Here is a 144,179-nt window from a genome sequence, read left to right as displayed (position 1 = left end):
TCTTCCACTCCTTTTCTCTCCTTCTCCTTCTCTCCCTCTTCTTCCCTTCACTCTCCCTCTCCTTCTTTTCCTCTCTTCTTCTCCTTCTCTTCCTCTTCTTCTTCTTCCTCTACTTCTCTCCTACTCATTCTCTTCTTCTCCTTCTCTCCCGCTACTTCTCTTCACTCTCCCACTCCTTCTTTTCCTCTCTCCTTCTCCTTCTCTCCCTCTTCTCCTCTTCACTCTCCCACTCCTTTTTCTCTCTCCTTCTCCTTCTCTCCCTCTTCTTCTCTTCACTCTCCCACTCCTTTTCCTCTCTCCTTCTCCTTCTCTCCCTCTTCTTCTCTTCACTCTCCTTCTCCTTCTTTTCCTCTCTCCTTCTCCTTCTCTCCCTCTTCTTCTCTTCACTCTCCCTCTCCTTCTTTCACTTCTCTCCCCACGGGCCGAACCGGATGGCGCTCTTAGGGGGGAGGCGGCTTTGTTTGGAGGGCCCCGCGGAGGGTCCCGCAATGTCTAGTAAATGGAGGGTTGACTATAGTCGAAGGCCCAGGGCTCGTTTCAGCAGAATGGTGGGGGAAAAAACGCTCCAGTTTGAAGGCCCAAGGGAGGAGTATGCAAGGATGCCAATGAGGAGGGGGGAGATAGGGCCGATTGACGGCCAGGGGGAAAGGTGGATTGGAACGGAGGCCCAGGTGGCCCTGCACAGCAGCTGGGGGTAAAGGTGGCGACGTATGGAAAGGGGGGGCGTAGCCTCCTGCGTCTGTCCCGGGGGAGGGGAGAAGCCTCCCCTTATATAGGGGAGGGGAGGAGGTAGGTGACATGGCCACCCCTCCCACCTGGAGGTTGCATGCCTCCCCCCCATCACCACCATTCCCACTCTCTCTCCCCCCCGACATGCTATTAGCAGGGAGAGAGGGGGGAGTAAAAACATTTGTACAAAATGTAATATTTTTTTCTCTTTTTTTGAAATTAGAGGGGGGGTTCCTATGGTATGTTACATTCTCTCCCCCTTAGAGGAATCGAGATGCCCTCATCTCGAGAGGACCTAGGGGTATTGTTGGTTGAGAGTATCTTCGTCCATCTAGGTGGCATCCTCTTTGGGATAATCTTTCCACTAGATGAGATATTCTCTCAAAGTCCTTGATCTTAAATGCCTCTCCCTGACATCCAGGACTCTATCAGGCCGTAGCTCAAGGACTCCCTAGCTAGGCATTACAATTTGCTGATCATCAAGTACATGATTCAGATTAGGTAGATACTTTTTCAATAGGCTAACGTGGAATACATTATGAACCTTTAGGGTTGCGGGAAGCTGTAGTTTGTAAGCATTAGGCCCTAGGCACTTAATGATCTTATAAGGTCCACAATACCTTGGACTTAGCTTCTTGTACTCTCCCAAGGAGAGTGAACTCTTTTTAGGGCGTACACGAATGAAGACCATATCACCTTCAACGAAGGATCTATCTTACCCGCCTAAGCCTTCTGTCTATCCTTGGTGGCTTGGATGTCTTGTCTTATTGACTTGATTCGATCATCCATGTCTTCCAGCATCTGCCTTGAAGCTTCTACCCTCAAAGTTGGATTTGAGAAGCTCAAAGGAGTATGACAATTGTGCCCATACAATGCTTGAAAAGGGGTCATCTGAATACTTTGTTGGTAAGAAGCTTTGTAGGCAAACTCAACAAGTGGCAAATATTGAATCCACTTTTTGGGTTCGTGACAACAGTATGCCCTAAGCATATCTTCAATGACTTGGTTGAGCCATTCCATTTGACCATCAGATTAGGGATGGTGAGCTGTACTGAAACATAGTTGAGTCCCAATAGCCTCAAAGATAGCCCTCCAGAAGTGTGATGTGAAGAGAGAGTCACAATCACTAATGATTCTTCTGGGTAAACCATGTAGTTTGAATATTTATTTAATGAATAATCTTGCGATGTCTGAGGCTTTATAGTTTGTCTTAACAGGGATGAGATGTGCAACCTTGGTGAGAATATCTACTTCAGCCATAATAGAGTTCTATCCTCCCTGAACTTGGGGTAGGCCAACAACGAAGTCCATACTAATGAATTCCCATTTCATTTGAGGAATGTCAAGTGGTTGCAATTTCCTAGTCATTTTGACATGTTCCTCATTAATGCGTTGACAAGACAAACATTTCGTGATATATTTGAGAATGTTACCTTTGAGCCTATCCCAATAATAGCTCTTCCTGACCGCATTAAGGGTCTTGGCATAGCCAGGATGTCCTAAGAAAGGGTAGTCATGGGCTTCCTAAAGTATCTTCTACTTGAGAGATTGGCTTGCAGGGATACATAATCTTGTCCTAAAGTAACACACCCGCTTGTCTGCTTGTGGGACACGTCTCAGTAGCCCATCAGGAAGAGGGTCTAGAAGGCTCCGCGTGGCACTCACAGGGCATGACACAGGGTTTGCGATCTAGGTCTTCCCGATTCTGCCCTGAGCGGAAGTGTCCAGTCATTCCCACTTGGGATCGAGCTGAGGTCAGGGTTCCTTTCCTATCAACAAAGTGAAAGGGAGCCATAGATCGAAGGTTGGACTCGAGAGCTATGGCGGGAGAGCAAGAGCAAGAAAGGGAGAGACTAGAAATGGGAACTCCAATAGTCACAATGTGTGACCGGGCCTTCCTTTATTCAAACTGTCACTAAATGAATAAAGAATAAAGTGATGGTGACAGGCTCCCGCCACCTGCAGTGTGCAGTGGCGGTGACTGTCAGTGTAGTAATACACGGGCAGCTAGGTAGAGAAAGCGAGAGACTAGAAATGGGAACTCCAACAGTCACAATGTGTGATCAAGCCTTCCTTTATTCAAACTATCACTAAAATAATAAAGAATAAAGTGACGGTGATGGGTGCTCGCCACCTGCAGTGTGCAGTGGCAATGACTATCAGTATAGTAATACACGGGCAACTAGGCAGAGGCATCTTTACCCCCAACTCCCACTTAAAGGCAAATCTGCTCCAATGAGGAGTGCAAAGAAAAAGGAAAAAGACACTACAACATGTACACATGTACAACAGAATGAGAAAAGATATCATCTCATCCCACGCCCATCAACCTCATGAGGAAGGCAAAGTGCTCTATAGAGAGGCTTTTCTAAGCAGATCTGCAGGATTCTAGTCAGTCGAGATCTTGAAAAGATCAACAGACTTGTCCTCAAGGACCACACGTATGAAGTGATACCTCACCTCAATGTGTTTCGCCTTCGCATGGAAGACCGGAGTCTTGGCTAACTAAATAGCACTCATAGAATCCGAATGCAGTGTAGGGATAGCATCAATACCAAGTTCAACAACTAAACGACCCAACCAAATGGCCTCCTTGCAAGCCTGAGTGGCTGCAACATACTCCACCTCTGTAGTAGAAAGGGCCGTGCATTTCTGTACCTTGGACATCCAAGAAACAACACCTCTAGCATAGGTGAATACATAGCGAGAAGTGGACTTCCTACTATCTGCATGTCCTGCATAATGAGAGTCAGTGTACCCCACGACTCCTGTATCTTGGCTGCCATAGCATATGCACATATTTGCAGTGCCCTTCAGATACTTCACGATACCCTTCATGGCATCCCAATGCTTCTTGCCAGGTGTAGCTATATAGCGTGCCACAACACCAACTGCAAAGGCAATATCTGGACGAGTGGCTATCATGGCATACATAAGACTGCCCAATGCAGATGCATAGGGAATCTTGGCCATCTCAACCCTTTGCTCATCTATCTGCGGACAATCAACCTGTGATACCTTCACATAAGAAGGCAATGGATAGCCAATAGGCTTTACGTCCTGCATGCGGAAGCACTCAAGGACTTTATGAATGTACTCCCTCTGTGACAAGTAGAGGAGTCCCTGATGCCTGTCGCATCTAATGTACATACCAAGTATGTGAGTAGCCTGTCCCAGATCTTTCATCTCAAAGCTCTTCTTAAGCTAAGCCTTAAGAGAATCTAGCTCATTATGAGCTTTTCGTGCTATCAGGATATCATCCACATAGAGTACTTAAATCAATAAAGAACCATCACGGGCTTTCTTCGTGTAAAGACACAGATCCATAGCACTCCGAATATAGCCCTATGACTGCATAAAGGCATCAAACTTATGATACCACTCCCTAGGTGCTTGTTTCAAGCCATAAAGACTTTTCTTCAATTTGCACACTAGATACTGCCTGCCAGGTTCTACAAAGCCCTTAAGATGTTCCATATAAATCTCATCATGCAAGTCCCCATGTAAGAAAGCCATTTTAACATCCATCTGGTATAAATCCAAGTCAAGCTAAGCAACCAAAGCCAAGACTAAGTGCAGGGTGGTCATCTTAACCACAGCAGAAAACACCTCGTCAAAGTCCACACCATGCTCCTGCTTAAAACCCTTTGCTACCAATTTAGCCTTGTATGCCGGCTTGAGGTGTCCAGGGGTACCTTTTTAGCTTGTACACCCACTTGCATGGCAAAGCCTAATATGGCCCTTTTTCCCACAATGGTGACAAGTAACATCTGCATTCCTGCCACGAGATTTGCTACGTGACTTCCTAGGAGACTTGGACCGAGATTTCTGAGAATCCCATCCACGGCCACTACCACTGCCATGCTTTCCATATCCATCATTCCTGCCTCTAATTGTCATAGCATGAGACACACGAGAGGCATCCAAATTCTTACGGTTAACCTCTTCCTGCAGAAGAGCATTCTCAACATTAGATAATTTCAAGGTAATAGTAGAGGCACATAATGCAATGCGGAATACATCCCATGACTCATTAAGAGTACTAAGCAAGAAAAGAGGAGTGACATCCTCTGCAAAAGTGATGTCCTACGAAGTCAAGTTCTTGAGTATAGCATGGAACTGGCTCAAGTGAGCAGACATAGTCAGATTCTCCTTCATGTGCAAATCCATAAGCTGCTTCAGCCAATACATCTAACTCACTAGACTTTTCTTGTCATAGAGATTTTTTATCTTTTCCAACAACTACCATGCACTTTGTTCTTCCTCAAGGACATTATAGTGAACCTATTCTATGAGAGACAATACAATAGTGGACTTACATAACTCATCAAGCTCAAGCCATTCCTCATCTGGCATAGTTGCAGGCGGATGCCCACTTAACCTCAAAGGTTTGATCTGCGATTCTGCACCAACACCTGCCAAATTTGGCTCTTCCAATAAGAGTAATTCATACCATCAAGCTTATTTATGTTGAAAATAGAATGATTAGTGGTCGAACTCGTCATAATGCAGGCTGGAAGACTGTAGACAGTTCAAAACTGCTTGCTGTTTACTGCAGAAAATAACCAAAAAATCACTCAAATCGACAAAAAATGGTGAAGAAAGTGGAATCAAAGCTACTGCCCACCAAGTACTAGTAAAAGTACATCATTTTAGAGTGTTTCAGCATGAAAAATCCACGTCAATCCATACATATATGCTTGTTGCAATAAATTTTAGATTTCAATAAAAGAGAGCTAACAGTGCCAAAATCGGATCCCAAGGCAATCAGATACTGCCAAGACAAAAGCCGACATCATGCGGGCATAGCATAATCATATGATGGTTGATAAGCATGAATCCAACACCCAAGTATGTCATACAAACATCTGCCAGTGAGTAGGCACACCCCCCTAGGCCAACGGGGCAAAGTGTTCTTGCCACTACCAAAACTTGACATAAGTAGGTGTCAGTTCACAAAGATACAGATAAAAAAACTGAGACTTAGCTCATAAGCATACAGTGAACCAAGAAATATGATATATCATCCCAAAAGGTAAGAAGTCCCAAAGTCTCAAGTATAACTGCTCAATAGCATGTAACGGCTCAATGCATAAAAGTACCACCTGCTCAATGTCTCATAAGCATTCAAGAATGCTTCCACTAGCATAAAATCCATATGTACGAGCTCAAGAGTTCAAGCCAAGGCAAGACACAGTGCCAATGACATAAGTCCAAGACAATACATCAATAGTATATCTTGAACATGTAGGTGGTAGATCATCCATAAGCATGTAAGACATCAAGTACATCCCAAGATACAACTCTGGCAAGCCAATAAATATCTCAAGTAAGCTTCAAGAATCCAAGGTCAAGCCAAGACCGAGCTCCAGTAGTAATAGGCTCCAAACAATGTAACTAGCATGTAGTAATGGCATAGGCTAAGCATGTCAAGACCGGTCAGACATAAGCAATATACATGCCATAAGTACATCCAAGATGGAGCATACAAATGCTTTTCAAAGAGATCTCAAGCTCAACCAACAATCCCAAATCAAAACCAAGCTCTATGTCGAGCCCCCAGTGTCAATACATCACCATATATGTCCGAAACACAGCCCGAAAAGCATAGGCATAAGTATACATGAGTAAAATGACTTCAGCCCAACTGTGTACAGCAGTGATTTACTATTAAAAACTGAGAATTTCAGCACCAAAATCAGCTCCAAATGGTTGCCAAACAATAGGCATACAGTCCCCTAACATCCGGGCATCAAACGTGACCACAACTGGGCATCAAATGACAATGCCAAACAAGCTGTAGCATCAAATGTCAGTGTAACACTATCATAAACTGCGTATGGACTGTTTTGACAGTCCCAAAATAGTGTTTAATCAGTCCAAATGCTATGCCAACACATCAACCATCAAAACCAAGCATCAAAGCATGTTCATATGCCCGAAATGGAGCCTTTCCAAGTGCCAATGGAGGGGGAGAGTTGCTGTTGTGATTGTCAATGCTGAAGACACATATGGGAGGGCTGCATGATTCTACCAACTGTAAATACTGGTCCTGGGCTGTAAAAAATGGTGGCCAAGCTTCGAAGGGGTCCGGTTAAAGCCAAGGAATGCCTCTAATAAGCTCTAGCAAGGGGAGAGCAGCCCACATATTAAATAAGAGCTGGGAGTATAATGGATGCCCTATTTCAAGAGGGCTTGAAACTGAGGTAAACACTGTAAAGAGTGAAGAAATACCTCTATGTGAATGCCTTGAGGGTGCCCAAAGGGGCCGGGAAGGTGCTTGGAAAGCCGAGGAGTGACGGGAGCTCAAAGAAGTCAGATATGGCTGTCGGGAAGGAGACCCAATGCGAGTGGGGAGTCGATGGGAAGCTGAGAATGCCACGAACCAAGCTCAAGAGTCGGAAAGAAAAGCTCTGATACTAGTTAAAAAGGAGCGACGGATTGAAGGTTGGACCTGAGAGCTATGGCGGGAGAGCAAGAGCAAGAAAGGGAGAGACTAGAAATGGGAACTCCAATAGTCACAATGTGTGACCGGGCCTTCCTTTATTCAAACTATCACTAAAAGAATAAAGAATAAAGTGATGGTGACGGGCGTCCACCACCTACAGTATGCAGTGGTGGTGACTGTCAGTGTAGTAATACACGAGTGGCTAGGCCGAGGCACCTTTACCCCCAACACAAACTCTCTAGCGAGAAACTAGCGTCGAGTTTCAGATGTACCACTTTGCGTAGGAACAACAGAGTCGAAGCGGATTCATGCTCTACTTGGTTCATGGAGAATGAGAAATGAGAGGGATGCAAAGGTCAACCTCTCTGCCATACGGCATAGTCCCATTCCTTTCCCCTAAAATAGAATAAACTGAAAATTCTATTTCTACTGACACTAGGTCTTCATTGTCTTAATATCTCGTCATTTGAGAAAAGTTTCCAGTTAATTGAGACCACCCTTCCGTAGGGGGTTGATTTATTTATCTAATTACCTACCATGTTATGTTTGACACATAAAAGCAGCTTCCTTAGTTAACCCGTTAGTCACAGGTTTCTTTATATAATCTAGGGCACAGACACGAAGACAAGATAAAATAGGATCCAACACTTAACTTATCTTCAGATTAATGCTTGTCTCCCGTCCATATAGGAGAATTAAGTGTTCCTTTTTGCGTTCGCAGAAAAAAATCCTTCTGTCTCCCGCCAACAAAACCCATAGGTTTATCCTTCTGTCTCCCGACAATAAAATCCGTAAGTTTATCCTCCCAAGATTCCACCTTGTAACTAGTATCAAGGCCTCGAGATCCCATCTGGAGTCACATATAACACTTGTGTAGGGTCTGGAGGCATTAGGATTTACGGCCAAAGCCCCCACTAGCACCCAAGCGTCCTCCTATACCAAGTAATTTCCACGGAGAGACCTCTCACGACGGGTTCGGTCCACATTCCCCGCACGGATTCACAACCCCCTTGATTAGGGTTTGATGCCAGGAGGCATGTTTCACGGTGGATTCCGTGCCACGGTGGATTCCGTGAGGTTTTACGGTGGATTCCGTAAACTTTGTTGACCGGGGCTCATACACAAAATGGATTCTTTGTGCGAGAAGTTGATGGGGACGCCTATCCTTTTCGAGCGTTTCATTAATTTAGTGTGTACATGGGTGATTCCATAGCAGGTGATTCCACAAAATACATATTAAATTAATAAATGTTTATGAGTTTAGATTGCGGACTCGTGATAAATTAAGGTTAGGATTGATTTCTAACCAGTTGATTTATTTATGTAGCTGAAGACTGCTAGGTATTCACTTTTGTCGATTTAATTGTATTATTTTACTAACAATTGTGAATGCTTCAATTGATGTGTAGAGATAGCAGCAGTGGCGAAGGAAAGCATGTATTCGAGTTATCACTTATATTTTTATGGACGCATACCTTAGGCATGGCGCCTATATTTTGTCGTGTCTATTTATTAAGGCGTTGGATATTTATTTATTATTTTGTATGAGCATGGGCGCACAATTATAATATTTGTATTTGGACATTGTATTGGGTATGCCTGACTCCTTGGGCGCCCGCCCATTAGCTTTATTTCTATTTTGTGCTAAAGCAAACTCAAAAGCCAAAAGCGTGCTATTTTGTAATTTGGGCTATTATTTGAGCTTGAAGATGATTAATACATAAAATACATGCTTTGTGGAGCGCTCACACAAGGCATGGGGGGGGATTGTATCCAATTGGTCTCTTGTTCATGTCGTGTATGCTTTCTACCTTGAGTTTTGTGCAAAAAGTAGAGTTCTTTTGTTCTTGGGGACCTTCCGACGTTCACTACTCGAGCATACAGTATCCGATCTGTGCACCAATGGTATCAGAGCGAAGCTAAGATCGAGAGCTTCCAATCGCTACCCATCTTGCGCGAAGGCGGAGCTCCTAGAACGATTGAGCTCTACAGTCAATCTCATCGCAAATGGTCGATACGGGTGGATTCGTGGCGGTCAAGAACCTCTGTCTACAGCCTCTGATCGCGAAGGACTGGTCTGAGGAGGCAGAAGACCACGTCAACATCTCCTTCTATCAAGTCGTTTTTCTCAGAGACCATAGATAAGTTCCATATCTATTATAAAGCTTAAAAACTAAGCTTTTAAAAAGTTAGCCAATTCAATTTCAAAATTGGGCGGCGTCAGTATACATCACTGTGATATTCACAGAACAAAAAGCCCCCCTCCCCTAAAATTTGACGTGGTAACCAGCTTCAGCTTCAAGCTTAATCCCATAAGTCAAAGTCACACAAATCTTCAAATTCTGCAAGTCTAAATTTACTTACTCTGCAAGTCAATCAAGTCGTCAGAAGTTAGAACTGACTTGTGCCAAAAACTCCCATAAGGACTGTTCCTGCACAGAAGCACTGAACTGCAAAGTTGTTCCCTTGAAGATTCTGTTTGCATACGCAGATTTGCTGAACCAGTTTCAGCACACGTAGAAGGTCATACACAGATTTTACAAAGATTTCAAATCCCGCAACTGCAAAAGTCGAAGACTGTGAAAACCAAACAAAAATTTATAAGCCTTGTACACTTTGAGCTACGCTTATCCCGCTAATTGGATTTTGAGAGTGTGAGGTCTTTTGAATTTTTACAAGATGACGGAACAAAATATGGATGATTTAATGGCTGAAGGCGATCTTCCTGAACCTACGATGGAACAAAAATTGGATTGAATTATGATGCAGTTGGATGAAGAACGAAGAGCCCGGCAAGCTTTGCAAGTTCAATTGGCCAATTTACAAAGATCGATTACCAACAAAGATGGACCACAACCTGAAGATCTTATCTGACGAACCATTGATGCGACTCTCAAAGCTCATTCCATCCGCAAAGAAACAAAGATAAGTAAAAGAAATTTCAAATTCCATACTTTCAATGGTACTCGAGATGGAAAGACTGTTCTTGCATTCATTAGTCAGTCTGATGATTACTTTCATGAAGAGATATACGTTGAAAAAGATAAAATCAAGTGTGTTACTAATCATTTAGTGGATAGAGCATCTCTTTGGTGGACTCTGGTTCGTAAGAGTATAGATTGTCCCACTACTTGGGAGAGTTTCAAAAAGAAGTTTATGTAGAATTTCCTTCCTCCACAATTCCATGAAAAAGCCATAAAGCAATGGGACCTTCTTCAGCAAAGAGATCGTGAGCCTATTTCCCAGTACACCGAACGCTTTTGGAATGTCTTACTCCAACTACGCATGCTTGAAGATGTACTTGAAGCGCCTCATAAGTGCAAGTATATGTCTGGATTACTTGGGCATTACTACACTGAAGTCAATATGTTCAAGCTTGCAACTCTTGAAGGTGCAATTTCTTTAGCTCATGACACTGAAGACAAGCTTCGAGGAAGAGACAAGCATCCACAACAATTTCAAGCAAATGGTAACTATGGTTCTAAGCAATTCAATTCAAATTTTAGAAGATTCAACCAAAGTCGATTTCCTTCATCATCTTTTCGTAAGTCTTGGACAAAACCACCTTCTTTGCCATCAAATACCAATCAAAACCCTAAGCCATCCTCACAGCCAAATCCTAATATTCCTAGACTTTCTGCCATTGCAAACAATGTATCTAAAGCCAAACCTATAGTGTGTTACAAATGCTATCAACCTGGACATCTAGCAGCCCATTGCCAATTGAAGAAGCCACCTGTCCATCTCAACAATCTTGGAGCAATGGAAGATGAAGAACATGAGAAAATAGCTGACTTTACAGAAGATGAGGATAACATTACTACTACTTCGGATACTTTACCAGGTATGCCAACTCCACATTATTTGTTGACAATGAAATGTTTAGTGTATGGAAAAGAAAAGATTATTTTGCATGATGATGGTAGTACACATGATTTTATTTCTGCAAAGTTAGTGAAAGAATTGAAATTACAAACTGTTCCTACGCATTATCACATTAAAGCAGCATTCTTAGGCACAAGGTATAATGGAACACAAGAGGTGCATGATTTAGAAATTCAAATTGGTGAATACACTGAAAGAAGGAATTTTCTAGTTGTACCATTACAGTCCAGTGATATTATCCTAGGTATGCCTTGGCTTCACCAGCATAATCCTGACATAGATTATTCCACACATTCAATTAACATTCATTTTCAAGGAAAAAACATTACATTGTATGGTATGCACGCATCTAATGCTTTCCCACTGCTTACTCATACTCAAGCTAAATGTGCATTACGCAAAAGTAGTAAATCTTATCTAATTTGGGTGAATGAACTTCAAGCTAAAGAAAAACATATGCCCCCTAGACATAAAGAATTCCTTGCACAATTTAAAGATTGTTTTGGTGAAGATTTACCACCTGGACTACCTCCTTCACGTCCTAAAGACCACAAAATAGATTTGATTCCTCGTACACAACCACCCTGTAAAGCACCATATAGGCATAACCAGATCAAATAGAAATAAATTCAAAATCAAGTTGAGGAATTATTAAACAGAGGATTAATTAGACCTAGTAGTTCTCCATTTGGCGCACTTGTTTTGTTGGTAAAGAAGAATAATAATACTTATCGTATGTGCATTGATTATCGTACTCTAAATAAGATTACTATAAAGAATAGATATCCAATTCCTAGGATAGATGATCTTATGGATAAACTACAAGGTTCTGCCATATTTAGTAAAATAGATCTTAAATATGGTTATCATCAAGTGAGATTAGATAAATCTGACATATTCAAGACTGAATTTAGAACACAATTTGGTCTTTATGAATTTCTAGTTATGCCTTTTGGATTGACTAACGCACCTACTACATTTAGTAGAATGATGAATCGCATATTTTTGAAATATCAACATTGTGTTATAGTATTCTTTGATGATATCTTGGTATTCAGTAAAAATGAGAAAGAGCATTATGAACATCTATCTTTGATTTTCAAGTTGCTGAAAGATAATCAATTGTATGCTAATCCGGAAAAGAGTGAGTTCTTTCAAACAAAAATTGAATATCTAGGTCAAATTGTGTCATCAGAAGGTATTAAGGTTGACCCTAAGAAGATAGAAGCAGTATTAAACTGACCTATACATAAAAATGTGCATGAGTTACGTTCTTTTCTAGGTCTTGCTAGTTTTTAAAGGAAGTTTGTGCAAAATTTTTCATTACTTGCTTTGTCTTTGACTAAACTTTTAAAGAAAGGTATTGTTTATCATTGGTCTGATAATCAACAGAAATCTTTGATTTACTGAAACATGCATTAACCCATGCTCTTGTATTACAACTACCAAACGTTTATGAGTTTAGAGTGCGCACTCGTGATAAATTAAGGTTAGGATTGATTTCTAAATAACCAGTTGATTTATTTATGTAGCTGAAGACTGCTAGGTATTCACTTTTGTCGGTTTAATTGTATTATTTTACTAACAATTGTGAATGCTTCAGTTGATGTGTAGAGATAGTAGCAGTGGCGGAGGAAAGCATTGGAGGATAGCGTGTATTTGAGTTATCACTTATATTTTTATGGGCGCATACCTTAGGCATGGCGCCTATATTTTGTTGCACCTATTTATTAGGGCGTTGGATATTTATTTATTATTTTGTATGCGCATGGGTGCATGATTATGATATTTGTATTTGGACATTGTATTGGGTATGCCTGACTCCTTGGGCGCCCGTCCATTAGCTTTATTTCTATTTTGTGCTAAAGCAAACTCAAAAGCCAAAAGCATGCTATTTTGTAATTTGGGCTATTATTTGAGCTTGAAGATGATTAATACATAAAATACATGCTTTGTGGAGTGCTCACACAAGGCATGGGGGGAGATTGCATCCAATTGATCTCTTGTTCATGTCATGCATGCTTTGTACCTTGAGTTTTGTGCAAAAAGTAGAGTTCTTTTGTTCTTGGGGACCTTCCTGCGTTCACTACGCGAGCATACAACATCCAATCTGTGCACCAAGGTTTGGCGATTCGTAGGGGGTAGCTAGTGCCATCCTTCCTTAATTATTCCTTTAGGAAATCAACCAGAGCTGAAGCACCCAGCTTAAAAGCAATCACTAAGGAAAACATCCCTTTTGTTTCCATGGCAAACAATCATCTCAGACCTGGCCATGCAATCATCAAACACACCCCACTTAGGTTATCATCAAAACCACATTAATAAACAGTTAAATACACAACCTCTTGCTTCAAGGCATCGCAATCCCATTGCATGCACAATCAGAATTTAACTTGGATGTATCAAAACACTTGCTCAAGGGATTTACAACCTTTTCGAACAACCAAGCATAACCTAGGTCAACAATCCATTTAGGGTTAGGTCACCAGCTTCAATTAGGCTAGGAGCGTATCCATTTGCGATAGTCCACAGCAAGATCGATAAAACAATTCACAAGCAATTATACTTATTCCTAATGCACCGGATCTCATGAAGGTCTAGGTTTCTATCCATCGGAGTCTATCATTTCATGTGTTTCTTTTAGTCATGATCACAAAGCATAATTTCTAAATGACTGTTCATGCAATGAACTGGTTTAAAAGCTATTATTTTATGTGAAATAATGCAAAAACCTTATCATTTTATGTGTGTAAAAGCTATCATTTCATGCATATAAACTTACGCGAACTTTTCTCTTTTTTTGAAATTACAAGGGGGTTCCTATGGTATGTTACATAAGGTATTAGAAAGTATTGGTTAACTTTTAAGAATTATTCCCCATTGGACGCTCAATTTATGGCCAAGAGAGAAGTACAAGAATTTCTAGATCCTCTTAAGGACTACGTATCCCCTCTACAGTTGAGGTCAACTATTTAGAAGCCAGAGGGATGCCACTAAATTGATTGCTTATTATGCATTTTCTATTTAATAAATTTATGTCAATAAATTAATGAGTTTCTTTTCTTTAAGTATTGATGATAATGTAGCATGGCCATGAGACCATTTAGAGACCAGTATTCTTAGTGCATCACTTAATGGGGTGATGAGAGCACTGTGATGAGGATATCTAGTACACAATAAGTGGGGGAAATAAGTGTCTGCCAAGTGCAAGAGTGTACACAATAACCAAGGATTTACACATAAATAAAGATGGATTGAGTTCTAAGAAGAGGAAGTACATTAGCATTGTGTATATGTATTTATGTGTGCATTCGCGGATGCCTGGGAACATTTACTTGTGTGTGTAATGAGCATTGTATTCATTTAGGGTCATCCTCTCCCTTACAAGTCAAGGTTTAAGGTCTTTTTTTTCATTAAGAAAGATAAGAGATGTAATTCTCTCACTAAGGAAGACAAGAGACATGATCCTTTGGAAGTGAGGAGAGAAGTGATTTTCTCTTTCTAAGGACTAAAATGACACAAGCTTTTGTGTGGAATCAACTCTTAAGGTTGAGGCCCAAGGTAATCTAATGAACTCTCCTTATCTATGACTCAAGGTGGTTGCATGAACCACAAGTTAAGAGTACAGTTCAAAAAACTGTTTTTTTCATTTTTGACATGGAAAATCCATTTTTAAAATGTCTCCCAATAGAAAAATGATATCTGAAAACGGGCCAATAGGGTTATTGAAAACAATGAGATCTACAACTTTTGTGTTGGAAGTTTTTTCATCCAAATAACGCACAGAGAGATATCTCAAAATTAGTGATGCAAAATAGGTCCTAGAACAACCACATATTGCATGCTCAAGTCTCTCTCCAAGAAGAGAAGTTCTTGAAAGCCTATAAAAGAGGAGGCTCTCCTTGGGTTTCAAGGTGGAAGGAAGCATCACTTTGCATGCATCCAAAAGAAGAAGAGAAGGTGCAACTGATGCGGAAGCTCTGCTGAAATCAAGTGTTGTGGAATATCTGTTGAAATCAAGAAGGTGCAAGTGTTGTGGAAGCTCTAGTGAAATCAAGCTCCAAGAGGAGAAGAGAAGGTGCAAGTGCTATGGAAGCTCTATTGAAATGAAGTTCCAAGAGGATAAGAGAAGGTGCAAGTACTGTGGAAGCTCTGTTGAAATTAAGCGCCAAGAGGAGAGCCCTACACATATTATGTAGGAGAGAAGGAGACTCAAGAAGGATCAAAAGGTGTGACCTTCCAATTTGTTCAAGTGTTAGTCGGTTGTATACCGTGCAAGGAACCGTGATCTTGTTTCAAAGATCTAAAAGTAAGATTTGGTTTGTGTAACGGAGGAGCTTGCTCCTTGTCAATAATATAACTCCACAAGGGGGGGGATTGGCCCATCTTCCTATCCCTAGTGTGTTGTCAGTTTCTCCCTCTCTCTCTCTCTCTCTCTCTCTCTCTCTCTCTCTCTCTCTCTCTCTATACATCTTTCTTTTCTCTCATCTATTCTCCCTCTGTGCCAGCATAACATTTTCCATATATATTTTAAGTATATAAGAAAGTCGAGCGTGTATCTCGGATCTTATAACACTTTCTACTTCTTGGCATGGAAAATTATAAAGACACATTGCTACTGTAAGAGTATTATGTATACATGTTAGGTAGGGTCTTAGAAGATTCCATTGTTGCTGCAATTTCTTTTCAATGTCATATTTGGAGACTGCAATATGTCCATAGTCAAGATCATCACCATGTACTAGGTGAGTCTCAAGGGAAGGTGCATCATCCAAAAAGTGTGCTTTGCCATTGAAATAGTAATTCTAGTATGCGTGCATTTTCAATAGCTCTCCAATTTGCATGGCCATCTTGAGCCGATGTAAAACTTGAAACAAGACCCACAATAGAGTAGGGTAATGTCCAATCCCAACTGATCACAAGAGGAGTATTTAACTTTAGAGCACAATCAACCTTTGCCAAGAAGACAATGCCAGAATGTATAAAAGGTAGAGGGACAATGGGCACAACACAGAAAGTCTCCTTCTCCTCCACAACAAATGCAAATGTCGGATGTAGCAATACTCCACTTAAATGTCCATGATCTGAGCGGATAACTTTCAACTTTCATAGACTTCTAAACGTTGAACCAATTTTCCTTTTGAAGAGACATATTATCTATAATGGCAACATCCGAATTACAAGTCACATGGGGAAAGACCAAAGCGAAGGATCAACATTACAATATTTTCCTCAAGTCCAAAAACCTTCATATGAACCTATTTTTCCATGGATTGTGCCCTATCAAGAACATGCTTTGGAAAAAAGAACTTCGTGCCCAATCACTCATGCAATTTGCAAATTAGAATTCATGCTATGCAATCAATCGAGCCATGTTCACAAAAAAAAAGAGAATGCATTGAAGAAATTGTGGCTAGCCTAACTATAGGTGATCATGTGTCATGCAAATGCAAACACAAAAGATACACACAATAGAAAATAAACTTCTAATGACAGTGACTAATGTGATCAAGTTCTTGGTGGAAAACTCTACCCTCATATTTGTAGTGGTGGACGCACAGTGTCATGACAAGGTCTAAGAGTTTCTCCAATGATTTCAACTTTGTGCTACATTTGTTTTACGATTCCTTCTTTCAAAACTCTAGGATTCTCATCAATTCTAATTTACTGGGCAAGTACTTGATAGGTCATGCAAGGAGTCACATTTGTACTTTGGGCTAGCATATAGATTGATATTGAAGATAGGGAATAGTTTGAGGTACCTATCATCTTGTCTTTCTTTTCTGGATCACTTGCTCTATTATTAACTCATTTGTAGTTATTCTCATTGTCCAAAAGAAAAAGTCAATGGCTACAAGAATGTACATCTTGCTCGCTATCATGACAAGGGATGACCTTTATGAGTGAGTCGTAATTTAGCATGGTTTTAGGTTCTCCTCTCAATGTAGTGGATATAGTGTCTAAGTCAACTAGTGAGGACTTTCATGTGTCCGTCTCAATTCTAAATATCTATATGCAATTATCAAAGAACATCAGGCCATTACCCTAGTCCTTGATTGTGCTTATGTTCTTCATTCACACTCTTCCTAGTAGGATATCAGAACTAACTCCTTTCAGGACTTTAAAGTTGATTGAGAATTGGATTCATGTAATCTTAATTGGCTAGCACTTTAGCTCCTCTTAGTTTTGTGCTATTGGTCAATGTAACATTAAAATGAGCCAATTTTATAAATAGGTTTCCCAAAGCCAATAAAACTACATGGCCAAGGATGCTCTCAAAAAGGCATTGACTTGCAAGGTCCTTGCAATGGGGTTCTTAGTTAGTCTTAGTATATGCATTTGAATGTCATGACCCTACTGATTCTTTCTTATAATTGCACTTGTCTTTCCATCCATTTATTTAATGCTTTTCAAAGCATAGGGCTTTGTTTTAGTAGGGACATACCAACAGTTCTTGATCATTTTTCTATTCCCAAGAAATTATCATCATCTTAATCTCCAACTAAAGAAAAAGAATATAGAATTAAAAGGACACGTTAAAAAGAAAATACAATGAAATTAAAATGTAAAATATCTCTACGGGTAATCATAAGAAAGAAATAAAGTATTACCATTTCATTTTCATAATTCTATAGTTTACTTGGATTCCATAAGTTAATTGATGATGTTTCCTTGATGTCTTTGAGCTCATTTACATACTCTAACTCTTCTCTCCCAAAATTGGAAATTCCAAGTCTTTCTTGAAGTTGATAAAACTCCTTATCAAGTAGTCTGTAATTCCTTCTCAGCATTTTTTTCTTTGGTAAAAAAACACATATATAAGACCTTAAGTGTATCAATAAACTTCTTATCAGAAATATGCATATCTAGTAAAAGACTCTTATATAGTATTTTTGTATCTAATAAAATAAATTCATATTCAACAATGTCATCCACATCTATAGAAGCCTCAACAATAACTCCCAAACAATAATCCTCTCTCAAATTGACAAGCCTTTGAATTTTGAGTATCAAACAACATGTACTCCTTATCTTTGATTAGAAAACTTGGTGAAGAAGGTATAATAAAGCTTGACAATGATTGAGATATTGAGGAGATACTTCAAGAATTTCTGTAGTGCTTTCTTCAATAATACTTGATGGGACCTAAAATGGGCCAACACTTGCTATGGCACTAGCCGAACCTCATGCACACAACAGACAACCCCACCACACGGCCTCACGAGCCAAGAGCATTTGAGACTCACTCTACACTAAATGCTAATTTCAATTCTAGGTTTGTAATAAGTCATAATCCAACATTTGCCATCCCTTCTCCTCAAAGGGAGATCCCATAACATATAGGCATAATGCCTCGTAGCACAAACATAAGGAAGCACCTCTCGACTGATTGTCGTGGCTCCACTGCAACTCTCCTACACCTCGGGGATTAGCCCCAAGATGCATTGCTCCAACATAAAGTATACACGAGACAAGCTCCACTCTTTCATTTTGAATGTATTCTAGGAGATACCATGTGTCATTACCAAATAATTCCCTAAGAAAACGATCAACTAGCCTACTGCTTAGGTCGTCTTCCCACTCAAGCATAGGTCATCATAACGAAAAACAAGTGCTATTCATCCAACTCTTCATATTCTGATACCATGGTTGATATGCACATGAAAAAGTGGGTGATCCTAATGTGCTCAAACATAATTTTCAATCAGAAACGTATTGTGCACAACCAGTCTTTCTAATGCTCATTCACTAACTCGTTGCAACGATGTAAGGATAGCACCGAGGCAATGCTCATGCTACTATCCTCGTAACTAAAATACAATGAACCCTATATCATGCTATGCATCAGCAAAATCAGCAATAAACAGCCCCCAAATCGCATCATTCAAACACCCCACCCCCTACTTTTAGGTAGTGCTTCCGTTGCATAGGTGTAGGGGTTTATTTTTTCATATTTTGATATAGGAAAAGTGATAAATCACAAACTTTGATAAAGAGATAGTGCAAATTGAGGCTAAACCTCATGCTCCGCCACTACCATACATTCACAAACACTCATTGTATTTTTTTTAATTTTTATGAAGCGTATTCCTATTTTTCCCCTATTTTTTAAAAGCATTTATTTAAAAATAATCACTATTATTTTTTTATTTTCCTTATACTAATCATTTCATCATACTACAATTCAATTTTATTTTCCATTTTTCCCATAGGAACACATTTCACCCACCCGAAACGACAAAACCATCATTTTACCCTTAAAAACTACATTTCGGATTTTACGGTATTTAAATAGCATATGTAAATCATTATGAAATCAGAATTTTCTGATAGACAGTAATTAAACATGATGCAACCAACACTCAAACAATTTTTCATCACATGAAAACATCATTTCCATCATAAAAGGTCAAAAACCCTTCATTTTCTTCATTAAAAAAAGTCATATCATGTTTCTACAAAACCTGAGACGCATTAAATGACCGCATGACCAACAGACCCATTGCTCTCAATTCCATGTTGCATATTAAGCGTTAGCATCTCCATTAATTCCCATTATTATTTGCTTCAATCTCCTTCCCGATTCCTCCTTCAAGATAATGTGCATGAACAGTCCATAGAGGGGAGAGAGAGGGAGGAGAGAGAAAGACTAAAAAATGAGATTTTTAAATCCTCCATTAAAATGAGCAAGTTTATAGCGGTCTTGTTCCTCTCTCTGCCCTGATCGAGGATCTCCCTCTCTCTCTCCAAACGGGTTTGAATCGAAGAGGCATGGAGTAAAAATGAGAAGGCCCATTGATGCTTCCCTTTGTTCGACAGTTTTTGCATTAGTTTCAAGGCTTTTATTAAGCCTAAGGTTTAAAACATTTAAACAATTGGTTCATCTTTTGTGTTCACACTGTCCCGCAAGTGGATATTTCAATTTTGAGGGGGAAACGAACTCCGATTTGCAATCCGACAAGATAGGAAACTCCGATTTGCAATCGGATTGGCTATCCGCCTTTTTCATGAAAATTGACTTATTGACTCGTCCAGACCATGTTTCCGCTTTAAAATGAGCTCGAACCGCTTCTAGGTCGGCTTAAAGTTGGCTCGTAAAAGATAGCTCTCATTGGTGACCATGGGATAGGGCGACTCAGCACGTCAAACCCCACAAGCAGATCTACACATCAACACAACCACAAAGAGTATCAAGCTGATACAAAAAATACTCAACAAAACACGTCACAGTTTTCACCCTACCCCTTAACAAAACCAAGGCATGAAATCCATGAGGAGTAGGCCTAGCATAATCCAATAGAAGGCCAAAACTATTCACTACCGACCGCTCCAACATGACCAAGCTAAAAAGAACTATCAAAGAGCTCATTCCAAGTGGTGGTTTGAACTACCTACCGAACTGAGGACAACTCAACCAAAAGCTCCTCCTAGGTGAGGACCCCTATAGCCTGATCAAGAAATATTATCTTTTAGCACATTATCCATTTAGCCTTTTATTTTCCATACTCAGGTGTGTAAAAAGGAGGAAGATGAGCATAGTGACCCAAGGAGAACAAGGCATCGGCCTTAGGTCCTATCTCGGTACCCAAGAACCTACCAAACCCTCGCAAGGCGACACTTAATCCTTTTCTAACACTCACTTTTATTTTCGCTCCAACTGTTTTGTATTCTTATTCTTATTTTTATAGCTAATTGCCACCCCCAAGAAGACAAGGCATTGGCCCCGGGTTTGACTTGTCCCCTGGAACCTACCAGGCCTTCGTAAGGCAATGAACAATTGCTCAATGATTTTACTTTCTTTCCTTTTCTATTTTTATAGGGGTTAGAACCCCTTTTTACACACCTCTGCATATTCATATATTCTCAACTATTCAGGATTTTGCTTCTTTGCATCATCATTTTGTCTAGCAGGCTTTTCTAATTGCCTCACAACTAACAGAAACTCCTAGAATAGCCGCCTAGCATGTTAGCAGAACAGGGTCACTAGGGTCGCCTTCTAAAACAGGTCTTTTAATGCCTCTAACAATGCCTTTACAACAGGAGGCAATGACTACTCAGACCTCCCACTGACATACTAACCTATACCTAGGACTTCATGCCTTGATTGCCAGTCCCCAACAAGAAAACAAAATCCCTCACAAGTACATAGACACATATAACATAATAGAATGGTACTTGTAAAAGGAAAGATATCACCTGGATTGGGCCACAAGAAGCTTTGGCATAGCAAAGGCCCCCCTCGATTCCATGTAATCTATCTAGCATAGCGCTAAAATAGAAAATCCTAAAATGCACCCGCACTACACAGACAAATGGCCCTCTTTGCCTAAAATGGATAGGTCATTCTAATCCATGCAATACATGGTCTTCTTGGCATATAAACCACCTTCTATCAAACTAACCAGGATACCAAGGATAGCATACAATAGGACGGCTAGCCCCATGCTACTCATGCCATGCAGCTCAAGGTTTGATCTTGGGCTCTTGTAAATCCACTAGTCCAAGCCTTTCTACTGCTATAACCTCGATATGGCCTATCCTTCATTGGGTACCATTGGCTAGGTGAATGACATCAATGGGCTCGCATGTCCCACAGTTTTTGTCATCCAAATGAATTGGTCGTTCAAGCAGCTTAGAGGCTCCTTCGGCAAAAAGAATCACAGCTTGGTGCTCATTCAAACCTTCCCTATTTGGGTTTTAGCATAAGTCAGTGTTGCAACCCAAAATAGGTAGGGTTTCAATCCGAGACCCATCACATGATTGTATCCTAGAGTGGTACATATTGTCAAATGTATTAGTATGGCCTTTTATCACACCTACCTGGTAATTGATCACAATATATCCGCAAGGTAATGTTGGCCCAATTTTCCCAAAGGGTTTGCCAGTGCCTCATGAGATACCTCTTCACCCTTTAGTTGATTTCTTTGAATCCTCAGCCTTCAAGTCTTCCTACTATACCTAACTATGGGAAAAATTAATCTCTTCTAGATACTAAACATGGGGAAATATTCATCCATGCCAATTGAGGATCCTTCCAAAGCACCTCCAATGAAGAGAAACAAGAAGTCAAGGTGGTTGTACATGCAAAAGTGCTTTAAAGGGATTGAGAAAAGTTCATAAGGCAACCAACTATCTCATCCCAAGTGCAATATTTATGAGAGTGGTCAAGGATATTTCAAATAGATTGCCCAAGGTTGCTACTATTGATGGACTTCATAAAAAGTGGCAACTTTTAGATATACTTTGTTTACAAGAGGTTGTAGAGGACTTTACAATTGATTTCATGAATGATGCTTACATTGTTGTTACCCATGCACACACAATCACATTAACGAACAAGGATTTCAATATAATGAGTAGGCTAAGATATAAGTTTGATAAAGTATGGAAGCCATTATCCTCTATTGACCATAAATCCTTTGACATCATTACTATTCCCTTGAAATTATATAAATGGAGAAATAACCTTCATTGAAGATTTTATTTACTTATATCATACAAAGAAGAGGTGATTGTTGAAAGTGAGGATGTGATTTGCAAGAGAAAGATTGAGTCTCTTGGCCAACTTAACTATGAGAGGATAGTAAAAGTATTTGGCCAAATGGTTATTAATGATTATTGAGATGCAAAGAAAGAGGAATACCTTAACATATCTCCAAAAGATAAGAGTATGTTAGAGAATAAAAATATTTAGCTATTAGATTCCATGGTTTATTGTTAGGAAAATGACTCTCTTTGGTTTTATTAAATTTTCCAAAGTTCACTACACCCTCATTCTCTTGTTTTGAGCTTTCTTTATGTAGAGGGCATATATTTTTTATCTTAGTAATGATATCACTAAAGCCAACTTTATTGTTGATCCACTTCTCCTTATGGATTTGTTTTCAAAGTTTGGTTCAAATATTGCACACTTTTTTAAATTTTTTGATAGTGCCACGTACTCCCATATTTACTTAGCTTAGCCATAAAACTTTTTCTTCTATAAATTCATTTTTTTTTAACAAGCTAGAAAGATGTGTCAAGGTACAAACCACGACACATGTATTCTTCTTGAGATTCTTCCAAGATTCATGGCCTTTTGAGTGTCTTCCACTATTATGAGTTTGAAGCTCTTTGTAATGAAGGAGGTAGGAGAGAGAGAAGGAGAGGAGAGAGAGGGTGTAGAAGAGAGAGAAAGATTGCAAGAAGAGAGAGAAAGAGAGTGACGAGGAGAGAGAAAGACTAGAAAAAGAGAGAGAAAGACAAAAAGAGAGAGAGAGAAGCCATGAGAGCTAATTGCAGAAGGAGAGGAAGATGAAAGGAGACTTTTATTAAAATCTGATAATGAAAAATCAAGTCCCTAACACCTTATATACTACCAGTGTAGCTAGTATTTCCCCATTATTAAATCCCCCTCTCTTACATTCCATCCCCACCCGAAGGTTTTGCCCCTCAAAAACAATTTGGGCACTTATTCTAACTGGGTAGGAGCAAATCAGAGTACTACTCTACTGCATTATTACAGGGGTATACAAATGAATGAAGAGGTATTATTCCATATGTCGGGTCATTGGGGTATGTATGCTACATGGGTCTTATTGGGAAATTATAAAAATGAATTTTGACCCAAGTATCTTGAGTGAATGTGAGTTGTAGACAATGGACAGCAAGCTGTTTACTATAGGACCCTACTGTAGTAAATTTGTCATAACTTTCTGTAGCAGACTCCCATCAGGGTGGACCATATATCAAAACGGAGCTCTCAAGGAGTACTTTCAGCCCATGTATGGTGTCCATAGTGCAAGGTAAAATCTGCTTTGAAATAGAGAGATATCTGCAATCATTCTAGGAGAAAGTAGGGCCATAGTTAGCTAGATTTCAGCCAGATCTGGTTCTAATAGATATGGAAACTCTTCCAAAACTGAAGCTAGCCTCCAAGAAGCTTCCTCAAGTGGTAGACCTTGCCACTTAATCAAGTATTCCATGATGGAGCGAGAGCGAAGCTTCTTTTCCCTTTGTCCAATGATTTCCTTGGGTATGTATTGAATGATGCCTTCTTCATTTATCAGTGTGGTAACTCCTCAACATAATCGACTGATGATCCAATGAAGGGCTTCAATTGGCTCACATGGAAGACATTATGAATTTTCGTGGATGGCGGTAATGCTAACTGATATGCCAAGTCTCCCACTCTTTTCATAATCCGATATGGCCCATAGAATCTATGTGCCAACTTATTGCTAGATCCATCCTTAAGGGTGGCATATCTGGACTTGGGCACCTTCAAGAGCACCAAATCCCCTTCTTGGAATTCAACATCCCTTCTTTTGTCATCAGCATAAAGCTTCATTTGATCCTGAGCTTTCGTCAAGTTGACTTTGCACTGCTGAAGTAAGGCCTGCATTTTATCCAATTCCTCCTTGCTTTGTGGGTTTATTTTATCATTGAAGATAACCATGGGGAGGGGCACCTTATAGCCATACAATGCCTTGAATGGTGAAACTCCAATGCTAGAGTGTAGAGAGTTGTTATAGGAAAATTTAACCAGATGCAACCACGAGTCCCAAGTATTTTTCACATCATAACAGAAATGCCTCAAGTAAGTTTCCAACCACTTGTTAACCCTCTCTATTTGGCCATCAGTTTGTGGATGATAAGCAGTGGAAGGAGCTAACTGAGTGCCCATAGAGCTGAAAACTGTGTGCCAAAAATTGCTCATGAATTTAGCATCCCAGTCATGCACAATGACCTGTGGAAAGCCATGTAATTTGAAAACATGTTCCATGAATTGGCTAGCTACTTGAGAAGCACTATATTGAATCTTTGTAGGAATGAAATGGGCTACCTTGGTGAGTCTCTCCACAACTACATAGATGTTGTTCCACCCCTTCTTGGTCACAGGTAGGCTGATTATAAAGTCCATAGTGATATGTGTCCATTTTCCTTCAGGCATAGGCAATGGCTGTAGTAAAATAGCTGGTTTTAAGGTGTTGTCTTTGTTTTGTTGACATGATACGCAGCTCAAAACAAAATCTTTTACATCCTTCCAAAAGCCCTTCCAATGGAAGCTTTTAACAATTTTGTCATAAGTTTTAAAAATGCCCAAGTGACCAGCTATAGGTGAAGAATGCATCTCTTGCATGATCTTTTGCTTGAATGGGAAGTGTATGGGATGGCAATCCTACCCTGAAACCATAAGAGACCGTTCTTGAGCTGATATGGAGAGTTTTCTTCTACATGCCCTTGCTGTAATTTCTCGAAAATGTGGCTGAAATCAACATCTAACAAATAGGCCTCCTGAAGCTCTTCTATCCAATCACTATGAAGTTCCATAATGGATGAAACTTTACAAGCCCACATTCTTTATAATGAATCAACAACTACATTGTCTTTTCCCCATGTATGTGTAATGTCAAAGTCATAGTTCTACAATGTAGCTACCCATCTGCGTTGTTTGGGGGTAGGATTAGACTGGGAGAGGAAGTACTTGAGGACCCTATGGTTGCTCTTGACCCTAAATCTGCTGCCATACAAGTAGTGGTGACATTTCTTAATGGCATGAAGGATGGCCAGCATTTCTTGGTCGTATACATTCATGGTTATCTCATTTTCAGCAAGTTTGTGGCTCTCAAATGCTATAACCCCATGCTCTTGTAACAATACAACCCCTATGCCTCTGCCCACTGGCATCACACTGAATGGAAAATTCTTTCAAAAAATTTGGGCAAACCAAGATGGGCACCGAGGTAAGCAATTCTTTGAGCTGATTAAAGCTCTTATCAGCTATGGCATCCCAAGAAAAGGCCTCTTTCTTAAGCCTATCCGTCAGGGGAGCTGCAATAGTGGAAGAATGCCTAATGAATCTACGATAGAATGATGAGAGACCAAGAAATCCTATAAGTGAAGTGGTATTTGCAGGTGTGGGCCAGTCTTTTATACATTGCACTTTCTTAGGATCAGCCCTAATTCCATCTTCACTAACGATGTGCCCCAAGTATTCCACCTCAGTCTGCATGAAAGAACATTATGTTTCCTTGGCAAAGAGTCTATGCTGCCTCAATACATCAAACACTTGCCTCATGTGCCAAAGGTGACCCTTCAGTGATCTACTATAGATGAGGATGTCATCAAAGAAGACCAACACAAATCTGAAAAGAAAGGGCTGAAGTATTTTATTCATTAAGCTCTGAAAGGTGGCTAGTGCATTAGTTAACCCAAAAGGCATGACCAAGAAATGATAAAGCCCCCTATCAATGTGAAATGTTGTTTTGACCTCATCCCCTACCCTCATGCGGATCTGGTGATAGCCTGACCTAAAATCTATCTTCGTAAAGTACTTAGCCCCCTTGAGCTCATCCAGCAAGTCATCTATGCATGGGATAGGGTACCTGTTCTTCACGGTTATCTTATTAGGATCCTTGTAGTCTATGCACATCCTAAAAGATCCATCCTTCTTTTTGACCAATAACACAAGGGAAGCATACAGTGAAGAACTAGGCTCAATGAATCCCATGTCTAGTAATTCTTTGACTTTTCTGGCAACATCTTCTCTTTCGCACCTAGACAATCTATAAGGTGGCTTGTTCACCGGCTTTGAATGAGGCTCCAGATCTATGGGATGATCAATCACCCTATTAGGGGGTAGTGCTGTCAATACTTGGAAGAGGTCCTTGTACTCTACTAGAAGAGTTTTCAATGCTGAAGTCTTTACTATTTTAGTGGACTGGTCTTAATTTTCTTTGTTTAACTACAATACAAAGATTTGGGATTGTTTCTTGAACTCCTTCTTGAGTTGTTTGCTAGTAATGAGCTGAAATTCACTATCATTTTGAATTCCCTGCAAGTGAATGAGCTGTCTCGCACTGACAAACTCCATATATAGCAAGGAAAATTCCATGGTTATAGTGCCGAAACTTTTCAGCCAATCACAACCCAAGACAACATCTATAGGCACCATTTCTAATGCAATTAAATCCAATTGTTGTCCAAAATTTTCAATAAGCTGAATATGAATAGCAGGGCATACTTGTGTGCTAATTTCTTCATCCCCATTGGCAACTTGGACCTTCAATGGCTACTGTAAATCAGTGGGAAAACACTTCAGCCTGTCCATGACTCCTCTGTTAATGAAACTATGAGTGCTACCACTGTCCACGAGTATAAACACATCTTTCCCATGAATTTGGCCCTTAATACACAATGTATTAGGGCTTCTGGATCCTATCCAAGCATCCATTGATATGGTATAAGCAGTAGCAGTATGTGTTTCAGCATGTGGTTCAATCTTTCTACCCATAACCCATGATAAATGGCCACCGGGGTCAAAAGGAAAAGAGTCAACAGGGTCAAAGAGCTCTTCTTGAGCAAACTCTTCATCAGCATCATCTGTTTCAACAGTCATCATAAAAGCATGTGTATCTTCAGGGTCCTCCTCTGAATCCTCAAATACCAACATGCTCTAAACCCGTACCTTAGCATTTCTAAAAGCACATTTTGAGGCGTGATCAGCTGTATACTTCTCGCCACATTTAAAACAAAGCCCTTTTTCCTTTATTTCTTTATACAAATCCATGGGAATGGACCTTGGACTACCAAAAACTGAAGCATTTTTATTTTTGTTGTCCCCTTGCCTATTATCCATTCTTGGGTTGTTTGCTATCCTTAAATTGCCTTGTGGTCTTGAGGCATTAAAGGTAGGGTATGTGGGGATTTTTGGAGTGCTAAATGACATGCTACCATCACCATAACTGGCCCCAAACTGTCCTGGCCTTACAGCACCTCTTTTCTGTCCAGAATATGACAGCATGTGTCCTCTTTGCTGCCCAAACACTAGCTGAGATGCCCCTCTTTATTGTCCATACTGAAATGAAGCATCCCGACGATACTTACGAGCGTACCTTTCAGCAAATTCAATAGCTTTGAACAAATCCGATGGGTCTTAAGCTGAAACATCAGTTAGAGTTGGGGATCCAGCCCATACACATACTTGTGTAACTTGGTATCATCACTAATCGACTCAACATACATGGTAAGGTTGAGGAACTGATTTGTATATTCTCTAATAGTAAGACCAGGCTGTTCAAGGTCATACCATTGGCGGGCAAGCTTTTCTTTCTCCACTGGTGAGACAAATACTTGCACCATGAGTGCCTTGAATGCTTTCCATGAGTTTACTTGCTGATTTTGTCTTTTAATGTACCTCCACCATGTATGTGCAAATCCTTCCAAGTGGATCGTTGCAAAATGGATCTTTTGGTCATCATTATGGGGTAGGATGTCAAAATAGGCCTCAAGCTTGGAGAGCCACTCTTCAAGTTTTGTTGGGGATGACGATTGACCATTGAATTTTGAGAAGACAATCTTGTCTCTCAACTCTCTTTCATGATTAGGTTGTTGTCCCACATATCCAAACTGAGGCTGATCCATGTGGCTATCCAAAAATGAGCCATTGTTAGAGAAATTTCAACCAAAAGATTGCTGATCTCGTATAGATGGCATGGGCCCTTATGATGACTAAAAATTTTCCCTCATTGCATTGTTCATGGGCTCCTCCTGTCTATGTGAAATCTCTCCTTGTTCAAAAGTGTTGTTAGGAATGCCCATTCTCCCTAAAATGCCTTGAGAGCTCATATTTGCTGCGTTCACTGGTGGAGCCGTCACTCATTCAGCATGCATACATGATCTATCTTCATGTTCCTTACCTTTCATTTGGAATTCCATCCACTTAGTAATCTAGGCAGCAAGGGTGTCCATAGTGGTCTTCATTTGACCAATGCCTTCCATCAATTCTCTATGTCTCTCAGCATGCCGTGTCTCATGCAAACTAAGGGTATTAGTGAGTGCACTGAGGCTATCCATGCCATGAGAGTAATTTTCATCTTCCACCTCAGGATTATTTTCAGCCCTCGGGGCGCGTGCATCCCTTATTTGTTGTTACAGGTCATCATTTGCCTTCGTTTTTCCCTTATTCCCTGCCATTGTTAGGTTTAGTCCCATTAGGCCACTTGTCACTGTTTTGCCTGTAACTTGAGCTAGGAAGCTGTGATTGACCTAATTTTTTGTTCAAACTACAGCCAAAGACGCCCTCTTCGAACTGATCATAAGCATGCACTCCCAGATTTTCTACAGAAAATTCTGTAATAGGAAAAGTACTACTGTACTGTGCAATCCAGCAACCTGTCTACACTTGTAGGAGAATTGTTTTGACCTGTAAGTATTTTGTGGAGTCCCAAAGAGTTCCAAAACTGATCCAAGCCCTTAGTAGGACTTGTAGGCACTCTGCAATACCTGCACCTTTGTTCCTAGGAGTAGGTTTACCGTTGTAAATGCAACAAACTGCTTACAGCACCCTGTGAGGGTTAAGAAAGGGGTTACAATGGGTTATCTTGTCAATGCATGACTGAAGGGTCATCCCACATGGCATAATGCATTGCCCAATCATCCAATTTCACTATTTGTAGCCTTATTCCAGAACTGAGCATGTCATAAGCATCTCTTAGCACCATTTTCCCATGCATAGGCATCTCTCATACATCCAAAGCATTGCATTCACTGCCATTGACTGCATATGTATTCCCATGTCTGCAAATACATCCTCAATAGAATTTCCATACATTTGCAGCCAATAATACATCCATACATTAGTGCCAAGTCAATATCTCAGTTCTTCAAGTGAGTACCTGCACCTGCACCTGCAAGCAACTTTGGGCTTCGGATCACCGGGAGGTGGGAAAAGTTCCCCCCGGGCCGGGTTGTGCACCCCTTCAGGGTCTTTGATGGCAAGGGGGGGTCACCCCTCTTTTGTCTTGCCACCTCACTTGGCATTGGGCTTTTTCCTCACCTGGAGTATACATGGCAAACATTTATTATTTAAGCAATCAGCATTCTATGCAGGTTGGCTTGGAAGTAATTCTTTTCATGAGGTGCATGGAACTGAATTGGGAATAAGGAGAGGGCTTACCAAGCAATGACTCACTGCTAACTCACCTCATTTACAATGGATTTCAGGGATTAGTATTTGCTCAAGCAATCATCACAAGTCAAGAGGTTAGGGTGAGGCAATCAGTAAATAGTAATGAAAATTTCCAACATGGAATGGATCATCTTAAATGCAAGGAAACCTAGGAGAATACTGAAATTAAATTGGTAGCATGTAAGCATTGAAATATGGAAGGAAATGCATGATTGACTACTTGAATCTCTTCCAACAATAGGCTTCTTAGGCTTAGCAAGAGGATGAATCTAGAAGAGAGCTCAAGAGTCAATTACCTCTTAAATTGGTGAAGCCAGCTAAGAATCAGTGGTGGCCAATGTCCCTATGATCACTCTCCAATGCTCCCATTAGCTCCATGATGACAATTTCAGCCAAGAATTGAGTCTTCAAGCTTGATTCTTCAATGGGGAAATGAAAGGTTGAACTCCAATAGTTCTTAGCAGGCCTTGAAGTTCATAGAAGAAGAATGCCCCAAAATTTCACCCCATGTTGCCTTCCTATGCTCCATAGCTCTTCTCATTGAGTAAGCAAGCTCATTGACGGTAAAGAATCCAATCTTGAAGCCATGGGATCCAATCTTGAAGGGAACTTGAAGAAAATGAAGGCCGTGGTCTATGGCTATGGCTGCCCCAAATGTCCAGCTTGCAATGTTGCTTCAATCTTCAAGTACGGGCCTCTTAATGCTTGCTTCTTCAAGGATTCCTATAGGTACAAGTCCCTGGGGCCAAGGAAGAAAAAAGCCCTAAAAAATCAGTGAATGCTAAAGGAGAATCCATGGCTCTCCATGGCCTACACCTGTTAGGGTTTCAGAGGTTGAGGGATGTTGAAGAGGATGAAAAGGAGGCTTCAATCTTGCTGGAATGATTTGTTAGATGATGGGGAAGAAGACCAGGATGAAGAAGGGGCCTGGTCTGCTATACTGGTTTTGCCCAGGATGCAGCCTGAAATTTGAGCCAAAAATTGCAGGTTGGAGGGGAAAGGAGGGTCCAGCCAGTCCCTAGACAGCTTGAGTTGCTGACTTTGATCCCTATGAGGCTCAAGAAGAATGATGGAGATCACTAGGGTTGAGATTGAGAAGATTCATGGTGTTTCTCCTCCATGGAAGCTTGGCAGGAGCTTGAGAATGAGAAGAGAGAAAACTGCATATGAAAAGTAACCAAGACTAACTCTTTCCTACTTCTTGTGACCACCACTGTTTCTAAAATTTTACCTTCAAATTTGGCCCAGAATGACGCAGGACCTATTAAATGTGGTGTTCTAGCCTCCAATCTTGGTCCAAGGACTCCATTAATGCTCCTGACTCCTGTCCTCTTGGTCCTTAACCTGTGGCTCTTTAGTGCTCCTCCATTTTTGTGCCTGTCTCACTGTGTACCTAAAGCTTCTTGGATTTTAAAACTAAAAATGATGGTAACTAAGGATGTAAAGTAACTAAATGGATCAGAACTAGAGCTCTGATACCACTTGTAATGAAGGAGGTATGAGAGAGAGGAGAGGAGAGAGAGAGGGTGCAGAAGAGAGAGAAAGACTGCTGGAAGAGAGAGAAAGAGAGTGACGAGGAGAGAGAAAGACTAGAAAAAGAGAGAGAAAGATAGAAAGAGAGAGAGAGAAGCCATGAGAGCTTGGAGAAGGAGAGGAAGATGAAAGGAGACTTGCATTAAAATCTGATAATGAAAAATCAAGTCCCTAACACCTTATATACTAGCCAGTGTAGCTAGTATTTTCCCATTATTAAATCCCCCTCTCTTACACTCTTTACTATTCCTTTACCATGAGTCTCCCAATTCAAGGATGTAAGGCTTGAAAATGGTAAATCCTCGATATTTCCATACACACCTTCTCTTATTGAAACCATATATTTCCATACACACCTTCTCTTAGTGAAACCACTCTTTATGAGGGGTCACATGAGAGAAAGCCCCTAAAGATAAGACACTATGTGTAACGTGTCCACTAATATCATCCACGACATGTCTTAATAGTCCATCGGAAAGGATGTCTAGAAAGCTCTGCCGGTCACTCCCATGGAATGTTATGGGTTTTGCAATCTAGGGCTTCCCGTGTCTGCCACGTAGCGGAAGTATTCTAGCCATTTCCACTTAGGATCGATCAGAATTAGGGCTTTCCTGATTGGTCATTACCTAACAGCAACTAGTGTCGGACCCAAGCGAACTACTTTACGCAAAAATGCCAGGTCCGAAGCGGATTCACGCTACACTTGGTTCAAGGAGAATGGGAAACGAGAGGGATGCAAAGCTCAACCTCTTTGCCATAAGGCATAGTCCCATTCCATTTCCCTAAAACAACGTAAATCGGGTAAGGCATAACTCTAGGTCATCGCTTTCGTTGTTCATGTCCTTTGACGATCATCCCGCTATTCTTCGAGATTTGAGAAAAGTTCCCAACCAACCAGGACCACCCAACTGTAGGATGGACCCACGGCCCATCCTCCGCACCTTCCTCGGTTTGTTTTAGTTAGGTAATTATCTAACATGTTAGTTGGACATGTAACAATCAACTTCTTTAATTAAATCGTTAAGCACTGGTTTCTTCACGTAATCTTATCACGTGACATAGAAAAACAATATCAAACAAGTTCTTTATTAATATATCATCATATTTATCTTTGAAATACAAGGAGATCCGCCCATAGGCTTGTCCATAATCCGCCCGAAGGCTATCCAATAATCCATAGGGATCACTATTCCAAGCTTCCGCCCGTAGACTAGTATGCGGGCCTCGAGATCCAATCGTGAGTCACGTTAGCCTCTTGCGCAGGACCCGGAAGGCGAGGGGTTTACGGCCAGAGCCCCCCCTGGCACCCAAGCGTCCTCCTGCTCCAAGTAGAGCTCAACGGAGAGACCTCTCGCGGCGGGTTCGGTCCATGTTCCCAGCGCGGTCAACAACCCCCTTGGTTAGGGTCAGGTAGGCAGTCGGGGGTAACTAAAATTGCCTCTCCCTTCAGGTCTTTAACCTGAAGTATAGATATTCATTTAATTTGTAATTCATAAATCAAACAGTGCTCTAAAATCTCTAGCAAGCACAAACATTTCCATTAACCGATCTTGTTGTTGGCAAACTGCTAAGAAGGAATCCTTCCTTTTGAATGCATCAGCACTCGTTCCAAGATGTCTTGCAACTTGGCAAGATCCCTTATATTCTGGGTTAGGGCATACCCTATTAACCCAACTTGGTCAACCCTAAAGTTCATTGGATACTTTAGTTTCCGGCTTTTAACCTTCCTTACTTAGAAGGATATCAAAGAATACATCCTTTTTCAAGATAACTTGCGTAAGGATCTGTCATCCTTGTTGAGGTATTTAACCTTTCTTCTTGTGCATCAATCACAAGACCATATGACTTTGTACTTGCTGTGCAAGTCTTGCATCGTAATATGCGATGAAACAATCCGTTTCAGTTTCTTTAAGCTGACGTTTGTCAGACCTAGGGTCTCCTTTTATTATTTTTTTAAAGAACCTCAGGGACAAACCCTAGCTCTTTTACGTTAACGATTTATTGACCCTACAATCAAGGAAGGTGGGCAAGTATTTAAGGTATAAACGTTTCTTGGATTTTAAATCATTCCCAATGCATATTTTGCAGCATAGGTATTTCTTAGTTTATATTAATTCGGTTAACTTTTAGAAGGTAATATGGAGATCACTTCTGCACAATTTGCTATCTATGTGTCAATTGATTTTTCAATCCTAAACTTTATCAATTTGAGGTTAGATAAATTCAATTAATATTCCTTTTTTTCCTTGCAACAAAACTCATGCCAAATAAAAAATCTTTTCCTTACTAAGATATGTATTTAGCAATGATAACTTCCTAGAGTTTAAGCAACGTAAGAAACCTTTCATGAATTTCACCTTCTATGATGATTCGTTGTAAAAAGAATAGGGGTTAATGGTGCAAGATGCAGTTTTTATTCCTTCAAGATTTAACTGAAATATACTACTTTAGTGGGTAAATAATCTTACTCATAGTTCATTTCAGTGCATAAAGCTATTTGAAGGAAAACTATATTTATACTTTATCCATTTTGCATGCTCAACTAAACTAAATTCCTTCATCGTAAATAACTAGGAAAAAATATATCTTGTCCCTAACAATTCATCTTGCATGATTGAATTAAAACCGATATAAAACCAAGAAGGAAAAACCTGGTTTTGGGGTGAGATATCCACATGGATACCGAGAGATGACCCTTCCGCAGCTACTCCTTGGACTTTCTTAGGTGGCATCGCAATTGTAATCCTTCAAACGTGAAGGCAGCTTTACACTCCTTTTCAAAATTCCACCGTCGCTTCAATACTTTTCTTCTCCTTTTCAAGGCAAGGAATCATTAAGGGATTAACCACGAAAAAGGGGTAACAAGACCTTTAAGGTCTTAGCTTCTTCGGAGAGGGAAAGGTTTACAAAGCCTAAAAGAAAAGGCCCTATAGGGATTTATACGTGGTGAAAAGGGGTGTGTGTGAATGTGGTTTTAGAAAACATATGAAGGGGCCTTGGGGAGATCTTTGGGCTTGGGAGTAAAAGTTATAGGAAGGGGATTCTTGGAGATGTTTCAGGACACGAAGTAGTAAAGGCTTAGGGATTTAAACCCCGGGTGAAAGGGAAAAGGTGAAGGGTGAAGGGCATATAGCACACGGGGAAAAGGGTAATAAGGCTTTTCAAGCCTTAGTTCATTTTGGGGATTCCATTCATGGGAAGGGTTTTATGGGGGCTCCACGGAAAGGCTTAATGGTTCCATGGAAAGGGTTAAGGGCTCCACGGGAAGGTGCTTAAGGGAGAAAGGGCTTAAGGCTTATAAAGCACGGAGGGGGGTTCATCCATGGGAAGGAGGCTTAAGGGTTTTAAAAAAACCGAGGGGGGGGGGGTGAAAGGATAAAAGGGATATGAGGGGGGTGAAAGGGGGCTTAAAGAGCCCCCTTAGAAGCTTCTAAGGCTTATGGGCTACAACACGTGGCAATCTGGAGCTTGATATCGGCGGCCAACCCTCATGATAGCAGGCGGTGTTTGGACTCAGTGGTAGATGTCACGATGCAGCTCCCTTCTCCTTCCCTCCACACGGCCCAGCAGCACCATTCACTCTCTCCCTTCCTCCACACAATGGACCTCCCATAGTCGTCGTCACAGCCTTCTTCTCTCCCTCACGGTCTATAAGCTTCACAACCTCCTCATGGCGAAACCCGATTATCACAGCCTTCCTCCTCCCTTCACAGTCCCCATAGCCCTAGTTTTATAGGGAGAGGGAGAGGTACCTCCCCTCCCCCCACACGGCGTGAATGCATGGCCAGGAAGCCAAGCAAGCTCTAGCAAGGAGCTTGCTGGCTCCTCTATCCCCTTCCCTCCTTCCAGCACGATGCGCCACTGAGAAAGGAAAAAAAAATAATATCTGAAATATTACACTATGGCCTAATATGTCCTACTTTCCCACTAATGGCATGTCAAATCATACTTACATCTAGGGACTTACTGTGAGACTATCTAGGGACTTAGAATGAGACTTCAACAAGTCTCTAGCATGGTAGTCATTCCCACTCTCGCCATCATGGAAACCCCAAACACTCAAAGCACAAGAAGTACAGAATCATCCACATGCTTCCTATTTATCTCCTCAGTTAGGAGTGTACCCTCTACATCTGACAATTTTAGCCCATTATCAGGCATATTTGCACACATAAGAGTGTAAAATATTTCCCAAAACTGAAGCAATGTGACCAACAATAACAAAGGTGGAAGATTGTCCTTAAATTCAATATCTTGCGATGACATCTAGCCAATCATAGCATGAAACTTGCTCAAATGCTGAGAAACATTGGTACCTTCCTTCATATGAAGGTCCATAAGCTACTTTAGTCACTACATCTGAGAAGTAGGCTTTGGTTATCATAAATATTAAAAAATTTCTCCCAAAGATCCCATGTAGAGGTTTTCCATCTATGAAAGCATTATAATAAACTTTTGAGGAACAGGATAATGGTGGACATGCAAACCTCATCTAAATCATCTCATACATTCTCATCTTGGCCTTCAGGCTTAGTGCTCTTGCATTTGATCCACCTACTTTGGGGTTTCTACACTCAAACCTGCCAAATTTGGGTCTCCCAATAGCCATAATTGCTGCTATCCAACTTTTCAATGTTGAAGAATAGCACTGTCATTTGAATGGTAGCCACACTACAGGAAAAAGAGGCATAGTACAGACCAAACAAGCTATTATAATACCTGCAAACAATCTCAAAACCACTACCAAAACAAGTTGAAAATAAGAGGTACAAAGCAAATAATGAGATAACCACACAATATGACCAAAACAAGATCAAATCAAGAGGACTGCTCTCATAAATATTACAATAGTCTACAATGATACCATGTTGAAAATGAGGTACAACATACTTAAGCTTAGTGCAAATAAAATCCAAAGCTCAATGTAACATCCAAGTGTTAAGTAAGCGGCTCCTACTTCTAGAACAGAAGTCAAATGCCAGACAAGCAAAAAAAGTTCAAATCCTCATGTGAGTGGCATCCAAGCATCCAAGATGCATCAAGTACATAGTCGGGAGCATAAGACCCAATAAAAGCTTCAAGCCTATAAGGTCATAGACCTCTAAAGCATCCCATGAAGTAGCTTGCACCAAATTTTAAATGCCTTAAGCTCAAATAAAATCCCAAATGCATTCAATAGCATAACCAAGCATAGAGCTTCAATGTCATGCACCAATACATTTGATAGAATGCCCAAATACATGAAAGAGCATTAGGCATAGACTATGTCTATTAAAACCTTACTATTCATTGTATGTACAATAGTAAAATGATAGTCCAGAGTGAGCAAAATTGGGATCAATTGAAGCCCAAAAGAATTTTGGGAGCATGTCCAAACATGTGGCATCAACCATAGGCATCAATGTATCATTCAAAGTAGCCAAGAAGCATCAAACAACAAGCAATGGGCATATGCTTTCACAATGATAAAATCTCCTTCAACCTTGCTTATTATAGCAATAAAAATGGAATTAAAACTTAACCAAATATGTGTTCAAATTAGTCCAAAAGCATTTAAATACATTGGCCAAATATTTTTGAAGTGTCCAACATAACGAATGATCATCCCAGGAGCATCACATAAGCCAAGACCATGACATTTCCCACATAAATAATATTCAGTCCTATTATGACAACAATTATATCCATGAAAAAACTAAGCTAAAAAGAGTGCTCAAATTAGTCCAATAGCATCTAAAACCAATGACATATGATCTTGCAAGTATCTGGCAACAAAACATAGGTATGCATGCATCTTGGGAAGCATATACGAGCTCCAAACATTGAAGATATGGTAGTCCCTATTTTATGATAGCATGTTGCTCTATTTTCACAATTAACAGTTCAAACCCAATGACTCAAAACCACTGTTCAATGTTAATGGTCACTGTTGGGAGGAGTGGTAAACAATGCCAAAGCCTTTGTCCAATATGCAAGAGTGGTTGAGCAAGTGCAAGTACTTGAAAATGGCCACAACTGAAAAAACATGTTTGAACCTCAAGGGAATCTCAAAGAGATAGTTTAAACCATCTTATTATCTTAGATTTGAGTGCAGGCCAAGCTCTATCCCTAAAGAGATACTAGAGAGAGAGCTAAAACTATCTCACCATCATAGCCAGGATCAAATCAAGGGGATCTCAAAGAGAGAGTTTTCAAGCTCTATCTCCAAAGGGATTTTTGAGGGAGAGTTGAAACTATCTTCCACTCAGGGCTAGGCTTGACGTCAAGGGGATCCCAAAGAGAGAGTTGAAACTATCTTACCCTAGGCTAGAACTGAGCATATGGCCAAGATATGCCTTCAACATCTCTTGGCCAAGATCTACCTCAAGGAGATGCCCAACATAGAGTTAAAACTATCTTGCCCACTAGCTAGGCTTTAGTGCATGACCAAGCTCTGCCCCTAAGAGGTATTAAAGAGAGAGTTAAAACTATCTTACCCAATAGTGAGGCTTGAGTGCATGGACAATATATATTTGAGAGAGAGTTGAAACTACCTTGCTCATAGATATAGATTAACCTCTAGGAGATCTCAAAGAGAGAGTTGAAAAAAAATTTTCCATAGGGAAAGGTGTATCCTCAAGGGATCTCAAAGAGAGAGTTGAACTTGTATGTGCCACATTTTAAGTGATTGAGCTTAGATATTGAAGCCTACAAATTTGACATTAAAAAAAAGTGATTAATTAATTTTGGAGTATTGAAGACTTATGTTCTATAGAATATAAGTGTTGATATGACTTTAAGTGTCCAATCCATTGTGATCATTATAAATTCTGAATTGAGTAGGGTATAAGATAGAATTTTGTGAGAAAGATACAATGTTGGAATTTGGTTGATTGCAAAAGATCATGATGTTATATCTATGCTTTGAAATTTACAACAGAAAATAGGATATGATTTAGGTTTTATTTTTCATCTATCATGACTACTCATAGATTTAAGAAAATGACAATGTATTGACTAGGGAAGCTAGGTTTCGAAGCAAGGTTCAAATTCTTGACAAAAATGGCTATGAAATTTGAATGTGATGCTGCATGAACCATCCTTATCAATGATGATCCTTATAAGTATTGTGTGACACCAAGTTCTAAGTACATCCTTCCATCCACTTTTGATATCTAAGAAAAATATGATGAAATGCTTATATAATGCATTTAATTTTCTACTTGCTTATATTAAATGATGTTTTTGATATGTGAAGCACTATCACAATCATTATGGATAAATATCTCTATCCAAAGGGAAAAATTGGTACAAGAAAGCTAAAAGTGTTTTGATTATTTGGGTTGATATGAACAATGAGGCTTGAGCACACAAGCAAGCTCTACCTCGAAGAGAACTTGATGTGAGATTTGAAACTATCTTACCCATAGGGGAAATCTCTACCTCCAAGAGAACTCAAAGAGATACTAATGTAAGATGGAGCACATTGCCAAGCTATAAACATTGCAAAGAATAAGAGTGGATATAAGCCTATGTATGAAATCAAGTTCTATCTCAAGGAGACATCAAATAGACATTTGAAACTATCTAGCCCATATGCTCAAGTTCTATTTCTAAGTCTCAAAGAGAGAGGTTTACTTGGGCACATAAGAAAGCTTTATTTGAAATATATATCAAGGATAAAATTAATATAAGCCTAAGGACATTAAAAGTCTTTATCTCAAGAAACTTTTCAAGAGGGTTGTTATAGGCTTGAGAATATCTTGGGGAGTCCACCTTATAGAACATGTAAGATACCATGTGAGTTCAAAAGAAACGGTATTATATTTAGAAAAACTTATAGGATTATATTCACAAAGGATTTTTAAAATTATAATTTGAAAAAAAATCGTAAGTTTAGTAAAGTAAAAGGGGTAATTTTAAGGCCTTATAACATTTAAAGAAAGGGTATTTCTTAATATCCTTTGAGCACATATTATATAGATGATTTCTTATAGGTGGACTCCCCAGTGAGAATATGGCTAATCTCTAACTAAAAGAGATCTCAATGAGTCAAGGTTAACATAATCTTTTTGAAAAGCATGTGTCCAAGCTTTGTCTCATTCAAAAGAGAGTTAGAACTCTCTTTCTCACACAAGGTCTTTCGGACTTAATGGCCTCTTTTAGCCGCCTTCCCATGAATGCTATTTTGGGTTTCCAATCAAGCTATTCCATGAATAACAATGCTTAGGTCACAAATTATTGGATGAAGACACTATCTAGTCACAAAGGGATTCTTATAGCATCTTGATAATCATGCATCCCTTCTCTTCCATGATCCTACCCACACTGTAATAAATTCCTAGTGGGGATACCTTCATTGTAATTATCCTACACATCATTAGTGGTTGTGGCATCTTGATAATCAAGCATTTCTTTTTAGCCATAAAATTTTCTATCGTGTAACTTTAGCAAGCATACCTACACTACACATATCGTGCATCACTTTCTTGCGATGGTCTTGTCCATCATGCCATAAATTCTCAACAAGCATGCCTTCATAGTGACTATCCTACACATCATTTCTCGATGCAATATCTTGACAAGCATGCATCCCTTTTTCACCACGATCCTACCCATCATGCAATGCATTTTTAGCAGTCATGCCTTCACATTGCATATTGTGCACTCTTCTTTCCCATTGTCCTTCCCATCATGCAATACATTTTTAGTATGCATGCCTTGACTCCCACTATTGTGCACATCATTAGTGGTTGTAACGTTTTGATAATGCATCCCTTTTTTGGCATGGTCCTACCAATTATGAAATACATTTTCAATAGGCTTGCCTTCAGTGCAACTATTGTGCACAACATTATTAAGTTGGCTATCATGAAATGATTCTACAATATTCAAGCCCTCATTGCTATGAACTTGTACATCATGTGTTGTGTGGTTCTCATGGTTTAAGTTAAAATCTATCTCTATATTGGGCTACATGTACTCAATGCATTTGGGACATTGGACACGCTCCTATTATTTCAAGACCTTCAACCACTTAGTCAATGACTACCTCTCACCTAGCTTCTTGAACATGAACATAAAATATATTTATAGTGAATGCACAAAGCATACCCTCAATGATAAAGGATTATCTTGCCATAGTCCATGATCTAAGATGCACCTCCTAGATTCTCAAACACTCTATAGCCTTTGTTATGCTAAAAGAGAGCATGGTTAGGCATGAGAGAGCACAAGAATAGATGGAGACTTCACCCTCTTGGTCCCTCATTCTCACTCTCACTCTCTTGCTCTTAAGTCACCTCTCTCTCTCTCTCACATAAGAAAAAAGCAAGAAGGCAAGAACCAAAATTTGGTACACAGGTGAATAGCCTCTTCCATTCTTTTTCAATATTTTTATACATAAAGTTAGGATTAGGGTTTTCCCAATACCCTTGGATATCCTATCCATTTTTTGGACCAATGATTAGTTTTCTCCCCTTTCATGTAGTTAGATCCATATTTCCATCTTGAGCACTACCAATTATTATTATGACTTACATGGGAGGGAGCATGGCTCTCCTTTACAACAAATGATTTCTTTCCTCAAAGCATTAAAATTTCCAAAAATTTTGAGGCTTCCATATTCTTCTCTTTCTTCATGTCTTTGTTTTTCAAACTCATTAACATTTGCCCCCATCCTAGTAAAGTGCCAATTCCATGGCACTACACCAAAGGAGCATGATGTGGATGTTGGCAAGAAGTGTTGGGTGCATTGATGAAGAGATCCTAGAGGGCCAAGTTTCTTTAATAGTACAAGGGAAATATGCAACATATGAGGGAAAGAAGCAATGTGTGGTGAAGAGGAAAATGGTGGAAGTCATAGGAAGTAGGAAGTATGGGCCACTTATAGCAATGGTCCTTCGTGTGCTCCATGTGACGTGAGGAAATCTACCATGCTATCCATGTGAAGTGAAGAATAAAAATGTGTCACACTTAAAATAATCAGATATATTGATGTTGGGGTTGACAAGAAGGAAAAGAAAAAGAAGAGAGAATTTTTTAGTTTGAAGAACATGAGCTATTGTCAATTGATAATAGTGTATAGAATCCACTTGCAAAAGTCTATTGTTCACAAGTTTACTGCCCAAGTGGTAGGTAGATTAGTTCAAATTGTGTGCGCAAGTATTCAATGAGGAGATGGCTGTGTTTTCCATAGACTCTTTAGACTCAAATCACACTTTCTAAGTACAGAATGAGATACAATCAATGCATTAGCAGCCCAACCAAGTTACAATTTTAGTTCTCATTACATATTTTTAAAGGGGCTAGTATAGTTCAAAAAACTCTTCCTTTTTTCATTTTAGATGATGGGACCCAAAATACAATCTTTGTTCAACATTTCTTTATGCTACACCATGGCTAGCTAAAGGAGGAAGTCTTGTAATTGGAAGAGCAATGGGTTTTGTTAGATGGGGTTGGATCTCAATTCAAATCAAAAAGACCATTCTATTTCATGTCTGGGCACATGTTTAACCATGACACACCACTTATTTTTATCTAGGCATGGGAAAGGAAAACATGGTGGAGATGGTGCACTTGTGATAAGGACTCATAAGTAGCTTAAAAAAGATAGAGGAAAGCTATAATGTGATGCCGATGCTGTAAGCTTCTTGAGACAACACATGAACATAGGGCTAAATGCTATGTCTATTGCAAATAACGATAATATGGACAAGGTATTTTGGGAAGTAAAACTTGATGAGGTTGAGAGAACTAAATCATAGGATTGTAAACCCATTCCCGGGTCATGCTCCTTAAATCTTGTTTGTGGCTATTCAAGTAGCACAAACTTAAGAATAAGAAAATTGGCATGTTTTTGTGGTACTTCTATGCAAAGAAAGTGGAGGCAATGCACAAATAGGTTTTATGTTGAAGCATGGACATATCACGCGTCTAAGGAATACAATGACATTGACTTTGAGGATGATGATGAGTGATTGTATGAAGGACACCATGACATATTTTTTGATGCTGTGGAGATTGGTGAAAACTTTGCAACTATTGCAAAGGTGAACAATGAACAAGGTCTAGATTTTTATGTGTTGAAATGCATCTCATAGTAGTAGGAGCATATCCATAATGCAATGATAGACAACTAGGGAAACAAGATTGTTGTAAATGCTTATGTGATCAAAGGACATTGGTACAAGCAAGTGGAAGGTGTATCTTTTAGGTTGATCAACATGAAGAAGCTTTGATATACCCACATTCAGTACATGCCCTGAAGTTTCCAATGGATTTGATTTATGCAAAGATGATTTGCTACAAGATGTGTGTGATGATGTTTTGTGGGTGACATACATGAATCACATTATAATAGTATCTTATCTCAGGTGTGATTCTTATTGTGAATTGCACCGACATTGATGCATGATGATGTTGGGCAAAAGGCGTGCGTTTCCAATGTGCCAACAAGTCTCATTTTTGTTTATTGGCATCTAGTAAAATATGACTTTGCATAAGACCTCTCATTTTCATTATTTTATATATATATTTGTATTGGATTGACAAGTTTAATGGCGAAAAGTTTATGTGACATAAGCCTAAGCTGTAGTGTCATAACCACCGCATAGGAGAAACGAAAAGAGAAAAAAATGAGGTGCATGTGTGGATAGTGGGTGGATAGTCGTCAAAAGGATGTTGTCCTAAAAATGGAAGGATCAAAAAAGTTGGGTGACTTCCTTACAAAATTCATAGGACCAAGACCAAACACTAAATACCTAGGGTCATGATCTAGAACTCAACTAGTATTACCTTAGGGGGCTAAAGTGAGTTATGCCTTATGAGAAAAGTGATTGAAGTTTTCTCCCCTTTATCGCTCACTCTCTTTAAACCAACTGCAATGAAATTCCACTCTTAGTCTTGATGGATTATAAAGTGATCCTTCTTGGGTGGGCAGTAGATTGGTGATAGAAAGTGTTAAGTCATAGTTCTCTAAGGTTGATCCTAGTGGGTCAATCCCATTATATTCTACTACTAGGTAGACTTGGGAGTCACTTAACGAGCTTAGTCTATGAATTTTGATTGGCCTGAATGGTATTTCTCAAGAAAGGAAACCAAGAAACTATCCAATTTGCTCTCTCTTGGGTTAGGTTGGGGTGGGTACATGAAAGTATCCAACTTGGTATAGGTGCATCCCTTAGAAAGGAAAAACCAGTTTTACATTGTGCCAATCTAGCATAATAAATACATTGCACTATTGTACCTTTAATGTGAAAAGTATTACTCCAATCATTCTTCACTTGCTTTGAGAGGAGTATCTTTGCTTCTTTGCATAGAGCAATGGTAAGAATGCTCATTTTCTATGTTAGTATGCTAGTACTGTCAAATGGCCTCCAACCTCCAAAATACATAGTATTTACACACAATACCAACATCGATGAACATATTACTCACAAACATGGTAGTTACACACAATAAACAAGAGTGCTAACATAGTAGTACTACATACCAATAGAGAGTCTAATACAAAAGACTACTGATACATAGTAGTATTAAATACAATAGAGTGTCTAATAGAAAATACTACTAATAAATAGTACTCATTGCAATGAGCACTACATCACATAATATTAACACAAAAGGATACTACAATAGAAAATATTAACACAATAAATACTATTATTAATTAGTCTCGATACACATAGAGTACTAACATAGCATACTAAGAGATTTTAGCAAATGATAACATGGACTAGGAAGACAAAAGACTATTAACATACATTACTAGTATGAAAGAGTACAAATAAATACATTGCTCACAAACATATATGAACATAGAAAAGCACTACAATATAAGGGTACTAAAAAAAATATTATTGTAATATAATACTAATATAAAATATGTTATTGGTTCAAACTAGCATAGAGATCTAATATATGGTACTAATGTATGCTATTATTAACAAAAATAAGAAACTAAGATTAAGCATTAAGTTAGAAGAATACTAACAAAATAAAAACTACTAACATAGAAGACTGTGCATGTGGTTTTCCTGTGGCATGACGCACTAGCTGCTATTCACACACAGGTGGCATGCAACCCCCATACATTTATTTGAATTTTTCAATCTATAAAATTTGAAAAATCATTTTAAAAACATATAAAAACTTATAAAATTTTGACAAATATGATTTTAAAAAATAAAAATACTAAAAATTTTACTAAATTAATTGCATACTTTTTGAAAAAATTTAGAATTTTTTGTAGCTAAGAATGTCTACAAAAATTTATAAAATAATAAAAAACATTTAATTTCATGAAAAGTTATACAAAAAAGCTTGAAAATGGTTTGAAAAAGAAAAGAAAAATCGAAAAATCATACTCACATTTCTTTATATTTTTGGATCACTTACATGTGCTGAAATGATTAAAATTAATTGGGAACCAATTAACTGAATAAGAAATCCTTATCTAACGTGTAAATTCTTTGAAATTTTCTTTTTCGACTCCGAAAATGGCTTTAAATTTTTTGGATTTTTTTGAAAAATCTATTGGACCTTTGTCCTTAGCTTTCAACCCACATTGCTGAATAAATTTAAAATATATATATTAATTCAACATTCATATCCAAATTTATTAATTTTAGCAAAAAAATTTAGATCATTAGATTTTCTTATTGGATTACATTGTGATAGCACATTCAAACTATGCTTGCATACACACCCCTCCTAAGTATTTATTTTCTTTTCTTTTTATTTTTTCTATTCCAAAACCCATAATGAATTATTAAAAGGAATTGTGATCACCATGTTTTTCACGTACATTCATGCTAAGAATACACATATTTTTTAAAATTAAAATCAACATGCCGTTCACTTAACAAGTACTTCATGTGCTACAAACACATTTAATTTTAAATAAAAATGAACCAACCGCCACTAAAAAGCACTCGCTGGTAAAAAAACACCCAACATATAATTAAATTTTAATAAGTGAATTTACATTTAGAGACCCTCACTCAAGATCCGAAGTTCGAGTTATGTTAAAAGCATCGTTTCAAACTTAATAATTTTTAAATAAAGGATAAAAAGGGACCCGTTGTTTTCTTTTTAAGGTTTATTACCTAATAAAATTTCACCCATTATTAATAATATTATTTAAATGAATCCTTCATTATATTTATTTCCCCCATACTACACATTTCCCTTTTCAATGAATGTGCTTTGTGGGGATGGAAACGATGGAGTCTTCTCTAGTCCCTCTTGTCGATGTTGGTTACTATATTTTTGTTTTTCTCATATCGACGAGTCAGGGTACGGTATGAATTTTTATTTTCCTTTTCTACATGATATAGGGATTCAAGATATTTGTTTATCTACATAATATGAAGTGTTCGGTCTCACATGTGTAGAGGTCATGCCGAATTTTTCCTGAGATGTGGACCACTTGGGGTGGCTAGTTAGACGATCAAATCATGTGCATTTATTATGATTAATATATTATCTATTCCTATATTGTTGTTTTGCAAGCACTCATTGTGCCGATGTATTTACTTCTCCCAAAGGAGGATGGATGGAATGGGACCTCGTCTTCTAACTTGTTGAATGATGTAGTTTGAATGGTTTTTGAGGACTCTGTAACTTCAGATATTATGCTTCTGTCTTATATGTATTTGAGATGTGATTTTCCGATTTCAGATGATGAAGATTTAACTTGGTATGTCAGGGATGTAGTACTACAAGCTACTTTTTATGTCAAATATTTGGAGTTGCAGACATATGAGATGTTTCACTCTTATTCCTCCAAAGTGGTTGATTGTCCTGAGATTTTGTGGCATGCTATGATTGACTCTATCATTTTGAATCAACACCAAATCAAAGATTCAGCTCATGCACAAAACATTAACCAACTAAGGGTTGATCTTTTTGCCCATCTTTCCAAGCAATGCACATTTGATTCCTCCTTTTTTGAAGCTTATCATCATAGGTCCGCAGTCTTAGGTCCAATAGTACCTTGTCTATCTCATTATCAACAGATGGCCCATTGGTATGCCACTTATCTTTCGCTTTATCAATCTAACCCCTAGGTCATTTTACCCCTTGTCTTTCAACCTCAGGGTGCCCCTCAAATTCCTATCTTTACACATTATTCTTTAATTGAAGATCATGTCTTTTCCTCTCATCCTTCTTCTCCTTCCCCATCTACAAAGTTTCACTCCGCTTTTCCTACTTATCTATTAACACCTTTCTTAATAGATTCTCCTAAATTTTCAAGTAATCCCTCTTTAGCTCATTCTTCATTTTACGATTTTTCCTACCCATCTCTTCATCCTCTTTTACTAGTTCTTCTTCCATCTCCTGTAACCACTTCTATTCATCATCCCCCTCAGTTGGTTAGTGGATATGTAGGGTTTGGTAAGAAGATTCCTAGAAAACGAGGGTGCTCAACTAATTCTCTTACTAGACCTTAGATTAATTGACCATTGATTCCAGGGGAGTGGACGACTGCTAGTCAAGCATATCAAAATTATCTCCATTTTTCTCAACAACATTCTCAGTCTACAGATCCTTCAATGAGATTGACAGCTCACTTTGCTTGGTATCTAGCATATATACACAAGCATTCACATAATGATCCGAAGGCCATTCCAAAGTTGTGCATGAATGTAAATGTAAAGATTAATTCCCAACAATTGGATGTATTGTATTTTCATGCCCTTTGTTTACTTAGTAGATATCTTGTCTTGCTAGAGAGGATGTGTTGCCTTTAGTTTTTCCAAAATCCTCGACAAAATTTTGTGGATGAATCCTTATCCATGGACCGTTTGTGCAATCATCAAGCCTTTAAGAGAGGTCATCTTCACTAATACCTTTGGATGTATCTTTCATGATTCATGATGATATACCTCTCTTTTGGAGGTCCCATTCAGATGGTTGTTTTGTATTTAGTGTTTGTGTTGTGTATTAATTTATATGTGATGGGGTCGTGGTGGTTGGATATTCAATTTGTTTCTGTAATATTTCTACTAAAAATATTACGTACATGCGTGAGTCTCACGCAATGATGATGCCGGCATTAAAAATAGGAACGGTGCGATCTTCAAATTGTACACAATGTATCATGATCTCCATTGATAGAATCGAGACTAAGGTTTAAAGAAGCCCGAATATTTTCATGAGAACCTCCTCTTGAGAGGAGATCAAGAGGATAATTGATTAGATTTATGACAAAATGTTTTTACCCTTTTTTATCCCTCCAGCCGAAGGCTGTGCTATAGGAGGGGGAGTAAGGCGCAGGTACGTTGTCAAGTGTTTTTCTGAAAATTGAAAAGCCCTAGTCAAATTGTAGTTAGGTTTGATTTCTTGCTAGCTTAGTTGTTTGTGTGTCAGTTTGTTTTGTTGTTTTGTAATTGGATTTCTTGTGTTTGTCTAGCATAGGATTTTTTTCTGTCATTTTGTTTAATTTGTTGAGTGTGAAACTTGATAGCCTTGGTCGAGCTTCATATTTTTTTGGATAGGTAGGAACTGGAGTTTGCTAGTAGCTACTGAACATTGTGGAGCTAGGTATGTTTTCTTATCGAAACTTTTGCACATCGTGGGGATAAAGGGTTCACGAGCACTTCATGTTGCACTTGTTGATGCACTATACTCGGGGGTCATCTCCTGTTCTTACCATATACTTCCATGCCATGGGTTGGGATTATGCACATTTTGCACCATCATTGAGCACTAGCACGACATGAGGTCCGTTGGAGCTATATGCAGTAAATTTTAGATGCACGCGCATATGAGAGACCACTTGTCATTAAGCACACACATTTCTTGCACGCACGATATTTGGGATGCTCATCACAAAGTTAGGAACCTCTAGTTGAGTGTGTAAGGAGGTTGGGTGAGTTAGAGGGTCCTCTCCTGGATCACAGCAGTACTTGCTGTAGGAGACGAATTTGGAACTTGTACCTGGGGTTGTGCCTGAATAAAGGTTTTCTTAATGTTATTATACGATAATTGATGTTAGCTTATATTACATCTTTAATTCAGCTATCTCGTAAAAAATGTAGCTACTTAAATTTTTATCAACTCTTATACACAGCCATACATTGATAAAAAGAAGTCTTTATTTGTATTTACATAGGCATAGCCCTTTCAAATACAACGTTTCATGTGATGATAAGCCAATTGTTACATTTATTTTGGGGAGAACAACGTTGTATTGCATTTATCTATAGGAACTATGTAATAGTAGGGTTTTGGGTCATGGATCTTTAGGAATCAATAAGTCATTGGAAGTTTAGGATATCCTTTCCGTTGGAATCCATACTTCTCATGGCGGCCCAACACTTTAATCCTGTCGGTGGGGATTACATGAGTTACTTCCTCATATACATAAGAGTTCATCTCAACCCTCCGACCTTGAATACGTAAAGTCGAATTTACGTGAGCTTCCACAAAAATGAACAGCTTCACGACTTTCAGGTCTTCCAACCACTTGATCCTCTTTAGGTTGGTCTGTAGGTAAGCAAACTGGTGGGCGGCTATATAGTAGATTCCTAAAGCACCCATCCATCTTCGTTCTATGTACAAAGGTGATGGATTATAGATCTGCTCTAGGATGTTCATCATCCCAATCCTTTGTCTATAAAGCGGAGAATGCATTGCAGTCATAAACATGACCCGAAATACCAAAAACTTGTTCCACGCTTCGTAATTCTGCAAGATAGCATTGAAGGTAAGGAAATGTTTGGACAACAACAATTTCTTTACTTCATTTTATTGAGATCTCATAAAAATAATTCTGTTGTTGGTCGGCTCTGATACTAACTATAACGTGTCCACTAGTATCATACAGGACACGTCTTAGCAGTCCATCGGAAAGGATGTCTAAAAAGCTCCGCCCGGCACTCCCATGGAATGTTACAGGAATTGCGATCTAGGTCTTTCCGCATCTACCACGTAGCGGAAGTATCCTGGCCGTTCCCACTTAGGATCGATTGGAATTAGGGTTTTCTTGATTGGTCATTACCTAACAGCAACTAGCGTCGGACCCAAGAGAACTACTTTACGCAGAAACGCCAGGTCTGAAGCGGATTCATGCTGCACTTGGTTCAAGGAGAATGGGAAATGAGAGGGATGCAAAGCTCAACCTCTCTGCCATAAGGCATAGTCCCATTCTGTTCCCCTGAAACAACGTAAATTGGGTAAGACATAACTCTAGGTCATCGCTTTCATTGTTCATGTCCTTTGACGATCATCCCGATGTTCTTCGAGATTTGAGAAAAGTTCCCGGCCAACCGGGACCACCCAACCGTAGGACGGACCCATGGCCCATCTTCCACACTTTCCTCGGTATGTTTTAGTTATGTAATTATCTAACACATTAATTTGACATGTAACAATAAACTTCTTTAAATAATCCGTTAAGCACTGGTTCCTTCACGTAATCTTATCACGTACATAGAAAAACAATATCAAACAAGTTTTTTATTAACATATCATCATTTTTATCTTTGAAATACAAGGAGTTCCACCCATAGGCTTGTCCATAATCCACCCGAAGGCTATCCAATAATCCACAGGGATCACTAATCCAAGCTTCTACCCATAGACTAGTATGCGAGCCTTGAGATCCAATCGTGAGTCACGTTAGCCTCTTGTGCAAGACCCGGAAGGCGAGGGATTTACGGCCAGAGCCCCCCCTGGCACACCCAAGCATCCTCCTGCTCCAAGTAGAGCTCAACGGAGAGACCTCTCGCGGCGGGTTCGGTCCATGTTCTCGACGCGGTCAACAACCCCCTTGGTTAGGGTCAAGCAGGCAGTCGGGGGTAACTAAAGTTGCCTCTCCCTTCAGGCCTTCAACCTGAAGTATAGATATTCATTTAATTTGTAATTCAAAAATCAAACAGTGCTCTAAAATCTCTAGCAAGCACAAACACTTCCATTAACTGATCTTGTTGTTGGCAAACTTCTAAGGAATGTTTCTTTTCTTTCAAATGCATGAGCACTCGTTCTAGGGTGTCTTGCAACTTGGCAAGGTCCCTTATATTCTGGGTTAGGGCGTACCCTATTAACCCAACTTGGTCAACCCTAAAGTTCATTGGATACTTTAGTTTTCAATTTTTAACTTTCCTTATTTAGAAGGATATCAAAGAATACATCCTTTTGCAAGATAACTTACGTAAGGATCCGCCATCCTTGCTGAGGGTATTTAACCTTCCTTCTTGTGAATCAATCACAAGACCATATGACTTCGTACTTGCTGCGTAAGTCCTGCATCATAATATACGATGAAACAATCCGTTTTAGTTTCTTTAAGCTGTGTCAGACCTAGTATCTCTTTTTAAGAACCTCAGGGACAAACCCTAGTTCTTTTTTATTTACGATTTATTGACCCTACAATCAGGGAAGGTAGGCAAGTATTTAAGATATAAACGTTTCTTGGTTTTTAAATCATTTCCAAGGTATATTTTGCAGCATAGGTATTTCTAAGTTTACATTAATTCGGTTAACTTTTAGAAGGTAATATTGAGATCACCTCGGCACGATTTGTTATCCTTGTAACAATTGATTTTTATGTCCTAAACTTTATTGCTTTGGGATTAGGTAAATTCAATTAATCTTCCTTTTTCCTTGTGAATGAACTCATGCCAAATAACAAGCTTTTCCTTGCTAAGATATGCAGTTAGCAATGATAACTTCCTAGAGTTCAACCAACGTAAGAAACCTTTCATGAATTTCATCTTCTATGATGATTCGTTGCAAAAAAGAATAGGGGTTAATGGTGCAAGATGTAGTTTTTATACCTTCAAGATTTAACCGAAATATACTACTATAGTAGGTAGATAATCTTGCTCGTAATTTGTTTCAATGCATGATGCTATTTGAAGGAAACTATGTTTTATACATTATCATTTTTGCATGTCCAATTAAACTAAACTCCTTCATCGTAAATAACTAGGACAAAATATATCTTATCCCTAACAATTCATCTTGCATGATTGAACTAAAACCAATGTAAAACCAAGAAGGAAAAAACCTGGTTTTGGGGTGAGATATCCACATGGATACCGGGAGATGACCCTCCCGCAGCTACTCCTTGGACTTTCTTAGGCGGCATCGGAGTTGTAATCCTTCGAACGTGAAGGCAGCTTTTACTCTCCTTTTCAGATTTCCACTGTCTCTATTTCGAGGCAAGGAGCCGTTTAAAGGATTACCATGAGAAGGGATAATAAGACCTTTAGCTTCTTTGGAGAGGGAAATGTTTATTAAGCCTAAGAAGGCCCAATAGGGTATATACACGGCAAAAAGGTTATGGGTGAGTGTGGCTTCGCAACCATATGAACCTTGGGAGAACTTTTGGGCTTGGGGTAGAAGGTATAGGAAGGGGGATTTTTAGAGAGGTTTTAGGACACGGAGTAGTAAAGGTTTTAGGGATTTTAACCCGGAGTGATAGGGGAAAGGTGAAGGGTGAGGGCTTATAGCACGGGGGAGAGGGAAAAGGGTGTGTAAGGAAAAGGGGACACGGGGTTAGAAAGGGGCTTAGGGGGTGTGTTAAGAAGAAAAAAAAAAGGAGTATGAGGGGGGGTGAAACACAGGGTTCAAACACCAAAAGGGACTTATAGATTTAGGCACGGGGGGGAATTTGTGGGTTATGAGGCCAAGGGGTGTGGGGGTTTAATGGCCCACAGAAAGGGGTTAAAGGTTTAAGACCGGGGTGGGGTGAAAGGATTTTTAAGGGGGTAAAACTGGGAGGGGGTGAAAGGGTAAGGGAAGGGTATAGGAAGGGGGCTTGAGGGTTTAAAAACTCAGGGTGAAAGGATTCTAAGGTATAGGAAGGGGGACTTGAGGAGTCCCCCCCTTAGAAGCTTCTGTAGCCACGTAGGGGGGGAAACTTTTTGACGGCGACCAAGAGGGGAGGGTGGAAAACCAGATCCAAGGATGCCCTCTTCAAACTGAGCATAAGCATGGACTCCCAGATTTTATACAGAAAATTTTGTAATAGGAAAAGTACTGCTCTACTGTGCAGTCCAGCAACCTGTCTACACCTGTGTAGGAGACCTATTTTGACATGTAAGTATTTTGTGGAGTCCCAATAGAGTTCCAAAACTGATCCAAGCCCTTATAGTACCTGTGGGCACTCTGCAAGACCTGCACCTCAGTTCTTGAGAGTAGGTTTACCCCTGTAAATGCAACAAACTGCTTACAGCACCCTGTGAGAGTTAAGAAAAGGGTTATAATGGATTATCTTGTCAATGCATGACTAAAGGGTCATCCCATGTGGCATAATGCATTGCTCAATCATCCAATTTCACTGTTTGTAGCCTTATTCTAGAACTGGGCATGCCATAAGCATCTCTTAGCACCATTTTCCCATGCATAGCCATGTCTCATACATCCCAAAGCATTGCATTCACTGCCATTGACTGCATATGTATTCCCATGTCTGCAAATACATCCTCAATAGAATTTCCATACATTTGTAGCCAGTAATACTTCCATACATCAGTGCCAAGTCAATATTTTAGTTCTTCAAGTGAGTACTTGCACCTGCAAGCAACTTGGGCTCTAGATCACCGGGAGGTGGGAAAAGTTCCCCCCGGACCGGGTTGTGCACCCCTTTAGGGTCTTTAGTGGCAAGGGGGGGTCACCCCTCTTTTGTCTTGCCACCTCGCCTGGCATCAGGCTTTTTCCTCACCTGGAGTATACATGGCAGACATTTATTACTTAAGCAATCAGCATGCTATGCAGGGTGGCTTGGAAATAATTCTTTTAATGAGGTGCATGGAATTGAATTGGGAATAAGGAGAGGGCTTACCAAGTAGTGACTCACTGCTAACTCACCTCATGTACAATGGAATTTTAGGGATTAATATTTGCTCAAGCAATCATCACAAGTCAAAAGGTTAGGGTGAGGCAATCAATGAATAGTAATAAGAATTTCCAGCATGGAATGGATCATCTTGAATGGAAGGAAGCCTAAGAGAATGATTGAAATTAAATTGACAGCATGTAGGCATTAAAATTTGAAAGGAAATGCATGATTGACTACTTGAATCTCTTCCAACAATAGGCTTATTAGGCTCAGCAAGAGGATGAAATTAGAAGAGAGCTTAAGAGTCAATTACCTCTTAAATTGGTGAAGCCGGCTAAGAAGCCAATGTCCCCATGGTTGGTTTCCAATACTCCCAATAGCTCCATGATGACAATTTCAGCCAAGAATTAAGTCTTCAAGCTTGATTCTTCAATGGGGAAATGAAAGGTTGAGCTCCAGTAGTTCTCAGCATGCCTTGAAGATCATAGAAGAATAATGCCCCAAAATCTTATCCCATAATGCCTTCCCATGCTCCATACCTCTTCCCATTGAGTAAGCAAGCTCCATTTATAGTAAAGAATTCAATCTTGAAACCACGGGACCCAATCTTGAAGGGAACTTGAAGAAGATGAAGGTCGTGGTCCATGGCTATGGCTACCCCAAATGTCCAGCTTGCAATCTTGCTTCCATCTTCAAGTACCGACCTCTAGATGCTCGCTTCTTCAAGGATTCCTGTAGGTACAAGTTCCTGGGACCAAGGAAGGAAAAAGCCCTCAAGAATCAGTGTGAATGCTGAAGAAGAATCCACGGCTGTCCATGGCCTACACCTATTAGGGTTTCAGAGGTTGAAGGATGCTCAAGAGGATGAAATGGTGACTTCCATCTTGCAAGAATCAACTGCCAGATGCTGAGGAAGAAGGCCAAGATGAAGGAGAGGCCTGGTATGCTAGTAACCTTGCTCAATTAGCTGCCCGAAATCTGCACCACAAATTGCAGGCTGTGCACAGGCAGGAAGGAGGCAACTCAGTCACATCAAATAGGTATTTAGAATGAAGCATAGGGCCCCTTGGAAGCTGTAGAAGGCATTTGATCACTGGGGATGGGAGGAAGAAGATCTCTGCTGTTGTTCTCCTCCATGGAAGCTTGGTAGGAGCTTGAGAATGAAGAAAGAGAGGACTGCATACGAAAAGTAACTAGGACTTAACTCTTTCCTACTTGTGACCACTATTTCTAAAATTTTACCTTCAAATTTGGCCCAAAATGACCCACGACCTACTAAATGTGGTGTTCCAGCCTCCAATCTTGGTCCAAGGACTCCATTAATGCTCCTGACTGCTGTCCTCTTGGTCCTTGACCTGTAGCTCTTTAGTGCTCCTCCATTTTTGTGCCTGTCACACTGTGTACCTGAAGCCTCTTGGATTTTAAAACTGAAAATGATGGTAACTGAGCATGTAAAGTAACTAAATGGATCAGAACTAGAGCTCTGATACCACTTATAATGAAGGAGACTGGAGAGAGAAGAAGAAGGAGAGAGAGAGAGAGAGTGCAGAAGAGAGAGAAAGACTACAGGAAGAGAGAGAAAGAGAGTGACGAGGAGAGAGAAAGACTAGAAAAAGAGAGAGAAAGACAGAAAGAGAGAGAAAGAAGCCATGAGAGCTTAGAGAAGGAGATGAAGATGAAAGGAGACTTGTATTAAAATCTGATAATGAAAATCAAGTCCCTAACACCTTATATACTAGCCATTGTAGCTAGTATTTCCCCATTATTAAATCCCCCTCTCTTACAAGGATTCGATGTTCTATCAATATATATTGATTTGATTCGTTATGCTTTGTCTTTATCGTGTTTACCTCTTGTCTATTATTTTGATTCTCTTCCATCTCCTATCTCTACTTTCTTCTATCTTTCATCCCCAATGGATATGACCTTTCAACAAAAACCCCTCAGACAATGTAGATATAGAATATAGCACATGTATACACAAAGATGACTAATAAATAATAATGGGGTCCTAATGAAAAACAAAACAGCAACTGGAATGAGATATCAAACCATCAACTAGAAAAGTGGACAATAGCTAGAATAACACATCAATTAGAATAATAAAATATCAATTAGAATACTGATGATAATTGAAATAATATATCAGTTAAAAACAATTATTAAAGTTGAAATAAGAAACATCATGAAGAGTAATAAAATATCAAATGGAATAATGAAAATTTATTTTTTTTAAATATATTATGAGCATAAGGTTAAATAATGAAATATCAACTAAAAGTGAAATATCGAAACGTCAACTAAAACAATACTAGATGCCTATCACCTAGAAGAATGAGATATCAATTGGAATAATTATGAATAGCTACAAGATATCTAGAATAATGGAAAATTGTCATACCAACTTGTCATATGTTAAAATAATGAAACATCACCATGGAATAATGGATGCTAGATTGAATAACACATTAATGAATGTAAGCAATTTTTGAGTATCAGCTCGAATAAACAACATTGGTAGTAATAATAAAATAATTTCTTGAAATCATTAAAATTTAGATAAAAATGAAATGTATGATAACCATCAACTATAGGCATGAGTCAAAGAAAGAGAAGAGAAAGAATATGCTTGAGAAAAAAATATAAATCTATTGTAGATCACAAATTGTGCAAAATTCAATAACTTATGCACAGATTTTGTACACGTGAGATAGTAGATATCAAGAAGCGGATGATTAAATAGTCAATTAGGAGGATGGATAATAAATAATCATATGTATCATGAATAAATTTGTCGATCTAGCAATCATAACACCATTATAAAAGCATGAATCCTATAAAAAAGTAGGCAAGAATGTAATAAAAATAAGTGGAAAGAATACACTTGAGAAAAAATATAAATGTGTTGTAGATTGTAAACAATGTATAATTTGATAAATCTAATGTGACAATTAGCTCACGAATTTCCAAAAATACCAAAAATGACTCTTCAATCATTGAAATTAGATTCCATACAAGGAAAATATGATTGTTTAAGGTTTTTTCTAGACACAGATTATCTATGCTGGTGCGAGATTAAAGACATGGAGAAGATGATGGATAAAATATCAATTAGAGTGATCATCAATAAATAGTTATACATATCCTTTAATTGTACTAGATACGACTTTTTTTAAAAATAAGTGAAAAGAATACACTTGAGAAAAATGGTTAATTTATTGTAGATTACAAAACATGAAGAATTTGATATATTGGATGTGATGACAACTCCAAAATGCTCAAAAAAATTAAAAATGATCCTTGAATCACTGTAATCGGATATGGGACAAGAAATATATGATTGCCTTAAGTTTTGCATGAATAGATTTTATACCTGCAATATAGAAGACATCAATAGAATGATGAATGAATAATCAATTAGAAAGATGATCAACAAAATCTAATCATATATACATGTTAACATGAATAGCTTTGTCTATGTTATCAATCATGATATAATAGAAGAAAGCATGAATTATATTAAAATAATATAGGTATGAATTAAAGAAAAATAAGTGGAATAAATACTTGAGAAAAATTGTAAATCTATTGCAAATTGTAAAGGACGCCGAATTTGATAAGTGTTATGTAATGAACAACTCTAGAATGTCCTAAAACAAAAAAGACTCTTAAATCACTACAATCGCATAGCATATGATAAAGATATGAACCTTTTAGTTTTTGCATACATGAAGATTTTTTGCATGCAAGGTACATGCAAGGCTCTTATTCCATTCTAAACTACATCAAAGTCCGAGATCGCTTGGTCAATGATATTTGATTGAAATCCGTCAAAGTGTCGTTCGCATTCTATGGATTAGTGATGCTTTTGTTTGATTGCCAGCTTGCATTGAGTGCAAGGACACAAGACATGCTGATTAAGATACGCCTCACGATCTTGGACATCACGACCATCATCGTTCTCCATTTGGTCTATGTTACAACAAACAATATGTTTTTGTTTCCCTCATTGATGATATTCGTCCATTTTAATCTCTACTCCTCTTTCTCTCCCTTTCCCTTTATTTGTTTGCCTCCCTTTTCCGTCCCACTCTCACTTCTTCTCTCTTTTCCTCTCCCTCCCTTCTTCACTCTATTTCTTTCCCTCTCCACACTCACTCAATGCACCTCATGTGGGAGCTTTTGCTCAACCACCAAGACCCATTAACCGCTTATTGCTTCAAGCGTTTCAAGCGAGCTCTAATGGCTTTCTCTCACCTACCCGACGCGTTGTCGATCCTATGAGTGTAGTGAGCTTACCTTGATGCCGATATGAGATGCCTCCTCTCTCACACACCCCGGTAGCTCCACGATCCTAGATGCGAGCTCAAGCATCCTCAAGCCTCCTCCATCTCCAAGCTCCATCCTCCATAGCCGCGTGCGTGAGAAAAGAGAAAAGAAGAGAAGAAGAGAAGAGGAGATGGTGAAGAGCTTCACCCTCTTGATCCCTCACTCTCACACACTCACTCCCTCACACTCTCACACTTCCTCTCTCAAGAGCACACACAAGCAAGAAGATGAGGAGAAGAGAAGAAGAAGGGAGCTCTTGTTAGCCACACACCAAAGAATGAGCTCTCATTCACTTTTTGAACTTTATATATACAAACCCTAAAATCCCATGGGCACCCATCCCTTTTTTACATGACTGGCCCTTGTGGCAAGGTCTTTTTTCCATTTCCCTCTTCTAGCCTTATGCCTCTAGCCTACACCCGTCTAGTATTTTACAATTGGCACAGGAGGGAGCCTGCGCTCTTTTACAAGAGTTTTCCAAGTTTTTTGAGGCGCCCTTCATTTAAAATTGCGCTTTTTGCCTCGGCTTAGCTTTGGAGGTTGCCTGCATGTCTTTGCTATTTTTTCATGTTTTTTTTCTTTTTCCTTTCTTTTTCTACCATCTCGACTTGGGGTTAAAATTACCCCCTCCTAGACAGGTGCCAATCCCATGGCACTTCTGTGTTGTTGTAGGTTGGCAGGCAATTAGCCAAGTGGTGTAATGGTGAGGGCCACTTGGAGATTTAGGTGCTTGTGGGAGCTGTGATTTTTTTTTTTCGAAGGATCCAAATGGGTATTGCGTGGTTGACGAGGCCTTCGAAGTCTATGGTTTGTTGCTTTTTGTAATGTTTTAAAGGAGAAGGTGCGGTGCTGTTCCTAAGGGGAGTGCTTACCTCGTCGTGTTAGTGCATTATGCTCGTGCTAGTGGAATAGGGAGGTGGGTCTTATGTCCCACTTTTGAGGATCCCATTTGTGCCAAGGGAGGTGCAGTGCAAGTGGCTTAGGGTGACAGGTCACCTCCCTAGGTATGTCGTGTCCTTGATGTGCCCTAAGCATGAAGTGGGGGAGCAAAAGGGCTAGGGGGTTGGGAGTGGAGTCGGCTGACCGAAGCCACTGGACACGCCTAACTTAAGAACCCCTAGGTGCAGTGATTGTGCTTTATGTGGTGGTAAATGCTTCTGCAAGTGGGCAATGTTGTCCAGTTAGTGGAGAGTGTTTTTCGTGCTGTTATTTTCTCCGCTTTTACTTCTCTCTCTTTTTTTTGGTTACAGTAGTGGAATGCCATGGCCTAATTCTCTTCATCTGAATGAGGAGGGGAAGGGGATTGGATGGATTTGCTCAAAAATTAGTGGCTTTGCATGTATCCTTTCAGATTCATGTGGATGTGGAGAGAGGTGGTGGAGAGGAAAGGGTGATTGCACCTAGTAAACTGGCTGTCATTCATGTCTTCTAGGAGGGCTAGGCAAAAGGAGGGGAGTAGGCTAGCTCTCATCATTAGGTATGCCATAGCGTAGCTATCAATAGCATTGGGATCAAAAAAGAGGGGGGAAAGCCATTCTCTTGTGGTGTCCGATCTTGCTTGAGTAATAGCTTAAGAAGCCTAAGGTAATTACATGTAGTTATAAAGCCGTGATCTGGACAGGAGGAGAAGTCTGCGAGAAAGTGTGTCATGGAGTCACTTAGGCTTCCTAAATAAAAAAGGAGGGCATGCTCAAAGGAGGTGGCGTTGGGGTTGTAGATAATGGGGAAGTCATGCCGGCCATGGAGGGTAGCAACAAAATCCACGCCTACCCTGCGAGGATACGCCATGAATGTGGGGTCATTCCTCTCGTAGGGTAGGGTGTTGCAAAATGCCATCCAGGCGAGCATGTTAATATCGCATACTTGCCTTCTCCAGAGAGGTTGTCAGTTGTAGCCCCTTATAGTATATGGTACCTTGAACACCTTGTCTTGCCAAAACTATGATTCCTCCGTGTTCCACAGAGTGGGGGTCTTTGCCCTATCTTCCAGCCATTTTCGGCCCAGCCGGCTGCCAGCCGCGATCACCTCCTCCATTACCTCAATTGGCAGGACCCTTCTCAGGCTGTTAGGCATGAGGAAACTGAAAGTAAAAGGATCCTTTTCATTTTCCTGTTGTTCCTAAATTACCAGCTCCTCGTGGAATTGCATTGGGAGGTCATCGGGGCATGGTGGGAGGGATGCGGATGGCCGCACGACTGGTTTGGCTTGCAACTACCTTTTGATTTCTTCCACTAATTTTCTCTGTCGCTCCTTGAGCATGGTTTGTCTGTTCGGGGGTGGGTGGAGTTGTTGATATTCCTGATCTTGCGGCGAGGGGGGTTTGTGGCATTATTTCTTCGCTGGTTCTTCTTATGACAAATTTAATGTTAGTGTCCTCCCCTTGCGAGTCGTCTAGCTGCGCTCCTTCCTCAAAGCCGAGTGCATCCACCTCCTAGGGGGTTAGGCCGGCCAATAGAAGGTACTTTCGTTGTTCTTCTAAGCCCAGCCTAACCTCTGTAAGTTGGGGTGGCATCTGTAGCCCCGCATGCAGGGCTCTGCGTGCGATGCTCAGTTTCTTCTGCACCACCTCCAAGGACTCCTTTCCCTCCAGCCGGGTTGTGTCCAATAATGTGTTGAGGAAGGCTTGTTGGGTAGTGAAGGATATCTGGGCGGTGTCTTCTTTGCTTTCTGCCAAGATTTTTTCTTTTTCCACCAAAGCAAGGCACCGCGCTAGTGCCTTCACCCGTTTATCATTCTGCGTGGCCCATTCCTTGACCCTTTTGTTCATTCCTTCCATGATCTCCCATTGCTTTTGTGCTAAGGTTACGAGCTTCCGCTCCTAGGCTCTGAGTTCTTTGCTCATATTCTCATGCTCTTTCCTTCCGAGGTGTAGTTGATCGGTCATGGACTCAATCTCTTTTCAGTGTTGCTCCCTCTCTCGTCTTCTCTCCTCTTCTTTGGCATTTAGTTCCTCCATCATTTCCTCAATGGTGGCAGTTTTTGCCTCCAGTTTCCCATGTTGCATTAGGAGGAGCTTGTATTCCCACTGCATTTGCACAAGTTCTTGATTTTCATCCTCAAGCTGTTGTTTGTAGCTTTCTTCCATGTCTTCTTTTGCTTTCAATTCTTGCTTGAGGTCAAATATTTGATGTTGTTGCATGGCTATGATGCAGGTTTTCTCTGGTTGGAAGGCGGCCACTGACTCTTTCTCTGCCACTAACTCAGCCATCGCCATTCTCTTTTCCTCCTTCACCCTCTCCAATTGGGAGAGCATCTTGGCGACGTATTCGTCGTAACTCGCTGGTGGCATCATTGTTGCGTGGGTGGGGGTGGTTGAGGCCTCCACACTCGAATGCTTCTAGTCCTTCCTCAATTCTGCATCCGCGGTTGGCCTTTTTGGCCCCGTGGTCATGGTTTCTGTGCTCTTCCCTTGGGCCATTTCTTTACTAATGAAGTATTGCATCCAGGCCACAAAATTGGAAACTTCCATGCTGGTGGGGATGCTAGGGGTGAGCATAGTGGGTTCAGTGTGGAGGGTGCCATGAGGGTGGGGATAGGATAGAGGGGTGCTTTGCCTTTGCCTTCCAGGACTGCGGGCGGCTCGGCTTTTGGTGCCTGCACACTAGAGCTAGGCCCTTCTTCCCTCAGCTGGTTCCAGGCTCCTGGATCATCTGCCCTGCATTGTTGCTCAATGGACGACATTTGGCCTCAGCCAAGTCCTCCTCTTCCTTTCTTCTTAATTCCTCTTCTTCCTCCATAGCTCTTCTTTGCCTTTCTTTTTCGACCTTTTTGTATTCTTCCTCTAGTTTCTCTTTTTCTTCCTGCTCCTCTGTTCTTCTCCTTTCAGTCTCTTGCTTTGATGCCTTTTTAGCCCACTTGACTTGCTCTATTGTTTCTTCTTCTTCCTACTTCCTCTTTCTCTCTCTCTCCTCGGCCTCCATGAGGGATTGTCTTTTTGCTTTTTCCAAATCTTTCTTCTCCTTCTTGCAGCCTTCATCAGGTTTCTTTTTCTTCTGCATTGCCTTCTTCTTGGTTTCCTTGACCTACTTTTTGCTTGATTGCTCTTCTTGCCCCTGTCCTTCCTTACCGGTCTTAGTCCTGTTGCGCTGGACCTCTCCTGGTACTTATGAGGGGGTGAATTGTCAGGCATTTCCCCTTCCCCCTCTTCTGCATCCTGCGTCTCTTTCATCGCCTTCTAGATGAGCGCTGTTAAGATGCTTCCATAGGCAATGAACGAGGCTTTGGAGAAGGCCTTCTTTCTTTCTGTGGCCTTAAACGCTGGGGATTCTCCTCCTGCGGGCATGCTTCCTAAAGCCGGAACTTTAGCCGCCTGGTCAATGGTTTTGCGCACATAGCCGTTCCAATCGACTTCATGCAGGGTATGAGCCACCACATTCTCCAGTACCCGCAAATACAATATTAGTGAGTTTGGGAATCTCCCAATTCCCATTTTTTGAATACTAAAAAGGTGGCACACGGATAACATGCCCATAAGATTCTCAAAACCATATGATGGGACCTATTATTGGAAAGTGTTTGAAAAATAGAATCTATTGAGCTATAGAGCATTTGATTTGGAGTTATAGTGTTCAAGTTATGACAAATCCAAATATTTGACCACGTGTCCCAAACTTATGGGAAATTCCCATATTCCCCAATATGGTGTTCACACACTAATTTGGTGGATCAATGCATTGTAGCACTGGCTGGAAAAGAGCGCGTGTATCAGTTTTGCCTACAATCTGATTTGTGCATCGGGGATATCTTGGATCCTAATGCCGTCGTTTGTCAGCACATCCTCCTTTCTCATCTTCAGCATGGCATACACATCTCTCTTTTTCTTCTTTTCCATTTTCAGTTCTAGTCCTAGCGCCTTTTCCACCAAGGTGAGGGTTAAGCAAACCAACACTTGCTTGGCATTCTATCCCCTTTCTATTGTGACGGTGCCGCATTCGTTGTCGGGGTCGTAAGACCTGAGAAATTCCACGCAGCTTGTGTGGTTGGGTTCTTGTGCGAATCTTTCCAGGTGCTTAGTGAAGTTTCAATTTTCAATGACTCTCCTAGTCACCTCTTCCTTGGCCACTAATCCTTCTATATTATGAATAGTTTGGAATTTTAGTTGGTTGTAGGCGTGGCTCTCTAGGGTGATGCTGTAATGTACTCTCTCCTCTTCCGTGAATGGAAGCTGGTGGGCACGGTCTTGTTGCAACATTTTTTGTTCCTGTCATAAACCAAAATTTTCATTAGTGCTTTCCACATAGTAATTTGTTGATTGCTGAAAAAGAGAAACTCTATGCTTTTTGAATGAATTCATTAAGAGCCACTGTAGATTTTCCTTTTCAGCCTTTGACTTTTTTCCCTTTACTTCAAAGTTTCCATGCCCTTTTTCCTATCCCATTTGTTTTTCATAATATATGTTTATGTGTTTCACTAATTTTGATTTGATTGGCTTGATTTGATTCACCTCACCCCCTCCCCTTCCAACTTGAGAAGGATCCTTTCTAGGATTTAGGGTCAAAAGGGCAAGGGCATTTGGCATGGTGGCGTAGGAGTTACTTGTGAAGGAGCCAATCATAGAACTGGGGGTTATATTCTAAGTGAGCTTCATGGTCCATATCAGAGGGTTGAATCCCCACTTGCATGATGTATGTGAGAACATCTGTTAGGAAGTCACAAGAGTTGACATGGCTAGCAATGTGTAACTCTTCCTCAGTCAACAAGCGGTCGAGGTAGGGATGTCCTTTGATGTTTTCTTCCATGGGTTGGCCCCGAAGAGTGGTTAACACTCTATACGAGGTTGGGGCAACATATGTGGGGTCGTATTCCGTTGTTTTGATAGTGCAGCACTGCTCAACATTGGTCATTATGCGGCACCCTTTGACTTCCCATTGCAGCCTAATAGTGTACCAATGCCTCAAGAATGAGGAGTCAGTATCAACGAGCTTTGATAACATTGTGATTTCTTGATCAGTGATAGCAGAAGTGGTTCGCTAATTGTATGACGTGATCAGGCGTTGTTTGATGGCTTGGTCCTTGGAGATCTTGCTGTTGAGCAGTTCAGTAGCGGAGCAAGAAGCGTTTGCGAATGCGAATTCAAAGGTCTCCCAAGAACATGGCATGGCTTGAACTTCAGTTTTGCAAAGGGTTCCTCTAATAGTCCTAAGTCTAAGCGGTTGTATCTTAGTGCTAGCAACATGAAGCTGGTGTCTAGTCGTTTAATACATTCCACCACGTCATCCCCAATGTCCTCAGCGAGGTCGGCAGCTAGCGGTAAAAAGGATTTGCATTCATAGGAGGGCGTAAGGCCGATGGGTGGTCGAGGTTTGCTAGAACTAAAGCCGATGACAACGAAGAGTTGTAGTTGGGAGTGTGTGTGAGTTTGCGGTTGGGCTACTTGGATTATGGGTGGATTAGGAGCAGCCATGACGGACGGACTGCTGCATTCAAGGTGGATTTGGGGAGTCGTGTTGACTTGATCAGGTGATGACTCATGTGACGGAGTCTGTTGTTTGGGCCGATAGGCTTGTGTGACTTTCTTGGGTTTAGGCGTGGATGAGTTGGATGGATGTGGTTTTGGAGAGCACTGCGGTGAATGGTTTGGAGGGTTTATGGAACTAGGGTTGATCAAGCTTGAGGGCAGTGTATGAGTAGTGCCTTTGGCCATGTAGGCCTTAGGGATCCACAGCCAGGTGTTGCCCACGTAGTAGCCTTGCGCATGCAAGAGGGTTTTAGGGACCCATCTTTGCTTGAGCATGCGACACTTGCTGTGACTGCGTCCTGGCCACCTAGATTTAGTGTTTTTTGGTTTTATGAGGATAGGAGCATCGATTCCTAGGCGGTGGTTGCGACTGCTTATACTGCCATTGAAATCTAGGCCGTTGGGCCTTAGGTTTTGATGTTGTGGACTGCGATTCATGAAATCTGGGAGGTGGCAGTCGCGCACTACCCCCTCCTTGGAGTTGGTTATGGATATTTCTATTGGTGGCATTGCGGACAGTGATGAGGTTGCACAGCCCTTGCTAAAGGCTGTGACAATGCGAACGTTGCCTATTGCGAGGTGGATGCACTACGACTCATAATCAACATTGCAATGAGTCTACTTTTTGAAAGTTTGCCCCAACAGTGACTCTGTGCGTACGTTTTAAGCATTTGAAAACACGTAAAAAATCATTGGGATAGTCTCAAACTCGATAGAAACGGTGGCTCTGCACTTGCCGCGAAGTGTGTAGGAATGGGCCCCATATGGGCTTAATTTCGCATTAATGGGTTGAAGTGGTGGTCTGCCAAGTTGAGTCCAATGATCGTGAGTTAAGACATTGAAGTCTGCTCCCTCGTCGATCAAAGAGTTGAAAGCGCATGTTTGTTTTGCAGTGGCCGTGATATAGAGGTATGCAGGCTCTACAGCTTTCTCATCCTCATCATCAATCTCTGTGATTGTGGCCACTCGTATCTTGACAGGCGGTTCTAACATTGGGGGCTCGTGCAAAGGATAGGTAGGAGGGTAGTACTTCTTGACACGACTGCCATTGAAGAAGCCTATGCCCTCACCATCTAAGGTCTCGAGCTCGATATTTCCTGTGCGGCTGATCGCACAAACTTTGAAAGGTCCAAGACCTCTAAATTTCATTTTCTCTTTATGCTCCTTAACTGAGAAGAGGAGCACTAAGTCACCTTGTTCAAAGTCATGCTGCTTGACATGCTTGTCAAACCAACTCTTGCATCGGGCCTTCTCACATATAAGTGCATGGGTGGCTAGAAGGCAAGTCTCTGAGAGAGGTGCTTGAGTTTGACTAGGCGTTGCGTCCATGCCTCCTTCCCTTCCCATCATTCTTGAAGTGCTATTCTCAGGCTAGGAAAAAAAAATTCTAATGGTAGAATCGCTTCAGTTCCATAGGTCAGCCTGAAGTGGGTTTGACCGACAGCCGTTTTATAAGCTGTGCGGTAAGCCCATAGAGCTACCATCAACTTGTTGTCCCAGTCGCTACGTGAGGCTGAGACCACCTTGGTCACGACATTGATAAGAATCTTATTCGTGGATTCTGCGTGACTGTTTTTTAGAGGGTAGTATGGCGAGAATTTGCGATGGATGATGAGAAAGGTGGACAGGAGATGCGCTATCACTTCATTGATGAACTGAGTGCCTTGGTCACTGACCAGTTCGATGGGGCAACCGAATCGTGAGATTACCTGCTCCCATAAGAACTTGGCAGTCGTCCTAGCGTCGTTTTTTTGTGTCTCTCTTGCCTCTGCCCATTTCTGAGGTAGTCTGTGGCCACAATGATGTACTTGGCCTGTGAATACTGGGCTATAGGACTGATGGGTCCTATGAAGTCAATTTTCCATTTTTTGAAGGGTTGTTGTGTGATAACTGGGGTCAACTCCATCTGATCCTTGTGAATTGGGGCTTTTGTCCGTTGGCACTCCTCACAATGCTTGACGAATCACGCTGCATCGCGAAAAAGTGTAGGCCACCATAGTTGAGACTGCAACACTTTTTGTGCTGTCGTGTCTCGGCTAAAGTGTCCTCCAGCAATGCCGTTGTGTGCCTCTGAGAGCACACCGTGCATCTCATGTTTGCATACACATCTGCGCAGCAATCTGTCTTGCCCAAGCCTATAGAGTTGGCCTGCAATCAGCTGATAGGAGTGGATCTTAAGGATTAATCGCCTAAGTCAGGCTTTTTCTATCGGTCGATCAGGCAATCCGTGTTCAAGCACTTGTACTATGTCATCCGCCCAATATGGCGTTAGATTAGCCTTGAATAAATCTCTCTCACTCGACAGGTTAAAGAGATGGGCGTCGGGTAATTCGTCAACAATGCCTTGTCTAGCGGCTTCTCCCATGGGAATGCGTGACATATGGTCAGCCATGTAGTGTTGTTTTCATTTTTGTACAACCATGGAGAAGTCAAATTCCAAGAGTAGAAGGAGCCACCAAGCTATGCGTCCTATAGCGCAAGGTTTGTTTACTAGATAGAGTAGGGCTTGATGGTCCACAAAACAGGTAAAAGGTGTGGCCAATAGATAGTGCCGAAATTTCTTCACAGCAAACACCATGGCTAATCCTTCTCTTTTTGTCATCGAGTAGTAACATAATATTAGTGAGTTTGGGAATCTCCCAATTCCCATTTTTTGAATACTAAAAAGGTGCCACCCAGTTAACATGCCCATAAGTTTATCAAAACCATATGATGTGACCTATCATTGGAAAGTGCTTGAAAAATGGAATCTAGTGAGCTATAGAGCACTCAATTTGGGCTTATAGTGTTCAAGTTATGACAAATCCAAAGATTTGACCACATGTCCCAAACTTATGGGAAATTCCCATATTCCCCAATATAGTGTTTAGTTCATTTCCGTCTCAGTGAGTTGTCTGCTAGCAAAGCTCACTGGATAGTCTAAGTTGTGTCACCAGGTTGGCACAAGACTGCCCCCACGGTAAACTTAGAAGCATCGATATGCACGTGGAAAGTAATGGTCCAATCTGGGGCTCGTAGAATTGGTGCTGTGGTTAAAGCCTTTTTTAACTCTTCATATGCTCGTTGGCATGCCTTGGTCCATTCTTCAAAGACGATCAGCAGCTTGTACAAAGGTCTAACGATCAATACATAGTTCAGTACAAACCGCCGATAGTACCCCATATGGCCTAGGAAGCATTGAACTCCCTTGTAGTTGATTGGGGGTGGAAGGTCAACAATAACCCTGACTATCAAAAAGTCAGTGGGGCAATGCCATTCTGCGACACCACGTGCCCTAAGATGCATCCATGCTTTACCCAAATCTGGTAGTTTAAGGGGTTCAAGGAGAGACGATATAAGCGACACCACTCAAAGACCGCACGGAGTTTGTCTAAGTGTCGAGTGGACATAGAGGTCATCGAAAAAGACTTCCAAGTCCTTGTGAAGCATGTCTTTAAAGATGGTGCACATGAGGTGTTGGAAGGTGGCAGAGGCATTAGTCAACCCGAAGGGCATGACTATGTAAGCGAAGACACCCCACTCAGTGGCGAAGGCAGTCCACAGGATGCACTTTCACCTGGTTGTACCCTCCTAAGAAGCTGTCCAGAAAACTGTAGGCCTCCTTGCCTGCCACTCTCTCAAGCATATTATCGATGTATGGCAATGGATAGTTGCCCCTCTTAGTAGTAGCGTTCACCTTCTTGTAATTGATGCACACTCGGATTTTTCCATTCTTCTTCATCATGATGACTATGGGTGATACCCAGTCTTTGTGTTCAATTTCGTAAATGAATCCTGCTCTCATCAGCTTATCAATCTCCTCTTTGATAGCATGAGCGTGTTTTGGATTCATAGGGTACAGTCGCTGCTTAACTGGCATTGCGACTGGAGTCATGGGTATGTTGTGAGTCACGACACTCGGATCTACCCCGTTAAGCTCTTCTAAGGACTAGGCGAGCACATCTATGTACTCTCGCAAGAGAGCGATAAGACTCATTTCTTCTTCCTCAGTCCAGTCGTCGGCAATGAAGACTGGTCAAGGTGGTTCCCCTTCCTGGGCTAGGTTCATCTTCTTGACCTTGGCTGGTCCCTCAATTGGTTCATTCATTTGCCCTTGATGCTTGGCACCTAACAGAACTACTACACTATCCCCTTTTTTGAATTTCGTAAATCGTTTAGGGAGGTCCTGCGGTTTTCGTTGTTCTTCCATTTGTGTATCCCTGGGTTGTTTTGCCTTTTTCTGCCTTAATCGCGTGTGCCTCAAGTGGATGGGTAGGTCCCCCCTAGTGTGTATGGCCGTGGGCGGCCTAGGGATTTTTGGATCATTATTCGCGACTCAGAGTTGAACTCCCTGCCGTCGCTAGAAGAGGTGGTCTCCTCTGGTGGCCGTAGTTCGGACGGTGACTTTGTCCTAAGCACTGATGTCGTTCCTGGCTGGGCTAGGCCTGCTTACTCAAGATCTATGGCCCCTACGTGTTCCAACTAGGCACGATCACATTCCATGCGCATGACTCCTCGCTCTATCCTAAAGATACTCTTTTTCTGTGGCTTGGAGTCTGCCTGTATTTGCTCTATTTCTTGCCCTTCAGTGTCATACTCCATGGTGTCTACCTCACCCTCACTTTTGTCACTGAAGGATTGGTAGTCTTTGTATTCGTCGTTAGAGTCCTCTTTGTCAGACTGCTCGTCCTCTCCTAGGGCTTGGTATATCTCTTGTCGTTGGTTAGGAACTAGGGCCCAGTTATACATGAGGTTTAAGTCATGCACTTTGGTCCATTGCCACTTGGATTTATCTAGGAGATCCCAGAGTGGTTTGAAGTTTGCAGCTAGATTGCCAGCTAGCTTGTCCATTCAGTATTCCAGTATCTCCTGGAGTTCCCTTTTGTTAGTTGGGACTTGGAAGTTGACAGGTTTAGGTTTCCCACGAAGGGTTCTTGCCATCATGCAGACTGGTGCAGAGGGTGTGTCCTTAGACTTGCCGATTGTTTTGATGGCTTGCTCATATGCCTCGTGATCAGAGAACGGCAGGCCGATTGTAGGGAGAACGTGCATCCAATCGTGCTTGTCCTCTGGGCATGGGATATACTTGGTCAAGGGCCTTTTCTCACAGCATCCGTTCTATTACCAAGGAAGATCAAGCCGTTACCCCAATCTTCGATGACTCTAGCGTTGCGCATCCAGGGTCGGCCTAATAGGATATCGTAGTCCACTACCTTCATGATATAAAGTCCACAGAGAATTGGATACCTGCGATCTTCACTGGCCAATTCTTAAGCACCCCAAATGGCTTGACTCTCATACCATTTGCTAATCATACCATTTGCTAATGTGACATTAAACCTAGAAGTTTTGATAGGCGGGTTTCCCCAAGTCTGAAGCACTGCGTGGCTAAGCACACTAATCCCAGCTCCTGCATCCACGATTCCCTTTCTTGTTGTATCACCTAGGGCTAGAATCGGTAAGACTGCATGCATCTCGAAACCTTCCCAGAAGGCATTGATGTGTAAGGATTTAGGCATAGAGTGTCAAGATTATGGGAGAGAAGGAAGGAGTCTCACTTGTAGCTTTCTTGCTTGCACAATGGGGGAATACACACAGAGGTGGAGGCTGAAAACAGTTTTTCTCTTCTTAGTTGTGTAAGCCAAAAGAACTCTTATACAAAGAAATAGAAGAACCCTATATATGGGTCTCAAACCAAACTCAACTAACTAACGTGGCATACTAATTGAGCCACAAACTAGAGTAGATAAGGATAGCTGTCATCTAGCTATTATTCATGGGCGGTATACAAACCGCATCTGCAACTAGCAAGTCGGTGATATAAATGCACAACGGTCACCGTGGCATATCACGAGTGGAGGTTGATATCTCTACACTCCCCCTCAAGCTCAATTCCAATTCCTGCACACCAAGCAGGTCTCTGAACTTGCGCAGCTTCTCTACGCCCAATGCCTTCGTAAATATGTCAGCTACCTGATCCTCTGTACTGACATAAACTAGATCAATAAGACCTAGTAAAACCCTCTCCCGCACATAGTGATAATGCACCTCAATGTGCTTTGTTCTAGCATGATAGACTGGGTTATTTGCCAAGTGTATACTACTCATGTTGTCACAATAAATGACAAATGGCCCATCTGTAGGCTGATGCATATCATAAAGTAGCTTATGCAACCAAGCTACCTCACATGCAGCCATTGTTGCACCCTTGTACTCAGCCTCTGTGCTCGACAAGGCAACTATAGGCTGTTTCTTGCTGCTCCAAGTGACTACAGCACTCTCAAAAGAGAACACATATCCACTAGTAGATCGTCTATCAGAAATACTACCAACCCAATCAGCATGAGTGTATCCATGCAACTGTATCTGAACCACAATCTCATAAAATAGTCCATACTGCAATGTGGACTTCATATATCTGAGTATGCATCTAGCCGCATCCAAATGTGGTTTCCTTGGAGCCTGCATAAACTGACTTACCAATCCAACAACATAGCTCAAATCTGGCCTGGTAATAGTCACATAAATCAAACTTCCTAGTATGCGTCTGTACATAGTAGGGTCTTCCAGAAGCTCACCTGCATCTGCAGTGAGCTTCACATTCTGCTCCAAAGGAACTGAAATAGGCTTACAGCCTGTCATCCCATATTTGGACAGCATGTCCAATCCATATTGCCTCTACAAGAGCTGTATCCCACTTGGTGATCTAATCACCTCAATGCCCAAGAAATAACGCAGCTCTCCCAAATCCTTCATCTCAAACTTCTTCTTCAATAGCATTTTCACATGAAGGATATCTTCATCACTGTCACCTGTCATAATCAAATCATCAACATAAATGACAAGTAGCATAATACATTTCTCTGTTTTTCTCACATAAAGTGAGAAATCTACCTTGGAAATCTAAAAGCCAATAGTGACAAGATACTGTCCTATCTTATTAGACCATGCTCTAGGTGCTTGCTTCAAGCCATACAAGGCTTTCTTTAACTTGCAAACAAACTCAGGATGAACAACATGCACATAACCTGGTGGCTGCTCCATATAGACCTCTTCTTGCAAATCACCATGCAAGAAGGCATTCTTTACATCCATTTGATGTAAAGACCATCCCTTTGACGCAGCCATAGCAATGACTGCTCTTACAGTTGCCATCCTTGCAACCGGACTGAATGTTTCTTCATAGTCAATGCCAAATGTTTGTGCATACCCCTTGACTACTAATCTTACCTTGTATCTGTTCACAGAACCATCTGCATTGTGCTTCACCTTATAAACCCACTTACAGCCAATTGCATTCTTACCTTTAGGCAAAGGTATCAATTCCCATGTAGCATTTGCTTCCAAGGCATCCATTTCTTCATCCATGGCTTTCTCCCATTTTTCTTTTCCCATGGCTTGCCCAAAAGAAGTGGGTTCTGGTTCCTGTATCACTTTGACCATATAGACATAGTGAATGGCTGTAAATCCATCATATTTCAGCCTATCCACACGATACCTAGCTCTGGTAGACCTACGCAAAGTAGGTTCACTTCCAGGTGCTCTCAAAACATCCCTGGTCTTCCTTACTCTAGGTATAACAATAGAAGGAATACCCAACTCATCATCAATGCTCTGTTCTGAGCCACTGGATTCACCATCTACATAAGAGTGACCTGCATTCACATCAAACATGGGCTGATCTACCTTCTCTTTTCCTTTTCGTGATACCTGCATACCACTATCTGCATTGCTTTGAGAAGATTCTCCTGATCTCAATCAGCCTGTCCATGGCGAAGAATGTGAATCACTACTAGAGGATGCTGCAGGTCCACTAATATCTTGTGACTGCTGCTGTGAATTCTGTGCAGCATTACCATTTTGTGCATCTACATTATCAATCACATTTACTGGTTTATATCAGCTACTCATCTCATAAGAAACAACATCTCTGCTCACTGTAAGCTTATGAGTAGAAGGGTTATAGCATCTATACCCTTTCTGCTGCAAAGAGTAACCAATAAAGATGCACTTCTCAGCTTTTGGATCCAACTTGGATCTCAACTCATCTAGCACATGAACATAGGCAATGCAACAAAAAATTTTCAAATGAGAAATATTTGGTTTTCTACCAGTATACCTCTCCTCTGGAATCATCCCATGTATTGCTGCAGTGGGAGTCCTGTTCATTATGTAGACTGCTGTAGAAACTGCTTCAGCCCAGTAAAAATCTGGCAAGTCTTTTTCATTGAGCATGGCACGAGATACCTCTCCAAATGCCTGTTTTTCCTTTCTGCAATTCCATTTTGTTGTGGGGTATGACTGCATGAATATTGCTACTTTATGCCATGCTCCTGCATGAACCTGGCAAACTCATTTGAGAGGTACTCTCCCCCTCCATCTGACCTTAGGCATTTTATTTGCAGTCCTGTTTCTTTTTCAACCATAGCTTTAAGAGTTTTGAAATGCCCAAAAACTTCACTTTTCTTTTTCATAAAATACACCCAAACTTTTCTGCTATAGTCATCAATAAAAGTGACAAAATAATGACAGCCTCCAAGAGATGCAGCTTTAGTAGTCCACATATCAGAGTGGATTAATTCCAATGGCTTCTTACTCTCTTGAACATGTCTAGGAAATGGTTTCCTTGCCTGTTTTCCGAATTGGCAGGCTTCACATACCTTATGCATTTCTGCAACCTTGAATTTAGGCAATCCTGCAACAATATTTTGGGCTTGCATTGATTTAAGTCGTTGTACATTAACATGACCAATGCGTTTATACCAGATATCAATATCTGCAACAACACCGGTCCCATGTGCAAAGATTGCTGCACTCAATTCAGGCATATGTGCATCCAACGTAAACATTCTGCCCTTTTTCTTTCCTTTTGCTATCAAGCGACCTTTATTTTTCATATCCTCAACAAAGCATCCATGAGGATTAAATCTGACCTGCAAGCCTTGCTCAACCATTTGACCAATAGAAACTAGATTCTTGGTGATATTCGGGACATGAAATACATTGGACAGGTATTTCTTTTTCCCATCCTGTATAAACAAAGGAAATTTTCCAATCTGCACAATAGGATGTGCAGTATCATCACCAGTCTCCACAAATCTTAGTTTTTTCAATTTTCCTTGCATCCTCCATCCATTCTGCATGACCTGTCATGTGGCTTGATGCACCTGAGTCAACATACCACACTTCGTTGCTTTCTTCTGCACTTGTCACAGAATTGTTCATGTGTTGCACCATAAACAAATGCTCATTTCTATCATCACCCTGTCTACTAGAAGATGCATAATTTCCTTGTTGCAATTTTCCATTCATGATGTCATTCTTCTTTTTGTAGCAGTCTTTACCCATATGACCCATTTTACCACAGTAGTAGCATTCAACATTACTGCTTGCATTTTGGCCTCTTTGCCATCCACCACGACCTCTTTGGCTCCCCCTGTCTCTAGAGTTACCATGTCCTCCTCCATAGGGCTGGTTTTCTTGAGTTTGCTGCATATTCTGATTTCTACCATGGCCTCCAAATCGGCCTCCTCCACCTCTGCCTCTACCTCTTCCAACATTTGAGTAGAAGACAGCTTCTTTTGAAGTTCCTCTTGAAGAAGACGCACCACCATTTCTCTGCTCCTCAGAAATTAGAAGAGCAATCAACTCCTCAAAATCAAGAAATCTTTCATGGACGGAAATGGATGTTCGGAACTGTGCATAATCCTTTCCTAGACCATTCAAGGTCACTCAGACTAAATCATCATCTTCCATTGGTGACCCAATGGAAGCAAGTGCATTTGCAATCTTCTTCACCTTCATGTGGTAGTCATTGATGCTCATACTTTCTCTTTGCACATTGTGCAACTCTTGCTTGAGCTGCATTTTCCTGGCTTGCGTATTTGTGCTATACATTTTTGACAAAGTATCCCATGCCTCCTTTGGCGTACTTGCATCCTGAATATGCACAATCATAGAGTCTGAAATGCTGATAGACAGCCAATACACAACTTTCCTGGCTCTCTCATGCCATGCTTTAAATGCCCGCATTTGCTGTTGATTGGGAACATCAAGAAGAACTGGTTCTTCTTCATTTCCTGCAACAAATTCCCAATATCCTTTTCCCATAAGGAAATTTGTCATTCTAAACTTCCATGCTTGGAAGTTGTTCTTGTCAAGCTTTTCAGTGACAATCTGTGAAAGAGAATCAGACGCCATTATAGAACACTGCAAAAAATTCCTTCATTGCAAAAAACACAGCTTCACCCTCACAAGGACAAATCTGCAAAACTGGCGAAAGTGGTATTTGACCACACAGTCACTTCCTAGTGATGATTTTGCATAAACAAGAACCAAGGATGATTTTGTTACTCCGAATGTCTCTGCACACAAGCATACGATGCAATTTTTGTGGTAACATTTCACCAACCTATAGAACAGTGGTCGCACAGCATAAAAACAGGGCCTTTTCCTGAGTGCGTGCAAAAAACTTCCGCCTCCAAAACAGGCCCCGAAATGGCCTCAAATCAAAAAAACAGGGTCACCAAGGGCCAAAGCCCTTACCCGCAGCATATAGTGCCCTCTTGCTTCACCGCGAAGGGCGTCTCAACTTGAGACAATGCACTCCTGCACTTTCCAGCTCTGCTACTTGCAGAGACTTGCTCCCACATGAGAAAAATGAAAGCAACACTGGTCTTCTTACCAGAACACCGCGAACTTGGCTTGCTTTCTTGAGCTCCTTACCACGAACAAGGCTCTGATACCATGTCAAGATTCTGGGAGAGAAGAAAGGAGTCTCACTTGTAGCTTTCTTGATTGCACAATGGGGGAATACACACAGAGGTGGAGGTTGAAAACAGTTTTCCTGTTCTTAGTTGTGTAAGCCAAAAGAACTCTTATACAAAGAAATAGAAGAACCTTATATATGGGTCTCAAACCAAACTCAACTAACTAAGGTGGCATACTAACTAAGCCACCATCTAGAGTAGATAAGGATAGCTGTCATCTAGCTATTATTCATGGGTGGTGTACCAACTGCATCTGCAACTAACAAGTCGGTGACATAAATGCACAACGGTCACCCTGGCATATCACGAGTAAAGCTCGATATCTCAACATAGAGTGCAGTGTCAAACTCGGTATTCGTGTTGTCATATTGCTGCACATTCGAGGTGTGAAAACCACCCAAAAGTTGTGTGTGTGATTTGATACTTTGTACATACTTAGTTGTTGTGTTTACATTTATTTTTTGCGTATGAGTATAGTGGAGAGAAGTTTGGAGGCATAGTGGTGAGCATGAAGGGATGCTTTCAGTATATGTTGAGCATGGTCAAGGAGAGAAGACATTACAACTATACAAACAGATGCAAGAGGAGGGTATTTTCTCAAATCTGTAGGCATTGAAGATCACATTTCGAGCATGTGGTGCCCTCATTGAGAAGGAAGATGTTATGAGCATGGATGGGAAACCAAGAAAAGTTTCTTGGAAAATTTTTCAAGCATTACATGCAGATGCTCACAAGAAGGGGCTTCTTGCTGATGAGAAGGTTGGATATGATTTTGAAGGGGGATCTCTTGCAATATTTCGATTAGCCCCACAGGATTACCATCGGTTTCACATGCTAATCAGTGGAGTCATTGGAAAGAATATCATGGTGCCTGGTCATCTGTACACGGTCAATCCTATTGCTGTGAATAGCAGATACTGCAATGTTTTCATAGACAATAAGCGTGTAATCAATATCGTCAACAGCAAGGAATTTGGAAAGGTTTCGGTTTATGTAAGGATCTTCTCACAAAAAAGAAAGTTGATTGTTTAAGATGGCTTTTGTGGCAATTGGTGCAACAATGGTGGGAAGCATTACTTTCACTAGAAATGAATGGGACCGCATTATCAGATGTACAAAGAGCAGAAGACCTGAAATATGTTGCTAATGCAGCTTTCCCACTGGTGCTGAACACCTTTTCGGTCCCAGGTGATGATTGAGGGGTCCAAGAAGGTTCTAAGGCAGTTGTTGGGGCAGTCTTGAGTTCTAGTGTTTCATATTTAGTGGAGGCATATTCGAGACCATGGAAGGGGCCGCCTTTCTGAGGCTATTGTGGGAGAAAAGAAGAGCTTTATCGGTTGGGAGAAAAGAAAAGCAACAACTTTCTGTGATCGAAGGGGGGGAAAATGAAGTTTTTTTTTGAAAAAAGACGAGTGCACGATGGGGAGGAAGGCGTGATACAGACACACAGATTGGTCTTCTGCTTCCTGAGCTGCACGTATTAGACAATGAACTGGAAGTCGTCAATTGGAGGGCAAGCATTGCTCTGTCGACGAAGAGGGGCAAAACCAATCGTTATTGTATCGATGAGATGCAGATTGCATTCTGATGCAGATTGCGTTCTTTAATACTTCCATGGCGGGTGAGCTCAATGTGCCAGGTGCAAGAACGGCTTGAATTTCAAGAATCCAATTCCGAATCTGAATACGCTAGACGCTCGTCTGTGCTTGAAGCAGAATTTTGATAGTGTCCGGACCTTGAGTCTTCCAGTTCCTGAATGGCAGGGCACACGATCTTGCACTCTCACCATGATAATGCGCACATCAAGGGACGTAACCCCATCTCTCTCCTCAACATGAAGAACGGCTAGAAGAGGCCGTCCCTCACACGAAGCGATCATGCAAGACAGTGTGGGAATGCTCCAATTGCTGCTGAGTCCTTGGTTCTGAGCATGGCCAGCAACAGTTCTTTTGCAGTGTGATAGGACACAGGCTGCAGCCTCTATTTTTTTCATAATGTTGCAAATTGTGGTTGTGGAGTAGACAGGAGAGGCTGTTAACTTGTAAAGTACAACACCCTTAGTTCTCGACATATCAAATGCATAAGGAAAAAAATAGAATTATGGTTTGTAGATGATTGGATGGAGAATGCTTACCACGATGGAACCCGCAAGTAGCAACAGATTCCTTTCCATCCTTTGCGATGCTCTCTGTGGTGATAGAGGCGTCTCAAAGTAGGTCGTTCAAAAACCTTAGATGTAGATGTGTAGGCCAAAAATCGAGGACAATGATGCAGATGATAAATGGAACAACAGGGCCGACTCATTGCAAAAGGGCAGCGCTCTCCAAGTCTGATTGAAACCGTCACATTTCCACAGATTGAAACCTGTCACGTTTCCACAGATTGATACCCATCATGTTTCTACAAATTGATACCATCTTGCGAAAGCTAGACTGATACCCTTATTGTAAAACCCATAATCACCGAGGAGAAGAGAAGTTTTCATTAGCAAGCAAAACTCGCAGCCTGTTCTGTAGGTTTAGAGTTGGGAAGATTGCCTGCATCAGAGTTGGAGATTGGGGGATTCATCAGCTTCAATGTTATGGTGTATTGACTTCTCCATACTCATAACCACACTTGCTAAATTCATGGAAGTGAAACCTATGCAAACTGTCAAGAAGCATAGAGACATTTTTGTTTATACAAACCTTGTGCTGCAACATGTAAAGAATGTCCACTTTGTTGGAGTGCAATCACTGATCAGATAATAGCTTTGACAGCTTGATACATGCTAGAGAGTCCTATAGTGTCAAATTTTGATACTTAAGAACTGGCTGAAGTATTTCATGGTTTCTTGATACAAAATTTCTACATAGAATTCTGAGTGAAAAAACAGTGAATTTACAGCAAACACATGATATATACCATGCAGAACTCTTCTATGTTTTTGAAGGATTACTGATTCATTCAATACAAAGAATTATATATGATCATGAACATTTTTTATCTTTCCAACTGATCAACATCACAGGAAGTAATTGCAGTCATAACAGATTTGACTTCATTCACTTGCTTGATCTTCTATCCTGAAATTTATCAAGGACTTCTGAAGTCGCGACATTGCTTTCGAAACCCTTCGACATCTTTGGTGAACCCGGCATGAAAGCGTCGCATAAATTTCAGGATGGGAGATACTTAAGCCTCTATTTCAACCTCTTCCACGATTCCAGCTACGTCCTCTACTTCAGCTCCATCAATGACTGTTGCGTCAAGTACTTCAACAGAGGATCTAAAGCAGATTTTGCAGAATATGTCCATGTATATGTAGCTCCAAAATGAACAGACACAATTGTATATGCAGCAGCAGCAACAATTGCATCAACAATAGTTGTCTCAGCAAAGGCAACTCTATTCAGAGCAGGAGAATGCAAACATCGCGACTAAGGCTATTGAAGCAGTTGAGAATGAGAAGAAGCTATTGGATGGCCGTAATGTTTCAGCATATTTGAAGACATATGAGATCAAGATGGGCTTTTTTGGTGTTCCAGCTGGACTTATGAGTAAGTACTTTCTTCGTCTTGTCACACCCGCTTTGAGGGAAAAAGTGACTGATCTTTTTATTCAAAATACACATTGGCAAGATTTTAAGAAGGCCTTGAAAGAAGAATATTTCCTTGAGGACTTTGGTATGGCTACTCGGCGGTCATTCCGAGAGTGGGTCTACATGCCAAACAAAAGTCTAGCTGCTTCAGAGTTGATTCGAGAATTTGAAGAGAGGTATAGTCAGCTTGATGTCATTGAACAAAGAGCATTGGATGTTGAAAAAGTTGAGCTTTTCTTGCAAGCTGTAGATCCTGCTCTTCAAGAAGAATTGGGTGAGCTTCTTGAGGATCGCACAAAGCCTATGGGTCTTAAAACGGATTGGCAAGATGCCCAGGATGCAGTCTCGACTTTGACCAAGAGGAGGATATGGAAGACTCGCCTACAGAATGGTTCCATGACACCGACACTATCATCTGCTCCTATGCCTGCTTCTATCCTTGTTATTTCTTCTCCTCTTCAGCCGGTTTCTTGGTCTATGCCAATGCCTACTGTTTCCACTCCACCTATTCCTCCTGTTCCACGACCGATGCCTACACCTTCTGCTCCAAAACCATCCGCTCCATCGGTGCCCACCTCTCTTGATGACATAATCAAAGGCATAACATATTTGACATTGGAGTCAGTTAAAGTGGAGTTGGTGGGAAAATTTAAAGAGCAGTTTGCTTCAACTGCACCTACTACTTCTTCTAGTGCTCCTACTACACCTAGGAGTGCTCCTAGTGCACCTAGGAGAGATCGGACATGTATTTGGTGCGATAGTACGGACCATCAACATTGCATGGATTGTGAATATTTTCAGGATGCAAGGAGGAAGAATTTGGTATATTGGGGACAAGATGGTAAGATTTGGTTGACTAAGACAGGAGCTCCACTTGCTACCAACTTTGGTAAAGGTGGAATGAAGAAGTTAGTGGATGACATGGCTGCGCGTACTTCTTATGTGACAGCTAGAGGTGATGCTTCTGCATATGGAGTCCAGATTGAGAAGAGATCAGAGACTCATTCAGCACTATGGACTTATGCTATGGAGACTGCAAACAAGGGAAAAATTCAGCAAACTGTTTTGACTAGTACAGGCTCTAGCATCAAATCAGAGACAGTGGGATTCGCCTGTTGACAGGTACTCTATTTATGCTTATTTGGCTAAGTCTCAGGGAGCAGATGTACTTGTTGAGGAGAAGCGTAAGAGGGATGAAGAAAATCCAAGTGCAGCTAAAAAAACTAGAGGGGGTGAGTTTGTTACTCCACCTACTGCAGGACCGTCTTCAAGACTAGGGCCAGATCGACAAATGGAAGATGCTCAAAAGAGAGAAAAGAGGCAAGAGCCTAGAGAGAGAAAGCAGCCAGGGTTTAGATTGATGTCCGATATTGAGACATCTACATACATGAAGAAAATCTTTAATGACAAGATACTTGGCAGTGAGGTGACTTTCACTATTTCTGAGGTTTTGGGCATCTCAAAAAGAGAGTTTCAAGATCAGTTTTAGGAGGTTTTGAAGAGGAAAAGACATGCATTGCCTACCACTAACACACAGAGAGTTTTGATTGGGGAGTTGGATGAGGATGAGGATGAGGTTATGGTTGAGAATGCTTCTGTTTTTCCGCAGGTAGAGAAGAGGGTTCAGCCTATGCATTATGCTGAAATTGATGAGCCTGTCTTGATACCACGTAGTCACTTTTCGCGGAGCCATTGGGCTAGGAAAACTACAGAGATGATGGTAAAGATTGGAGAGAAACAGGTGCCTTATGTTGCATTGGTGGATCATGGTTCAGAGATTAATCTCATAGTTCGTGGAGTTTATGAGAGTAACATATGGCCTATGGATGTAGAGCATGGGTGGCGTATGAGGGCCGCCAATAACACTGCAGGTAATTTGTATGCTGCCTGTCCTAGTGTCAGGGTTTCTATTGGTGATGTAGAGGAGGATTTTCATTTCTTTGTGCAGGATTCATGCTCTTATCCTATAATTCTTGGACAGCCATTCATCATAGAGATGCGCATGGAAACAAAGGTAATGGATGATGGATCTACTTATGCACGGATTCGCAGTAAAGATGGCATGAGAGCAGTTCAGTTTATGACTGTGTGTGTGAACCATGTTAGAAACAGGGATACTCTCAGAGATGCACCTTTGCCCACTGTGAGGGATTCGGGTTTTCATTAGGTACCGCCATTTTGTGAGACGATGGTGGTACAGAGCAGAGGAGATTGGAGTTCTGGCAGCAGTTTTTTCTCCTCCGATTTTGTTGGGATTTCAGCAAACGGTTCGACGAGCTATCAGAGATTTCTAGGTTGTTAAGAGCTGCCAGGCAGTACATATGCAAGAAGGAGAAAAATTTAAAAAGTGCATGAATTTTAGAGAATGATGAGCACATAGATGGGATGTATGACAGTATGATTTGTGCAGATACGATGGAAGAGATGGAAGATATGCTGAAAACTGATATGCAGAGTTGTCACAGTAATGTATTAGTGCAATCCCTGGACATGTTTCATGAAATTGCAGATTTTGTGTCACAGATTGAGTCAGAGGCTGAGGTAGCTCAGCAAAAAGTATTGAGTATTGAAGAAATTCAGCAAACAGAGTTTCCAGCTGGTTATGATCAGCTTACAGAGACACAGAGGGCTGAAAACTTTCAGCCAACAGAGTTTACAGCTGAAATATTTCAGCATCCAAAGTTTAGGGCTGTTTCTATGCAGTCCATAGAGCAGAGGACTGAGGATATTCAGCCATTGGAGTGCAGAATTACTGATTTACAGCAGGATTTGAGTAATGCAGAAGAGCATAATGAAGCCAGGGTTAACACGAAAACTGTGGATAAGAAGGTGAAACCGGTAGTTGTACTGCTTCCACCTGACAGTGATCAGCAAATAGAGAGGGTTGCTAAACAGCCAATTTTGAGGAATCCGGAGCATATTGGTCATAAATTTTCAGCAGAGACTCTTGCTGAATTGAAAATTGGAAATGGTGATTTCTTGCTACCCATAGAGAAGCAATGCTTTCAGGAGATGCTTGAGCGACATGGGAGGGGATTTGCTTTTTCCCCACATGAGATTGGATGTGTAAATCCTGATATTGTTTCTCCTATGGTGATTTTTACTATTCCTTATATTCCATGGAATCTCTGACCTATTCCAGTGCCTAAGGCACACCTGCCAAAGCTGATTGATTTATTGAATGAGAAAATCAGGATGGAAATTCTTGAGCCATCATCTGCACCATACTCAAACAGGTGGTTTACGGTTCCAAAGAAGAATGGTACTCTCCGATTTAGTCAGGATATGCGGCCAGTGAACAGAGTTACTATCAGAAATGTTGGTATAGGTCCAGTTGTGGATGAGTTTGCAGAAGCATTTGCTGGACGTGCCATCTATTCTTTAGGTGATTTGTATTCAGGATATGATCAGTTTCAGCTGGCTTTGGAAAGCAGGGACATAACCACCATGAGAACTCCTATTGGGCTTGTCAGGATGTGTACCTTGCCTCAAGGTGCCACTAATTCTGTTGCGCATATGATGAATGCCATGCATAAGGTCCTTCGAGATTACATACCTCAGCTTACTATGCCTTTCTTGGATGATGTGCCCATTAAGGGGTGTGTAGAAGAAGAGAAGAATGAGAGTCTAAATGAGCAGAGATGCAGATACTTTGTGGCTAATCATATTTCAGCATGTGAGAAGATTTTGGCCAGGTTAGAAGAAGTGAACTTGACACTTTCAAGGAAAAAATCTGTTTTTGGAGTGAATGAGGTTGTCATTGTTGGACATATGTGTGGATATTATGGCAGGAAACCCTCACCTGATAAGGTGAATGCTATAGGCAAGATTGCGGAGTATTGTTCTACCACTTCAGAGGTACGGAGATTCATTGGAGCTTGTGTGTTTTATATGATTTGGATACCTCATTTTGCACACATAGCAGATTGTGTATATTAGCTGCTTTGAAAGGGGCAGAAATTCTATTGGGATGAGAGCCACACTAGAGCCATGCGGAAATTGAAGAAGTTATTGCAAAATGCTCCTACTCTCAGGAAAGCGGATTATAATTGTGGAAAGCCTATTGTATTGACAGTTGACACTAGTCCAATTGGGCATAGGTTGGGTTGTGGGTCAAGATGATGCAGATGGAAATAGGTATGCTATTCGGTTTGGGGCGAAAGTCCTAAACAAGAGACAAAGGAGATATCCACAAATCAAGAGGGAGCTACTGGGGATTGTCACGGCTTTCAAATGTGACAAGGAGTACTTTATTGGAGCTTCAGTTGTGGTAGAGACAGATTGCTTACCATTGATTGGTATGATTACGAGTTGCTCTACTCCGGATATAGCTATGCTGAGATGGATTGTATACATCAAGTCATTAAATCCGGAATTTAAACACATAGCAGGGAAGGATAATCCAGTGGCAGATATGTTGTCTAGAGCCAGATATGATGATGAGGAGACTCTACTTGCAGAAGAGGATGATGCAGAAATTTCAGCCACTATGGTTGATCATGTTTGTCATGTCTATGATATTGTGGCTTTCATAGAAGAACTCTATGTTGGAGATTGGTTGCAAATTGGCAGGTACCTTAGTACACTAAGCAGAAGAGATGAATGGACAGATGAAGAGTTCAAGAAGATTAGAAGGAAAGCCTATGGTTATTTTCTCAAGGACGGATTTCTTTGGAAGCATCCGAAGAAAAGAGGTGGATTACCTTTGTGGGTTGCCTATGATAGAGAGACACAGTTACAGGTGATGAGGGAGTTTCATGAGAGTCCTTGGGCTGGTCATAGAGGAGTGTGGGCTACTTATGAGAAAATCAAGGAGAAATATTGGTGGAAAGGCATTTATAGAGATGTTTCTCACTTTCTTGAGACTTGCAGAGACTGCCAGATGTATTCGGTAGTGCGTCATCGAGATGAGCTTCATCCAACCTATCCGCTATGCATTCATTATAAGTGGGTAGTTGATTTGGTTACTATGCCTATGGGTCTGTGGCAGATGAGATACATTGTTTTGGCTAGAGAGGATCTTACCAATCATGTTGAGGGCAGATCTTTGAGAACGAAGACCACTAGTGCAATGTGTAAGTTCTTATTAGAAGAAATTTTCTGCAGGTATGGTTGTGTGGGTAAGATCACTGCGGATCATGGTGAATTGGATGCAGATGAAGCTAGAGAGTTTTTCTCTCAGCTAGGAATCAAGTTGGCTCTAACTACAATATATAATCCAGAGGGAAATGGGAAGAGTGAAAGAGGGCATCCGTCCATAGTGAAAGCATTAGCCAAAGCATGCAGAGGAAGGATTGGAGAATGGCCGAGACTTCTACCATTTGCTTTGTGGGCTGATCATACGACTCATAGTGTTACCACAGGATATATGCCTGCAGAGTTGATGTATGGTCAGAAACCTGTTATGCCGACTGAGACTTGTGCTTTGACTTGGTCAATTTTACCTTGGCAGGAGGATTTGGCGAGAGAGGAGCTCTTAGCTCTTTGGATTCGATAGTTGGAGAGGAGACCAGAGGATATTCAGCTAGCTATTGACAGGTTGAAGGTTGCTAGACTACAAAATAAGGACAAGTTTGACAGCAGGAGGCATCGCTTACGGCCTAGAGCAATAGAAGAGGGAGATTGGGTATTAGTCTTTGATAGCAGCCTTGAAAATCAGCATACTCCACTTCGAAAGATGGTGAAAAGATGGTTTGGGCCGTACATAGTCAGACATGTTTTTGATAATGCAACATATAAATTGACAGAATTGGATGGGATAGTGCTTAGAGTGCCTATTGCTGGAAAAAGAATCAAGATTTTTAAGAAAAGAGAAGATGATGAAGATTATGCATTGGAAGAATTTGCAAGAGAAGAGCAACGAGAAGAAACTCCAATGGAAGAGACAGATGATATGACAGATAATCTTGTTGATGTATTGGAAATGCATAATGAAGAGATTGATCTGTTTGTGGATTTTGATGATAACGATCATGGGTAGTTGGCCCATCCAGAGGATGCGCAGGATTAGAGGGGGTGGATGTCGTATTGCTGCACATTCGAGGTGTGAAAACCACCCAAAAGTTGTGTGTGTGATTTGATACTTTGTACATACTTAGTTGTTGTGTTTACATTTATTTTATGCGTATGAGTATAGTGGAGAGAAGTTTGGAGGCATAGTGGTGAGCATGAAGGGATGCTTTCAGCCTATGTTGAGCAAGGTCAAGGAGAGAAGACATTACAACTACACAAACAGATGCAAGAGGAGGGCATTTTCTCAAATCAGTAGACATTTAAGATCACATTTCGAGCATGTGGTGCCCTCATTGAGAAGGAAGATGTTATGAGCATGGATGGGAAACCAAGAAAAGTTTCTTGGAAAATTTTCCAAGCATTACATGCAAATGCTCACAAGAAGGGGCTTCTTGTTGATGAGAAGGTTGGATATGATTTTGAAGGGGGATCTCTTGCAATATTTCGATTAGCCCCACAAGATTACCATCGATTTCACATGCCAATCAGTGGAGTCATTGGAAAGAATATCATGGTGCCTGGTCATCTGTACACGGTCAATCCTATTGCTGTGAATAGCAAATACTGCAATGTTTTCACAGACAATAAGCGTGTAATCAATATCGTCAACAGCAAGGAGTTTGGAAAGGTTTCGGTTTATGTAAGGATCTTCTCACAAAAAAGAAAGTTGATTGTTTAAGATGGCTTTTGTGGCAATTGGTGCAACAATGGTGGGAAGCATTACTTTCACTAGAAATGAATGGGACCGCATTATCAGATGTACAAAGAGCAGAAGAGCTCAAATCTGCTGCTAATGCAGCTTTCCCACTGGTGCTGAACACCTTTTCGGTCCCAGGTGATGATTGAGGGGTCCAAGAAGGTTCTAAGGTAGTTGTTGGGGTAGTCTTGAGTTCTAGTGTTTCATATTTAGTGGAGGCATATTCGAGACCATGGAAGGGGCCGCCTTTCTGAGGCTATTGTGGGAGAAAAGAAGAGCTTTATCGGTTGGGAGAAAAGAAAAGCAACAGCTTTCTGTGATCGAAGGGGGGGGAAAGGAGCATGGCCAGCAATAGTTCTTTTGCAGAGTGATAGGACACAGGCTGCAGCAGGTGCAACCTCTATTTGTTTCATAATGTTGCGAATTGCAGTTGTGCAGTAGACAGGAGAGGCTGTTAACTTGTAAAGTACAACACCCTTAGTTCTCGACATATCAAATGCATAAGGAAAAAAATAGAATTATGGTTTGTAGATGATTGGATGGAGAATGCTTACCAAGATGGAACCCGCAAGTAGCAACAGATTCCTTTCCATCCTTTGCGATGCTCTCTGTGGTGATAGAGGCGTCTCAAAGTAGGTCGTTCAAAAACCTTAGATGTAGAGGTGTAGGCCAAAAATCGAGGACAATGATGCAGACGATAAATGGAACAACAGGGCTGACTCATTGCAAAAGGGCAGCGCTGTCCAGTCTGATTGAAACCGTCACATTTCCACAGATTGAAACCTGTCACGTTTCCACAGGTTGATACCCATCATGTTTCTACAAATTGATACCATCTTGCGAAAGCTAGACTGATACCCTTCTTGTAAAACCCATAATCACCGAGGAGGACAGAAGTGATCATTAGCAAGCAAAACTCGCAGCCTATTCTACAGGTTCAGAGTTGGGAAGATTGCCTCCATCAGAGTTGGAGATTGGGGGATTCAGCAGCTTCAATGTTATGGTGTATTGACTTCTCCATACTCATAACCACACTTGCTAAATTCATGGAAGTGAAACCTATCCAAACTGTCAAGAAGCATAGAGACATTTCTGTTTATACAAACCTTGTGCTGCAACATGTAAAGAATGTCCACTTTGTTGGAGTGCAATCACTGATCGGATAATAGCTTTGACAACTTGATAAAAGCTAGAGAGTCCTATGGTGTCAAATTTTGATCCTTAAGAACTGGCTGAAGTATTTCATGGTTTCTTGATACAAAATTTCTGCATAGAATTCTAAGTGAAAAAACAGTGAATTTACAGCAAACACATGATATATACCATGCAGAACTCTTCTATGTTTTTGAAGGATTACTGGTTCATTCAATACAAAGAATTATATATGATCATGAACATTTTTTATCTTTCCAACTGATCAACATCACAGGAAGTAATTGCAGTCATAACAAATTTGACTTCATTCACTTGCTTGATCTTCTATCCTAAAATTTATCAAGGACTTCTGAAGTCGCGACATTGCTTTCAAAATCCTTCGACAGCGTTTCTGCATCATGGTCATGAGGGTCTGTTGTGACTTGCTCTCATGACCCTTCAACCCACTGCTTAAGGTTTTTCCATAGGGTGGGATGTTGCCTAAACAGATCTCCCATGCTAAGTATATTATAAGGGTAGTCACCAACATGGTCAGGAGATCGTTGGGTGCTCATCTTTCTCCTAACCTCGATCATCCTGACCAATGGCCACGAGTGATCTGCGGCCCTATAGCATCAAGGCTTGGCCCTAGTGGCATTGCTTGTGGTGCAGTTGCTTCCCCTGACCGTGGTTGAGGAGGTGAGGTTGGGGTGCTTATGTTGGAGAGGTCATTGATTTCATCCTCTATGATGGGCTCAACGTCTTTTAGATGCTCTTGAGCCTCCTTCACCCATTCCTTCACTTTTTCTATGGCCTCTAATTGTCGCTTCAGATGTAGGTATTCCCCTACCTTAGCATTTCCCTTTTCAGCCATCTTAGGGGCTGAAGTCTCTGCCTCTGCATCAGAGGCCTTCTTTCTAGTAGGCAGAGTTGTAGCACTCTCCGTTTTTAGTGTGATTTTAGCTTCCGACCTCTTCTTCCTCCGCCTGTGACTTTTCCTCCCTATCGAAGCTACGTCAAGGTTGCTAGGTCCTGGCAGTGATATGACGGCCTTCTTTGTCTGGGCATGGGTCATGACCCGTAATGGAATAGGTGTCACTTCCCCATTGTGGTTCTTCACTCCAAATAGACCCAATGCGACAGATGGTACGTTGGCTGACCTAGAAGATGGCTTTCACTTTGGGAAATTGACGAAGAGATGAGTGATTCCACACTCAGCACACCATTGGTCAGTCTTGTCTTTGTTTTGCTGCTCCCTTTCAGGGCAGCGTGATGAGACATGACATGGGTGACCACAAGTCCAACAGGTGATTGGGTCCTACCTTTGCCCTCCTAGGCCTCTACCTCATCCTCTTCCTAATGCCATCACCGACACGGGGCGATAATCCATGAGGACAGTGTTGCCCTCATCATCATGCGAGACGTAAGGGCATATGTAAGGTTCTTCCTCATTTGGTTCTTCCATGTAATGGATCGGTGGATGGGTTACGTAAGGACCAGGTGGTCTAGGTATGCCAGTAGGGTTTATGTCCATCGTAGGAACAACTGGCTTAATGTCATTAGACATAGGGAGGGCCAATGGGGCTCCCCTTCAAAAGAATGGTTGCGGCCTGTTCGCTAGGTAAGGATGGCCATAGAGTTGCGAGTACGGAAGTCTTCTTGGTAATCTACAATGCGCAACGTCATGACCATGTCAAGATTGTGGGAGAGAAGGAAGGAGTCTCACTTGTAGCTTTCTTGCTTGCATAATGGGGGAATACACATAAGGGTGGAGGCTGAAAACAGTTTTCCTCTTCTTAGTTTTGTAAGCCAAAAAGAACTCTCGTACATAGAAATAGAAGAACCCTATATATGGGTCTCAAACCAAACTCAACTAACTAAGGTGGTATACTAACTGAGCCACCAAATAGAGTAGATAAGGATAGCTGTCATCTAGCTATTATTCATGGGCAGTGTACCAACCGCATCTGCAACTGACAAGTCGGTGACATAAATGCACAACGGTCACCTTGGCATATCACGAGTGGAGCGCGATATCTCAACACTCCCCCTTGAGCGCAATCCCAATTCCTGCACACCAAGGAGGTCTCTGAACTTGCACAGCTTCTCTGCGCCCAATGCCTTCGTGAATATGTCAGCTACCTGATCCTCTGTGCTGACATAAACTAGATCAATAAGACCTAGTAAAACCCTCTCCCGCATATAGTGATAATGCACCTCAATGTGCTTTGTTCTAGCATGATAGAATGGGTTATTTGCCAAGTGTATACTACTCATGTTGTCACAATAAATGACAACTGGCCCATCTATAGGCTGATGCATATCATAAAGTAGCTTATGCAACCAAGCTACCTCACATGCAGCCATTGCTGCACCCCTGTACTCAGCCTCTGTGCTCGACAAGGAAACTGTAGGCTGTTTCTTGCTACTCCAAGTGACTGCAGCACTCCCAAAAGAGAACACATATCCATTGGTAGATCGTCTATCAAGAAATACTACCAGCCCAATCAGCATCAATGTATCCATGCAACTGTATCTGAGTCCCAGTCTCATAAAATATTCCATACTGTAATGTGGACTTCACATATCTGAGTATGCATCTAGCCGCATCCAAATGTGGTTTCCTTGGAGCCTGCATAAACTGACTTACCAATCCAACAACGTAGCTCAAATCTGGCCTTGTAACTTCCTACTATGTATCTGTACATAGTAGGGTCTTCGAGAAGCTCACCTGCATATGCGCTCAACTTCACATTCTGCTCCAAAGGAATTGAAATAGGCTTATAGCCTGTCATCCCATATTTGGACAACCTGTCCAATCCATACTGCCTCTACAAGAGCCATATCCCACTTGGTGATCTAATCACCTCAATGCCCAAGAAATAACGCAGCTCTTCCAAATCCTTCATCTCAAACTTTTGCTTCAATAACATTTTCACATTAAGGATATCTTCATCACTATCACCTGTGATAATCAAATCATCAACATAAATGACAAGCAGCATAATACCTTTCTCTATTTTTCTCACATAAAGTGAGAAATGTGCCTTGGAAATCTGAAAGCCAATAGTGACAAGATACTGTCCTATCTTGTCAGACCATGCTCTAGGTGCTTACTTCAAGCCATACAAGGCTTTCTTCAACCTGCAAACAAACTCAGGATGAACAGCATGCACATAACCTGGTGGCTGCTCCATATAGACCTCTTCTTGGAAATCACCATGCAATAAGGCATTCTTTACATCCATGTAATGTAAAGACCATCCCTTTGATGCAGCCATAGCAATGACTGCTCTTACGTTTTCCATCCTTGCAATCGGATTGAATGTTTTTTCATAGTCAATGCCATATGTTTGTGCATAGCCCTTGACTACTAATCTTGCCTTGTATCTATTCATAGAACCATCTGCATTGTGCTTCACCTTATAAACCCACTTACAGAGCCAATTGCATTCTTACCTTTAGGAAAAGGTACTAACTCCCATGTAGCATTTGCTTCCAAGGCATCCATTTCTTCATCCATGGCTTTCTCCCATTTTTCTTTTCGCATGGCTTGCTCAAAAGAAGTGGGTTTTGGTTCCTTAATTACTTTGACTATATATGGATAGTGAATGGTTGTAAATCCATCAAATTTTAGCCTATCCATAGGATACCTAGCTCTGGTAGACCTACGCAAAGTAGGCTCACTTCCAGGTGCTCTCAAACCATCCCTAGTCTTCCTTACTCTAGGTATAACAATAGAAGGAATACCAACTCATCATCAATGCTCTATTTTGAGCCACTGGATTCACCATCCACATAAGAGTAACCTGCATTCACATCAAACATGGGCTGATCTACCTTCTCTTTTCCTTTTCGTGATACCTGCATATCACTATCTGCATTGCTTTGAGAAGATTCTCCTGATCTCAATCAGCCTGTCCATGGTGGCGAAGAATGTGAACCACTGCTAGAGGACACTCCAGGTCCACTAATATCTTATGACTGCTGCTGTGAATTCTATGCAGCATTACCATTTTGTGCATCTACATTATCAATCACATTTACTGGTTTATATCAGCTACTCATCTCATAAGAAACAACATCTCTGCTCACTGTAAATTTACGAGTAGAAGGGTTATAGCATCTATACCCTTTCTGCTGCAAAGAGTAACCAATAAAGATGCACTTCTCAGCTTTTGGATCCAACTTGGATCTCAACTCATCTGGCACATGAACATAGGCAATGCATCCAAAAATTTTCAAATGAGAAATATCTGGTTTCCTACCAGTATACCTCTCCTCTGGAGTCATCCCATGTATTGCTGCAGTGGGAGTCCTATTCATTATGTAGACTGCTGTAGCAACTGCCTCAGCCCAATAAAAATCTGGCAGGTCTTTTTCATTGAGCATGGCATGAGATACCTCTCCAATATGCCTGTTTTTCCTTTCTACAATTCCATTTTGTTGTGGGGTATGACTGCATGAATATTACTGCTTTATGCCATGCTCCTACAGGAACCTTGCAAACTCATTTGAGAGGTACTCTCCCCCTCCATCTGACCTTAGGCATTTTATTTGCAGTCCTGTTTCTTTTTCAACCATAGCTTTAAGAGTTTTGAAATGCCCAAAAACTTCACTTTTCTTTTTCATAAAATACACCCAAACTTTTCTGCTATAGTCATCAACAAAAGTGACAAAATAATGACAGCCTCCAAGAGATGCAGCTTTAGTAGTCCACACATCAGAGTGGATTAATTCCAATGGCTTCTTACTCTCTCAAACATGTCTAGGAAATGGTTTCCTTGCCTGTTTTCCAAACTGACAGGCTTCACATACCTTATGCATTTCTGCAACCTTGACTTTAGGCAATCTTGCAACAATATTTTGGGCTTGCTTTGATTTAAGTTGTTGTACATTAACATGACCAATGCGTTTATGCCAGATATCAATATCTGCAACTACATCGGTCCCATGTGCAAACATTGATGCACTCAATTTAGGCATGTCTGCATCCAATGTAAACATTCTGCCCTTCGTCTTTCCTTTTCCTATCAAGTGACCTTTATTTTTCATATCCTCAACAAAGCATCCATGAGGATTAAATCTGACTTGCAAGCCCTGCTCAACCATTTGACCAATAGAAACCAGATTCTTGGTGGTATTCGGGACATGAAATACATCTGGCAAGTATTTCTTTTTCCCATCCTGCATAGATAAATGAATTTTTCCAATCTGCACAATAGGATGTGCAGTATCATCACCAGTCTCCACAAATCCTAGTTTCTCTATTTTTCTTGCATCCTACATCCATTCTGCATGACCTTTCATGTGGTTTGATGCACCTGAGTCAACATACTACACTTCGTTGCTTTCTTCTGCACTTGTCACAGAATTGTTCATGTGTTGCACCATAAACAAATGCTCATTTCTGTCATCACCCTGTCTACTAGAAGATGCATAATTTCCTTGTTGCAATTTTACATTCATGATGTCATTCTGCTTTTTATAGTAGTCTTTAGCCATATGACCCATTTTACCACAGTAGTAGCATTCAACATTGTTGTTTGTATTTTGGCCTCTTTGCTATCCACCATGACCTCTTTGGCTCCCCCTGCCTCTAGAGTTATCACATCCTCCTCCATAGGATTGGTTTTCTTGAGTCTGCTGCATATTTTGATTTCTACCACAGCCTCCAGATCAGCCTCCTCTACCTCTGCCTCTACCTCTTCCAGCATTTGAGTAGAAGACAGTTTCTTTTGAAGTTCCTCCTGAAGAATATGCACCACCATTTCTCTATTCCTCAAAAATTAGAAGAGCAATCAACTCCTCAAAATCAGGAAATCTTTCACGAACTGAAATGGATGTCCGAAACTGTGCATAATCCTTTCCTAGACCATTCAAGGTCACAGAAACTAAATCATCATCTTCCACTGGCGACCCAATGGAAGCAAGTGCATCTGCAATCTTCTTCACCTTCATGTGGTAGTCATTGATGCTCATACTTTCTCTTTGCACATTATGCAACTCTTACTTGAGCTGCATTTTCCTGGCTTGCGTATTTGTGCTATACATTTTTGACAAAGTATCCCATGCCTCCTTTGGCGTACTTGCATCTTGAATATGCACAATCATAGAGTCGGAAATACTGATAGTAGATAGCCACTACATAACTTTCCTGGCTCTCTCATGCCATGCTTTAAATGCCTGCATTTGCTGTTAATTGGGAACATCAGGAAGAACTAGTTCTTCTTCATTTCTTGCAACAAATTTCCAATATCCTTTTCCCATAAGGAAATTCGTCATTCTAAACTTCCATGCTTGGAAGTTGTTCTTGTCAAGCTTTTCAATTACAATCTATGAAAGAGAATCAGACACCATTACAGAACACTGCAAAAAATTCTGTCACTGCAAAAAACACAACTTCACCCTCACAAGCGCAAATCTGCAAAACTGGGGAAAGTGGTATTTGACCACACAGTCACTTCCTAGTGACGATTTTGCATAAACAGGAACCAAGGATGATTTTGTAACTCCCAATGTCTCTGCACACAAGCATAGGATGCAATTTCTGTGGTAACTTTTCACTAACCTGTACAATAGTGATTGCACAGCATAAAACAAGGCCTTTTCTTGAGTGCGTGTAGAAAACTTCCATCTCCAAAACAGGCCCCGAAATGGCCTCAAATAAAAAAACAGAGCAACTAGGGCTAAAGCCCTTTCCCGCAACATATACTGCCCTCTTGCTACATCGCAAAGGGCGTCTCAATCTGAGACAATGTACTCTTGCATTTTCCGGCCTGCAGAGACTTGCTCCCAAAACAGAAAAATGAAAGCAATACTGGTCCTCTTACCAAAACACCGTGAACTTGGCTTGCTTTCTTGAGCTCCTTACCACAAACAAGGCTCTGATACCATGTCCAGATTGTGGGAGAGAAGGAAGGAGTCTCACTTGTAGCTTTCTTGCTTGCACAATGGGGGAATACAGACAAGGGTGGAGGCTGAAAATAGTTTTCCTCTTCTTAGTTGTGTAAGCCAAAAAAAACTCTTGTACATAGAAATAGAAGAACCCTATATATGGGTCTCAAACCAAACTCAACTAACTAAGGTGGCATACTAACTGAGCCATGAACTAGAGTAGATAAGGATAGCTGTCATCTAGCTATTATTCATGGGCGGTGTACCAACCGCATCTACAACTAACAAGTTGGTGACATAAATGCACAACGGTCACCCTGGCATATCACGAGTGGAGCTTGATATCTCAACAGACCGAACCTACCGCAGTTAGCGCAAGGTCTTGACCTAGGGTCTTGACACTCGGCTGGCAAATGGTGTCTGCCACAGTACACGCATTGGACGTGTGGGCACGTTGGTCGTCTCAACATATCTTGCAAGCTAGCTAACTCCATCTTTACATCAGCCAAGTCTTGGTTCATCTTGGTGGCCTTCCATTTATATTGGGATGATGAGACTAATCGCTCACTAGAGGCTGACACTCTCTGTGAGCTTCGCGAGTTGGTCTCTTCTAGGTTCGAGCTCCTGGAGCTCCGCTCCTTCAACTGATCATCGACTCTGATGGCTTCCTCAAACACTCTAGCTAGTGCATCTTGCTGTAAGCTCAAATTGCTTGCCAAAGCCTTATATAACTCCTCGTCTCGAGTTCTGTTGATGAATAGAGTCAAAAATGCTCTTTCAGTTGGTCACTCACCCATAGGGATTCTCTTGAAGAGACTCCTCACGTGGGTTACGTAGTTGCGAATGTCATTCTTCTCTTTTTGCTTGACGTTCATCAAGCATACTAGCAGATTGTTGGAGTATCCTGGCTTGGCAAATCTCTTAATGAAGAGATCCTTGAGGCCATTGAAGTTGGCTCATTCTGCGGCATCTAGGCTTGTATACCAAGTCGTTCCCTTGTCACCTAAGCAGAGCCCGAATGCTTGATAGCATTGAGTCGGGTCGTTGAGACCGTTGGCTTCGCAGACTTGCTCAAACTGGTCTACAAAGCTGTATGGATCATCGTGGGGTTGGTATTTGTCGAGTTGCTTGGCCACCATAGGGATTTTAGACTAGCTCTTTCAGCCTTGGTTCGCTCCTAATCCTGCGAGTAGCGCTGTCGCTAGTGCTGCAACACTTTGCTCTGCTACCGTGTCATCTAGCAGCCGCTTCATGAGAAGCTCGCTCGACGTCAAGTCTTCTTCTAGGGCTCTCTCGTGATTTTTTCGGTTTCTTCCTGCTAAGTACAGCACTCGTTGTACCTCACGCAACTCTCTGCTTTGCCTTTGGCTCCTAGCCTGCTGGTCCCTATTGTATTCGACTATGCTTTGCAAAGCCTTGCGAGCTAGTTTCCTCTCTTCTTCTAGGTCTGCAATGATAGCGTCTGTTATCCTACGGCGGTGCTCGTACCGGCGAGTGCATCATAGCCGCTGACCAGCTGCTAAATAGCCTCTAGGAAGACATTTAAGTCGAGTTCCTCATTAGACCTATGATTTGAGCCTTCTTTTGCCATGTTCGTGTTGTCGTACTCCGCCAAGCTGTCGATCAGGTTGAGTAGATTTGTCAAATCCACGTCGTTGATGCCACCTGCTTGGTCCTACTTCACGCGTTGATGGTTTGTCTACGTCTTGGGTCCTCTCCTCTACTGGTGGGTTCCTTGAGTGGTTTATTTGAGTGAGTTCCTTTAGTTATTGAATACAATCCTCAATTTATGGTCACTCAGCATGCATGTCGCTCCTCGTGCACTTGTGCTCAATCAGGCTTCCAATTTCTTTAAGTGCATTCAAGTGCGAAAATTCAAGGTGAGTGCAGCAAACAATCTCGAAGCATCTTATGCACTCTCCCTTTGTTTCGGGCCTGATAGGCTTGTTGGTTAATTTTCTGGCTGCCTTGACAGGGTTCAGGGTCTTTCTAGTGTGTTGCCTCGTTTGTTCTTGGCCAATCAGGTTTTAACTACTCAGGGCTTTGTGTCTAGATCTTTGGGTCTCGTTGCTGCCTACTTCAAGCTGCCAAGCGGCTGCTCCCTACGATTCCATCTATTCCATGTGTCAAAATCAAGTTCTGAGCATCAGAAGGACTTTCGACAGTTTGCGCTGCTGAGAGGTCAAATTTTTGAGAATTTGATAAATTTTCACTCGGCCTAGCTGGTCCAAACTGCAGGGTCTGAGTGGGTCACTCAGACGGGCCAAGGTACATGGGCCGAGGGCCGAACTTGGGACTCTGACAAAGTAGACTCAAACGGGCCGAGGTGCAAACTTGGATGAAGTCGCTCGGATAGGTTGGCTCAGACAGGGGCCAAGTGGCCAATTCGAACGAGGTCACTTAGATGGGCCGAGGCACTTAGGCCGAGGGCCGAATATGACACGTGGTCGAGGGCCAAATTCTATGGCTCGGACGGCAGGCCAAGGGCCGAATGGTCGACTCGGACAAGCCGAGTAGGTCTGGGCTTAGTGGGCCAAATGAAAAAGGACTGAGGGCCGATTCTGGGACTCCGCCTTGAAGCGACCGCTCGGATGGGCCGAACATGGCACAACGTCGACAGCGAGAGTTCGATTTCACTCGATTCTTGCGATTTAATCAATCATAGCAAGCATAAACCTCCAAATCCTTTCCAGGGGGATGGGGAAAGGGATTCATATACCTGAATAGAGTGGTAGGCTCGTCGATGGTGCGATCAGATCAAATCGTGCGATGACTCTCTCTCTCTCTCTCTAAATGGTCAAAAATGAGCTCTACCTTGGCCTTTTGGTTCTTATGCCCCTTCCCGAGTATGGTGTTGATGCCCCCAATCACTCACTTGCTGATCTTAGGCATCACAAGCGAGCTTTTTACCATTTTTTGCACGATTTTTGCCCTGTTTTGCAACAGTAAACCCTACCCTTCTCTAGTGCGATTTCCTAATCCTAACCTACTCTAAATACAACAAGGATTGAAAGCAAAAAACTGAAATAATTTCTTCATGTTTCCCAATTATTAAACAGACAAAATATCCCAAAATACTTACTTGTTTTGAAGATCAAACACCCAAACTTCCTACCTATCTCAAGCTCTGTTTTAGGGATGAATCCCTTACTTCGATGCTCGATATGAGGCACGCAAGTGCTTAAGCTTGAATCTGTTGGTCCCGGCAACGAAACCAAAATGTGGGAGCTTTTGCTCAACTGCCAATGCCCACGGACCGCTTATTGCTTCAAGCATTTCAATCAAAGCTCTAATGGCTATCTCTCACCTAGCCGACGCGCCGTCGATCCTATAAGTGTAGTGAGCTTACCTTGATGCCAATATGAGATGCCTCCTCTCTCACACACCCTGGTAGGTCCATGATCCTAGATGCGAGCTCAAGCATCCTCAAGCCTCCTCCATCTCCAAGCTCCATCCTCCATAGCCGTGTGCGCGAGAAAAGAGAAGAGAAGAGAAGAAGAGAAGAGGAGATGGTGAAGAGCTTCACCCTCTTGATCCCTCACTCTCACACACTCACTCCCTCACACTCTCACACTTCCTCTCTCAAGAGCACACACAAGTAAGAAGATGAGGAGAAGAGAAGAAGGGAGCTCTTGTTAGCCACACACCAAAGAATGAGCTCTCATTCACTTTTTGAACTTTATATATAAAAACCCTAAAATCCCATGGGCACCCATCCCTTTTTTCCATGACCGACCCTTGTGGCAAGGTCTTTTTTCCATTTCCCTCTTCTAGCCTTATGCCTCTAGCCTACACCCATCTAGTATTTTACAATTGGCACAGGAGGGAGCCTGGCACTCTTTTACAAGAGTTTTCCAAGTTTTTTTAGGCGCCCTTCATTTAAAAGTGCACTTTTTGCCCTGGCTTAGCTTTGAAGGTCACTTGTGTGTCTTTTCTCTTTTTCCACCTCTGCTTTTTCCTTCCTTTTTTCGCCATCTCGACTTGGAGTTAGCACCTCATTACAATCAAAACCAAAGATAGAAAATAAAAAAACTTATAAAACAAGGACATTCAAAGACCCTCTCCCCACCTCTCTTTGTGTCTCTCTTCCCTCTCCCCATTTATTTTTCTTTCATTCCATTCTCTCTAATTCTCTCATTATTTTCCTATTTCTCTCTCACTCTCTCTTGCTCCATATTTTTTCATCTTTCTATCTCATTTTTCTCCCTCATTCCATCCCTTTTTCTCCCTCCTTCTCTCTCTTTTCTTTTCACTCTCCTTCCTCTCTTTACCTCACTCTTTTTTTCTACCTCTTCCTTCACTCTCCTCTATCTTTCTATATCCCCTCTCTTTCTTCCTCTCTTTCTCTTTCTTTCTTATCTCTCTCTTTATTTCTCTTCCCCCCTCATTGTTTCTCTTACTCATTCTCCTCTATCCCTCCCTTCATATCTCATTTCTCTCTTCCTCTCCCTCTTTGTTACCCTTTCTCCCTTTCTCTCTCTCTTTCTTCATATCTTGTTTCTCTCTTCCTCTCTTTCTTTGTTACCTTTCCTCCTCTTCTCTCTCTCGTTCTCTCATTCTCTCTTCCTCTTCCTTCCTTCTTCTCTCTCTCCTTTCCTCTCTTTCTCTCTCTTTTTCAATGTATCTCATTTACAAAGAAAAAAAAAACATAAAAATAAAGCAAGAAGAGGCAATATATCTACCTCAAAGGCTCGATGGATAAATTCTTTTCAGCCTCTTCTTCACGACGTCCCTTCTTTCTCCCTTGCATAGTTCTCTCTTTTCTTCACGTAGTACGGCGGTGGCAATGGTGGTAATAAGGATCTCTTCTCTCTCTTTCCCTCTCCCTCTCAAGGTGAAAATCTCTCTCGCTCTCTCTTGAAAATCTTTGCGGAAAATGCCATGCTCAAGTTTTCGACCCTATTTTTTCTCAAACCGACCTCACTATTTGCATCACAATTAGTGTTGGTAAGTGTCACTATTTGCAATGCAAATAGTGACACCACTATTTTTTGTCGCAAATTTGTGTCGCTATCGCCCCATTCCCTTGTAGTGAGAGACAAAAAATTTTCATCTTTTGTCATCAAGGAACCCTATAACTTCAGTAAGAAACATATGAACTTTCTTTAATCCTTGAACTCTTTTTTAAAAAAATTATTTTCCTCGAATATACAAGATTTGTCAAAGTGTAATGTGCCCTAGCAAGAATGTGCTATTGAAGAATAAACTCCATTCTCAAACATACATATGATTTGAAGAAGACATGCAAAGTGGAATCCATGCTATGCAATCATACAAGTAGTGCTCCACGCATAAAATGGACGCACTAGAAAAATAGTACCGAGCCTATCTACAAGTGTTTGTGTGTCATGAAAAATGCAAACATAATTCCTTGTTTAGATTAAATTCTTTATCTCATCTCTCAAAAAGAAAAATATTGTACTCTGATCCACCCTCTCAAGTCTCACAATCTCTCTCACAACAAAAATATAGTCCTCATGATGTTGACCAAGAAAACAACCCATGTCACAACAACTTACGATGACCTTCATGACCCTCAAAACTCACCCAACTACCTTTTCCACTCTTCCAAAGGTTCCTATTTTTGGTGATGAAAATCCCAACTCTCATGTGTTCAAGAAACATTGCGTACTATATGAAACTACTCTCTTAAGTGCATATGCATCTAAGATTTAATGTGTATAGCTGCAATGAGCATCATATCGTGCTAGTGCTCGATGATGGTACAAATCTTGTATCAATCCAACGCAAGGCATGGAAGTAATTAATAAAATGAGGAGATGACCCTTAAGTGTAGTTTATTTGGACAAGTGCAATGTGAAGTGCTTGTGAATCCATAATCCTTGTGATGTGCAAGAGTATCAACGAGAAATTATACGTGTTCCAAAATATTTGACAGCTTTTACCAAGAAACTTCAACTCCAATCTATCCAAGGAAACTCCAATCTCAACCAAGGGTATCAAGTTTCCACACTCAACAAATCCACCAAAAAAAAAGACAAAAACAATTCCTGAACTAAACAAACACAATAAATTTAACTGCAACAAAACAAATAGTCACACAAACAACTAAGCTAACAAAAATCTAACCTATCTATAGTTTTTCTAGGGGTTTTTAATTTTCGTGAAAATGCTTGATATATTTAGCCCTCCCCCTAGTCTATGTAAGCATTTATGCACAATAGTTTCTTCCATAAAACAATGCAACATTTATAAGCCAATCAAAAATTGAGTCTAACACTCTATCCCCTTGCTGTTTCAATAAACTCAAAATCCAAGAATATCAATGTCACATACTTCTCAAGAAACTCCTCTACAAGTAAACAAAAATAATCCATGAAATTTTTATCAAAATCACTAAAGTTTTCAAATCCAAAACCCTTAAAACAATCCACACTATCAATACAAAGCATCTCATCATCTATAATAATCCATGTACCCCTTCCATCCCGAATGGAATCATCTCTTGATCAAACTCATCAAAACATGGAGGCTTCCCAAGACACCTATCTAAGCTACTGATCTCCTCAACAAAACTAGACTTTAACTCTTCAATTCCACAAGCACAATGATCAACCCTTTTCATAACATCCTCACAAGAAAACTCAAGATATTTCTCACAAGAATCTTCAATAGCATCACACAAAGATACACTAGGCAACACATTAGGATCATAGTCCCTATCCAAATACCCAATTGTCTAGTCCTCTTCAACTTCTACCTCACAATCTCTTTCAAACTCTCTTTTTTCTAGCTTTAGATCTCTCTTCCCTTAACATTGTTAGATATGATCAATGCCCCACACTCATTAGGTGCCACCAACGATCCATGGTGCTCAAAGTTGTAAGGCCCCCATTATGAGGAGAAGCCAAATGTGAGCCGGGACATTGATTGAGTCCTGACTTTATATCAAATGGGGTCTATGTGCCCAGATGTGGAAGTGCACGGGTGGACAGAGCCATCTTTGTATCAGTTGTTTGGAGCTAAAGAATCTATTGATTCTCCTCTTATCTGTTGTGTACTCTCTATCTCTTTCTCAGATTCTGTTCACTATGCCATGTAATTTTTTACAAACATTTCAATTCTTTTCTTAGCTTTACTCAAATTGTCTCTTATATTATCATCAGTGACACTCTCAGGATCCTCAAATCCCCAATTCAAAATCATTACAAACATAATCAAAAACTCTAGGAGAACTTAAAGAAAGTGAAAGAATTTCCAACAAAGTTATCTCTTCTTCATTCTTGCCTAATCAACCATACAATCATCCACACAAACACTAAGAAGTATAAAGTTAGATCTACTTAAAACAACATTAGCAACTTCACAAACAAAAGCCTCTCTAGGGCTACTCACACCATCAACAACTAACTCACAAAACTCACTAGAGTCACAAATAACAATACTTTCACAATAAGAGTCAAAATACATAACCTCAATACTCTTTGATCAACTGCCTACATCTAGAAACTCACTACCATACTCAACAACCTCATCATGCTGTCGCACGGAATTTGCATGGGGGTTCGTAAAAGTCACTTACCGTAGGAACGCTAGGCAAGATGGGAGAAAAAGATAATAAGAGTGCTCAAATCAAGGCAAATACGTGGAGTAAGAAGAATGATCACATTCAATCAAATACATATGTGGGCAAGGTAAGACGAAAGAAGTCATATATATGTTCCAACTTGCTTTACATACAAAGAAATAATCTTCCAAGGTAAGAGATCCACTCCATGGTATAAGCATTGAATGTAGAAGAGGGTTTGGGTAAAGGATATCACAATTGTATGATGAGATGAGGTGAGTATGCAAGAGCAATTTGTCATGTGTCAATTCAATGATAAAGCATCCTTGATATAATGTTTTGGTGAAGCTAAGAACTTGCTAAAGTATTGGTCTTGTTTGTGGCCTTATGTCATCTTCATGTCCTTCGTTTGATTGTCATCTTCACGAATATGACAATCATGTTTTGGTGAAGCTAAGAACTTGCTATTGATTGTCATCTTCGTTTGTCATCTTCACAAAGATGACAATCAATAGCTTTTACTCCATAGTAACACCATATTGGGGAATATGGGAATTTCCCATAAGTTTTGGACACGTGGTCAAATCTTTGGATTGGTCATAACTTGAACATTATAACTCCAAATTGAGCGCTCTATAGCTCAATAGATTCTATTTTTCAAGTGCTTTCCAAAGATAGGCCACATCATATGGTTTTGAGAAACTTATGGGCATATTATCCTGGTGCCACCTTTTTAGTATTCAAATAATGAGAATTGGGAGATTTCCAAACTCACTAATATTTTGTTTAGTGGTAAATTGTCATATTTGGATAATCAATATCTATAGGTGTTTCAGTGCATAATAAGAGGATATTAAGTTTTTAGATGCCCATGTATAGGTCCTTAGAAGCTTTATCTGATTCACCTTCAAAAGTTGGACTAGAAGTCTTTAGATCCTTGATAATGGTCTTCATCAAGCACTTTTTAGGACGTCTTTTCTTCATGACCACCTTCATTGTTTCATTGATGAAAGGTCGTCGACAGCAGACAGCAGACAAGTAGGACGGTTATAGTTTCTTCGTTGCACCACACCAGGTGCTTACAAAGTCGTGTCACAGGGAAGCAACTTCTGCGGCATTGTCTTTGGATTCAGTCGTCACCAGCTCTCTCCTCATCTTTGGCTTTTATATTGAGCACCTTCTTTGTTACAGTCTTCTGATCACCTTCAATTGCAGCAACATTGTCCTTTCATCTACGTAGGCTCCGATGCTTCCTCCCTTGTCGTCGATGCTTTGTTCCCTTCTTTCAAGCATCCTTTTGAAGAGCTCGCCACCTTTCGCCTTCGTTGTCATTCCCCTTCCTCTCTTCGTTGTCATTGTAGTTTTCTGCAGGCTTCGTCTCACTGGCACTTTGTTGTCGCAGTAGCTCGCTAATCTTCTCCTCGTCATCATCTTCGTCCCTTCCTCGTTCATCTTCAGAATCCTCCACCTTCGTCAAGCCGATGATGTTGAAGACACTATTGTTTCACTTTGTTCGCCTCCTCATTGTCACCTCGTGATCATATTCTTTCTTCCTCTCGTCCTTGTTACTGTCGTCATCTTCTTTCTCACGGCTTGGTCCTGATCCTTTGTCACCCCATTGCAGTCGACTATGGATATATATCAGCAGCGGCCCCACAGTTTTTGACGGGTTTACCTGGTGATTGGGTGACCATGGGGCCCACAATTTAAAAGACCCTTAAAAGGGGCATTGGTCTCACCCAGAGGATCAACCCCTGGGATTGAACCCTGTACCCTCGATTCTACATGAAGCTGCTCTAAACCACATGCCTGCATTAAAAAAAACAAAAAGGTTGCGTAACTGGAAACCAACCGAGAGTTACCGACACATCCCCGTAAAAGCAGGACCCACACTGATATCTATCTTCAGCCGTTGCAGTCTTCTTCATCCCCTTTGGCTAGCCGTCCTCTTCTACAGATTCTTCTTTGTTGCATCTTCATCTTTCTTCCGCTATGTTCTGTCCCTTTTTCACATCCTCTGTAGCTTAACGATCCTTATCGCCTTCTTTTCCTCTTCCATCGTCTCCTGTAGCAGCCTTTTAAACTTTAAAAAATCCTCCATTAATAGTGCTACCTTCTCGTGATTCGCATAAAGTTCGTGGTTCATAGGGAAAGCTCAAGAAAATCTTGTATTAATGTTGATATCAACATTTACATTAGCTGCTTTTCCTGTCAACCTCATTTAAGCTTGACAATCTCATTTGTGTCGAGCCCTCCTTGAGAAAATCTTTTGCTTTTGTCATTGCTTACGTTTAGGGCACCGCCCGCCGGCGTCACCACAACTTTAATAGTTTCAATTCTTTGTTGCTTTAGTCTTTCTTTTGTAAAGATATTTTCAATTGACTTTCATTGAGGTATACATTCTTTCCCTATTACACTCTCCATAAAGCTTTGCAATGCAGATAGACAAATTGCTCCCACTCTTTGCTTTAAATCTCTATTCCTAATGATAGTACATTTTCTTTCCTCCATTCAAAGCAATACGACCTTCATCATTCTTCAATCTTAAAAGTTTTATTGTATAGGCTAACATGTCTTATTGGTAGAGAAAACATTATTCCACAATTCTCGTGACAAGAAGAATTTTCATGCTTCCCATATTTGAAATCTTTGACCTTGCTTTAGATTGATCATTTCAACAAGTATTAGAACAAAATGTGCCCTTATTAAAATATCGGCGTGAGATAGAACTTCATGCTCGTCCACTCGTGATTCGAGGAAATATACAATGTTGGTCCCATGCGATGGAATCAATTAAATAATGTTCCACACAAAATTCATTGCACTAAAAGAATGCGCCTAGCCTATCTATGTGTGCTTGTGCATTAAGCAAACAAGGAGACACACACAACGGAAAATAAATTCCTAACAACGCTGGCTAATATAATCAATTTCTTAGCAGAAAACTCCACCCTCAAATTTGCAATGGTGGACACATAGCGTCAGGACAACACAACAAATATGAATCCTCAACTTTAGCTTTACATGTTTCTATTTCTAAGCCATCCCCCTTATGGTCTTCTAAAAGACTCCAAAAGTCCTCAATTTTCTCTTCATCCTTCAAACAATTATACCTATTATCAAGAAATTCTTGAATCTCTTGTCTCTCCCCATCTCTCTCAAGGTTTACTAACTCAATTGAAATAGATGGCACCTCTCGATTACAATCACTTTTTGAACTCTCATCCTCACTATCCACTTCCTCATTAGAACTATCACTCTTCTCCTCCTCTTCTTCATTGTCATCCTCATTCACCAGTTCTTTTCTCTAAGCCATATCAAACTTCCTTGCTACTCCTCTACAATCATATATTGTTATGATTACTTTTTCCCAATCTTATATTGCTCTTGCCTTTCTAGGCCATGGTCTATCCAAGATAAGCAAAAAAGCTCCCAACCTTGTTGGCATAATATGACAATCAATTTTTATAGACACACCATAAACCTTAACTTCCAAAATTCTAAATGAAACCTAGACACCTCACTCTAAGTTGATTAGCAAGCTTAATTCAAAATTTGGACCCTTCAACAATTCAAAGTCAAAATTGCTCTACACAAGCTTGAGTAATCACCCTAAATTGTGCTCCTTCATCAGTGTATGCCTCACCTATGTTCTGATTTTTATATCAAGCATCAATAGTAGGAAAAATATCAAGTCACTCCTCTATGCACAAAACTCTCATTGTTCCTTTCTTTCTTTTCTTGAATTTCAAATTCACTAATTTCTTCCAATGTTCTCTCATCCTAGGGCATATCTCCATTAGAGCAAAAGACATATTGGCCTTCTTTCCCATCATATCGCTTTTTATGTCATAATCACATTCCCCTTCTCCCAATGGAATATCTGAAGCATGATAATTCTTCCTAGGTGCTATTGATTTGTTTTTTTCTTTCTTTTCTCTCTTCTCTCCTCTCTTTATTTTTCTTTCTCCTTTCCTACCAACTTTACTAGTCTTAGGTTCATCTCTCTCTTTCCTCTTTTTTGTTGTAGGCATTACATCAACTGTTTTCTTTTCCTCACTTTTATTTAGAGAAAGTTTTTTCATTATCCTCAAACTCATTTCGACCTTCATCCAACAACTGGAATTTCAATATTTGAATTTTTAGGGTTGAGTCACTTATTCGCTGGATGATACATCCAAGCTCCAATATTTTGAGGAATCATTGAGGCCCTCTCCTTTCTTACTATGACATTTTGAAAAATAACTAGCCATCAAACAACCATGTCAAGCAAAAAGTTAATCCACAAATATGTAAGAAGTTGGGAATAAGGATTTAGTGTAAAAATAATATTGATGTTATGCCATGTCACACTGACATTGGTATAAAAGGAGAGGACATGTAAATTTTCGCATCTTTTGACACATTAATACAATTACTATCCTTCTCTCCCATCTTGCTCACAGTTTCCATGGCTTCTCTTTCTTTCATGTCTTTATCTTTCCAACTCTAGTTTTTCTCTCTCCTCATCACTCTCTTTCTCTCTCTTCCTACAGTCTTTCTCTCTCTTTTGTAGTCTTCTTTTTCCTCTTTCTCTCTCTCTAGTTCTGTCTTTGACAAGTGGTATCAGACCATTGGCCTTTGATCCATTTTTCCAGATTCTATTTTCAGTCCTATTTTCTTCCATCAAAATCAATTTCAGACAAGTATTGTACAAGACAGTGACTAGTGGAGTGCTGCAGACCATCTACAGTTAGTAAGAGACTACATCTGGAGATCTCCAATGTCAGATATGGCAGAGGATGGCTAAAGTGGCAGGTCCACATCAAATTTCATGTAAAATTGAAGGTAACTAGGGTAAAGGAGAGTTAACCGGGATTAGTTTGGGGTTAAATTGTGGTTACTTTTCAAAAGAGGTATTCCTTTCCTCTTTCTCTAAGCTTTGGCCAAGCTTCCATGGATTTTTTTAGCTGAGATCTTCTCCTTATTCACTGATCCTTGCTCTCCTTCAATAATGACTTATATAATGGCCTTCTAGGCAACAAATGCAATAGGTTGCATACCATTTTATGGACTGGAAGATCAGCCACGTGTACAGGACAATAGCCCAAATTTGCGCTGATTTTTTTCAGCCTGCTTCTCATTGATCCTCAGTGAATCTTCAGCACTGATGCTTCTAAATGGTCTTTGGCATTGATTACTTCAACTCTCTGATGTGTAGACTCCAAAATGGGGCTATATTCTTCATCCTTTCTCTTTCTTGAAACCCTACATGAACAGTCCAAGGGCAGCCATGAAAGCTTTAGCCCAAGCTCTCATTCTTCAACAATTTCTTGAGGATTCTTCATCAATTCAGCCCACGACATCATCTTAGTGAGGATTCTTCAGCAAATTGCAAAGATTTCAGCCCATGGAGGACATTGGAGCTAATATTGAAGGTTTATTTTGGGGATTTTCTTCAAGAGGCTTGAATCTTTGATATTCAAGTGTTCAAGCAAGCTTGAGGCATTGATTATTCATGGATTTGAGCATATTGGAGCTCATATGGACTGATTTGGTGGATATTTCAAACTCCATGGTGGATTTATGGTGGATTTTGAGGAATTCTTCTATCAAAGGGATTGGAGCTGACATCTATCATCTTCTTCAAGCATAATCAAGGTTTTTTTTCACTTAATCTCTAAAATATCTCAATAATCCACTTGCTAATGCTTTTTCACTTGTTGATGAGAGATTATTGATCAACTAATTCTTTGAATTGATCAATAGATCAGAGATTAGTGTTATTCCTCATTAATCTCAACCTATTCCATTGAATTTCAGTATTGATTCAATCATAACTTAATCATAGATATCATTTGCCAAGTTTGATGCATAACCTTGATTTGTTTTGGGTGAATTATTTTGCCCAAGCTGAAATATTGTACAAGGGTTAGTACTAAAGCAATTAGTGAGTCACTAAATTGCATTGGTAAGATCCTTTCCCTATCCAAATTTTCCAGATTTCATTCAATTGCATCTCATGAAAAGGGATGAATGAATATTCCAACAATGCATTTCATATTGATTGATTAGAATAGAATGCCATTGCCATATTGATATACCCACCGAGGAAAAAGGTGGATGCCAAGGGAGATATTGGGACAAAAGAGAGGTGACCCTCCCTTACTATCAAAGATCCCGAAGGGGTGCAACCAACCGACCCAGGGGGAACTTTGCCCACCTCCCGATGATTCGGAGCCTGTGTAGAGAGCTTGTCATGCCATTTTATCCCTCACACAAGTACAGCGACTAAAGAAGATTGAAGAGTTTCCAAAGGCTCAAGTATCTTCAGGATCAAAACAGGGTAAAACATGCATTTTATAGGGCACTACAGGGCATTTACAAGTTGTTACAAGTACACCCTTCATTAGTGAAGTACAAGTGCAGGTACTATAGGGTACCCACAAGTCCTAATTAGCCTTCTACAGGGTTTAATAACCATTTGGGGTTACTATTTCACCTTACAGGGTCAAAATAGGGCATTTACAAGTCAAAACAAGATGTAAGCTTGGACAGTTCAAACTCAGAAATTGAGTTGCAAAATTTTATGTCCTAAATCTATTACAGCATGCTATAGCTCATCTCAAAGAGGGTATTCTTGGCTTTAATTTGAACTAAAATTTTTTGAAAGCGGAGTTCCCTAGAAAAAGTTATAGCCATTTTTCTGACAGGGGGTACTGTAGGGTTGCACTATTATGGCAGGGCATAAATAAGGTTGAGGATGATTATGCTCAGAAAATCAGGGATTCCATGTTGGATAATGTACCTCAAGAGAGCCCTGAAGAGCCTCAACAACAAGGGGAAATCAGTATACTCAATGATACCCTGTGCATACATGAACAAAGACATAGAGAGCGTCATGGGGCCCTATTATCAAGAATGGAGCAAATGGTTTTGTCTATTGATCCAAGGAAGTCTTCCATTGAGAAGTTAGTAGATTCAATGACTCAAAAAAAGGCTTCTATTAACAAGTTGGTGGAATCTAATTCCCAAATGATGGCTCAATTCTCCCAATGGATGCAGATGCAAATGGGATCTAAAGAAGCTAAGGAGAAAGCATATTCAAACAATGAGCCTTCAGTCCCACTTCAGCCATCTAACGAAAATGGTCATGGTTATGGGATTATTGGATGAAGAGGCATCCCAAATAGTCAATATGAAGTAGGTGAAACTTCACAAAGGCATGATAACTATTTGGGCAGTTTGAATGGAGTGAACTCTCAAGCTTTTGGGCTAAATACTCAACTTCCTAGGGGTCCTCTACCAACAGGAAGATTGCATAGTGGTTCTCAGTCACCTATTGGGAGATTTCCATCTCAATTTGGGGGTTCAACGCATGGTACTCATGATCATTCTATTTTGGGACAGAAACCATTCCATGAAAGAGAGCTAAAGGACAAGATTGTTTTAGCCAAGTTTAATGGTCAATCATCTTCACCATCTGATTTAGAGGAGTGAACCTCTAAGATGGAATCTTACTTTGACATATTCCCCAAACCTGATGACATGAAGATTCATTTTTCTTATTTTCATTTGGAAGGATTTGCCCATACGTGGTGGAGGTATATCAAAAAGAAAAACATACTTGTAGAGAATTGGGAAGCTTTCAAGGCACTTATGGCTGAAGTATTTGTCTCCCCACTAGAAAAAGAGAAATTGGTACGGAGATGGTATGGTTTGGAATAAAGAGGCCTAAGTGTGAGAGAGTACACTAACTAACTTCTCAACCTAACCATGTATGTAGAAAGCATCACTGATGAGGCTAAGCTCCACAAGTACATGTATGGTTTAGAGCCATCTTTATCAGTTGATGTGATGGCATAAAACCCTACTTTTCTCTTTAAGGCTATGGAGCTTGCGGAGTGCTATGGAACAAAATATAGAAGAGAATCTTCATTTCAGCTTGGTTTTGGATAGCCAATGATTGTTTTTAAACAAGTGAAAGTTGGTAACACTTATGGTAGCAATCATGTGCCAAATGGGAGCTTAAGGGTGCCAACTTATCCACCATTCAATGCTTCTAGACCTCAAAGTAATTTCAAGACAGCAAACAATCTTAGACTCAACTTCAAACAAGGGAATAGCAAGCCTAAATTCATTTCAGTGAATATGAATCCTAAGTCCATTTCCATGGATCTTTACAAAGAAAGAAAGGAGAAAGGCTTATGTTTTAAGTGTGGAAAAAAGTACACACTTGATCAGGCCTCAAAGTTTGTATATAAAAATGTCAAACCCAAGCTTCAAAGTATGCTAGTCTTTGAGGATCTTGAAGATGAGATGGATGAAGCCATTGCAATTGCATTCAATGCTGAAAATGAAGATCTTGAGGAAGAAGTTGGGCAAGAGTATTTCTATGATCCAGCTGACTCCTTTCCTTTTGATCTAGGTGGGACTTGTAATGACACACTTACTGCCACTAGTTGTTCTATTTCCATGGATGATTGGACAGGATCTAAGAGCCCTCATACACTCCATATGAAGGGTAACATTCATGGAAAGGCAATGTTCATTTTGATAGACAATGGCAGTACCCATAGTTTTGTGAATAAGTCCATCATGGACAAGTTGATTTATATTCCCACATATTTACAGCAGCCCATTAGAGTTCAAGTGGCCAATGGTGAAGAAGAAATCAACACACAGATATGCCCACAGGTTTCTTTACAGCAGCTGGCTGAAAATTTTGAAGCAAAATTAAACTTGATTATTTTGGAAATGGGGCCTATATATATCGTACTCGGTTGTGATTAGTTGATGACATTAGGTAGGATCACTATGGATTTCTCACAGTTGTATATGGAGTTTATCTTCAATGGACAACTCATCCATTTACAGGAAATTCCTAGTAAATCAAATTTTCAGCTTATTACCATTCAACAACTCAAAAGGGAGTACAAGAGGCGCTCACAAATATTTGTTTTGCACTTGAATAAAGAGATGCAAGATCAACTCAATAATTTAGCAAACCATCCAGCCTTGACAGCTCTACTTGAGGAGTATAGGGATTTTTTTGAGGTGGCTACTTCATTGCCTTCCAAGAGAGCAATAGATCATCCTATTGATTTGGAGCCCAACTCAAAGAAAATCAATAAGCCACCTTAAAGATTATCTAAGTGTGAACGAGAGGAAGTAGCCAAGAAAATCAAGGAACTTCTTGAGATGGGATTCATTGAACCAAGTTCTTCACCTTATGCATCTCCAGTTCTGTTAGTAAAAAAGAAAGATGGATCTTTCTGAATGTGCATTGACTACAAGGATCTTAATAAGATCATAGTGAAGAACAGGTATCTGATACCCAGGATTGATGATTTGCTTGATGAGCTCAAGGGGGATCGATTCTTTACAAAGATTGATTTGAGGTCAGGGTATCCTCAGATTCGCATGTGCGAGAGGGTGATGAAGACAAGACTGCTTTCAGGACTGATCGAGGGCTCTATCATTTCTTAGTGATGCCATTTGGGCTTACAAACGCTCCAGCTACCTTGCAGAGCTTGGTGAATAAGATTTTACAGCCTTTCCTCTTTCAGTTTGTCTTGTTGTTCTTTGATGACATTCTGATCTATAATAAGACTTTACAGGATCACTTGGCACATATGAGGAGGGTTTTTGATGTATTGAGACATCACACGCTTTTTGCTAAGGAGAAGAATTTTTCTTTCATGTAGACTAAAGTGGAATACTTGGGACACATTTTTAGTGAAAAAGGAATACAGGTTGATTCCAAGAAGGTGCAGTGTATAAAAGTTTGGCCAACACCCACTACTACTACTTCTCTTAGAGGATTCCTTGGTTTATCTTCATTCTATCGCCGATTCATCAAGCATTATGTGGCTATTTCAACTCCTTTGACTGATAGGTTGAGGAAGGAGGCTTTCTTTTGGGATCCTCTTGTAGATAGTAGCTTCAACTAGTTAAAGGGACTCCTTACCTCTGCTCCTATCTTAGTATGCCCGTACTTCTCCAATGAATTTACCATATGTCTCTCTCCTCGTCACTCTCTTTCTCTCTCTTCTACAGCCTCTCTTTCTTTTGCAATATTCTCTCTCCTATTTCTCTCTCTCTAACAAAATCACAAACAAAATTACTTTTTCAGCACTCCTCATCAGCAGGGAAACCAAAAAAGAGCGCTGGTTAGGGAATTAACTTTCTCGAAGAAAAACTCACAATGAATTTTTTTTTAACTCTTGATAACCACTACACAATACTCATACTAGCACAAATAAACAACTATACCTCTTGTAGCTTTAAAACATTGAAAAAATGCATTGGAAAGAGTATCGAACTCAAAATTCCAAGAAAAAAGAGTTGCATAAAGTCCTCATATCTCATTGAAATTCATTACAACACTTCAAAGCTTCAACATCCAAGTTTATCAAACACTTCGGCCAACACGACAAGTCTCCACACACTTGCATATGACCCTCCACTCTCCTCACACTAGATACAAATATGGATAGCAAGGGAAGGGATCCTTAGCCTTCACTCACATCCCTTGTATAGGTTTTCTTAAAACATGTTGAGTTAAGCTTTTGAAAATCTTAAACGCTTTTTAATTTGTTCTTGCTTTTCTATAAAGCTTTATAAGCTTTTATCGATTTGAAAAGCCTAAGGACTTTTAAACCTTGAAGCTTTTAATAAAGCTTTTGAAAGCTTTCACCGTTTGTTTTAGAGAATCTTTTTCAAAGTCTTCCTCACAACCACATATTCAAGAATTTGGGAATTTTCATAAAGTTTGGGAATTCCTATTGTGATTAATATTTGGACGCATGGTCAAATCTTATCCCCTTTCTTGAAGGTGAAATTTTCCCTATGGATACTATATAAGCAATCCCCCCAAGTCCAACTCTCAAATATGGGATAAGATTTAACCACGTGGTCAAACCTTACTCCTTATTTGAAAGTGCAACTTGGGAGATTCCAAAATTCTCTAATATGGTATTCCGCTCAGTTCTCCATACTTTTTGAAGAGTTCTACGGTGTCATCATTGATTAATGCAAAAAATTTCCCATCCCTTGAACTTCTTCTCCACCTTCATTTCCAAATCCTCCCCTTTCATTCTGGGATCAACCATCACCACAACATAAGTAGAGGTTTGTAGAAGGCCAAAAAAATAGAGCATCTGCAACATCATGCAAAAGAGTCAAAAACGTTTTTCTTTAGTAGTGTATCCATTGTCATCACGAGCAAGAAGAAAAATAGGGAAAGAATGGCCCTTTGAATCCCCAATGTTTATCATAATCTAAAGCCTTAGTTAGTGAAGCCACAAGTTCTTCCATGTCTTCATTTGATAGGCTTTTGGTATGATAATATCAATATATTGATAGCATTTTTTAGTAGCTCCACTAATGGAATTCACAATTACTCTCTCCTTTCCTTCTCTATCATCTCAAATAACTTGCTAGTCTCCTCATATGACTTGTACTACACCAAAGTCTAAATGGTATCAAGGTTGATCTTTCACAAGCTGATTTAGACTAGCATGGCACCACCAATTGTGCCATCCCCCAAAAGCATTGCACCATTACGTGGACTTTACCTCTCCGCCACTTCAGCTTTTCTGATTCCTAAAACATGTTGGTGTTACTATTATCACCCTTCTTTCTTGAGTTCTTCCACTCTCATAAACTTGATCAAATAATCACAAGCTCCATGAGTTATGCCTTTCATGACCTTTGTACTCTTTAAATGTATAAATAAGTCATGTTGTTGTGGTGTCAAATGACCCATCATCAATCAGTGGTAGTATTTCAGAATTTCCAATTTTACTATCATGTTCTTCTTCTATCAAAAGAAACTACCCACAAGTGATCCATATGCAATAGCATTGATTGGTTTAATGATTGTCATATTTGTCATGATTCATATAATTTGAATGTCTCTCCAAAATTCTTGAAATGTTAATTTGCCTATACTCAATAGCATAAAGACCAAAATGTTCCATCTAAGGTCATCAAGGAACCCTATAACTTCAATAAGAAACATATGACCTTCCTTTAATCCTTGAGCCGCGAGTACAATACATTGGACAAGTGAAACATGAAGTGCTTGTGAACCCATAATCCCCGTGATGTGCAAGGCTATCAACAAGAAATTATACATGTTCCAAAATATTCGGTAGCTACCAACAGACTCCAACTCCAATCTGTCCAAGGAAACTCCAATCTCAACCAAGGCCATCACGTTTCTATGCTAAAAAATTCCAAAAAAATGACAAAAACAATTATTGAACTAAACAAACACAAAAAAGTTAACTACAACAAAGCAAACAGTCACACAAACAAAAATCCAACCTCTCTACAATTTTTCTAGGGGCTTCCATTTTTCACAAAAATGCTTGATAATGTTAGCTACTTATTAAAAGTAATTATGAATTTGTTTAGATCAACTTATACACCTTTTGCAATGACAGTGTGACCTAGGTATTCCATTTACATTTGAAAGAAACTACTCCTAGAGAGGGCTAGTATAAAGATGGTTATGATGAAACAAATTAAGAATGCTTCTTAGCTCTTCTATGTTGTCATTTCATGATTTAATAAATGCTAAGATATAATTTAAAAACAAAAAAAAATGATAATTAATATTAAAAATTTTATTAGCCTAGCAAAAGTTGTACATACATTAGTTAAAAGGAAAGGCATTATAGTAAACTCATAATGACCAAATTGCATATGAAAAGTCGCTCTAATGATATCAATTCTCCATTCTAATCTAATGATGCCAAAATTTAAATCAAATTTGCTAAAAATTTTAGATCATTTTAGTTATTCTAGTAAATCATTAGTACATGGAATGGGATATCTTCTTTGACTGTGACTTTATTAAGTGTGAGATAATCAATGCACACTTTGTACTTTTCATTTTTCTTCTCCACCAAAATTATAGGTGATTCAAAGGCCAAAGAGCTTGATCTAATAAGGCCTTTATAAAAGAGTTCAACTATACATATTTTGGTTTCATAGGTAGAAACTAGACGATCATATGTTCGTCGTAAAGGAGATGTTCGTCGTAAGTCCATTGGATCATATGTTCGTCGTAAGACGATCATACGTATTTTGGTTTCATAGGTAGAAACTAGACGATCATATGTTCGTCGTAAAGGAGATGTTGTCTAAGTCCATTGGAGTTCCTCAAGTGAATGGTTTTTATATTTGGCCAAATATGAATGATATACATGATTAGTAATAGTAGTATTCTTATCAAGATTACATATAATCTCAAGGATTGACCTTTAGTGTCTTCCCCAAGTAGCCGTGGATCACAAACTATGCGAGTAATAGGTGGATTGCTTTTTAAACTATTCTAATAAACTAATATGAAAAGAGTTATGAATTTTATAGTAAGGTATCATTGCTAATTAAAATAATTATTCTTAATTTTTGAATAATTCAAACAAATCCATAATATCATGGACAAAGATGACTTTTACAATGTCATTCAACAGATTTCAATCTTCTTTTCTGAATTCCACATAAGACCAAATTATTTTCTTTTAATTTCATAGCTTGATGTAGCTTATTGGATTGATTTTTATATAGTGATTGTGATTATCTAATCTTATCAGTGACCTCATTAAATATTTGACAGTCCCCCCTAAGAAGCTCCCAAATACGTGGGCAAAATGACTATGTGTAAATGCATTGTATTAATTAAGGTTTTAGGATGGAAATTTATGTTTTCTTTACTTCTAAATTACCCATATAAAAGTATCATTTCATTTATCTCTCTAGTTCAACTATCAGCCAATAATAACTTTCTTTACTTATTTACTATCCTTTTATCATTACCATCTAACCTCTCAATTTGAACTACAACTCATAGATTATAAAATTCAATAAACTCAATAATTAAATTAAAAAAGAAATTATTTTTAAACTCTTATTTCATCCATAATCTCTATTAATCCTTTAATATAAACCTTAATATCCACTAATTATCATTTCAATCCTGAACAACAATTTACAAAAGAAGTACCTACAAATAGAATCCATTCTTAATAAAAGTCTAGGAGAGTATTCTACACAGAAAATAAACTACAATCTCTTTTCGCTTCATCTCTTAATTCATTCATTATCAAGAGTTATTAATTTTCTATTATTATAGTCCAAAAAACAAATATTCATAAAAATTATATCTGACCATAAATCATCAAACCCAATTAACCATACATCCATCATGATACATGTAGTTGATATATCAATTTACAACCATAAATCTCTCCATTTTCTCTTAATATTCACTAATCATCACTAAAAAATACTTAAAAAGTGCCACTTCTACACTTAAAAATTCAACAACTAAGATTTAGATATCCATTTCACCTAAGATTTCATGAGTGAATGCATTACCACATAACACAACTCTATTTTTGGTTTCTAACTCTAATCTTTCATTAATATTCTTAATTTTCACTAATTATGGTTAAAAACATCTATTTTTAACACTAAAATACATATATCTCTCATTAAACTCGTTTTCAAGTTATGAGATTTCTTCTTTAGGTCTTTCTTAATTTTTTCTAACTCATTTTTTACTCGTGTCTCATTAATATCATGCAGAATTCTTAATTTTCACTAATTATGGTAAAAAATACAATTTTTACCCTAATTTCAGCCATTCCATTATCATTTTAATGCATCTAACGCAAGAACTTTGTTTCTTTTGTTCCATTTGACCTTCAAATATAAAAAACTAAATACATATGATCACAAAACATCAATTCTTTTCATTTCTTGATCAAGTTTCAATAAAAATCAACATACCTAATTAACCAAGTAATTAGAGTCATTCCACTGTATTCGAGAGTGTTAATGCTTTCTTCTCCACTCCCTTCACTTCTAGAAATTAGCAAACTTCTTAATCTTCCACTCCTCTCACTAATATTTACTAGTCCTCTCTAAATCTTGTAGAAATTCTCTCTCTCAATATCCAAGAATGGTTGCCAAGAATGGAATGAGGCTGAGGGAGATGCAAGAGGGGATCAAATCAGCCTTCCATTGCTGGAAATGAGGTAGAGAAATCAAAGAAATCATCAACATATTGTTGCATGATGGTGCCCTTTTTTTTGTGTCTTCTTCTCCCTTCCTTCAACATCTCTCTTCACAATACACTCTCCACATAACTTCTTGATCAACCTCTTTTCAAAAATTAACCATTTCCCACTTGAACCGGTTTCTTTTTTGCATCTCTTCACATCTATGGACCTAATTTGTCCCTCACCCATAGCTTTTTAACCCAAAATTTGTGTATCCATGCTAAATTATACCCGTCTTTCTACCTGTCTCCAATTTGTTTACGCTTTTCACTTCAAAATTTCTCACATCCACCTTCTACCACTTAATATATTTTTTTTACTTCTCTTTTTAGAAGTATAAATATATAAACTCTCACAAAATTCCACTAATCAAATTATAGGGTGTCTTTTTTTAATAGTAAGGATCAACTAGAAAACTAGGAATACATAATTCAGTTGAATGGTCAAATAGTTTAGCTCAACAACTTTACTCAAGGAATCTAATCTACCACATAATACTAGTCACGTTGCTAGCCCAGGCAAATGATAAGCAAAGGGACTCACCAGCTCAGCATCTCTCTTCCACACTACTCCTAGTTAAAATTGTGGAGAGAACCTTGTTCACTATAAGATATAGGCCTGATACCAACGTTAAAAGCGACGAAAATGTAAATAAAGAAAATTTCCCTCATCGTCACAAAAAGCGTCGTTATTGGAAATGCCATAGAACAATCAGTAAATAAGGATGCTCTACGACGCTAATAATGACGCCAATAACGACGCGTGCATGCAATTTTGCGACGCTAATAGCGATGGTAACAAGGAAAAAAAATTTGTGGCAGGGCAGCACATATAGCACTGTGTGCTTTATTTGGGCCATACAAAATAGTTTCTACATTGTGTACAATGCTTGTGTAAATAAAAACAAAGTGTACTTAAATCATAACACTGATACATGAAATAAATATATGATCGCATAATGAAAGCGACTGGTACAATCATAGCAAGATATCACTACTACATAGAAAATGTCTATAGAGATCAAGCGACCAAAAAAGAAGGGTGTGTGAGCTCCAGGGATCCAAGGGCAAGCTATATATCCTCGCCATCCGAAAGCTCATCCAATTGCAAAGGAGCATCGAACGGACTCTGCAAGACAAGAAAGATGAGTGACTTACAGGGCCACCGCGTTCTATACAATTGGCCAATCAATGCAGTGAGACCGTGCCTCTGCATATTGAGTCTCAAGGCCAGTTAGATCGCGATTTGTAATGGAGTGTTGCAAAGAAAATAAAATACTTACTATTAGAACATGATTGTTAGTACAAAGGATATTGCAAAAAAATAAGCAAGCAAAAAAAAAGAAAAACTTACGAAGTCCTCCAAATATGTCTTGTGGGCGCCACTCCCAAGATGATGGACCACTCTGGCCTCTAGTCGTGCCCTCATCGCCTCGCACTATTGACTCCAATGTCCTGGAGAATATGTAGGCCACCTCCCTCAGTTGGAGCCAATCGTCCGCGTCTAGCCACTCGGGCTTTGTAGCCCCACTCTTGAGTGCCTTGCGTGCGTCCGATCGTCTATGTGATATATCTGCACGCATATAGTCCATCATCTAGCCCATAGAAAATCTATATGTTGTATCTCGAACCGGAAACTCCTCATGCAAGGATGCTACTGTGTAGTCCTTGCTCGCCTTCGGTATGTTTTTGCAATGATCTAAGATGTTGTGCCGAAAAACTTGTTGGCACAACTCTCTCATACGAGCCATCACCCTTCTCCCCTCATCATTCATTATGATGGCTCCTGACATATCATCGACAAGATAGGCATATCCCTCTGGGGTATGCCTAAGATGGTTCCTCTTCCACCTCCGACCATGCTCGTGGGCATATCCAGGAGACCCCTATACATTTGGTGTACCGATCGGGGTAGTATCTATCTGTACTGTCCCCCCTGATGTTTCCCCTGTGCCTTCCCCATGAGAACCACCCCCCTTTTTAAATCTTTAAATATTTTTGAAATTTTTTTACCCCTCTCCCTCTTCCCCCACTGATAGCACGTCGAGGAGAAAGAGAGAGGGAGTGAAGTGTGCAATGGGGGTCATGCAGCCCCCTAGATGGCAGGAGGAGCCGTCCTCCCCCCCACCTTATAAGCGGCACAACAAAAGCTCCCCCCCCCCCCCGGCTCCACTTGGACACAATGTCCCCTTGCTCGGACTGTAGCACGGCCCCCCCTTCATCACTGAACACACCCCCTCCTCCAGCTTCGATGACAGGTCCTCCCCCCCTCGTACTTCATCGTCTTCCCCCCCTCCAGCTTGCGCAGGCAGCGGAACCCTCCCGTTCTTTCCTGTGAACAAAGAGAGAAGGAGAAGAAGAAGAAGAAGAAGAAGAAGAAGAAGAAGAAGAAGAAGGAGACGACAAGGGAGAAGAAGAAGAAGAAGAAGAAGAAGAGGGAGAGAGAGCAGAAGAAGAAGAAGGAGAAGAGGGAGAGAGAGGAGAAGAAGAAGAAGGAGAAGAAGCAGGAAGAGAGAGAAGAGGGAGAGAGAAAAGAAGAAGACGAAGATGAAGAGGGAGAGAGAGAGAAGGAGAAGAAGAAGGAGAAGAAGAGGGAGAGAGAAAAGAAGAAGAAGAAGAAGAAGAAGAAGAAGAGGGAGACAGAGAAGGAGAAGAAGAGGGAGAGAGATGAGAAGAAGAAGAAGGAGAAGAAGAGGGAGAGAGAGGAGAAGAGGAAGAAGGAGAAGAAGAGAGAAGAGAGAAGAGAGAGAAGAGGGAAGAGAGAGAAGAGGGAGAGAGAAAAGAAGAAGAAGAAGAAGAGGGAGAGAGAGAAGGAGAAGAAGAATGAGAATAAGAGGGAGAGATAAAAGAAGAAGAAGAAGAAGAAGAAGAAGAAGAAGAGGGAGAGAGAGAGAGGAGAAGAAGAGAAGAAGAAGAAGAAAGAAGAAAAAGGAGAAGAAGAAGAAGAAGAGGAGAGAGAGAGAGAAGGAGAAGAAGAGAAGAAGAAGAGGAGGAGGAGGAGGAGGAGAGAGAGAGAAGGAGAAGAAGAGAAAAAGAAGAAGAGAGAGAAAGAGAGAGGCAAGCTGATGCTAGAAGAAGAAGAGGAAAGTACTCTTGGAGCAATGGGCTTCTTACGTCAAGGGTAGATCTGGAGCTGGGGATTATGAAGGTATCAAAGAGTCGAAGAAAGACCAAGATTTCAACTAGGAGATGGTGCTTGAAGAACTTCGGTGTTTTTGAACCCTTTTACTATCCATGCTTATTGTTCTATTAGTAGGAATAAAAGAACTTCTATGGCTCTACACACTCATAGGTCATAGTGTTCATTTTAATATCCATTGAAGGGAAATGATTCTCATAAAAGCTATATGTTGGTTATGTATTCTTTCATTCGTAGCTATTCATAGATGTAGATGATCGTATGAAATTCCATATGTGATGTTGCCAAGTTATGATGAAACTTAATGACTAGCAAAGAAGGCTTGGAGTCTAGCCATATAAACCCTAAGGGGAAGGAAGGACTTCTACCTTAGAAAAGGTTATAAATTCCTTGAGCAAGTGTTTTGATGCATCCTAGTTAAGTTCTGGTTGTGCATGCAATGGGATTGCGATGCCTTGAAGCAAGTGGTTGTGCGTTCCACTGTTTGTTAATGTGGTTTTGGATGCTAATCCAAGTTGTTTGTGATTGATGATTGCATAGCCGAGTCTGAGATGACTGATTGCCATGGAAACAAAAAGGATGCTTTCCCTAGTAAATGTTATTAAGCTGGTTGCTTCAGCTATGGTTGATTTCCTAAAGGGATAATTAAGGAAGGATGGCACTAGCTACCCCCTGCGAACTGCCAAACCCTAATCAAGGGAGTTATGAATCAGTCTTGGTAGGATAAACCTTCAGGTTTTATTACTGGGAGATGGAAGCATTTTTCTGCGGAGGCAGAAAGGAACACTTAATTGTCTTGTATGGGCAGGAGACAAACATTAATATGAAGATAAGTTAAGGAAGTGTTTGATCTTGTTTTATCTTGTTTTCGTGTCAGTGCCCTAAATTGCGTAAAGGAATCTGTGATTAACGGGATTAATTATGGAAGCTACTTTTATGTGTCAAATATAATGTGGTAGGTAATTAGATAACTAAAACTGCTCAGAACATCGCTTTGATCATATACTCTTACACTTCGGGGAGCTAAAGGTATAACATACCACCATCGAGGTTGTCAGGGGTTTGGATAGAAGATTACCTGTTTACAAACACGTACAAGAGAGATTAAACTATTGTGACATGTACCATGTCATAATATAATTAACAAACAAATGAGTTCATACACATTTTCACAATGGGCCGGCAACACAAAGGTGTCGCATAAATCTGTCCATTTTTTTTCGGAATCTATTTTAAGAAATCCAGATGGACCTCGTCGAACTGTTGCTCTAGCTCCTTCAAGTACCATTTTTAACCACTGCACATCGTATAGTATCATGGAGAAGCTACGGTAATCCACTGTAACAATACTTTGCAAGTTTCCAAAATACTCCATATTCTCATCTATAACCATGTTTGGATATGTTGCTCATCGTCGGCTCTCTTGCTCGAACCTTGCCATGATATCACAGTCCATTGTAGACGCATTTTTTCAATACGCCCCACGCAAGAATGCCATCCATGCGACCACACTGCACTATATATTTTGTATTATACATTGAAACACTCAAATTAGTTATTGCATATAAAATATAGATATGATAAATCCTAAACATGTCATCACCTTTGGACTACATCCCCTCGAGAATTCCCACTCCTCGATTGAGACCTTCTCCCCTTCGCAAGACGATGCGGTCAAAGCTCCATGCAACCATCATGTTTACATGAACCACGGCATCTCCTCCATGCCCTCAGGATATCAAATCGATTGATGGTGTGTACTACGTCAAAATTTAGATCGCGCCTCATCTCAATCTTGCCTAGCTTACTGGTACCTAGCAAGCCACGTCTCCATAGAGGCATGGTGCAACATACAAAAGCGATTCACATTCTTCTCCATTGCAACATCCATTCTATTTTCTACCCCATTTCCAACCACCATATCTCCGGTCAATCTATCATTGTCCTTTAGCAACCATAGCATTTTGTTGTCTTGATCCACCATTGGTAGTCATTGTGAAATATGCACTAGCACCTCAAACATCAACCAACCTTCAGCCATGCTACCTTCTGGTCAAGCTCATTGTCACACAAAGCCTTTAAGAATTTTCATGAAGCACTCCAAGAAGAACATCCATTGTGTATGGACAGGTCCAGCAATCTCCACTTCATCTACAAGATGCATAAGAGGTGGATTTGTATTGTGAGCATGCTGGTAGGTAGGTGTTTCTCAAAGAGACAGACTGTCTCCACTGCTCCCCGCCTCGCGGATTCAATAGAGGACATCTTAATCTCCTTCTGTGAGATCCATTGTACTAAAATCGACAACATGTAAATGGCCCCAGATATTTCTAGAGTAAGGCATCTTCTGATCGCGATCGGTAGTACAAACTGCCACAAATGAGAAAGCATTATGAACAATGGCTACACTCCAAATAGAAAAATACACATGCCAATTACAATCCATTCGTAGTACAAACCTGACATATCTTATGCTTGTCATGGGATTTTAGCCCTGATAATTGGTCTTCTTTAGAAAATGTAGACTTGAGAGAACGCATCATATCCATCGGAATGCGGATAGACTTGACTATTTGCTTCACAATGCACTCTTCTTTAGTGGACAAAACCCAAGGAGCATGAGGTAGCTACATGCCACCATCAGCACTCGACTGTAGCCAAATTGCCTCCATCTTACCTACCTCCTTCAAATCCATTCATGCCCCTATAGTGTCTCTCTTTCCTGTGATGTGGTCCCATAGCAAGTTGCCCACATTCTTGAAAATATGCATGGGATCCAACAAGTGGTTGATATGTAAAAGTGGGTCCAATATGGCAACTCGTAGAAAATTGAGAACTGTCATATTCCATTTGGATGTGACTCCGCGTGGACCATTTTTAGCTTGTACCAGCTTGTGGCATTCATACGTGTTGGAGGTCATCCAAGAAAACCTTCTCTGAGTTCATGACCCTCTGGCAAGAAAGTGGCGTGTCCTTGATATACCATCTTCTTCATGGTTTGTGACCCTCAAGAGTCTAACTGTGGCCCGCACAATGGACATGCATGATAACCTGAGGTAACCAGACCTGTTCCAACACCTCTATCTATTGAATACAAACTCTCTTTCCCTATTAGGTTTAATGTTTTTTCTCTCTTTTTCTCTCTCCTCTCTCTCTCAATTCTTTTTCTATCTCCTCTCCCTTTCTCATTTCCTTTTCTCTTTTCCTCTCCCTTTGTCATTTTCTCACCCTCACCCTCTCTTTCTCTCTTTCCCTATTATGTTTAATGTTTTTTCTCTCTCCTCTCCCTCTCTCATTTCCTCTCCCTCCCTCACCCTCACCCTCTCTTTCTCTCTTTCCCTATTATGTTTAATGTTTTTTCTCTATTTTTCTCTGTCCTCTCCTTCTCTCATTTTTTCTCTCTCCTCTTCCTCTCTCATTTCCTTTTTCTCTCTTCCTCTCCCTCTCTCATTTCTTCTCCCTCCCTCACCCTCACCCTCTCTTTCTCTCTTTCCCTATTATGTTTAATGTTTTCTCTCTTTCCCTCTTTCTCTATTATGTTTAATGTTTTTTCTCTCTTTTTCTCTCTCCTCTCCTTCTCTCATTTTTTCTCTCTCCTATCCCTCTCTCATTTTCTTTTTCTCTCTTCCTCTCCCTCTCTCATTTCTTCTCCCTCCCTCACCCTCACCCTCTCTTTCTCTCTTTCCCTATTATGTTTAATGTTTTTTCTCTCTTTTTTCTCTCTTCCTCTTCCTCTCTTATTTCCTCTCCCTCTCTTTCTCTCTTTCCCTATTATGTTTATTTTTTTCTCTTTTTTCTCTCTCCTCCCCCTCTCTCATTTCTTTTTCTCTCTACTCTCCCTCTCTCATTTCCTCGCCCTCCCTCATTTCTTCTCCCTCCCTCGCCCTCTCCCTCTCTTTTTCTCTTTCCCTATTATGTTTAATGGTCTTTCTCTCTCCTCTCCCTCTCTCATTTCCTCTCCCTCCCTCTCCCTCTGCCTCTCTTTCTCTATTTCCATATTATGTTTATTGTTTTTTCCTTCCTCTCCCCCTCTCATTTCCTCTCCCTCCCTTTCTCTCTTTCCCTAGTATGTTTAATGTTTTCTCTCTCTTCCTCTTCATCTCTCTTTCCCTATTATATTTAATGTTTCCCTCTCTTTCCTCTCCCTCTCTCATTTCCTCTCCCTCCTTCTCCCTCTCCCTCTCTTTCTCCCTTTCCCTATTATGTTTAGTGTTTTTTCTCTCTCTCTCTCTCATTTCGTCTCCCTCCCCCTCTCTTTCACTCTCCCTCCCTCTCCCTCTCCCTCTCCCTCCCTTTCTCTCTCATTTCATCTCCCTCTCTCAACACACACGAATTATACCAAAAACAAGGAAGAGAGAGAGAGAAAATACAAAAGCAAAGCAAGAATAGACAATGCACTCACTGTAAAGGCTCGAAGAAGGGTTCGGCAACTCCTTTTCGTGATGGCGGCTCCTCTTCTCCCTCTGTACACCTCCTCCTCTTCTTCGCGAACTAGAGCAGTGAGAAGACTTCTTTATCCCTCTTTCTCTCCCTCTCAAATGCAAGATGTTTGCTCTCCCTCTCACTCTCACTCGGGTTTCGACCTATGTTTGTTTCGTTTGAGTACCGTCGCTATTTGTGTCGCATTTGCGACTCTAATAGCGACGCCACTATTTGCGTCGCATTTGCGACACTGTTATTTCTTGTCGCAAATGGCCGTCGCTATACCCTCATATCCTTGTAGTGGTTTCTCAGCTACCCCACATCTCTATAGAGCGATAAAGAAAGGGAAAATACTCTAGTTGATTCCTAATCATTCCACCATATATTATGAAATTTACTAAGTTATGCACAAACATCACTCCCTTTATTAAAACACTTTGAATATGAATACCCTGGTTTTTAATTTTCCTAGTCCCAAATTAATTAGTTCAAAACAAGAAATTGTGTCATTCAAAAGATATAACTCCATAAAACACGGTGTTACAAAAGAAGATAAATAAAGAAAAAGTAACTAAACCACCTAGCATAACAATTGAACAATGAAATGTGAAAAGATAGCTGACATAAGGAGGTAGTGTTCTTCAAAGTGAAATACATACTCAAGTTGCATAAAACTCTAGCACTAACCACCAACCCATTAACAAATTAGCTCAATAAAAATAAATAAAGAGAACCCATACATTTTAGACCAAGCACTTAGCCAAATAACCAAAACGTAAACTTGAAGCACACTCAAGGAATGTTCCGAACCATGCGTGCAACTAACTACCTAACGTCATGCCTAAAGTGTGCTAAGAATTAAGCCCCCAAAAACATCAAAAAGTCTATTTTTTTTCAAATGTGGATATTTTTAGTTTTTTAATTATTTTTTATTCTTGTCAAAAGAGAAAAGAAGATAAAAACACAAAAACTCTAAGAAAACAACAACCCTAAACCAAAATCCTCAAACTCTCTAAGATCCTCTAATGCAAACAGTAACCCTAATCCAAAATCAGTAATACTATCAAAATCAAGCAAATCACCTAAACTACCATCTATTGGATGCTCTTGAATGGCCTCTAATATAGGAACATTAGAGATCATAGAATCACTGTGAGGTGCATCACTAAAAGTCTCCAATATGTCATGGAGTGGAATTGACGCATCATCATCATAGTAAGGCATAAGTGCCACTAGTAAAACATCTAAAAAATGCCCCTCGGTCGCATCCATATACCAACAAATATAATCCCAACATGGACATGGAACACTAGTCTGTAGTTCATGGTAAGATGGAGTGAGGTGGTAGACAGTAGATCGATATCGAGCAAATTCCTATTGCTCTCTACCCACCCTGGACTAACCAGCACCATGCTCAGGAGAAAAGACACTAGTAAAATCATGATGCTAGTGAGTGCAACCTATCATATCCTGCATGGCAGTGGTACCATAGCGTCGAAAATATGTGCAACACTGCAAACACAGTAATTGAGCGTGCATAAACAGATGCCTATGACAAGATCTACAACCAACTAGTGGATGATATTGCAAGCAAAAGACAACTACAAAAGATGTACCACAACACTCCTCACCTCGCGCAGCATATAAGAACCTGTCATGCATTTGAAATCATGGAATACTATAAGGGCCTGCATGAGCAGGGTCAGGACTATCATCATCAAGACGAGGACACAAAATATCCATCTATAAAATCTCCATACCTGTATGCCATAAAAAATAATTTTCCCCACCCGAACAAAACAAAACAAGCAAGAAAGCAATTTAAGAAACCATCTACCCATACTCAAACAATTCAACTAAGTCAGAAAAGGTTTCAAACGAAGACCATTAACATGAAATGGTGCATGAACTGTCTTTAGACCGTGAATATCCATTGAACCATTATCATACACTTCTTTGACTTGAAAGGGACCTAACCATCATATATGAAGTTTCCCTGGAAATTTATACGACTATCATACAATAGAACTAAATCATTATATTCAAAATCCTTAAGCTTTAAACGTCTATCATGCCACGTTTCCTTCCTTTTATAACCAGTTTCAATACATCAATGTAAAGAGAACATACAATCCTCATCCAATTTAACTAACTTTCACAAATGGTTAGTCAGAGTTTTCGGGTCACCAAGACGATTAGACAATGCCACATGTAAAGTAGGAACCTCCAATTTGATAGGAAATACAGCTTCAGTCCCGTAAACCAAACTAAAAGGTGTGCTATTAGTTGTGATTTTATAAGTAGTCTGATATGACCAGAGTGCTGTTGGTAAGTGCTAATCCCAATCTTGTCTATTCTCAGCGGACTGTTTTGGTTAAAATTGCCATCACAACACAATTGGTAACCTCCACAGTACCATTAGCACATGGATAGTATGGGGTATACTTACGATGCTTAATCTTATAAAGAACCATCAATTTTAAAATTAAATTATTCAAAAAATGAGATCCACGATCACTGACTAATTCTATTGGGTAGCCAAAATGAGTAATAATGTTCTCATAAAGAAACTTGAGAGCAACATCCTTGCCTTGATCAATTTTGAGTGCTTTTGCCTCCACCCATTTGGTGATATAGTCCGTACACACCGAAATATAACGATTAGAACGATATCGTATAGGTGGATCAATGGGACCAACAAAATCTATACCCCATTTTTCAAAAGGTGCCAAGGCCAATATAGGAGTCAATGGCATGGCAGAGTGCTTAGTCAGTCACCCAGTACGTTGGCATTTATCACACTTGTGACAATGCTCATATGCATCTTTGTATAAGGTAGGCCACCAATAACTAGCAAATAAGACTTTCCGTGATGTCAGTTCTCTTGCAAAATGACCCCCATAGGGTTCATCATGTAATGCAATTAAAATTTGTGCTATCTCATCTTCAGGAACACACCTTTGATAAATTTCCTCACAATGAAAATATTTATATAAATAACATGACATTAAAACATATGAGTGTGATTGTAACAAAATACGATGGCATTCATGCTTAGGTGCAGTTGGTGGATACTTAGCCGTACTAAGAAAATTAGAAATATTTGCATACCAAGGTAATGTAGTAGAGATGTCAAATAATTGAGCATCAAGCAAGTCATCATCTACCCCTTTCTTTGTATTATCCGTAATTAATCGAGACATATGGTCTACAAAAACATGGGATCAACCCACACAAGTAATAACTTCAAAATCAAATTCTTGAAACAACAACATCCATCAAGTAACTCAACCACTAAGCTTGGGTTTATTCAATAAGTATTTTAGCGCCTCATGATCCACATAAAAAATAAATTTATTTCCCAAAAAATAATGCCTAAACTTGTTAATAGCAAACACCATCGATAAACACTCTTTCTTAGTTTTGGTATAGTTTTTCTCGATGTCATTTCAATTACAACTGACATAATAAATTGGATGATCAATGTTCTTATCATCTGCTTGGCATAGAACCACTCCCACTATATCCATAGAAGCATTGGCATGAATATGAAACTCTTTAGACCAATCCGGTGAAACCAAAATTGTTCCTTCCACCAACCGAAGTTTTAATTTCTCAAATGCAACTTGGCACACTGAATCCCAATCATAAGGTTGATTTTTCTTAAGTAAAGTAGTCAAAGGAGAAGCCACCATTGCAAATGATTCAATAACGCACCGATAAAAATTTAAATGACCCAGAAACCCACGTAATTGTTTCAAATTTTGGGGTGCAAGTAAATCAGTAATTTTTTGTACTTTAGCCATATCCATCACAATACCATTACTCGAAACTATATGACCTAATAATATGCTTTTCTGGATTTAAGGAAACTCTTGTACTTTCACAACGTTGGAATACCTCTTCCAATTGATTAGCCATATTTTCGTTATTGTCATGCACACAGAAGTCATCCAAAAAGACTTCCATCCACTTAATTAGAAAATCTTGAAAATTTGCCATCATTGCTCTCTGAAAAGTAGCAGGTGCATTATACAAACCAAATGGCATTACTTTATAGGCAAAAGTCCCCCATTTAGTTGTAAAAGTAGTTTCGGGCTGAACTTCATGGTTAAACAAAAATTTTATTATAACCACTAAACCCATCCATAAAAGAGTATAGTTGATGTCCTGCCACTCTATCTAATAATTGATCGAAGAAAGGTAAAGGAAAATGATCCTTACGAGTGTGCTTATTCAATGCATGATAATCCACACAAATGTGAATTTTATTAGAATTATTTTTGGGAACAATGACTGTAGGTGAAACCCAGTCATTGTATGCAACATGATAGATAAAACCCACATCTAATAATTTAGAAATTTCAGCATGCACCTTATCTGCATAGTTAGGATTTGTGTGCCGTTGATGCTGATATATAGGTCTGACACTTGGTTCAATATCAATATAATGTTGACACAATTCAGGTTCCATACCTTTCAAATCCGCATAGCTCCAAGCAAACACATGTGCATATTTCTTAAGAACATTCTATAATTTCTCCAAAGCAGCACCTTGCAACTGACTACCCAATAAGAGAAATATATTTGGTGCCACTTCAAAATAGGTTGTTTTAATTTTAGAATTTTGCACATAAGATGTTTGAAACTTGTTAGATTTAATGAGTGGTACCTCAACGGATTTCTTCATAGATACATAACCTAATTGATTACTCACTCCCATAGGTTGTCCATCATTAATATCAAGTGATAAGTTCTAAGATGGAGGTTTAAAAGATGTTTGATACACAACTAGTGCTTTGGAAGACTCTTCCCATTGTGAAAACTCAATAATCTCAACCATATAATGGTATAACACATCGTGGTCCCCCATGGATAACTACCGATCCTTACTTGTATGATTATTTTTATTTTTATTATGCAACTTCTGATGATAACATTGTAAAATGTGATTATGATGTTCAAGACACTATTGATCTTGATAAGTCCACCTCCATTTCTTCCATTTCAACTTGAGTATCAACAAATGAAGATTTACATTTACTTCACCCTATATACAACAACCTAAATAATGAATAATCCTCTTAAGCTCAATAAAACTAGTTGCAGCCACTAGTTCATACCCTTCAAGAGGTGGTTCAATCCCATCACCATAAATTATGAAATCCATAACCTTTTGACTAGGATGAGGTAAAGCCCTTTTTATACTACACACATGCGTAGACGAACGCCCCACCATTGATTGTAAAGACATGCTTCTATCAAAGTAATTTACGCGACGAAGTTGATGATAAAGCCAAGGGACATTAGTAACCCCCTGCCCCCTATTAGTGGGTATCACAACTCTTTCATGAACTCATTCCCCCTTGTAAGGCACTAATCACAACAGTCTGCATAGTTAGTTCATCCATTAATCGGGATTGTACTTGCTCCAAGTTTTTCTTTTCTTGCAATATTTTCTCAGCAAGATTCTTGGTTTGAAACACAATATCTTCTAAATAGATCATTTCTTCATCATAATAAGACTGCGAGGATTGAACCAACTTCTTGTTTTTTAATGCCTCGCATTCTGCAGCAGCTTTATCTATCTGTAGTTGCGTAATTTTATTCAACAATGGTTGAACAAGGGCACTATCATATGCAATTTCATTCTCGTAATATTAAATTTTATCATTCAACATATCCACTGAATAAGATGACATTTCCTGAGACACCTCAACTACTACCTCAACTACTTGCTAGTGGGCGTTCAATTCATCTTCCCATTTTTCCTCCCAATCAATAATTGTAGCATAACATGAAACAATTCTACCATTCGAAGGATCATCCCTATCTTCCTTGCAAGAGGAAGACTGAAAAGGTAGACTACAACAACTACTACAGAATTCACGAACTTTCTGTCTCTAGTTATAGAACTAAAGTTGTTGTATGGACAAAGATAATTGACGAAACCCAAATGGAATCTCATTTCTCAGGATAGGAGCCAAGGTCTCAAGTAGACCCTCTATCAACATCCCACTGGTTTCCATTACTGGTATCATCTCTTCAATAATTGGCTCATCGCCTAATCTCCTCTATTTCATCTTCAAATTCTTTTTCTTGTATCAAAACTCAGGAATCATACCCAAAAAAGATATCTTGAGAATGATCTTACTCTTGCGTTTCATCAACAATTGAATTTGTATGCTCCCTCACTAAGCTTCCAACATCAAGAAGAGAACTTTCCCATTCATCTTCCATACTTTCCTCCTCCATAGAAACTGCCAATAAATCATATAAAACACTATCGGAAGTAGTCAACCAATTGGCAATATCACTATTAGTGTAGTCTTCCAAAGAATAGTGAATAGAATATTCCCCCATTCCTAAAGGTTTCCCAACATTCTTTTGATGCACCATATTAATGGTGGTCTTGTCCCCATCTAATGAGACTCAATGACATAGATCTCTATATAACCATGCATAATCTTGCTCAGTCTTCGAGCTCTCATTCAATTCCTCCTCAATCATGGAGGCATCAAATCTATTCGTATCTGTGCTTTCCTCCATTGGTTCATGCCAAAATTCCCTAGCTACAACTCACAATTCCACACGATCGTGCTTAGGTCCTATCGTTATAATACCTCTATGCCAGCTTTGGTCACATCGAGATTGCAACAGGAAAGGTCCACCCAAAAGAATCGGATAAGAAGTAGCTCTTGAATAGGTCACACAACCAAGAAAGTAATACTAAAATCCAAACCAATAATAATAGTTGGAATTTGATGTAAAAGACCTAAAGGTGTGACCCTTCATTGATCAGTTAAACTTAAAACAATACTTGTAATCTCCTTCTTATCACTTAACCCTAACTTAAGCATTGTTTCCTCTGTTATTTGATTCAATGTTGCTCCACCATCCAACTCAGCTCTGAATATCATATGCATCATCGCTTCCATGTCTACAACGAGAGCCCCTAAATCCAAGAATAAATCCACAATCCTTAATGGGTCCAACACTTTTATCCACTTTAACATTTTTTGTGAATTAGATGAAACAATCACAAAATTACCCCTTTTTTCCCTTCTGGGTACTATTCTTTGATGATAGATCTCCCTTCTACAAGTAGGAGCAATTTCTAGTAATTGTCTTAGATTAATCAACAATTATAAACTCTCCAACTCATCCCACATACCAAAGGATTTCCTTGATTCCTTATCATCTTCTTTAGCTGCCTTTGAAGCTCTCAATATTTGAGGAAATAGAGCTCCTAGCTGATCCTCTGAATAGGGTGGTGAATTGGTCGCATCTTTCTCTACATCATGATCTTTTGCATGTCTTGCTAAAGATGTTTCTTGCTTTAAAGTTTCTGTCATATCATTATTATTTTCTGTCAAACCCAAATCATTCTCTTGATCTAAGATAATCATTGGGTTTGATTTTGAATGAGTGATTGCTCCAATCATAACATCTGAGTTAAAGGTAACATGTTTTTTCTTAATTGGTTTATCCTCTAATTCTTCCATAATTTCTACCTAATTTGCAATCGAATTAGTAATACCTTTACCCTTATCTTGATCCTTCAAAGAAGTACCTTTTCCTGAGCAATCCTTTTTGTAATGATCCTCATGACCACACTTGGCACATAAGGGAACATAGTCCTTTCGTTTTTGTTGATTGGGCGGAACCTAGCTACATGTCCAGGTTGTTCACATCTCCAACAAACCACACTTGTTCCCACATTGTTATTGTTCCTTCTAAAATTAGGATTTCTAAAGGGTGATGGTCGCCTCTCATTTCTAGAATACCCTCCTTGTCCCGGACTCCTTGGCACTGGGGGTGCTCCATGAGTAGGCATACCTCTTGGCATAAATGGCCTACTAGGAGGACCTATTGGATAAGTCACATTTTGGCTATCCATATAATTATAATTTGTTTGTATTTGGGCTACTTGTTGTCGTAAATGGGCCTGTTCAACCCACGAATATTGATCCTCCACATGATTATTTCTTTAAAAATACCCACAAAACAAATTTCTTGGTTGATCAGGCACCACTCTACTTGGGGTAGGGCATTCTGTTAGACCTTGGGGGTGTGGAATGTCCCTAAGAAGATACTTGAGTTGAACTTGTCACACTAGTGGGCTGACTAACATCATAGACTCCCTTCACATTGGGATTTACTTCCGCTAAAATCTCTTTCTTCATATTTTCCCAGGATTTAGCTATTAACTTAGCCACCTTAAACTCATCTTAACTCTATCCTCCTACAGGTGCAGTAACTGTCGATGGGGGTGGATATATTGGGGGTAGCATGTATGGATTTAGTCTTGAATATGGTATTGATGATGGTGTAGCCCCCACACTTGTCATATAAGCAGCATGAGGAGCTACTGGAGCTCCTGCATATGGTGCGCTAGTTGCCATAGAGGGTGACATACTTAAGGAAACTAATCTAGGATTGTTATATAATCATTTCCTTCTCAGTTGTCCTAATTGCACATCTTCCCACCAACGTGCCTCTGTCTTTACATCTGCTACATTAGCTGGTCATCTAAGTCTTACATGCTCCCTGACAGTCTCTTGCAATCCTTCAATAAACTTCTGTTTCTACAAATCCTCTGAAGGAGTGTTGTCATGATGTTATGAGGACACAGTGTGAAAAATTATGGAATTCATCATCATCCGACTTCTTTATTGATCTAGAGAGTCAATGTGATCTGAGCCATTAGTACTAGTATGAGTTGCATGGATTATCTAATACTAGATTTTTGGATAGTTTTAGTCTATTTTTAATATTATTTAATGTAAAATTTGAAAAATTTAGAAAAAGCTTCTAGATTAGGATGGCATGCAAAAAGCTAGTGCCTTTTTCAGCTAACTATGGGATTTTCACTATATATATATATATATATATATATATATATATATAGATATATATATATATGTATATATATATATATATATACCAAAAGTAGAGTTAATCCTAAGGGTGAAGAGCTAGGAGTAATGAGGCTTCTATCTAACAGCTCAATGTGACTTATCAGTGGATTTCCTTTTTGGTGTAGTGTTGGGTGCGCTATGTCTATATGCATTGGTAGCCTTTACTATACAATAGCCAATAATTGAGAGAAAAATAAGAAGAGAAAAAATAGCACAAGAGAAAAAAGCTTCAAAATTTGCAAGACCTAAGATTGGGTGCAATCTCTCCTATGCATGGGTGAGTAGCTCCCCCATTCATGCATTTATAATGTTGATTTAAGCTTTGTGCTCAAAATATATTAAAAGCATCCTTGTTGAGTTCTTACTTTTCCTCACCTTGCATGACTTACTTTTAGGCAAATAAATAAAACACATTCTATTCTAAGAGCTTTAATATAAGTAGAAGTAATATTTTGTATTCTCTAATTATAATCCATGAAAAATAATTATATTGAGAATGTGCACATGCCAAGTTCTTATACCAATAGACATATACAAAATATAATATTTTTATAATATTTTTTCACACTTTGAAGTGCATAAATTTCATGCTATGAAGCACATAAACTTAGCACATTAAATACACACTCCAAAAGAATAATTCCACTTAACTCCATTTAATTATCTACTCAACACAACATAATACACATTAGTATCATATCATCTATGTGCCAAGCATTATATAGCTAGTATCACACATTGTCGTATTGTTGCTAGTCAACCCTATGAAACAACCGTACTTGTCTTCAAGCTTAAGGAATGAACCAAATAAAGTTAGGGGTAGTTGGTTATGGAAATAAAGTCTTGATTATACAGAGACTATGTACAAAAAGGGAATATTTCTATAGACAATGTGCTTATGTTTATGTTCAAAACACACATTGACATGTGAGCATTGGAAATTTGAATAATGAGTTGATGGAGATTTGTGCCACACAAAAACATCTTCTAAGATAGAGGCATACTTAATTGAGATTCATGAGCATTCTGAAACTTAGCTCTACTTGTGAGCTTATGCCATTGTTTATGATACACTTTGAAAGATACAATATAAGTAGCTTAACCTTTGAACATTAAATTAGAACCTTGCTAAGCTTAACCATTTGATACAAAAGCTTGGAAAAAGGTGACGTGCTTTTGGGAAGTGAAAGCGCTACTTGGGCAAAGGATTGGATTCTATGTCTCCTTCATTATCATCATCATCAATGTAAAAAAAGGAGAGTTTTGGATTTGTTAGAGGGGTTGTATGATCCAATTTTGCATGTTTTTCCAAATTTATTTCTATTTTTATGTCTCAACTTTGTTCTTGAGGGATGTGTGCAATCAAACATGCATGGCGCCAATGTGAAAGTGTGTTTGAAAACAAGCTCATGATAGCAATTGATGCTTGCTATTCATGAAGCTTCCAAGGAGCAAAATAGGAGATTTGCGAGTATAGATTTAGCCTTGTTAATGTCAGGAGGAGTTGTTATTCCACACATAGCAAGGCTAGCTATTTTCTAGCTTTGGCTAGTATATACAAGGATGATGAAGTAGATTTGGAGCCGTAGACTGCTTGTTCGTGTTTCCTACAAGGATGACTCTATTCGCATGCTTGTAAACAAGGAAAATAAAGCAATTAGTGTGCCTTAAGTGGCTAATGGACACGTCTTGGTGACGACGAGGGGGTTATTCTAGAAGGGATGAAAAAAAGACCTTGCTGCAAATTGACATCATAAGTATCATTGCCAAAATCACTTCAAACATCAGCATCATCCTTATGGGATGCAACATCATCTTCTGCACTTCAGATTGTTGGCGGTCTAGAGTAGAGTGGAAGGTATTGGAGTTGGTGATGACAAGATTTCATGGGCCCTTGTGTCAAATAGAAACCATTATTTTCTAAACCCATCCCATGTCATCATGATAAATCCTAGTTCTCTCTTTTAATATTCATTGTTCTGACCTCCTCTAAAGATGTCCAAGCTCCTCTCTCTTGCCATTGAAGCCTAAAATACATTGCTACCATAGTTAACTTCAATAAAAGGAGTTTCTTCCATATTGATTGAAGTCCTACTTTTATCTTGCTACGTTTCTAAACCCTCACAATTTTTTGGCTTGGCACAATCATCTGTCGTCATTGGTGGTGAACCTGATGTGAAGCCACAACCTCTAGGCATTGGCAAGATAGAAGAAAAAGCTTCTTTTGCAGGTTCATTGATGTCTAAAGAGATGAAGCAATTTCTTTGTACACTGATAGAGTAGCAAAAACAACAACATCAATACTAAATGATACAATAGATACAGCTACAAGCCAACACACAATATGAAGTTGTTACTTTGAAAGCTATGGAGGTGATATAAATCCACAAGCAACTTTTTGATGGGTGCAATGTTTCAAGCTACTTGAAGCTCTATGAATTAAAGATGGTGTTTTTTGGTATACCTACTCACATGACGATTTTTTTCACAAGTTTAGGACTCATGGTCAAAACGTTCTATTTGCCATAACTCTCGCACTTTTGCTCTAAAATTATTGTTCAATAGCTCAATAGATTTCATTTTCCATAAGGTTTCCAATGATGTGTCACATGATAGCTTTGGAAAACTTAAATATGCTTTTTTGGAGTCCCAATACTCTAAATAATGAATAATGGGACTTGAAATATTCCCAAATTCACTAATATTGTATTTACTACATATGTAGCTCTAGTCTCTCTACTTACACTTACTCTTGTAACTTCTCTTGCCATGCCTACATCTCTTATGCCTTGGTGATAAGATTTCACAGGCCTTTATGTCAAACCCAAGCCATTATTTTCTTACCTCATCCCATGTCACCATGATAAATCCTAGTTTTCTCTTTTATCTTCATTGTGGTGAGTGGCCTAAAGATTTCTAAGCTCCTCCCTCTTACCATCGAAGCCTAAAATACATTGCTACCATAGTTGACGTGGCCTAAAGATTTCTAAGCTCCTCCCTCTTACCATTGAAGCCTAAATTACATTTCTTAGCTCTCCCTCTTACCATTGGAGCCTAAAATACATTGCTATGATAGACATTGACTTCAGTAAAAGGAGTTTGTTTCATAATAATTGAAGTCCTACTTCTGTCTTGCTAGGTTTTTGAACCCCTACAATTTTATGGCTTGGCACAATCATCCTTTGACAATGTAATCATCATGTGATAAGCCACCAATTATACAACAAATAAATAAAGTTCATAATAAATAAAAATAAATATCATGATACATATAATTTTAGAACATTTATTGGCATTTTAAAAAATCATCCCTAGTTGATAACTCAAAAAGAAATATATAATGGTGGCCAACCACATGTAAGTGCATTGCCTCCTATGGTGGTAAATCTACACCGTATATTGGTACTTCCTCTTATGGAAAATCTGCTCTATAAATTTCCAAGTAATATTGTCTCCTATGGTAGATCTGCACTATAAAATTCCATGGATTTTAAATAAAATACTACCTCTTATTATAAATGTATATTGGTGGGTTATTTAATTTGATTGTGAGTGGTAAGCATCAATTAGATTGTCATATTGCGAAGATATTGTTGATTTCTGAATCCATTGTGATTTTTCCATAAAATGACTTTTCTACTTAACCAAATACAAATGATATTGATTTCTTGTTTCAGTGGTGGTGTGGTCATGGTGAAGGATTACTTTAAGAAAACTAAAATTTCAATATTGGTCCCTAACAAAGGAGGGTCATCAACTCTAGTAATAACTAGAGGTGTTCCCTTAAATGCCTTCAACAAACTACTGTAAAAAGAATTGTATATTTTCCAGTGAGGAGAAATGCCGAATATGAATGCATTTGCATTATGTTAAGAATGTAAGCTTTGGTATTTGCAAGTGTCTATATGTAAAAGCACTCTTATGCGCTTAAGATTGTATGGTGAATGAATATGTGTGGGAGCTTTCACTCATCCACCAAGACCCACAGACTGCTTATTGCTTCAAGCGTTCCAAGCCGAGCACTAATGGCTACCTCTCACATAGCCGACGCGCCATCCATATCTACGGGTGTAGTGAGCTTACCTTCATGCCGTTCGAGTTACCTCCTCTCCCGCGCACTCCGGTAGCTCCACGATCCAAGTGCAAGCTTATCAAGCAAGCTCCATCCTCAAGCCCCACGCTCCAAGCTCCATCACCGCGAGCAAGAGAAGAGAAGAGAAGAGAAGAGAAGAGAAGAGAAGAGAAGAGAAGAGAAGAGAAGAGAAGAAGAGAGGAGAAGATAGAGAGCTTCTCCACCCCACGGTCCCTCACCCTCACACACTCACTCCCTCACACTCTCACACTCCCTCTCTCAAGCACAAGCTCAAGCAAGCAAGAACAAGAAGAAGAAGAAGAAAAGAGCCACTTTTTACCACACACAAGAATGAGCTTCTCATTCACTTTTCAACTTTATATACAAAACCCTAAATCCCTTTTGGGCAGTCATCCACTTTTCCCCTTTTTTACATGGTCGGCCATGGCCTAGGCCCTTTTCCCATTGTCCCTCTATCTTTCTAGCTTCCTTTCCACCGCTCGTCTACATTTACAAATTGCATGGGTGAGAGCCCGACGCTCCTTGAATTACACCATGATGCGCTTGCGCTCTTTTACAAAAGTTTTGACTTGCACTTTTCCTTGTGCGCCTTTGTCTTTCGTTTCTCTTTGCCTTGGCCTTTGTCTTTGTGTTCTATTTTAGCTTTCCGGATTTTCCACCACCTAGCACTCTTTTACAAGATTTCAGGGTGCGCCTTTGTATTTTAAAATGCACCTTTCCCCTTTTGCATTTGCCTTGGGCTTTTTAAGTTTGCCCCTGCGCTTTTGGCCTTTTCTCATCTTCTTTCTTTTGTCGGGCTACCTTTTTTTCGCCTTTGCCCTGCGTCTTTTTTATTTCCTTTTGCTTTGTTCGTGTTGGGGTTAACATTACCCCCTCTTAGACGAGTGCTAGTCCCATGGCACTCATCATCGTCGCAGGTAGCAGGCGTTAGCATGCACGAAGACGTGGGTGGCAAGTGCGTCTGTGGTTGCCATGGCGGAGTGTTAGTAGAGGTGGGGAGGAAGACCGTTGAGGGCACATTGGTGGGTTAAGTGGTAGGTGGTAGGGAAATGGGAGTTGGGGGTAGGGCTGTTCTTTGGGGGGTTGCCCTGATGGATTACAATGGCAAGTTTACAGGGTGATACAGAGAGGAATGCAGAGTTGAGTGTTGATGAAGATGGAACGACACCTTCGTTGCAGTCTTTAATACATGCAATTGAAAACCTCTCATAGGTGATTTCTTCCTAGGGGCGGTGCTAGTCTTCTTTATTGTGCACAAGACATAGTTCAATTAGTTTGGGAGACAAGTCGAACTCTAAGCAAGTTGACAGTATTTTCCTACACTTGAGGACCCAAATTGTGTATATGCTTTGGTGTAGATATTATGTGAGTGCTCGTGCATACTTAGATATTACGTAGGTAGAAGACCACGGGCTGGTTTCTCATAACGTCATGTGGATGAAGCAAAGTGGTCCATGGTGGGAAGAAGTACACGTGAAGGTGGGTGTGACATCTTGTGCATTGTGATTGCACGACGTAGCAGGATAGAACACAGGGATACTATACTATCCATAGGTGGTAGACATTGGGCATGTGCAATGAGGACGGTGTACTGTTCATGGCCATTCGTGTGGTGCTTGCCCCAATTGGTTGCAATGGTATTAAGGCAGAGTGCAAGAGGGAATTGTGTGAATGGGTTAGAGTGACAGGTCTAACCATAGGTGAGACAAGCTCCTTTGGTCTGTCTTGCCCTTGATGTGCCCTGAACTATTGTGGGGGGTGCTAGGGGGCTAGGGGACTAGGGATGGAGCCAGCTGACCAAGGGCACTGGACACACCTAATTTGAGGACCCCTAGGTGCGGTGCTGTGATCGTGGGTGCTTCTTATTTTTTCATTCTTTTGTTTTCTTTTCGTTTCTTCTCGTTTTTTTTCTTTTCTTCTTCTTCTTCTTCTTTTTTGCCTAAGTACAACAATTGCAATATGCTGAGGCTATGAGCCTTTCAATGGGTTGGGAAATGTCAAGCCTCGAAGGCTCAGGAAATGGATATGACAGTGATGATTGTGCCCTAGCCTCATTGTTAGGGGAGCCGTTGTTGCGATATTGGTGCGATTGCGGTGACACACGTCGTGAGCTCACTGTAGAGCTTGGCCCAAGAAGAGAGTGTAGCCCATGACTATGCTTTGGTTCGTGCAATATGGGCACTCGCAAGGGTGATTTTTTGCATTCAGCAGTGTGACTTTGTTGCGGTTCTTTGTATGGTTGGTGGTCTTGCGGTGGCCTGGGCGTTGAACGCATTTGCACGAAGACCTGTGTCATCCTGCATCCACTTGTCACTTCATGAGAGTATATGCTTGCTTGTGTTAAGTACATCGAACAAATGTAATCATGTTAAGACATAATTTTTCGAAATGCTGTGATGTTTATTGCGATGCCTATTCCATTGCTTGTTAAAGATGTGGCATACATTAACGATAGGTAAAGGAAGTGTGTACAAGTGGGAAGCTTGCCCCTTTACATATCAAAAGACAAAAAGTTATGGCATGATGACTTGTCAAGCTACTTGTACATCATAGGGGCTTAATCGATTTGCACAAGGCGGGGTGAGTCCGAGTGGTCATGCAACTGGGGCTCTGCTGGTGCAGAGCTCCCGTGAGGCGTTCGGGACATGAATGGTGTAGTCTCAAGCCGCCACCGTTTCCAAAATGCCTTTGAATAATTCATTGAATTCTTCCCTATCCCAAGCTGCCCTTTCTGCCCTTCAACACCTGGTGCCCAAGCGTTCGTTGGGGGTTTGTGCAACTGGTGTTGCCACATCTTGTGTGCTTCTTTGAGCTTCAACTTTCCTGGCCCAGGGATTCATTGGCCTTCGTCCGGGGTGGTGTCACTTGGGATCTCGTTTCTTTGCATACCTTTTGAGGGTGGGCACGTAGCGTACCAGCGGAGGGGCATGTGATGCATGTTCCTGTCATCCACAGAGAGCATCTCTGCAAGCTAGCTGCCCTAGGTTCTCCATGTTTTTCTCATAGGGGGACCTGCAAGATGTAAACCAAGGGTTATGCCTTAATATAGAATAAAACCATTCGCATGGGAGGGATTATAGTGTGGGTTATCAAACGCATATGACTAGAAGGGGAGGGATGGGATGTGTAGTGCTCGTTGTAGAGGGATGGCCCTCGTGATGATGTTCATTTAGCCTCCAACCATTAGCAAATCTTGGCTCACGGTGAGTTACGTGGACTGGTGGTCATGGATTTGGGCAAGGCTCATCCGCGGAAGGATAGACTGGAAAGGGAAAGGTGTATAGAACGGGACTGCACCCTGCCTACATCATCAGAGATGTTGGTTAGGGCTTCCCATGGTGGCAATGAGGGGTGCATGCCCTCCGCCTGGAGGTGGAAATGGTCATGCCACTTCTAAATATGTGGTGAGAGGGGGACCGGAGACGAGCCTAGCATATTGACCCCAACTCTTCTGCCTACACTTGACTACTATTGCTTGTGTGTGTTGATAGTGTCTATATAGGGTCACAAAAGTAATTGCTTATCTATATACATATCCATGAATCCATGTCGCTTCATGAGGATAAAAACCAACTATAGAACTCTAGATTGTACTGGAGCGTGGCACACGCATCTAGTACTCGTGGCAGCTTACTCAATACCGATAGATATTTTGCAACATCGAGTAGCATAGAACCTTGTCCGAGTCTACTAGCAACATGTAACTACTCCTCAGTGAGAACCTTATCAAACAACGAGTTCTCTTGGCTAGATTCAGCTAAATCCATACCCCGAATGGCAGTCAGCACTCGAAGGGAAGTTGGTGCCACATAGGTTGGGTCTCTTTGAGACTGCCATTTGGCCAATCGCTCCTCTAAGACTGTCATGATCTAGGCTCCTAGTTTAGCCCATTGTAAAGCGCTCTCACACCAATGGTGTTCAAATTGACTTCGACCCTCTGTTAGTCACTTTAATTGCTCTAACTCTAAGAGATTTGGTTGGTAGAGCACATCATTGAATGTGACGGTTAAGTGCAGTTTGTCGGCTTCCTTGCCAGAGATGAGTCTCATGCGTTCATACAAGAGCCTGTTATAGTGCTTGCCAAGATGTTCTTTCTCTTCCTAAGATAAGGAAAATGGCAAGTATTCTTTGAGCTTCTCTTTAGGGAATGCGTGCATGTCTGCCAGGACATAGACACTTGCAAACACTTTGAGCTTAACATCCAACTTAGTTAAGCATTCGGTGACACTTCCATGTTCAACGAGGGCTTGCTCGGTTGCTATCTCATGCAAGGTTCTAGGAGTTTGCCTGGGTTTTAGCGTAGTTGGGGGCTCCGGTCTAGATGCGCAAGTTTGCAATGCTAGGATTTCTTATGCTCTTGGGGACTCCATGTGTCTCCTGAGGCTTCGTTATTGCGTCATGATTCTCCTTGGATGTGAATGGTATAGGCTTGTCTCCCTGTTGTGACAGCGTTATGTCCTTTCTTGATTGGTCAATGCAAGTTCCATTATCAGTGGATTGAGCATTGCAAGCAGCCATTGATGGTAACGACTGCTTTGATTTTTAAGAGCACACAGATCTGTCTGAGGTTTTATCGCTATTAGGAGAGGCATCAATGGGTTCATTGGTGGGTGGACTCGATGCTTTATTCATCAACTCTCTAATGCTCTTCGTCTCAATGTTCTTGGGTTTCACAACCACGTGCAACTATTGTTGTTTTCGTTGTTGTCTCCTCTTTTTCTTGGTCAGTGAAGGTGCATCTTTCAATGACTCAGGACCCTAGATTAGGTCAACCATTGTTGTGCTTGGTTGGGCTTTAGCATTTCCTTTCTCTAGTGTGTCCACGTGGGTCATAGTCGTGGCTTGCTGATTAGCCTCGCCATGTTGTGAGGGTACAACTGTCTCCCTTTTGGAAGAGTCTAGCTCTTTAACCAATTCCCACATGTTTAACTCCTCTAGCCTAGGCTTTAGGCACTTTGGAATTGTTGGAGTTGTCAAGGAAGTTGGTTGCGACACCTCCTTCATAGGTAAACTGCTAAGGACACATTCCGCAAGGGGCATTGTCATAACCAAGGGCTGTCACTGCTGTGATCCGTGATTGGAAATAGTAGTGGCTAGTCTAGTGGGATAGCTACTCTCGGTGGATTGTTGTGTCACATCTCTAGGTAGATCAGAAGTGGTCGTGTCTTTTGTTGCTCTTTGCGCATTCACTTGTGCAAGTTGAGCAGCGTCACGAGGCTACTGCTGCCGTGCTTCCCATGTCCATTTAGGTGAAAGAGGGTGTAGGAGATTTGGGACTCCTACGTGGGCTTAGCACCAGACTGGAAAATTTGCTCGTGATTGTTACACAATTCTATCATTAGCTTTGTTGAGCAATCAGCCTTATCATGAGCGATGTTGTGCCTGTGGTGCTCATTATCCTCTTGGGAAGTCAAAGGCTCCTTGGGCACTAGCGGACCTTGTTCATGCTCGACAGTTACCTCCGATATCTGCTTGTTAAGCACACTAGGTTGAGGATCTAATTTTTGATAGGTCATGTTTGGTTCCTTGATTTCAATCGTGAGGGGCTCAATTGCTCCAATATTTTTGGTTCGAGACTTGGATTTTCATTTAGGTTTCCTCCTACGCCTCTTTGCTTTTGACATAATTTGGGCTTCTGGCAGAGGTGGTTTAGCAGGGGGTTTTGGTACCCAAATCCATTGGTTGCCTGCATAATATCCTTGAGCACGAAGCAACGCCTTGGATATCCATTGTGGCATTGTGCTAGCTCTCCATTGATGCCTTCGTCTATAAGTCTTGGGCTTCTTTCGTGGTCTTCTATGATATTTGTAAGTCCAAACCCTATCCTTGGCCTTGTCTCCTAACCTTTTTGTTTCAAGTATGGCCTCACTCACTTGTTCTCTCCGTTCAACCTGCGCTTGTATCAACTCTTTCAACAACTCCTTGCTCTCATTACTAGGCTTGCTTGGTATGTCAAAATGCTCCTTGCCCTTTCCTTGAGGTTTGATGACGTCACCCTTGCTTTAGGTTGTGACTATTCTCACATCCGGTAGTGCCAGGTGTATCCTTTGTTCTACATTGTCAGTCTCACATTTGGTCACCCTTTTGAAGGGTCTTCCCAGGAGGTTTTCCTTACCATATTTAGCACTATCTGGAGTAACATGAAATAAGATGGGCAAGCTTTCAATTTCAATTGTTGCAAGGATATTGCACTTCCCTATGAGTGCTTCTGGAGGTCCCCCATAATGGCTAAGAGTTGCATTAGTCAGTGTCAGCTCTGATTGGCCTAGTAGGGTCCATGCCTCATAGGTCAAGATATTAAAATCTACTCCTTCATCGATTAGAGCATCGATAGTATGCTCTCTTTTCGCAGTGAGTATGACCCTAAGATAAGCGGGTGGTACCATGTCTTCATCTTCGGGTCTTGGCTTGTAAATTTAAGCCTTCTAACGAATGCTCTTGAGTCCCCAACTGCACGGCCAGATGTGGATTCTCCACTGATGTCTTGGCTCATCCGTGCAGTGCTATTCAAGGAGCATCTATTTTCAAGACTGTCATATCTAGTCATTTTGGCCATTGTAGCTCGATGTTGTTGCTTTTCGCTTTGACTAGATGCAGTCCGAACGCAACACGTATGTGTTTTTGCAGTGTGGCCTTCTTGCACTCGTTGGCTAGGTTGGCCCATTGAGGTTCGAGGGTCTCTGCGTCTCTCGGTTCGGGTATGGGCTTTTGGTTGCTCTTTTGTCAGTGAGAATCCATGTTCATGTAGAGCCATTACTCTAGTAGGGTCAAATTTGGAGGACGTGTCATGGCGTGCGGTTTCTCTCCAACCTACTTGGGGGAGATGCGGAGGGGGTAGAGCCCCCTCTGTAGGGGTTCGGGGGGGCAGTCTCCCCCCCAGCCCGCAGGGCCGTTAAGGTAAATGCCAAACGTGATTTGAGAGATCGTTTATAGCCAAAATTTGGACTACTTGCTCTAAGATTCAACCTAGTGATCGATCTATAATAGGGTTTCGGCTCTATGTGGTCTCTTGGTCAATTTCACTGTCTTTAGGCTAAAAATTGAGGAAATCTAAATTTGGCCCAACAGGTCCGAATTATAGGGGCTGAATGCTCGATTCGGACTGCGTCTGAGGGCCGAGTAGAAGGGGCCAAACGTAATTGGTTCGAATGTCAAATTCAGCCAGTCCGAGTCTCAATGTCCTAGGGCTGAGTAGGCCGAGAGCCGAGTCAGGTGGGCCGAGGGCCGAACTCCAAAGTTAGTCCAAGTACTCAATTTGAACGGGCCGAGCGGTGGGTGTTTGAGTGGTAGTGGGCCAAATGGTCTGAGGACCACGTGGCCGAAGGCCGAATCGGGTGGTTCAAGGGCCAAGTCGAGTGGTCCGAGGGCCGATTTTGAGGCTCAGCCCAGAATCGTTGTCACTCAGACACGCCAAGCGTGGCATGTTTTTTTGCCGACTTTACAAAATTCGCCATGCCGAGTGTTAGAGGCCTTCCCCCTAGTCAAGCAGCTCCAGATCCAACCTACTCATGTAGGGGAAGGTGTAGAATTACCTAGGCTAGGTAAATATCTCCCGGATGACAAGATCGAAGCAGATCCACTCAACGAAGCTTTCCTATTCTCTCATGCTCTCCTGAAACCCCGCAATGCACAATGTGGCCTTTCTTGCCACTCTTGGCCCCTTTTGACCCTATCCAAGCTTGTACTTACCTCAACATTGCCTACCTTACTAACATTTAACCCAAATTTTCATTTCTTGCCCTTTTCTTCCCTATTTCAGCCTGTTATACAGCAACAACAAAAAACCCTACTATTTGCCCCAAGTTTTGCTTCTATCCTTCCTAAATGCAGAAAAAGTTATAAGAAAAA

Source organism: Lygodium microphyllum, chromosome 12 (assembly GCF_053477565.2).
Source record: "Lygodium microphyllum isolate KBCC chromosome 12, Lygodium_microphyllum_v1.1.10, whole genome shotgun sequence".
In the NCBI taxonomy this organism is placed as follows: domain Eukaryota; kingdom Viridiplantae; phylum Streptophyta; class Polypodiopsida; order Schizaeales; family Lygodiaceae; genus Lygodium; species Lygodium microphyllum.
The sequence above is the reverse complement of the archived record's forward strand: the minus strand, read 5'-3'. Positions refer to the sequence as shown.